Source organism: Chionomys nivalis, chromosome 2 (assembly GCF_950005125.1).
Source record: "Chionomys nivalis chromosome 2, mChiNiv1.1, whole genome shotgun sequence".
NCBI lineage: Eukaryota > Metazoa > Chordata > Mammalia > Rodentia > Cricetidae > Chionomys > Chionomys nivalis.
Window position 1 is genome coordinate 19,255,034 of NC_080087.1, and position 144,179 is coordinate 19,399,212.

Below are 144,179 nucleotides of genomic sequence, written 5' to 3' on the forward strand. Positions count from 1 at the left end.
CCCTTATCATGACCTTGACCCTCCTTGCTCATATGATCTTCCTCTTTCTCTTTCTTCAAAAGGATTCTTGGAACTCAGTTCAGTGCTTGGGTGTGGATCTCTGCATCTGCTTCTATAAGATCCTGGATGAAGGCTCCCTGATGACAGGTAGGGGTGTTCACCATCTGATTACAGAAAAAGGTCATTTCAGGCACCCACTCTACCCAATGGAGTCTTAGCTGGGTCATCCTTGTGGATTGCTTAGAGTATCCCTGGCATCAGGTTTCTCCTCAGCCCCAAAATGGTCCCCTCATCAAGAGACTTCTTTAATTATTCTTTCTGTCCATTTGCTCCCAACCTGCCCAAACCATTCCCTCATGTTTCCATACCTTCATGCCCCCACCACTTTCTGTTTACCCAGGAGATCTCATTTACTTCCCCTTCCGAGGGAAATCCATGCACCTCTCTTTGGGTCCTCCTTGTTACCTATCTTCTCAGGGGCTGTGGGTTGTGGCCTGGTTCTATTTACTTTACAGCTAATATCCACTTATAAGTGAGGACAGACCATGATTGTCTTTCTGGGTAAGGGTTACCTCACTCAGGATGATTTTTTTCTAGTTCCATCCATTTGTCTGCAAATTTCATAATGACATTTTTTTTAACTGCTGAGTAATATTCCGTTGTGTAGATGTCTGGCACTTTCACTTCCTTTCTTCGGTTGAGGGGGCATCTAGATTGTTTCCAGGTTCTGACTGTTATGAATAACACTGCTATGAACATAGTTGAGCAAGTGTTCTACAGTATGATTGAGCCTTTGAGTATATGCCCAAGATTGGTATGGCTGGGTCATGAGATAGGCTGGTTGCCAATTTTCTGAGAAACCACCATACTGATTTTCAAGGTGACTGTACAAGTTTGTACTCCCATCAGCAGTGGAGGAGTGATCCCCTTACTCCACATTCTTTTTAGCAAAGGCTGTCATTAGCTTTGTTGATCTTAGTCATTCTGACAGGTGTAAGATGGTATCTCAGAGTCATTTTTATTCTTATTTCCCTGATGACTAAGGATTTTGAACAGTTCTTTTGAATGTATCTTGGCCATTTAAGATTATTCTGTTGAGAATTCTCTGTTTAAATCTGTACCCACTTTAAAATTGGATTACTTGGTATTTTGATGTCTCCTTTCTTGCATTCTTTTTGGAGATCAGCCCTCTGTCAGATGTAGGGTGGTGAAGATCTTTCTCATCCTGTAGGCTGCCATTTTGTCTTATTGACAGTGTCCTTCGCCTTACAGAAGCTTCTCAGATTCATGAGGTCCCATTATTAACTGTCAATCTCAGTGTCTGTGCTACTGGTGTTGTATTCAGGAAGTGGTTTCCTGTGCCAATACATTGAAGGATACTTCCCACTTTCTCTTCTGTAAGCTTCCTGTTACCAAGAATACTGCTTGAGGGAAGACTCTGTGACCTATCTATCCATGGGACCCCATGGGTTCCACTATCACATACCACATAAAGTTACTTCTCTTACAATGTCCCTGTCCTGGTCTATCGACCATAAACCATGGCTATCTTATCTATGACAATCCTTGATTCCTAAACATAAAATGCCATGGACTGAAGAGATGGTTCAGTGGTGAAGAGTATTGGCTGCTCTTGCAGAGGACCCAGATCATAACTCCAGTTCCAGGGGATTTCAAGATGTTTTTGACCTCCCTAGACACGTGTGGTGCACAGACATGGATGATGGCAAAATGCCAAAGGCATAACATTAAAATAACAACAAAAACATAGTGTTTGCTTAAGAACTACCTCCTCTCAGTTACTCCAGGATTAGAGAAATGGACAAGAACATATGTCTCCTTCATACTCAGTGTTTAGATGCTCAGGATATTGATTGGATAATCTATAAAAAGGAGATGAAATAAAACTAATGAAACTGGAGCATGTCACGATTTGTTTTGTCAGGTTCAGTATCATTAGGATGAAAATAATAACATAGTATTTCTCTATCTATCTATCTACCTACCTACCTATCTATCTATCTATCTTTCTATCTATCTATCTTGATTTTAGAGTGTTATCGACAGTGAACACGACAGTGTCAAGGACATCTAAAAGGAACAGGTGGGGGTTTATTTGAAATCTTCCTTCAAAGCAGTCATTCTCAGGAACCAGTCCCTGTCCTCCCCAGTGACTCCCATCACTGCCTCCCCAGTCACCTGTTCTCTCCCCTCCTTTCCAGGCAGACTCTGGGGACACCACCAAAATGCTAATGACAGTAAACAACCCCCCCTCACACTGATCCACACTTCCCTCACCCTACCCTTCCCACCAGCAGGAATTTTTTTAAAACATTTATTTCATTTAGCCCTTCTATTTATTTGGGACAAAGTTCAGGCTTTGTAACCAGCAGCATGATAGAGTGCTCTTCTTCTTTTCAACAACCAACGTATTTTTTCACAAGAAATAAAAGACACCGGAGCTGGAGAATTGGCTCAGCAGTTAAGAGCACTTGTTGCTCTCGCTGATGACCTAAGTTGGACTTCCAGCACCCACTTTCCGTCATACTTACATACTTACACCCACACAGACATACTCAGATGCACATAAAGCACACATACATATAAAGTAATAAATAGATTGATAGATAGATAATAAATAGATTATGGACAGATAGATGATAGATAGATAGATAGATAGATAGATAGATAGATAGATAGATAGACCTCTTTTCTGTTTGTTTTGGTTGATTAGATTTTTTTTTGAGACAGGGCTAATCTGTGTAGTCCTAGCTGTCCTGTAACTAGCTCTGTAGACCAGCCTGGCCTCAAATTCATAGAGATACACCTGTCTCTGTCTCCTGAGTGCTGTGTTGAAAGGCGAGCACCTCTACTTCATGGTGTAAACAAATATACATAATAAAAAATTAAATAATAATGAAAGATAGGCAGACAACAGCAGGCATGATGGTACATGACTTATATCTCAACTCTCCTGAGACAAATGTGGGAGGATCTCTCTGAGTTCCAGGTCAGTCTGGTCTACATAGTGAGTGTCAGAGCTACAAATCCAAGGTTCTGTCTCAAAACACAAAAATAAGAAAGAAAGGAAAGAAAGAAAGGAAAGTGGAGTAAAAGAAAAACATGACTAGAAAGTTCTGACAGGTACATATGCTATACGGACTATAAGATGGTAACTGAATCAGTGGCTCTGCACGAAGCAGTCTGACTCTTGTTGGACACAAAGCCTGCTACAGTGACAGGGTCAAATGACCACCACACAGTTGAAGACCTCTTTACAGAGCTCAAAATCCTTCCTTTACAAAAAGGAAAGTGAAGGAAGAAAGGAAGGAAGGAAGGTAGGAACAGAGAGAGAGAGAGAGAGAGAGAGAGAGAGAGAGAGAGAGAGAGAGAGAGGCAAATGTTGACATTCCCATCTTCCAGAGGAGGGAAATCCAGGCTGAAGGAGGCCCAGCAACCCATTCAAATGATATATTAGATCACAGAGTTCAGCTTTCTCATTCCCAATGTAGCTTGCTGTCCATAGCCACAGTGGCTGCTCAAATGAACACTAATAAGCATTGTCTTCAGCTCAGCACACAGGTACTGCACTGACTACTCCAGCAAGCTGAGGTCTCCTCTCCCAGGAATTGTGCTCATGTTTGCACAGCCTGGTGACTGTTCTTGTCTACTGTCTCTGCAGGATCATCCACATATGCCCGAGGACTAGATCTATGAATTCTCTAACTGTACTAATTAAGTCAATGAACAGTACAAAATGACATGGTGGCTCACAGCCATCTGTAATGAGATCTGGTGCCCTCTTCTGGCCAGCAAGCATACAGACAGACAGAATATTGCATACATAATAGATAGATAGATAGATAGATAGATAGATAGATAGATAGATAGATCTTTAAAAAGAAATAACTCCAAAGCTGTCCTCTGACTGCCACACATTTAATATGATGCACAAACACACACACAAACACACACACACAGAGAGTGAGAGAGAGAGAGAGAGAGAGAGAGAGAGAAATACTAATAATAAATAAAATTTAAGGGAAAGTTAACTCTCATTTCCTTTTGCTTCTGCTAAACAGGAATTAGCAAACTATTTTTTTTAAAAGATTAATCTCATTTGTATACAGTGCTCTGCTTGCATGTATGCTCACACAGCCGAACAGGGCACCAGATCTCATTACAGGTGTTGTGAGACACCATGTGGTTGCTGCTAATTGAACTCAAGACCCCTGCAACAGCAGCCAGAATTCTTAACCTCTGAGCCACCTCTCCAGCCCAATTAGTAAACTCTTTAGTACTCAAGACAGAGAAGGCAGGAAAGCCTGAGGAGAAAAGGAGAAAGAAAGATTAAAGAGTAGAAATAGAATAAATAACAGAAAGTACTATTTAGATATTCAAACTCAGCTGTGGTTTCCCCCATCAAATGGTCCAGATCCTGAAGGTAGATCTTGGATTATTTATTGGGGCTAAGCCAGCACCCGCCAAGATGAGCAAACAGATCTTATTAGACAAAAACTATACAAAACTACATATCCCCATAGAAATGTTTTCAAAAAACTCACAAGTCTATACTATATCCCTAAGCCATGGTATCTGGCAGAAGTAAGTAATGCCTTCTTGGATTTAATTCATAGGAGACACTTAAATGTTCATTACATGTTAATTAAACAACTCCCCTCCCCCACACTGCCATAAATTTTAGCTACAAAATTGTAGCTCAGACTCCAAAGACATTTAAAGTTCCCAGCTCTTCCCTACCGTTGAATATTTATAAAGGCCCCCATTCATAACTGCTTTATTCTGGTTTTCTCATTTTTACAATTCAAAAGAAAGAAATTGCTGTCAGTAGAAAAGGGGGTGCTGAAATGCTAATTAAGAATCCAACACCAGCCAGGCCCTAGTGGCACAGGCCTTTAATCACAGCACTCAGGCCCAGACAGGAGGATCTCTGTGAGTGAGAGGTCAGCCTGGTCTATAGGGAAAGTTCCAGGGCAGCCAGGGCAGCCAGGGCTACACAAAGAAACCCTGCCTCAAAACACACCCTCCCACCCACCCCTGTAAAAAAGAAAAGAACCCAGTAATAAGGGGTTGGGGAGAGAGTTCACTAAAGTGACAGCCACAAAAGTATGAAGAGGAAGACTTGAGTTCAGATCCTGAGCACTCCCACAAAAACACTCTGATCTGTAACTAGAGCATTTAAGGTAGGGTGGCAACCTAAGGAGCCCTGTAGCTCATTGGTCAGGCAATCTAGCCAATCAGTGAGCCAGATTCAGAGAGAGCTATCAGGTTTTTTAAAAAAAGATGGAGAGCTATACAGGAAGGCAAGTAACAACTCCAGCTTATCTCTGGCTTCCCCATGCCATGCACCCACAGCAGAATCATGCACACACCCTAGCACACATGTGCACACCCTAGCACACACACACACACTAGCACACTAGCACACCCTAGCACACATGCACACACACTAGCACACACATGCACACACATACCCTAGCACACCCACGCACACCCTAGCACACACGCATACACCCTAGCACACACACACACCCTAGCACACACACGCACACCCTAGCACACACGCATACACCCTAGCACACACGCACACCCTAGCACACATGCACACCCTAGCACACATGTACACCCTAGCACACATGTACACCCTAGCACACACACACTCTAGCACACACACACGCACACCCTAGCACACACACACCCTAGCACACATGTACACCCTAGCACAGTTTAATTTTTCTCAATTTTCAAGCACACTTGGTGTCTGCTTGTTTATATGTTCAAAGCAATTCACACACTCTCTTTGATTTCCAAATACAGTGCTCAGCATTTCTGGCATATACGGAAAAAAATTAGTTTTAACAAGTGACTCTTACCTTGAGGTTGTGATGAAAGGCAGAACTGTCTGGCAGCCTTCACAACTGCTGTGCACCCCAAGATTCTCCTAAGGATCTAGCATTGATTTTAAAAGAGAAAAACGAAGGAAGAAATAAAAAATCACAGTCCTCTCCTTAAGCCTTCACATTCAGACTCAACGTGCATTGGTCCACACGGCATCGCTCTGTGTGTTAGAATAAAGTCAACCACATGGGGAAAATTTAATTTAAATCATTCACATCATCCCCATATTCTAAGTTCACACAATAAAAGTCCTCATTGTAAATAAGAGTACTCTACCCACGCTCTAGGGATACTGAGGCAGGAGGATGTAAGTTCAACACCAGCCTGAGCTACATAGGTGGACCCTGTCTCTCTCCTTATATGTATGACAGACAGGTGGCAGATACAAGGGTGGTTTGACACAACCTTCATTTCTCTGGTTTTCACCTTTAAAGTTCAATATTCTTTAACAATATACACATTGGGAAATAGGTATTTAACTCATTTAACTCATTACAGTATACACACTCAGAGGAAATAGGCACGTAACTCATTTATATATACACATACAAAGCATCCCCAAAATAACCTTTTACTCAGTAAATCAAAATTGCATTCTTACAACGAGAATATTTATTTTGCAAATATATATGTAGGTTAGTGAATAACTTGTTAACCTGAAATTACATGGATCAGAGAACAAATAAGCTCATAGAAAAAGCAAATTCAAAAGGTTTTTTTCACTTTTTGCACAATTTTAAGCATATGTTTTGTTTGATTTCTCCTTAACGTTCCGAATTAAGCTACCTGCTATGACTCCTTAGAAGGGGTAATTGGTGAAAGAAACAGACAATGGTAATTATAAAACAAATTTCTTTATCTGAGGTATGCCAATCTCAAATCTCAGAATAAAAGGATTTATTTTTTAATGTAAGCAAGAAAGAGCAGAAATCATAGGGCCGGAAAACCCCCACTGCATTGTTCTCTGAGTCACAAAACTTTCTAGTTCTGATCAGCACTGTTTCCCACATACAGCTGCTAGCTGGGGTCCTCCAATTACTTCCAAGTCTAAAGTCATAGTTATAAGTAAAGGGCAAACTTCGCTCTCTGCCTGGCGAACTTAAGATGCATGTAACTACTAGAGAGCCCCCTTGGCCAGTTTTACAGGCTGTGTAGTTTGTTATGCTTGAGACTTTCTGAGAAATGCTATCTACCCCAGTCAAAGTTTTTTCTAAAACGTTGCGCAAAAAATCCCCCCACCGCGACCGAGGTAACCACAAAGCCTCCACAGCTCCCCACACCAATAAAGACATCACAACCCAAACAACCATGGAGAAAACCGAAATGAGAATTACACACACACCAACCAACACACAGACACACCTGGTTTTTGTTTGTCGTCTTAGTTAACTTAGAACAATTTTTTAAAATCTATTTTTGTTCCTGTGCACTTTATTTCTCAAATGCATGTTTCTGGCTGTGGTCCGGAGGTGGCAAAGGAGCCTGCTAAGGGACGCCAAAGGCGGGGGTGGGGGATGGGGGGGAGGGCTTTGCAGGAAGTTGCTTAAAAAGAGACTCCGTTTTTTGCCCTACTCACACCCATTCCCCAAAAACATGAAATTAAAAAGAAATCAGTGAAGAAAGAGGAGGAAAAGGAAGCTGGGCGGTGGCTGCAGGACAGAGAAGGGAAACAGAAGCGACGTTTACCTTCGTGTCTCCCATGGAAGAGTGGGGCTAGAGCCCTGACCCAGGCGACCGCGCAGTGCGGCTCGATCTCTCACCCCGAAGGAGCGCAGAGGGACACAACGAACAGACAGATACCTTTGCCTCCTGAGGGCTGGGCGCCCAACAAGCCGCTGGGCGGATCAACTTTGTCTCTGGGGCTGCGCAGTGGGCCGAGATAGCGGGGTTCGGACCCAAAACTCCCCCCCTTTGTCTTTTTTTTTCCCCCACCCCGGGAGGCGATCAAGTTCTCCTTACTCCAACGCGACCCGCGGCCCGCCGCTCCCTCAAGTTTGCCTCCTCCTCTGGTCGGCGGCTGGCGGGGCGGGCTGCTGCCAGGGCTCCAGTCTTTCCAAATCCTCACCCCGCCTCACCCCGCGGCGTTAACTTCCCCGGCCCCCTCGCCGCTCGTCCCACACGCAAACTCGCGCTCGCCCGCGCGGCACCGAGAAGAGCTCTGCCCCGAAGGCGCGAGTGCTCGGCCCGGACCGCGCCCTCCTACAAGAGGGGACCCCTGTGCGGTGTGGGCTCTGCCGACCGCGCCCCCTTTAAAAGCACTTTCCTGCCCCCGGTAGGAATAAAAAACCCTCTCTTCCTTTCTTTCTTTTTTTCCCCCGTGCAACTTTCCCAAAATGGCGGAAATTAGAGGCGATTTCAAGAAAACTCATCCACAGTCTGCGGCGCGAGAGGTGGCGAACGGGGAGAGCACGTGCGAACTCTCGGCCGCCTGCACTGCCATGGCTCGGTTGTGCACGCGAGCGCGCACACAGACACACACGGACACACACGGACACACACGGATGCGCTGGCGAGAAGCGCCTCTACGGCCTCTACCGCCTCTACCGCAGTCAACAGATCCGTTCTCTGCAGCCGAGCCGGGAAGCAAAGTGGCCCGGCCTCTTTCGCACTGCCTAGGTCTCTGGCACTTGAACTTCCCGCGCTAGTTCGCTCGCTCGCTCGCTCCCTCTGCTGCTGCAAGCCCGGCGCGAAAGTCACTCGGGCCAGCGGAGTGGGGCCTCAGGGGCCGCGCGCCCGGGCTCGACACCTCTCTCCGCCGCCGGGACACCAAGTTGCCACCGCGATCGTCCTCAGGGTCCCCTCCCTAAGCCGGCGCCCCTACCTCGGGCCGACCGCGCTCGCGTCCCTGGGGGAGGCCTGGGCTCTGCAGCGCTCTCCGCTGCCACCCTGCGCCTGGCGTCAATAAAAGCGGCCAACGTGACAAGCTGCGTGGGGGTGGGAGGGCTTATGCATCCGGCAGCACCTGCGACGGCCCGATGCGACCAACTTGGCCTGCTCCCTTCCGCAGGGCCCCACACTCCCTTGCCTTATACATGCAAAAGGAGCAAAAAGTAGAAGTCTCTTTTCCCCTCATTATTTCCTTTCCCTTTTCTCACTCTTTATTTTCTTCTTTCGCACTCGCTACTTCAGAGTGAGATGCCCACAGACTCCCCCACCAGTCGCTTCCACGTAACTTGCCCAACTCCCCCCCCCCGCCTCCCCCTGTCCCCCGTCCCTTTCCCAAGTGCGCAAAGAAGTGGGAGAGAAACCCCTTGTCTCCTTCCCCTCCCTGATCTCTTTCCTAAGACCAGGATGAGCTTCCCTCTCTAGCTCTTGGAACTTTCATCCTTACCCAGACCGAATATATATAAAAATGGCTTTAGCACGGGCCGAACTGTGGATTAGAGATTACATCCAATCAGTAGCTTCTCACCCCCAATTTTCTCTTTTCTTTTTCTCCTTCTCACGCGTCTTCCCGACCAATGGTCCATTGGCTGAAAGCACAGTGCTCAAGTGCACTTCCAAAACAGACTCAGGAGAGGGGAAACTGTGCTGGTGCTTCCACAGGGAGGCTAGCTCTGGCTTTCCTGTTACTGCAGCTATGCCTTCGGCTGCAAGAAAGCAGAAATCAAGGTGCTAGGCCAAGGTGGCCATCCTCAAACACTGGTTCAGGTATATCTCTTACCTGGGGCTTTGGAGCTTGCTCAAAGCATGGCCCTACCAAATGGGAAAGACTGAGAAGTTTCTAGATTCCTTTGTCTACTCTTGCACTTTTCTTTTTTTCCTAAGGCAATTTTCAGAATAGCGAATTCACCACGTGGTGGTTAAATGTGTGCATTCGGTCGCTCAAGAGTGGGCCCTGGTCTCACACCAATTGCTACTCAGGGGCTGAACACATGCCACAGGTCAAGAAAAAAAAAAGTTCTAAACTTGTGCAGAGTTTAATTTGTCCTTTTCAAGACTGGAAGAATGCATAATAAAGTCTGAAACTTGCACGTACTTTGGGATCATTTGGGATCTCATGCAAGTGTACATCTTACACCCTAAACTCTGGGCATTCGCCCAGGGAAAGCGGGGAAAAGTGATTCCTACATCTCAGGGAGACACCGGTCCATTTTGGTTTGATTTTGGTTCTGTCCCTTTGGTCTTTAGGGAGTGTGTCAGCATCTATGCATTAGATGAAATAAGAAGGTTTGCTCTTGCAAGCATTAATAAAGACCTATCATTTCAAAACAGTTACTCATACTTTATCTAATCTCTAATGGAAAGGATTTCTCTAAATATTTACACCAGAACAGTTGTCAGAATGAATCATGCACAATTGCTGACATACTCCCAGAAGGAGAGGGCTGGTAGCTGGGGAGAAACGGGATTTCTGATCATATAATTTTAAGTAGCGCTAGAATTTTAGAAAGCTTCCTGCTCGAATCTAAAGAGCTTATATTAGCAAAAGGTACTTCAGCACCAAAACAAAGTCAAGTAAGATATTTGAAAAACCACTTTAGTTTATTGCTTTTGTAAAAATGACTTCACCGCTGGTTCCAGGTTTAAAGAAGAGAAAACATAGTTTTCAGAGCCTGGATAATGGTGAATCATTGAACTCATTCTGAGCTGTGATTTGAAAGGCAGTTTCTATGTGGAGTCAGCAGGAAAGCTTCATACATTAATTGTGAGAGAATTACCATCCACTGAGACAATATAAATGCAGCATGCTTGTGTTGAATTTTATCGCTTCTCCCAAATAGCACATAAATTAAGTAGTTGGTCTAAAAACTATTTCATTCAAATTTGCAGAATTATAAACATTTTCTTTAGATCACAAACAGTATATTAAAAATTATTGACAAATTGTTTTCATGGGTCTCTGGACGCTGAGATGGCTGGGATAGTAGGAATCATTCAAAGTCCTTCTGCAGCTCAACTGGGAGAGAAAAACTGGATTTTTCTATTACTAGACTGCTGGCAAATTCCCAAGAAATGCAATGAATTCTATAGCTGCAAGGTGAAGCAGCTAATTCCATCCCATCACGTGTATGAGAACACAACACATCTGCCAAGATACCTGGAGATTGCCAGTTGCTGAAGCAATCTGACCAGCAAATGAATTCATCTGCGTATTTCAAATAGTGGTATTTGTTTCCATATGTTTAAACAAAGATCTAGTAGCCTAAGATCAAAGGAATAAAGGAATATACTGAATTCGTTCTAGATTAGGAAGGAATTGGCAACTTTAAGGACAGTGAGCCCTGGGATCTTTATGGTTTTGTTCAATTAAAGATCCATCCCAGGAGGCAATAGGGTATTCCAGACATGACAATGGTTTCGAAGCAAACTTTCCCCTGGATTACTGTGTACAGATCCCTCTGTGCTGTTGCATGGAAAGATTTATCAGTCTTTCTATTTCTTATACTGAAACTTTCAAATGATAGCTCCACTTCTTCGCTGATAATTTCTGCTTATCTGACACCAGGCTTCGGGAAGGGGTTAGTTTAATTAATTAAGAACAAGGAGTCCTAATCGCCCTTGGCCTTTTCTAACTGCAGATTTTAGCTCTCCTGCCCCGCCATCATCATGCATTACCATCTTCTTATTGTTAAAAGTCCTTTCACTAATATTGTGTCTAAATTGACCAGAGGATGTTTACAGGTATTTGTTTATCTTTTTCCTTTCTTTCCCCCTCAGATAATTCTTTTTACAAAGACTGAATTCCTGGGGATCTTTTTATCTGCTGGGGAAGGGAGGAGGCAGGCTTGTCATGACCACAGCAGGCCTTCTCTGTGTGGGTTTTGCACTCTTGCAGATAGACAGGTGGTTTACAAAGATTGTGATTTGTACCGAGCCGGTGGCAGGGCTGGGGGGGGGGGGGCATATTTCCATCTCCTGAATGCTTGAGGTGACAACCTAGTGAGAGAAAGTTGGTGGGAAAGCATTGTTTTGGGTAGTTTCCTGCTTTCTGTAGCTCTTGATTGCTCCCAATCCTTAGGGACAAGTAACTAGGTCTGAGCAAGGAGCAATGTCTGGAGCATGCTGTGACGACCCTCCTCCCAAGGAGCCTGGCTTTCTTCAGTCTAATTACCTGTGCCAGTTGTGATTATTGGGATTTGGCCCAGGACTCATTGCAACCCAAATTTTCTCAAAGAGCCCCCTTACCAAGCACACTGAGCTCTGACAGCAAGCCCAGACTTCCCCCTGGTTTTTACATAGAGTTTTTCCTAGTTTATGGCAAGGTTTGAAAATTCTGTATGGACTTAAAATGGATGATAAGAAATAGTTAGTGAGACAATTGCTCAGAGAAGAGCAGGATAGGAGAAAAATGAAAGCATTTTTGAGTTAATGATTTGCCCCCAAATTAATCCATTTGATAGAGTTAAGCAACCCCCCCCCCCATGCTATTTATAGTAGCTTACTGATCACCAGTAGTCAAGCTAAGCTAGTCAGGAATAGTAGAGACTTGTAAAATTGTAAAAGGAATTGTAAAAGAAAGGAATGTTTACTTCTTGTTATGCAGTTGCCTCCCCATTAAGGTTTTCCTGACAGCAAGGACACTGGGGTACATCACTGATCATCTTTTAAGACATTTAAAAAAAAGCAACAAAAGCCAGTTGTTTATTATTAAGTAGTTTGGAAATAAGTTTGAGCATGGCTTGCACCCCGTTTTTCTTCCACAGTTGCACTGCTCCCTCCCTGGCCACCACAGCAGTGCAGTCCCCTTTTCCTGAGGGCTGCCTTGTAGGGATCCCATGCTCTCTCATGCCTTCCTGTGTGCACTTTGCTCTCTTCCTAGAATGAAGTGATTGATTCTCTTTGAGACAGCCCTGCTTGCTCAACTCAGTGCCTTGAGTTTATCAATTTCATAATGAGAAATCATATCGTGCAGTGAGAGGGCTTTCTGTGTTCAGATGACACACATCTCATCCCTTATCACACTTCACACAGATGATACATCACATCTCATCCCTTATCACACTTCACACAGGTTTGTCTGTCTCACCCTCATAAAACTGGCATAGTTTTCAACAGTTGCTCAGTTCTAATAAATATTTTTGAATTAGGGGTCTGGAAATATAGCACTCTCAGCTCTGCTTTAGTATCCTCAGGACAAGTTTTAAAACTGAGACTATCTAGTCCCTGTCTCCAGAGATGGCATCATTTGGGCTACTTGTTTTTATTTTTTAAGCTCTCCAGGTGACTCTAGTATGAACTCAGCATCAGCAATCTCCGTATGAAGACCCTTAAAGCAAAAATTCAGAATGAAAGTTATTATTAATGGTCTTGGTGAAAGTAATATAAGTAACAGACTTTATGAACTATCATAAAGATAACTTTCTGGGTAACAAAAACTAGTCAGGGAAATGCCAATTGTGATTGTCAATTCTATCCAAGGGTTTTGACATTAAACTACAGAATTACAGCTTTGCCCACAACGTCACGCCTCAGAAAATCTTGTCTTGGATTTTATAATATATCACATAAACCGCGTGATTTTATTGCTTGTGATTTAAAAATGATGGGCAGCTTAGGTTAGAAACTGCCTATAGGGAAGGTTGAGGAGAGAGGATGAAGGAGAGTGGTGAGCTGGAGAATACAAGGAGTGAGGAGAGCCAGTAGGAAGGAAGGAAGAGAAAGACTAAGGGACCGAGCTCAAGAGTGAAAAGAGGGTGAATCTTGAAAGGCCTGGGCTTTGAAGTTAAACTTGAATGGCCATTCAGGAACTGGATATCATCTCTGTGATAACAGAATAAATAATAAATAATAAACAGATAAAATAAAACTCCACATTGCTTCTAGGATGGGTGGGCTGAATGGGATCTTTTTGGGAACACACCAAATAAAGTGTTTCTGGGGAGAGGCGAGAAGATATTTAGGGAATTTATTGTTAGTATAATATTCTCTTTAAAAGACAAATGCAAATGCTAAAGTAAAATACATAGAATGCTAACATGGCCTGAGAGCCGTGAAACTCTACTTTCATAGAGGCATTTAACATGCTTGGACATATCATTCTCTCCTCTCTGTCGAAATGACACTTGTTCTGTGTATGTGGCAACCTTTGTCGAGGAGACTATACTCATACCTGTAAGGTTCCATTGTAGTTTACAAACGCAGCAATCCTTCTCTTACTTGACTGAATATATGTCAGGGAGGTCGTATTCTAAAGTAAGTAGCTCATAGATTCTGTTACTTTACAATGTGTGGTCATGGCTTTTATTATGCAGTAACAAAATGCGGGCCGTTTCACCACTCATCTTCAGGAATGTACTTTCTTTGGAATATAATTACAAATATGCTTCTGAGCATATTTCTAGAAACAGTTTTGGGGAGGGAATATACAGCCTACTTTACTGCACATTAATTTTATAAAGGTGTTCAAAAGTAAAATAAATGTAACTCATACTTCTTCCGAGTCCTTAAAATACTGGGAAAATATACTCCCTTTGCTATGAAGCCTCAAAATGAATAGATGGAACCAATGACAAACCTTGGACCTGACTATCATGATAGCTGGTTAAAGGCCGATTGGGTGTTGCACATCCTCTCCTGAGATGAGCACACTTCCATGGAGAAATCTACTTGAAAGGGGCAATGCCCTAGATAGATGCTAGGTCCAAGTACAGTGGTTCAAAACCATTCAACATCTCACAGGAATGTATCTTCCATTACTAGAAAGTTTTTGAAGTCTCCTTATGATCAGTGGCAAAGTAACACGTTGCACACATAGTAGAACTTCTAAGCCTAATCGTCAACTACACAATTTGGCAATTTAGAACTATCATTCATGATACCAGCAACTGTTCTCTTACATAACAGAAAGTACTATAACCAGGAAATTCTTGTTGAAAATAATACATTAAATATTTATCACAAACCAAGTGATTTAATGTAATCGTGCTGCATGAATAAACACTTTTATAAATAAAGGAAGGCATCCCTATTTTTATTAAATCTCATATGTCTATTTTCCCTTCCTTCCTTCCTTCCTTCCTTCCTTCCTTCCTTCCTTCCTTCCTTCCTTCCTTCCTTCTTTTCCCTTTCTCTCTCTTCTCTGAGTGACACTACTGTCCTTCACTGCAGCCCTTCTCCCTCTCTGAAATTGGAGTTCAAGTTCTAAGTGTCCTCCAAGCTCCTCAAACTAAAGGTAACTCAAAAGTAAAATACATTTTTTTTAACCAAACCTACTTGTCTCATTCTTGTCTTTGCTTGTGTCTATTATTTTTGTATTTACCAACACCTGAATCCTTATGCTCCTAACTTGATTCCAAATATGGTCGTGCTTCCTTGTCTTCTTCATATTCAATTAAGAACCAAGGTCTATTGATTTCATCAACATGAGTCATCTGCTTTATTCTCATCATGCCCTGTCATAGTGTGGGCTTTTTGTTTTTAAATGTGGGTTATCAGATTTGACTTTTTTTTTTACCTCCACGGGGCACATTTTTTTTCTTTAATGACTCAACCCTCTTATCTTGTCACAGAGAAAATGCTGTCTAATGTGGTAACAAGTGTTTGTGTGGGTCATGTAAATGCTAGTGACCTTGCTGGATCATGAATGGAGATCTTTAGCTCTCATTCCACTCTTCCTAATTCCCATTGGGGATTCTCTATTTTCAGGTCTCAATGCCTATCACAAATTTATGAAACTTGTTTGTTACCAAATCATTAAAGATCAGATGCAACATTGTATAAAACAGTGCCTTAAAGAGTTAGGCAATATTCCGCATAAAATGCCCACAGTTGCAATTATCCATGTGTATGACTGAACCTGCTCTTTGGTTCCACTCAGCTGTTTCTTTTAATCTCCAGAGAACACTAGTGGTGATAAATCGTACCTACATCACTTACAGACCTTACTATCAAGGCAGAGATGACCTTAGAAGATAAGAGGCACTGTCAGTGGATGTTTTGAGAATGAGCACTGTTCATGTACGAAATAATTTCAGATACTTTATTTAAGTGTTGCATTGTTGAAATTTTTCAGGTGGAAAAATGGGAATCTTAGCACTCAGTGACACCCAGATATTTAGCATTCTTGAGAAACTATAGCCCTTGATAATGGAACACTCCATTGTTTTTAGCATTTCTTAACGAAAATTATCATTAGAATGCTAGCAATGCTCTGAATTAAAAGACGTGATTGGGTGCATTAAACAAATAAAAATTCCCCAGTATCTTCCACAAATTCCTATTTATACGTCATGTATATTATTAAACTTATTTGAAGAGAATTTCAAATCTACTAGGTGACTTAACAGATGATAATTTCCAAGACGACCTGTTCATTGCAGTCTTTAAAAAATTGCAGCACTCTGTAGTTTCCCACAAAGTCAAAAGCAAGACAAAATCCACCAAGTTATGAGTCAAGATATTTCAAATTATTGTTTTAGAAATAACAGCAGTGTACAATATACTATAAGAAGAAGGGACCATCCTCACTAAGTCAAACACAATTCCAACACATTATCATGACTGGCTCTTGCTATATTTTCAGAACTTATAGATGTTTTTCTAATTGCAATCAAAGTTGATTCTTACATTTCATAAAACACAATATCCACTCTGGTGACATTTCAGGAATTCACTGAAAGTTGAAAAGTGTTTTTGCTGACTGGGAATAGGTGTATGAGACAGGGAAGTGCTCAAGTTGAGTGCTTTAAAAGAAGATAAAGAGAAAAAAGCAGTAAATTAGAATATCTGTAATAATTGTATGATTAAAGTTCGTTTTTATAATTTCAGAGTAATATTTCAATATTACTTTATGTAAGGCTCTGAAATGCTTTATCATGAAGGATTAATGATTAGACATTTAACTCGAAAATATTTTAGACATTTAATAGCATCATAGAGACCCCTACCCAGATTCAAATAATCTAAAAGGATCAAATGTCTAATAAAGTCGTTTTGTAGTAATGTACTAAAGGTTTTCCTAGAACAACTTGAAAATAAAATTTTGCTGCATGTTGTAATTTCAATTCATTTCTCTCTGGAGACCTAATTTGTAGAACATTAAAAACCATAGAACTCTTTAATGAAGAAATGGCTCAGTAAAGCCTATCCACTTACAAGCTTAGCTACTGCTCACGGTGCATGTTCAAAGGAATACTGAAATGTTCGTGGTACACCCTTTTCACTTGCTCTTATATCCTCAATGCTTAGAGTGACACAGGCTAACATGACAGTATTTCAAATTACCATTTTTCAGGTGCTTAGGACAATCTCTCTACTGAAGCAGTAAACACAGTTTAAATTAGAGTAGCAACAGGTATTATGGAAAACAACCTTTCTAGTTCAAAGATGGTTCCCTTAGAACTGAGAAAGGTAAATGCATTTTGTTTCTATTTTTGTGTTGCCACCACTTCCCAGGAAATTGAATTTATCTTTGATTTTCATTCATACTATATGATATGCCTTAGATGTGCTTTCTCCAACAGATTTTGCTCATATCTCTGTCCAGCTATTTTCTCAAAACTAAGACATATAGATGACGAATGTAGTCCAGTGAGAAAAAAAAAATGTGTTGTTCCCAACCTCCAAATGAAACATTCAAATTAACATCTTAAAATGTCAGTGTGAAGCATGCCTTTAATCCCAGCACTTGGGAGGCAGAGGCAGGCGAATCTCTGTGAGTTTGAGGCCAGCCTGGTCTACAAGAGCTAGTTCCTGGACAGGCTTCAAAGCCACAGAGAAACCCTATCTCGAAAAACCAAAAATAATAATAATAATAATAATAATAATAATAAAATAAATAAATAAATAAAATGTCAGTGTGTTCTTTCGTCTGTTAACCTGTCTTCCAGGACCAGCAGTAAAACCACCAAGAGTGCATCAGAACCTTACACCATAAGTCAGCATTTGCTACACTGTCGTAAGCGCTGATCAATATATTCCACTAAGTATATTATCAGTGTAATTATTTTTGTTGTATTCTTGCTTCTTTTCACAAATCTCTAAAGATTTATAACTGTGTTTTAATTGTTAGACATATAATGAATTTCTAAATAATAGACGCTCATATTTGAAGAACATCTTGGTCCCTGATGGCCTGCTTCTGACAGTACCCCTCTGGGGCAGTATCATCCTATAGAGCCCTTTGGATAATCAAATAATGTTGAGCAAGTTTGGTGTGCAATTATTTGACATTTGTCCACGTTGTAGCAATAGTTTTCAAGACTATGCTATCTGAGCAGAATAGCTTATTCTCTAAACATATTGAGAAAATGACATTCTGGAGATCATAAAGTTAATTATTCTAATAATCTGATATCCCCTCTATGGCATGGTCAGAACATAGTATAAATGATAAAGGGCAGGGAGATTCATGGGAGAAGAGAAGCTTCATTCACTGACTCTCTGGGAGGCTGCTTGGGTTTTGATTCTTAACCTCATTCTCTGCAGAAGCAAGATCAATGCCATCCAAATGACATCTTGTGAAATGCGATGCATTAGGAAGGAATTGCGATTGTAATGATAAGATGATGCTTAAATTTTATTAATATGCAAACCAAAATTAGAAGTTTGGTTTTGACCAAGCTTCGAAGGAAAAAGCTCACAAGGCTGGAAAGGAGATTAAAGATGGAGTTTAGGTTTTGTAAATTAGCACCCAGGATCCAAATCTAGGACTTGCTGCTAGAAAATCTTGCTGGATGGTAGCTTCTTTTGAGTAAAGACTTTACATTTTATTCTGAATAAATTTATTTTGTCATTACTGAGCACCATATATCAATCAAAATCAGTACATTTTTTGTGTTTATTTGCCGTAATTACACAGATATTTAAAAGTATAAAACTTCTGTTTTAAAGCACTGTGGGTTTTCTTTTTTTCATTCTTTCTTCTTTTTTTTAAAGATAAAATAGTAGTGCAAAATAATAGTATCACTGGTATTTTGCCAAGTAGAGTTCAATAGAATACTGATTATTGTATAGAAGCAGAGGAATATTTGCATAACTTTTTTGGCTATTTCTGACGACAAACCATGGTTATTAAATATGAACACGATTAACTCTGCAATGACACTCCTTGCTAGCATGGGCCTTTGGTACTGAAACATTCTAGAGACCACTTTAAAAAAACTTTAGGTAATATTTTTAACTTTAATTTCTACTTCTATCATTAGTGATGTTTCTAAACGTTTAAGAAAATGAAGTTATTTATACAAGGCAAAAACGATACCCTTAACTGCTCACTTAAGTTGCCCTAGTGTGGAAAAAAATAGGGATGTCTGATCAGTTTTAAAATAATTTGACCACAGCTTTATTATTCATTATTTTAAAAGTTCCCAGTTACTCTTAAGTACATTTTTATTCAGATATTTCAAAAAAAACATGATCCAGGTGAATTTATGCACCTGTAGTGTTAATTTCAAGTTTCTAGACATTGAACAATGACATTTAACCTTCTGATCCTTGCAAAAAAAAAAAAAAAAAGTCATGCTGAACCAGCCAAATCTTTCTTCTGTCTGCTCAGAGGACTCAAGGGGTTGCCCCCTAAGGGGATTGCAGGAGTAACCAAGCCGCAAAGGCAGACTCAACTGCTGCCCCAGCAGCAGCAATGCCTGCAGGAACTCTTTTCTGGACCCACTCCCACGGAATCACTGAAAGTTCAGTTCCATTTTACTGATTTCCTCTTTCATCCCCTCAACACAACCAGAGGGAGCCCTCGGGATGATCCAGGCAGAGAGAAAAGTATCTTCTCCTTTAGACTTCACAAATCACCCCTCTTGTACCAGTCCAGATGGGCACACCCAGAGTCCCCCCCCCGCCACCCCCCCCCCCCGTCCACCCCATCCCCCTGTCCTCACCGGGGGAGATGAGAATGAAGGCACAGCAAACTTTCTTTGCTTTCTTTTGTTTCCTTCAGAAACAGAAGTGACCCAGCCAGAAAACCAGGCACCAGTAACACAGTAACCAGGTACCGACTGGGGCGAGCGTGGAACTTTCAAGGGTGGGAGGGTGTCACTACCAGGTTGCAGTGGCCTGTGAGCTATGTAGGACAAGAAGCTGTGTTTCTCCTGACTCTGGTTTCCCCACTGGCCCTGAAACTCAGTGCCCAGTGGACCTAGCTTGCCTGGGTGGGTATGAGGACTCTGAGCCCCAGGCGGCTGCTTCCATGGGCAGCAGCAGGGCCTGAGTGGTAGACTGGGTGGGAGGATTGCACAGAATACAAACCACTCAGAGGCCAAGAATAATAAATCGGATGCCCGGACATGTTTAGTTTAGGCCCTCCTGCGCAGAGACGCGATCCGAGAGGCAGTGAAGCCAGCTCGGCCTCCAAGTCTCTGGCGCTCCCGCCCAGCCACGATTTTTAAAGGCAATTTTCAGGTGAATCAAACTTTGTCTGGCCTGGGCTTTGCGGTACAAAGGGAACTTTCAGGGGACCCTCAGGTGCAGGGCCAGGGCAGAGACAGTGGTGAGAGGTGATTACTAAATTTTCACTTCACACAAGTGTTGTTGTGTCCAGAGAGTTGCAGGCATTCCTGCCTCAAGGGTTTTGCAGGAGAGATTTCAGCGGGAGACCAGACAAGGTCTTGGTCTGACCAGCCAGATAGCTTTATTGAGTGATGTCAGTTAGTTCCCCTTACTAGCCAGCCCTGGGCTCTTGAGCCCTCCGCCAAGCCAGGGTCGTCCTTAACTCTGCTAAGGGACTCTTCTCGTGGGCACCCACAGCAGAGCAGCGTGCCACCCTCGGACAAACAGAGGCGCCACCCTTGCATCTCTACCCAAACCTCTGAAAGGTGCCCCTTTGCCTCAGATCAACTTTGGTGGAGGCTGTCCGGGGCGGCTCCAACTAATTCCAGAGAGAGCTCCCTACACAGCCTCGACAAAACACTCTTCTAGGTAGTTGGGTAAAGAGCAGTGAGGAGATGGGCTCAGAGGGAACCCCATTCTCCCTGTGCCTGTCTCAGGGGACCCACTTGAAAGGGTCTGAGATGGCCAAAGCCTCACGTGGGACATACAAGGCACGAAGGTAACTGGAATTCCAAACCTCCGGAGTTCCTCTCCATTCAGACCCCAGAGCACGGGATATGGGGCAACTCCGCAGACCTTCGTGGAAGCCTCAGCGCCCCCGCACAACTCCACTCCACTCCACTCCTTAGTACATCACGGAGAGGAGAGCGGCAGCGCAGGGGCTTGCTCACTACCCCCCCTCCCAGATACCTCCCAGGATGCTTGCTTTGACTACTTTTTTAAAATTCTTTTTTAATTAATATTTCCACCTGCTCCCCGTTTCCCATTTCCCTCCCCTCCTCCCAAATATTGCCCCCTCCCCCCACTCCCCTCCCCCTATCCCCACTCCTCTTCTCCACCCCCCACACCATTCCCCCTCCCTCTCGATACTGAAGAGCAGTCCAAATTCTCTGCCCTGCGGGAAGACGAAGGTCTTCTATCTACGTCCAGGAAGGTGAGCGTCTAAACAGGCTAAGCTCCAGTTCATGTATTAGGATCGAAACCTAGTGCCATTGTCCTTGGCTTCTCATCAGCCTTCATTGTCCGCCATGCTCAGAGAGTCCAGTTTCCCAGTTTTTGCCCTGCAATCTTGTCTACTTCCCCTCTCCAGGCGGATGACTATACGATTTTCTTTGGGTTCACTTTCTTATTTAGCTTCTCTAGGATCACAAATTATATGCTCAATGTCCTTCATTTATGGCTAGAAACCGATTATGAGTGAGTACATCCCATGTTCCTCTTTTTGACTACTTTAAAGCAGCCTGGGGGCCCAGCTAAAGCTCCCCTGAACCAGGCGGCAGGAAAGCACACATCCCCAGAGCGAATCTAAGCAAGAAAGGAACATTTCCAGATTTCCAATTACAAGGGGACAGGAGCCAGGCTAGTGCCGGGTGCAGGGACTCCAGCTCTGGCTTGAGCAGGAGAGCCCGTGCCCGAACTGTTATCTCCTAAGGAAGAAATAGGATGAAGGGATGGAAGGACTATTTCCTCTGGCAGCTGACTCTGGACAGGCGAGGAGACCCCAGGTGAATGCGGTGGAAGGGAGCAAATGCTTAACACTAACCAAAACAACAGCAACAACAAAAATCAAAACAAAGTAAAAACCCCAAACCCAAAAGCAAACCCTGCACTTCTTCACTGGCGCTATCCCCGGGAGGCGTTTTGGCTGCCAATGTATTCCATTAAGTTCCAAATGATTAAAAAAAAAAAAATCAAGAAATCAGTCGCAAATGCATAGTAACCCAGTGATGTTTCCCTTCTTTCCTTTTTCTTTTGACTGTTAGTTATATTGGTTTTTTAAAAAATATGTATCTAGGTTTTAGGCATGTCTGAATGGAGCACTGAAGAACCAGAGCAGCGCGACTTCTCCACTGAGATCCAACAGGCTTGGTGGTAGGTGAAACCAGGCGGGTGGGCGGGGAAACCAAAAACTGCGGTCTCAAATTGTCGGAACACAACCGCCTGCTCTGAGGTGGCTGTCGTCGACGTGAGCAAAAGTTGCAGGAGACTCCCAGCTGGCTGGCGGCCGATTAGCCTTGGCTGCGCAGGGCGGTGGGCAGGATCCCCTAGAGCAGTGACCCCTGGAGCTCAGAGGCTGCGGCGGCTGCAACAGTGGCTCGGAATCTGGGAGAGCCGTGGAGCGGGCGCCAAGGGTTTCGCCGCGGCCATGGCCTAGGGGCGCTGGAGAGACCCAAGCTGCTTCTGGCGTTCTGGCGTTGTCCAGGAGGAGTCGTCCCAGTGTTGGGCAGGGCTGGGAGCATCTCATTCGGAAGGTGGGGGAGGGAAGGGGAGAGAGGGATAACTGCGGGGAGGGGGGGGGGGGACTCGGAGAAACTGCAACAACCCCGAGCAACCCCAGTAACTTTCAATTTCAGAGGGAAAGAGGGAGCTGGAAAAGCACAGGCTTTGCGATTTGACAGAGGGACGGGAATAGGCCCCTAAGGGGTCCTGGGTCTATGCTGGAGCATCTCTGGACACCGCAAGGACTGCCAGAGAAGGGCAGCAGTGGAGGAGGCTCTCGGAGGGATAATTCGGACTGGATGAGGTGGATGTGCTGGGGCTGGGTGAGCTGAGGTTTCTGATCCAGCTGTCCCAAGTACCCCAGGCCCCAATGAGTCTGTTGTCCTCAGCCTCTGGCAGTGCGATCCAAGTCGTAGTTATCCAGTCTCCTGGCTTTCCAGACACCCCTCATCACTCCAGCAAACGGTCCTGGGCAACCCGCCTGGCCCGTCATCCATTGGTCGCTTGTTTCCTGGGTTTTCTGGAGACAGATTCCTCTCAAGCTCTACTTATCCTATGGCGGTTTCTCTCTGTTCTTGTCTCCCTGCCAACCCCCCTTCCCCATGAAAGTAGCTGTGATCAGGTGCTGGGCAGGTGATCCCAAGAGGTGATTAGGTGGCCTTTATCCTTCATCTTGAAGGTGATTTACCTGATCTCAAGGGGAGGACCCAGAGGTGTGTGCTTTGGGGACCTTCTGGCTGGAAAAGCTATCCTGCTGAGGCTGTCTTCCAAATTCAGCCTTTGCTGTGGTTCTGAAAGATTCCTCCTCCCCTCAGGCACTTCTCCCTGTATTCAGCTCTCCCGTTAGGCTCTCTCGTCTGCTAATGCTCTTGAGAGGATTCTTTGTACATTTTGGCTTCTCATCTAGGAGACTAGGAATACTATATGGAAAGATTGTCCCCATTTGGCGGGAGTTCAAAAAGGTCTATTTCTTGCTTCTGTTTCCAGCGCAAGTCGGGTGGGGGTGGAGGACTCAAGGCAGTTGCCAGGAAAAACCAGGTTCCCAGTCCAACACAGCACTGGGGAGGAGACAGGGCCCTGAGGTGCTATCCACGGTTGAAGTCCTCTTCTTTCCCAGTAGCACAAACCCATAAACTCTTCTGTCCTTACTGATGTATTTCGTTGAAGGTTACAAACCTCAAGGCAGTTTTAACGTAAACCTGCACCGAGAGTACTTAGTAGTATCCGAAGGGTTCTGCAGTGCAAGGCTTTGTGCAAGGCTGGATGGCAAGCAGACCACTTTAAAAACAAAGTGAGATAGACGTGCAGGGTTGCCTTCTATTTATCTGCCCACAAATTAGAGGAGAAGCAAAGGTCGTAGCCCCTACCTGTCCCATTTTGTAATCTTTCAAAACATCCAAGTTTTCTGATCTCTGGAATCTTTTTACCTATACGTTTCTTATATGCCCCAAAATCGGGATTGAAGACACAAAATAGCCTGGATACAAAAGTCAGGGAACTTCAAACAGGCATCTTTGCAAAGCTTTAAAATACAATATCTGGGAGGCTGGCTTTTTTTCCTGCTAAGTCTTTATTAAATGTCTATTATTTTGCCTACTTGTATTAGAAATTTGAAAGCAGGCATAATATCCTGCAAGTCTGATATATGAGAAAACAGTAATCTTGTCAAAAGGATAATTTTTTAAACTTATTTTTAAGAATTCCCATTTACCACACAGTTCCTTTTTCTGAGGTAAAACTCTTTTTTTTCTGAACATCCCACAAGTAGCAGGAGCTGCATGAGATCATGAGATGCACACACACACACACACACACACACATTGTGGTTGGAGCAGGCACTCTGCATCAGTTGTATTATGTCTAGTGGTAAATGATTGTTTTCTCTGAACTAGAAAAGTCACAGGTGCCCAGACGATTCCGATAATGATTATCTTGTAAAAAAGCCCCTGTATTACTTTGTGTCTATCCCCAATAGCTTTTTGTTCTTTCTTGATCAATAACCCAGATTCAGAATATCTATATCATAAAATGTGGAGGATTTAAAAGCTATGGGAGGCTCCCTTTGAAGAGGACTCCAGAGACTGCCTTTCTAATCCAGGTTACTGGAGCAGAATAGGATGAGACTGCAAAAGGCATAGGAAAAACCAATTTGGTGAAAAGTTCAAGGAACTAGGCATACAGAAAGACACACAGACTGCTCTGCAGATATTTGTTCCTTAGGATGAGAACAGGAAAGTCTGTGCAAGTAAATAAACAAACCCAGTGAACTAAGGCTCTTGAGCCATCCCAGAAAAGAAATGTTAGACTCAGTGGGCAGAAAAAGCTTGTGAAGGAACAAGCACCATTCAGAGGAAACATAAGGAAAACATTAAATAAGTGAAAGAGCATTCTTTCTTTCTTGACACTCGACTTTAGAATAACTTATGTTTTTCTTTGTGGTCCATGTTACCTTAGCATTAAAAGTGTGTTTACTCTCCTGACTGAGTCTTACATTCCGTTAGCTGTCCCAGAAGCTTGCAGAAGGCATGCCGTGGACTATTTTGTGCAATAAAGGACCCATTCTTCCAATTCAGTAAAGAAAACAATGCTCATAGAAATTGGCAGTACCTCTCGGAGCTCCAGACCCAAGCAAGTTAAAAGCCATGGGTGCAGCACAGAGTAGACAGTGGGTTTGTCTATCAAGGCTTTGATAAAGATGGTGTGTCTCAGGAGACTGGAAAGGGCCGCTGAGACCATGAAGACTGGAAGTAGTGCACACTCCTGAACACTAGGATGCAAAACTTAAGAGCATTATAGCATTTTTGTATCTTAACCATGTCTTCCTAAACTTATCAAAATTGCTACTGTAATTTATATTTGTTAGTAATGATTACATAAAATTATTTTTATCTGTCATTACCATTTCCAAATGGTTGCTAGAGGGAACCTTCAACGTGGACACAGTTATTCTTAACTGGATGCTAATGTCTATACTACATTCTAATTTAGGGACGGCCCCAGATACCGAAAAAGACTTTACCTAGTCATCTTGAAATTGATGTTCTTTCATTTCCTAAAAGTTATATTGTCCTATAATGACTCTTTCTGTTGAGTCATACTGTTTATCCTTTGAACAGGAGGGCAAATGTCACCTAGACTATAGTGTCATTGCTTTTGCTTTAGTTTCAAAGCTCCTTTTTGTGGATTTCTAGGAATAATAATCTTGTCATGGATTTCTTTAGTGATTTCTATAGTCACATTTCATAGAAACATATACATTCATATATACATATGTATGCACACACAACACACATATATAGTTAGATAAGTAGGTACAAACTCAATTGTCTAAATATGTAATTTCACTGAAAAGCACAGGGCGGTGAGGATTCAGGAACTCAAAGCTATCACTGTTAGAGGAGAGAAGGAGAGAGAGATTTCAGGTCTGGAGGAAGAGAGCAGCATGTGGAACAAAGAAGACAGATCCAAGTCTCCTGATATTTGATCCTTTGTGTTTACTTTCCCTCAGGAGTCAGGAATTGCCCTGTCCACGAGGAACTTGGAATCAGAGGTTAGAAGACACTCTAACTTACTCCTGTGCTCTTGGGAATTGACAGATTTTTCAGGCAAAGGGTTTCTGGAGGCCAGACACATCTTATTTACATGAAAATGTGAGAAGTGGCCTGGGGCTCTCCCTGTTACAGGGGTCTGAGAGCATTCCTGGACTCTACAGAGCCTGGGAGCACAATGCTGCCTCTGGTACACTGGCTGTTGTTGTTTTCTGGATCCTTAGAGTTCACATTTCCTGACACTTCCTTAGGCCTGGGGCATAAATTGGGAAGAAATGAGAACAAAACTGACATTAATTCCTTAAAGAAACACATGTGGAGAGCCAGGATTGAGTCTTCTACATTCTATCATTAGGGTTGCTATGGTCATGGCAACACATAGGAAGCCGTCATCAGATGGAATACCAGATTGGGCAACGCGTGGGTAAGAAATTTAGCTATGTGGTCATTGAACTGCTGATATTTTCCTTGTTAGATCCGGAGTCCCTCATTCAGAATATCCAGCATATATAAATCAAGATAAGTGCAGAATATCAGTAAATAAAACTTAAAAACACGGAAAGGGTAATGTAAAGAATAAATTCCCATTGGCAAATGGGGAAGAATGAATGTGTAATAAGAGTGGCACCCAACGTGCTAATGAACACCACGTAAAACCTGAGAGGGCTTAAAAAGGATACAGAGAAAATTTAAGACAGATTTTTGCTGTTTGTGGGTTGCGTGCGGCAAAGAAATTGTCCTGACTCAGCAACAGGAAAAAACTGGCTGTTTTAAAATGCCGGCTTTCTGGGCTGTGCCGCCATTGCAATCTCTGTCTGGCTCTTGCGGGAGACAGAGCTTTTGAATGGAGCATTTGGAATAAAGTGCTATGGCTTGCTTGATGGCAATGTGGACTGCTTTGTGCCTGGAACTGTGTGTGACTCAGGGGCACCAAATGGTTCTGATGCAGGAGCAGCTCAGCTCCACCATGCTGAACTGTGTTGGTCTCAGGCAGGAACTACCGTAATTACCATAACAACAGGGCAGTTAAGGTCTGGGCAGGACACAGGCGGTACCGTATTACCTGTACATGGTGCAACTTAAGTTTTTAAGAACTGCTTAACATTTTAAGAAATGCTCCTGGATAGTAAAAAAATGACAGATTCACAATAAAACAGATTCAGAAATAAAAGACCACTAAATGAGTCACAATGTTGGAGGAATGTACGTAGGCTTGAGAGAGAGAGAAAAAATATATATAAAGAATAAAGTTGATGTATTAAAAAAAAGGGTAAAGTCTTTAAAGAGACAGAGTACAGATAGTTACAGATTAAAAGAAATAAAGAAAAATAAGCCACGTAAAAATGGAGAATTCACAGAGAGTCTGGATTTTTTGTATTATTGTGTTTTCTTTAAAATTTTTGACTGTAAAGGAGTTAAGTGCAGAGAGACATTTCATTATATGGGCTGCCAAGCTAAACCAGAATGGATATAAGGGCATTATGATTTCAGAATATGGGTCTAAGGATATGATGCTTTGGAGAGGGTCTTCTTTTGTTTTCACAGAGGATGCGACCCTGTGGATTTCTTCTATCCCAATATGGTATGATAGACCACGCCCTCCTGAAAGGTTACTGTGAACACCCTCAAAAAATTACTTCACACAACTGCCAACCGAGATGACCCTGACACACAGGTTATACCATGAAAGACCTAAATAACAGCGCCCCCATTCAGCAGGAAGCAGTTTGGAGAGAAAAAACTGCGCCCATATTCCCAAATATTGTTTATAAATGTTCCTTTACATTTAAAGGGGGAAATGATATAGGTATGAATAATTTGCATTGGTATGGATTTTAAGGTCAATTTTGTTATATGTATATGTATTTCTGATCTTGATTAAGGTATTGTGATTGTAAAAATGTAATGTATAATTAGGAAATATAGGTTGTTGATGGATAATCATAAATAATAGTTAAGCTTGTAGTCATGTTAGTTAGATTTTCTAGATATATAGAGATACATTTCAATTAGGCATTCTTCATATCTTTCAAAGACTACAGAACATGGCATTTAATGTTTTAATAACTTAGGGCTTTTCATGACAATGAGACACGTCTGCTCCTGGCAGCACCAATCTACTTCAAGAGGATGATGGGCATCGAAGCGGCTCCTTATGGAGTTTGATAGCCATTTGGGCAAGAAACTACTCTTGCCTGGACTGTTGCATAAACTGGACACAAAGAACCTGCAGAAAGAGGACTGCTGAACTTGCCTAAAGGTGAGATGGTCTTTCGGGGTTCCTGACTCATAAAAGAGTCTGTGAGACATTCTGCAGGACACAGCAGATAGTGACTGAACTGTCTTTGGAATTTCCTGCTTCCTGGAAATGTCTCTGGATACTATGGGCCTGAAGGCTGAAGATGGATGCCCCAACGGTACAAAAGAACTTTGGGTGACTGTCCAGGCAGCGAGATGTCTCTGTCATTTCTAGAGTTTGGGATCTCTTGTTTGCTTAGGTAATATTATATCCTTCTGGAGTCTTTGATGGAGTTGAAGAATGGTTAGTTATAGTTATAGTTTTCCTTAGTTATGATAAAAGATAAAATAGATATAAATATTATAACTGTAATTCTTGCTTGATAATTGTTTTGCTATATGTAATCTTACTATGTTAAAGTGAAAGCCTTTCTTTTTTGTTTAAACAGAAAAAGGGGAAATGATGGAGGAAGGTCATTGGCTAATAAAGAAACTGCCTTGGCCCATTTGATTGGCCAGCCTTTAGGTGGGTGGAGTAAACAGAACAGAATGCTGGGAGAAAGAAGCCGAGTCAGGAGTCGCCATGATTCTCCCACTCCAGACTGACGCAGGTTAAGATCTTTTCCTGGTAAGCCAGCTCGTGGTACTACACAGAATATTAGAAATGGGTTAGATCAATATGTAAGAGCTAGCCAATAAGAGACTGGAACTAATGGGCCAGGCAGTGATTAAAAGAATACAGTTTCCGTGTAATTATTTCGGGGCATAAGCTAGCCATGTGGGCGGCTGGGTGCCGGGGACGCAGCCCCGCCGCTCCTATTACAACATGAATGAAAGGTAGAGCCCTTGAGTTCTTTGAAATAAAATAGAGCCACTGTTGCTAAATTACCAACTATTAGAAAGTTCAATGATTCAATTTCTTTTATGTCTAGCATGCTTTTTGTTTTTCTATTGCTTTTATTTGTTGCTATTATTACTATGTTTTGAGGTTGCATCTCCTATAGCCAAGACTATCCATGAACACCCCTATAGTCAAGGCTAACCATGATCTCCCCTATAGCCAAGTCTCACTATGACTCCTCTATAGCCAAGGATAGTCATGAACTCCCCTATAGCCAAGGCTAGTCACGAACTGATTCTCCTGCCGCATTCTTGCCACCACTAAGCTCTGAGAGTATTGATTTGTGATACCACGGCTAGCCTGTCTATCATTAAATAATTATTTTATGTCGCCTTGGAGTTTCCTTCACCATAATGAAATACTGGAAAGAGGCTAACTCTTTATAAAGACCAGAGGTTTATACAGTTCACAACATCAGCTTGACACAGGGCTGGAACATGCAAAAGGGAGAGTCGTGTCCTGAGAGCTATTCAAGGACTAGGTTTGGTCTCCTAACAACTTCCTGTTACTATTTAGGGAGCTTTGAGGTCCCAGGATGACTACTATAATCGCCCCCAAAGATAGCTCCCAGTGATCTAAAGATCTCCCAGTTGCTCTCACCTCTTAAAGTTTGGGTGATCCCCAGGAATAAAGCAAGTGGCAAGGTGAGTTCAGATGCAAGTGTTTCAGAGAACTTACAGAGTCCTGGAGAGAAATGAATATAATCTTTCCCACTGGACAGGTATTTCAGTGGTGTACACCCCTTTCCTTTGCATCAGTGGTTTCCAATCTGTAGGTTACAGCCCTTTTGAAAGCTATTGGAAAACACAGATTTTTACATTATGATTCATAACAGTAGCAAAATTACAGTTATGAAGTAGCAATGAAAATAATTTTATGGTTGTGGTTATCACCATATGAGGAACTGTATTGAAGTGTTGCAGCATTAGGAAGGTTGAGAACCACTGCTCTGAAATGCTATGTTATTGATAAACTCTCAGGATCCCATATTACCGAGTTGGCAGGGGCTTTCTCATCTTTTATATGGTGCACTGTGCAGGACTCCTGTTAACTTGTGGGAACTGGAGGACAAAGAAGACAGGCTTGGAGTCTGAACCAAGAGGCCTAAGTGCCTGGTGATTTTGTGGGTTTGTGGTGAGAGAAGTTTGGTTCTTCTGTAGAATGTTTCCAAAAGAAAATGAAGTTAATTCCCTTGAATGGCAGATCGTGCCCGCATAAGGCTTCCCTGGAGAGCTGAAATTTCCTAATGAGTCAGCACTCGAGGTCTGAGTTTGAGGTCAGCCTGGTCCACACAGCAAGTTCTAGGAGAGTTAGGGTTGCGGAGTGAGACTGTCTAGAACTGAAAGCATTGGAGGAGACCATCTAGCCATCTATCATCTGTCCTCTTATTTTTAATATGTGCCCTGATCCCCGAAAGATACGTGATTCTCTTGACATGCTCCTGGCAATGTTAAGTCTCCTTGCAGCTAGAATGCTGCTGTGACATGGGGCTTCTGAACGCTGTTTCATCAGCTATCGGGTGTGCCATTGCTCTCCTGCTTTAGAAGTTTCCATCCTTGTCCTGCATCTCTGGGGTCAGAGAGCTCCCTCCTCAAGCAGTTGTCTGTCTGCTCCCATTGCTCTGCCCTCTCTATGCTACAGGGCTATTCTGGCATTGCCCTTGGTTCCCATTTTCCTTCCAAACTAAGATCTCTTCACACACTTTAAAACAGTTAGGACTTTGTCAGTTTTCATGGGGCCAACACTTTAATTCTCTTTAGTAATATCTGTTAATTTCTTTCTCTCTCTCTCTCTCTCTCTCTTTCTTTCTTTCTTTCATTTTTTTGAAACTGCTTCTCATACCTTCTTGATTTGTAAAGCCTCTGATCAGGTGACTTCTGGATAGAATTGAGAGAAGACTTTGCATGCAGCTTAGTGACTAAAGGCAATATTTGTTTTTACAACTAAAAAAAAACCAAATGAATTTGTTCACAAACAGGCTCTGTTTTATTCTTCAGCTGAACTTAATTTAAAAAAAAAAAGGACTCAGAAAAATTAGGCATTGTGTTTATGTATTATTTATTTTTGCATTGCTAAATTTATTCATTTATTTTTAAATTACTGTGATGAATAAAATCCACGTGGATTCTGCTTCTACATGGTCCATCAGTGAGCAAGCTGAGGGCTTACTAAGGAGAAAGTAACCACACAAATATTAATAGTCAGAATGACACCAAAGACAGAAAGGACACAGGTTTCTGGATGTTTATAACTTATTGATGAAGAAGGCTTTAGAAGTGCATTAATGATTATATTATTCTGTATCAATTTTTTAAGACTAGGTTTGCTAGAATTTGAAAACAAAAGTACTAACTAAGCACTCTGCTCAGAAGAGGACTAGCCAGCTGAGGTCCTTAATGTCCCTGTTTTAGCAAAGATATCCACGTATCCACCTGGTTCCTTGTTGAGTTGGGCATATTATGTATTAATATAGTAATTACATGATTATACTAGTGGTATAATATATTACAGTTGCTTCTCTATCAGAAATTTCTGATTCTTCGGGTGAGAAGATGATTTTTTTCATCTTTTCTTACAACATATTTTTCATACTCCTGAGTCTTTCCAATACATTTTTTTTTTGATTTTTTGAGACAGGGTTTCTCCGTAGTTTTTAGTTCCTGTCCTGGAACTAGCTCTTGTAGACCAGGCTGGCCTCGAACTCACAGCAATCCGCCTTCCTCTGCCTCCCGAGTGCTGGGATTAAAGGCGTGTGCCACCACCGCCCGGTTTCCAATACATTTTTAAACTAATTCTGAACTGTAGTCTCTATGTTTTCTTTAACTTTATTTTTTTCACATTTGAAATGACTTCATCAACACGACTTTTAGATTTAGAAAAACGCTCTCTGAGTTTCTACCAGTGTGTCTCTGTAGATACATTATTCTTACCCTAATCTAGAAGGCTCCTGTCACTTTAATCCTCTGCTTGTTGACACATAGGAAGGTGTGAGTTCTCATGACATGTCTGGTGAGTTTTACCCATAATACCATGATGAATTCCCCTATGTATGCTTAGAATATGTTTTATTATCATTGGTAAATAAAGAAGCTGCTTTGTGCCTGTGGCAGGGTAGACTATAGTTAGGTGGGAAAACTAAACTGAATGCTGGGAGAATAATATGGAGTCAGGGAGACACCATGTAGCTGCTGAAGTAGACAGATGCCAGAACCTTACTGGAAAACCACGAGTCTCATGGTAAGATACAAAATAAGAGGAATGGGTTAATTTAAGGTTTAAGAGCTAGCTAGGAATATGCTAGAGTCATTGGTCAAGCAGTGCTGCAATTGTTATAGTTTCTGTTTGATCATTTCAGGTCTGGGCATCGGGAATCAAATGAGTGACCTTCACCTGCAATGCCAGGCTCCGAAGAATGTTCAGTCTGAATGCTTTCCACCATCGAGAAATTTCACACTCACTTACTTATTGGAAGTCTGGCTAGAGAATTGGTCCACGATACCTGCTAAGTTATTCCACCCAGTTGCTATAGGATTAAGCTTTTCACTGTGTTTTTAAAACCTGGTGTTTTTTTTTTCTCGTGTTAAAATATTTCCTAGATTTCCAGGCCTGGAGAGATGGCTCAGCAATTAAGTACACTGGCTGCTCTTCCAGAGTTACTGAGTTCAGTTCAGCACCCACTTTCGGTCCAACGGGATTCAACTTCTTCTTCTGACTTTGGAGTTCACCAAGCTCAAATGTGGTAGACAGACATACATGCAGGCTAAGCACACATACATATAAAGTAATAAATAAATAAATCTATTTTGTGTTTGTTTGTTTTGGTTGATTGGTTGTTTTTGTTTGCTTGTTTTCTTTTTTTCTGTGTAGCTCTGGCTTTCCTGGAACATGCTCTGTAGACCAGGCTGGCCTCAAACTCACAGAGATCCACCTGTCTCTGCCTCCTGTGTGCTGGGATGAAAGGTGTGCACCACTACTTTGCAGCATAAACAAATAAATCTAAAGAAAAAATTTAAATAATAAGAAAAGACAGACAGACAATGCCAGGCATGATGGTACATGACTTGGATCCTAACTCCCACAAACTTACGGTTTTTTATCTTTCCTACTAACCCTGGCACACACTCTCCTAGATTTCCAAATGCAGCCAGTGTTCTGCATTCCTAGTATAAGAAAACAATTGGTCACAACAAGTGACTCTTCCCTTGAGGCAGTGGTGAAAGACAGAACCATCTGGCGGCCTTCACAACTGTTGTGCACCCCAAGATTCTCCTAAGGATTTAACATTGATTTTAAAAGAAAAAAAGGAAGGAAGAAAAAAATCACAGTCCTCTCCTTAAGCCTTTACATCTGTAATCTAAATCCAAACACAACGTGCATCGGTCCACACGGCATCGCTCTGTGTGTTAGAATAAAGTCAACCACATGGGGCGAAATTAATTTTAATCATTCACATCATCCCCATATCCTAAGTTCACACAATAAAATCCTCATTGTAAATAAGAGTACTCTACCTAAGCACTGGGGATGCTGGGGCAGGAAGATGTAAGTTCAGCACCAGCCTGGGCTACATAGGAGACCCTGTCTCTCTCCTGTATGTATGACAGACAGGCTGCAGTTACATGGGTGGTTTGACACAACCTTCATTTCTCTGGTTTTCACCTTTAAAATTGAAAATCCTTTACAGTATACACACTGGGAAATAGTTGTGTAACTCATTTACAGTATACACACCGGGAAATAGGTATGTAACTCATTTTATACATATACATTTTATATTTATAAATAAATTACACAAAGCATACCCAAAATAACATTTTACACAGTGAATCAAAATTACATTATTACAAGGAGAATATTTATTTTATGAATATGTATGTAGGTTAGTGAGTAACTTGCTAGCTTGAGATTACATGGTCAGAGAACAAAATGATCAGGTCATAGAAAAAGCAAACTTAAAAAGTTTTTTCGCTTTTTTCAAAATTTTAATCACATGTTTTGTTTGATTTCTCCTTAGCATTCCGAATTATGCTTCCTGCTATGTCTCCTTAGAGGGGAGTAAACGGCAAAAAATATAGACGTAATTATAAAACGTATTTCCTTATCTGAGGTATGCCAATCTCAAATCTCAGAATAAAAGGATTTATATGTTGATGTCAGCAAGAAAGAGTGGAAATCACAGGGCCTGAAAACTCTGTTCTCTGATTTACAAAACTTTCTATTTCTGATCAGCACCGGTTCCCACATCCAGCTGCAATTACTTCCAAGTCTAAAGGGACTAGGTAGATGCAAGTGCAAACTTTGCTCTCTGCCTGGCGAACTTAAGATGCGTGTTACCACTAGAGGTCCCCCTTGGCCAGTTTTGCAGACTTTCTGGAGAAATGCTCTCTTCCCAGTGTTTTTCTAAGAACTTGCGCAAAAATCCACCCGACCAAGGTAGCCAGTGCAAAGTCTTCAGGGCTCCCCACACCAATAAAGACATCACTGTTAAGTTGGGAACTTAGAGCCCAGCCCCTAGCATCTATCCTAGCTTCCAGGCCCGAGAGTTCTATTGGTCTGGACTCCAAATCCCAGCAGGCCAGGTTCGGACCCCTCCACTCTCACAGAGTATTTAAGTGAACTTTCCAAAAAAGATCACGTGGTCCCTTTTCCTTCCTCCTGGTGGTCCTGTTTGCAGCATCTCGGTTCCCCCTCTGGTCCACCTGAGAGCGTAGGAATCCCATTAAACCTGGATATTTCTTAATTTGGCTTGGTATGATTTGGCTTGATCAGGAATTTGTGTCGGCAGAGAGCTCGCATTAGAAAAAAATCCTATCACAACCAACCATCTACGAAAACCGAAATGAGAATTCAACACACACACACACACACACACACACACACACCTGTTTATTTCTTGTCTCAATATCCCTTAACTTAGAAGAACTTTTTAAAATCTGTTTTCGTTCCTGGGCACTTTGGGTGATGTCAAACGCATGTTTCTGGTGGTGGCCCCCAGGTGGCATAGGAATGGGCGAAGGGATGCAGAAGGCGGGGCAGAGGGACTTGCAAAAGGCTCCTGAGGAAGCTGCATACGGGAAAAGACTGTACCCCCGCACCCCGCCCGCCACAAAAAAAGAGGGAAAAATCAGCCTGGAAAAAGGGGGAAAAGAAAACTGGACGGTGACTGCAGAGCAGACAGGGGAAACAAAAGCGACATTTACCTTTATCCCCCCACCGGTGCCCCGTGGAAGAGTGGGGCAAGAACCCTGACCCACGCGACCTGTCAGTGCAACTGTATCTCCCAGCCCGGCTATCACCGAGCGCGGACAGACACAATGGACAGACAGACACCTCTGCCTCGCGTGGGCCTGGCGCAGAACAAGCCACGCCTAGGGTGCTCTTTCTCTTAGGGTCGTGCAGTGGGCCGCGATCACGGGGTTCCGACCCCAGAATCCCTTTCCCCCGTTTCTTTGACTATTTTTCCCCACCCCAGAATGCGATCAAGTTTTTCCTTCGCAAGTGCGCTGGTCCCAGAAGGCAAGCAGGGACCCGACAGCAGCCAGCGAGTGCAAAAGGGCAGGCGGAGGGGCGGAGGTGCTGGCGGGCACCTCCCGGCTCGCAGGCCTTGGCCATCGCTGGCGACCTTAAGCAAGTTGCAAACATCGGGGACCCCCGCAGCGGCCTGGCCTCTCCCACACACCCGCCCGTGCCAGCACAGGCGGCACAGCACCGAGAAGAACGCGGAAGTGAAGGCTTGGATGCCAGCCCTGGCCCACGTCCTTCTCCCCGCGGGGACGCCAACGCCGGGCCGTGCTGCCAGCCACGCTCCCTTAAAAAGCAAGGGGGGGAAATCCAGCGGAGGCTTGAGTTAGAGATTAGATTTGGTCAGCCGCTTCTTACCCAATTTTTTTTTTCTGTCTCACGCGTTGTCCTGACAAATGAATGGTCTAAGGCTGCAGGCACAGTGCTCAAATGCCTTTCCAATCAGGACTGGAAGAGGAAAAAAATGCCCAGTTGCTGCCTCTGGCTCTGCCCCGAGAGGAGCTCCTGCTGGCTTCCCATTACTGCAGTGGTGCCTTTGCTGCTGGAAGACTAGGCCAAGGTGGCTGCCCTCAAACACTGGTTCAAGTGCATCCCTTTGGGATCCTTGTCACTGGGGCATCCAAGCTGTGTCAAAGAATGGCTCTAACAAATGGGAAAGACTGAGAAGGTTATAGATTTCTTTGTCTGCTTTTGCACGTAATTTTTTTTCTTAAGGCAAAATCTCAGAACAGAAAATCCACCATGTGCTGGTTAAATGTGTGTGTTCAGTCATTAAAGAATGGGCCCTGGTCTCACATCAATTGCTACCCAGTGGCTGAACACATGCCACAGGTCAAGAAAAAAAGAGAAATGAAGTTCTTAACTTGTACGGAGTTTAATTTGCCCCTTTCAAGACTGGAAGAATGCACAATAAAGTCTGAAACTTGAGTGTTCATTCGGCATCCTAAATGAGATTTCTATTGACAGCTTCAGCGGGTTAGGCCTCTTTCTAAGGGACTCTGGGAGTTCTACCTCAACTTAGAAATCCCTGGTAAAGTGCCTAGACAGTAAGACAGGACGGCCGGCTTAATGTACTCAGGCAAGATGGCTGAGCTCACCTAAATAGCAAACCCTGCCTTTGTCAGCGCATCAAATCTGGATCAAGCTAGTATTGTATTTCGATATTGACAGTTTTCTGCTTATGGATGGGCTGCAAACTGGCTTTGGTGGAGTTTATGGTTCCCCTTTTCTACAAGGCTGGGGGGGCGCATATAAAACAATTCAAAGTCTTTAAATTTGCAATATGCATGTTGATGCCAACAGGAGAGTTTGCTGTGAAGGGAAAGGGGATAAAGCAGTAAGGTGTGATTTCAGAGATGGTGAGGCAAGCCTAGCACTTCTCTGAGGGGAAAGGGAAAGCAGTGGGGAAGGAAAGGAAAGCTCCGCCCCCAGCTGTACTGTTTGTTTTGCCTCTAATGAAGGCTACAGAGGTCTTTCTCTGCTATAGTTGCCAGAGGCCTAGAATTTAAATATATCACAGATGGAAATTCCATATTAAAATGTCTTCCTCTAAAAATTAAGAGTATTCTTGATTGGGATTTTTTCACTTAAGGAATGTTCTTTGAACTAGTTTCAGAAAATAAACTCTTAAATTCTTTCCTCAGGCCCGTGAAATTGCCCTAGAGAAACAGATCACCACCTATTTCTTCTGTTACTGTAGAGACCAGCTCTCCACCTCCCAAATCGAGGTAAATGACTTGACAGGTGCTTTGGAACACAGGTGCTAACTAAGCTTGCGGAGTTCATAAAATAAGCTTCCTGTGCTGCCTGCACAGGCACTGGCTCAGGGGTGTGCAGCAGGGACTGTCTGGTCAGTGAGAGCTATTGGTTACCTCAGACCACCACCTGAGGACTGACTTTAGTCCTTGAATTCAATCTGCTTCAAGTACAGATTCATTAGCAGGCAGGAATTTTAGCTTCTCCCCTTTTCTTTCTAACTCTTGAATACAAAAAGTGAAATGACCAAAAGCAGACTACAAAAGAAAAAAAGCCATGAGTTTTGTGGTAATCTAAGACATTGTCGCCAAGAAAATCAAAATTAATTTCAAATTCCTCTTTCTAAAACTCTATGCATCTCAGGGTCATTCTCTAGAAAATTTTAGGTGATATTTCTTTTTCTATTTCTATTAACTCAGCATCCTAAGGGCTGGGATAGTAGGTGTTTGCTGCCACACTCACCCGCCTATCCTCTATGCTGCCTAAGATCAAAAGATGACCAAAAGTAACATTATGTGCACCTTTGTTCAGTAATAAATCCTATGGTAGCAAGAACAATGGAGGCATTCCCTGAGCAAAAAGGAAACATGTACATTCAGGATGTATGATGGCCCATTATCTTAGAAGGAGTCTATGAAGGACAACTATTCAGAGGAGTCAATGGTGTAGAATGTATGCGTCACATGGAAACCTGCCCTGGTGAGGGTTGGCCAACAGAAATGGGGATGGTTTCAAGTTGGATACAATACATTGTATCTCTGTTTCCAAAGTCACTGTGGAAACTTTGTCTCTAATTGTAGCCCTACATAGTGGAGATAGTGACCTGTCAGAATCAGGACTTTGAAAACTGGCCCCCCTCAACCTGGAACAACACCATCACAGATAAGCAGAGACCCATTAGAACTAGATGTTAATTTTATTCTTTATATAAATTGGTGCTGTCATCAATACATTGGAATTCTGCTGCTGAAGGCTGCTTGTTTGTCCTCAGCCACCCAGACCTAAAATAATCATGCAGATTATTTATATTAATCACAACAACACCAACAGTTTATGTATACTTTTAGCTAACTCTTACATCTTAAATGAACCCATTCCTACCATTTTGTATTTTATCACAAGGCTCTTGGTTTACTTGTAAGGTTCTGTCTGGTGTCTGTCTCCTTCAGCAGCTACATGGCATCTCTCTGTCTCTGCCTAGTTTTTTCAACTATTTCTGCTGGGAATTCCTGCCTTGTTCTTTTCTGCTATGCTATAGGTGCAAAACAGCTTCTTTATTAACCAATGGTAATAAAACATATTCACAACATTCAGAGGGGAATCTCACATCAGACCACTTTATCCCCAGAAAAGCAATATGCTACTAGATGCTTCTTTGTCCTTTCTTCCACCCCCTACTAATCATTCACTGGGGAATTGCCAAGTACTTTATGCTTTTTCCCAGCATTGCTTAATCTCTTCCTGCTCTTCCTCTTGTTTATCTGACTCTGACTCATGCCAGAACATGGAAATACCAAACATATTTTTCAGATATAGGCCTACGACTCCCCTGATGTCCAAAACAAGGGAATTACCTCAGTCCCTTGTTTTTCTATGTGTTTTAAATATCAAAAGTCCATTTATATCCTCGTCAGCATGCAATGTCTGTTCCTAGATATGCAGAAGCCAAAGTAATTTTGTGTGGAAAATATTTTAACCAAATTATGGCACTCAATCTTCAGACATTTGAGGCTTCTCAACAGATCCCCAGTGATGGTCATTCAAAACCTCCGACTTTACATTCTGTAACGGTCACTACACAACCTTCAAGTTAGAAACTTTCACTTCTTGTCCCCAATACTAAGGATGTCCTGATAGCCTCTTCCATGAGCCAGTGCCCCAATCCTCTGTTTGAAGAGGCACAAAAATGAATGAAGTCCAGTAGGGAGGTTTCTGTGCTGTCCCACTCCATGGGCACTGCATGTACATACAGCAGAGAATCACACACAGCTAAAGCACTCAGCAGATAAAAATGAATGATTATTTTCCCCTGTTTTACAAGAGGCTTTTACATAGGAAAAGTCCAGATCCTTGGTAGAATTTTTTTTTAAATTTTGTTGTCACTCTTAAGTGTGTTTTATAGGTGAACTGTATGTTTGTGAAGGGCTGTGTGTGTGTGTGTGTGTGTGTTATACTCATAGGGCAGAGATTAACCTTAGTGTGAATCCACAGGTTCCATCCATCTTGCCTTAGGAAACAGTGTCTTTCGCAGGTCTCAGCTCTCTGAGTTGGCTATGTTTTCTGGCCAGTGAATTCCAGAAATCTCACCTCTCCCCAGATTTATATCTTAAATGACCTTGAACTCATTGTGTATCCCAGCTTCTAAAAGTTAAATATAGTTATCTAATGGGAAGTAAGTGTGGGGAGAAACCAGGAAATAAAAGAAGGTCCAGGATATGGGAGAGAGGGTATAAGGCAGAGATGAAGAAGGACAACAGAACATAAATATATGAAAAGGGAATGGGAGTTACTGGGAGAGGAGGGTGCAGTAGGGCAGGGTGGGGAGGCTGTAGCGGTATCTGTAGTGCAATGTGTGTTTTTCATGTCAGTGCTGCCTCCCTGCTGTTTACTCTATAGTAGACACTATAAGTTAAAACACCAAGGACAAAACTGTAAGGGTTAGTGATGGTGGTCTCTGTTGTCGGCCTGACTGTCTTAGCAGATATGGAGATAGTTGAGGTGCTCTGTGTCTGTGGGGGTGTTTCCAAAGGGGAGAGTGAATCACAGCAAGACCCTCCATCAGTGGGGTGACCCTGACCAGGTCACCACAAAGAGGAAGTGTCTCTATTACTGCTACCACCACAGGTATTCTCAGTGACAAAGCCATGGAATCTATACCTGCAGCCGCCAGCTTTCACTGTCAGATTGTCACTGCTGAGGCTCCCAGCCTGTTGGACTGAGCAGTACTGAGTTCTCTGCCTCTCCATTGTACCTAGAACAATCTGTCAGTCTGAGGTGTCAGTCTTAGAAAACAGCTTCTGGGTGGAGTTCATGGCAGTGTCTAATTGGAGAAGCACCATGATTGGGCAGGAGCCAGCCTAACCCACCTGCAGCAGGCACTCCATGCCATTGTGTCTCCTGGCATAGTCCTGGGCCCTGGGAGAGAGCAGCCTGTGGTCCTGGGCTATCAGAAGGCCATCAGGCCTCAGGCAGACATCATGAGGTGAGCTCTTTCCCACTAGGTGATTATATGGACAAGTCACAGACAAGATGTCCAGAAGTGAAACACACCCAGAAGGGACAGTAGTCATGTGTGTTGTGAGATGCCTAACAGAGAGAGAAAAGGACTTTTGCCTCACAGAAGTCTCTTTTTCCAAGATGGTTGTGGAAATAGCATTCAAGAGGAAATATTAGGGTTCCACTTCTCCCCCAGCAAGCATCTCTGACTCAGGAGCGTCCTCATTTCCTGGACTGCAGGGCACAATGAGCACAAATACCAGGAACTCCCATATCCTCTCCAGCTGACCTAGGAGGCACAGGCAGCACAGTACCATTCCTGGCTGTTTAGCACACAGCTTTGGCATCACTTGCAGAGACTGCTCAGGGGAATGGGTACCAATACTGGGATACAGGATGCTACCTAATCTGGGGTCAGATAATGAGTACAGAGGCCAAACCTGGTCTCCTGTTGTCCCCCAATCTCTTGAGCTGCTTTCACACTGAAGCTGGGATAGAGTGTTTGATGTAGATAGGGAGTGACTTGCCAAGTTGTCATTATTATTATGTGCTCTGTAAATAAAAGCCATGCAATGTCTGTTGAAATGAACCCCATTCTCTGCTACTGTCTGCCCAGGAGTTAGCCTGGGGGGGGGGGTGTTCTGGGAGGTAGAGGTTTCCTTATGCCCTATTTAGCACCACTGGCAGGTCATATGTGACAAAAAGTTTTCCCCTTATCCCTGCTTTAGGTTCTATGGGAGAGAGTGCAAGGATTTCCTAGAGTATGTCCTCATGCAGGGGCATGCAGTGCCAGCTGCTTGAGGAGGTCATAAATTATCTTCCTGGGTAGGAGGGTGGGGGAAGGGGACATAAGGATGGTGAGCTGGGTGCTGGTTCAGTATATGAAGTAATGAAGCTGTGTGTGGTGACCTCTGCCCTCAACTCTGAGAAAGCTGATGAAGGGAAGTGGTGCAAGCTGGCAACCTGGCTTATACAGGGAGGGAGAAATGAGGAGGAGGAGATAAATTAAGAAATAAAGAGAGAACTGGGGTGGTATGACTCCTGTCCGTGGGAGCAGCTGTGGTTTTAGAGATTCGGTGGCTTCTGGTGAACCATAGTGAACTTCCACTTCCTCTGGCCCTGTCTCATCTTTCTATGTAGTAATTTTTCTGAGACGTCGCAGCTTCTCTAAAAGCCTCTGAGGGAAAGAGTATGAGGTGGGGTAGAGAGCAAACCCCAGAGTCTGGACTGCACAGTCATCCAGAAGGAGTCTGAGGGGATGGAGGATGGGGTGAAGGCCCAGGAGCATCAGTTCAGCTAGGAGCACCCTTCCTCCTTGATGCTATGGCCCTGTGTCCTCTCACACTCTATTCTTGAGTCCCCCAAACTCATGGATTGGTCTCCAGGGCAATTGGAGAAGAGTCAGGGTGCAGTAATGAGCTTGGTCATGTGGCCTAGGCCATGGGTTCCCTTCTCTAAACCCAGCCTCAGATGTGAAGGACACTGTAATAGACGCCAGCTTCCTGCTGATGACATTCATGAAAATTTCAGAATCAAGGCTGTGACCTCAGACAGTTTGGGGTTTATCTGTCATACCCCTTCACTTTTTTCTTAGAGGTTTTGTGGTTACATCAGCTTCCAGGAGAGGCTCCAGGGGCTCAGGACCTCTTCCTGAGAGGCCATGACACCCGGGCAGAAGCTGAGCAGCCTGGGCTCTGTGGCTCTAGTGTCACCAGGCCTCCCATTCCATGTGATCCCTTCCCCACACAAACTGGCTGCAACCTCAGAGATCCTAGGCAGTTGAAGCAGGGCAGAAAGTCAAGGAATAAATAAGGCAGTTCTTAGGGCTGTATAACACTCTCTTCCCTTCAGCCACAGAGGAATTATCAGGGACTATTTGAGGGCTTTCTTCATATCCTCCAGTCCTTGTCCCATGTACCCAAGCTTGCCTGGTCTCACCTTCCACTCTTTCCCAAGGCCACCCCTCTCCCTCTGCTCTGTCCTGTCCTACCCCTACTGTCCAGAGCCCCACCAAGGTCCTTGCTCTTTTTTTAGCCCAGCTTTAGGGCCCTCTCTACTCTGCTGTCAGCCCTCAACCTCTCATTGGCTGCTCCTCTCCCTTACCCCTTTATCTTGTCCTCCAATCCCTAACCCCCAATGTCTTAGTCTCCCTCAACCCAGTCAACCCCTCTTGACCTTGGGCCTGGTGTGGTACTGCCTCCCGGCCCATTTGTTTTCCCCAGGATCATCCCTGTCTTGATCCCCTGTCTACCTTTGTGGGCCTCACCCTGTTAACTTTCTCCTGCCTCTCAAACCTCAGCTTCACCACACCCCCACTGCCTTAGATTCTTTCTTCTACTCTACCCCAAAACCAGCCTTGTTTCCTCAATGCTCTTGACACCTCTGGTCTGGCTCACCCTGTCTTTACTCTTACCCTTGCTCCATCTCCCACACCTCTGTGTTGGATTCCAACCACAGTTCCCCCATCCTCTCTTTGAGAAACACAAGGTGTGCTTTGGAGATGTCTTTTTATGCCTAGTCACAGTTTGTTTGTTTGTATGTTTGTTTGTTAAGACAAAGTTTCACTATGTAACTCTGGCTTGTCTGTAACTCTTTATATAGACCAGGCTAGCCTCAAATCTCCTGGAGGTCTATCTGCCTCTGCCTTCTGAGTTCTGAGATCAAAGTCGTGAACCACTCTGCCTGACCTGTTACTGTTATTTTCCCCCTTTTGCCTCTACCTATCTAGTTTGATGTTTTTACTTTTGCTGCTCTTATTTGTATGCTTTATATTGAATTTCTGTCTCAGGATTTCCTATTGCTGTGAAGAGACACCATGACCACGGCAACTCTTATGAAGGAAACCTTTAACTGTGGTGGCTCTCTTAAAGTTGAGAGGTTCAGTCTATCATGGTGGGAAGCATAGTAGCCTGCAGGCTGGAATGGCGCTGGCTACATCTTGCAGGCAACAGGCAGTCCACTGACACACTGGGAGGTATCCTGAGTATATGAAACCTCAAAGCTTGCCTTCACAGTGACACAGACACACTTCCTCCATCAAGGCCATACTCATTCCAACAAAGCTGCACTTCTTATGAGATTCTGTGATAATGGGATTTGGAATTAGGGAGCCAGTTACATTCAAACAACCCCAGTTTCAAATGTCACTACAAAGATAAATAACAAAATGTTTCATTAGAGTTTTTACAACAGTTTCACAGTGTCAGACTCTAGACTTATATCTTCCGTCCATTTAAGGATGCTTTTGTATGATGTTGTGCTGGGAGATTCAGGTTTAGCATTTCCCATGTTGCTTGTCAGTTTCCTCAGGATTGTTTATTGAAGAGATTTTCCTTCCCTCCACACCCCACCCACCATTTGGTTTTTGCGTCCTTGTTGAAGGTCTTTGCACAGACTTATTTGTGGGCTTCCTGTTCTATTCCATTGTTGGCTAGTGCTTCTCATACTGTTTTGATTACTATAGCCTTGGATATAGCTGAAATAAAAAATATGCTGCATGCTGCTGTTTCATTCTCAAAATGCAGCTGGAGAGATGGCTCAGTATTTAAGAACATTTGCTCTCACAAAACAGGCTCCAGAGTTCAATTTCCAGCAACCACGTGGTGGCTATCAATCATCTACACAATTGTGCATATACATATAGGTGAGCAAAACACTCATATACACCCAAGAAAATAAATAAAACTGAAGAAAAGTAAATTGACTATTTGGAACTTTTCTTTTTTGAAAACATTTTTATTACTTTATAAATAATAACAATCAAAATTCCCACTTCCTCCCCTCCTCCCACTTCCCTCCCACTCCCTCCCACCCTCCCCCACACATCCTCCAGTCCTAAGATAGGGCAAGGCACCCTGCCCTATGGGAAATCCAAGGTCCTCCCCCGTACATCCAGGTTTAGGAAGGTGTGCATCCAAAGAGAATAGGATCCCAAAAAAAGCCAGTACATGCAGTAGAGACAAATCCCAGTGCCAATATCATTGGCCCCTCAGTCTGCCCCAATTGTCAACCACGCTCACAGGGTCCAGTTCGATTCCATGCTCGTTCATTCCCAGTCCAGCTGGAGTTGGTGAGCTCCCATTAGCTCAGGCACACAGTCTCAGTGGGTGACCCAACCCCTCGTGGTCCTGACTTCCTTGCTCATATTCTCCCTCCTTCAGCTCTTCAGCTGGACCTTGGGAGCTCAGTCCAGTGCTCCAATGTGGGTCTCTGTCTCCATCTGTCACCGGACGAAGGTTCTATGGTGATATTCAAGATAGTCATCAGTCTGACTATGGGACAGTCTGACTTCTCTTGTTATACTTCTCATGATAGCTATGGCCAGTAACTGGAAACCAAAGCCCCTAAAAACCCTTCCTAAGCAAGACAACTTCATTTACAAATTACTCTGAAAAAAGAGTCTGTTATATTAAGACTTGAGTGTGAGACTGTGTCTTAAAAACATATATTTGTTGTAAATATAGCTTATATTGCTGTCAGACATTAACCTTCTGCACAGTTGCACTGATTCTTAACCTGTGGTTCATGACCCCAGTGAGGATAACACATAAGTTATCATGCATATCACATTTTTACATTACAATTCATAATATTAGGAAAATTATAGTTAAAAATTATCAATGAAACTAATGTTATGGTTGTCAGGGTCACCACAACATGAGGAACTGTATCACAGGGTTATAGCATTAGGGAGGTTGAGAACCACTGGTCTAGAGCAGAGTGCTGTGTGTAGTGTGCTCATACATCAGGTAGCAGTACTGAATTTGTTTTCGGGTTTGACCGTCTGGAGCTCCCAGGTTACTCTGGAGAACCACATGACTTCTGCATGATACCAGAGATGATAGAAATTAATATTTATGGACACACCCTGGCTCTACTTTCTGCTTTTTTCATTGGTTGGAGACAGAAATGTCAATTAAGCTCTGAAGTGTTTTTTTCCTGGAGAAGGCTTTCCTAAGGAAACAGACGACATCCTAAAGCGCAGACAAGCTGTTTGCTTTGGCTACTTTGAACCCAAAGGAAAATCTCACTTATTATAATCAAAGAAGGGACTGGAAATCAATACTGTGGGTCCTCTGCAGAGTTGACAGTAGTGCTTCTTTTAATCTTTAATCTCTCTGTGGGACAAATTCTTCTGCCTTGTTGGAAGGGTCAATGTTGCTTTTAGTCTTTCCTCCTACAGCAACATTCTTCAGGGGAGGGGGAGAGGCTCCTTTGGCCAGGAAATAAGCAATATCCTGTGATTGAGAAACTGAAACTCAGAAGTTTTAGAGAACTCACCCAGGCTGTAGACCTGGGTCAGGAGGAGACCCTGACCAGCTTCAGAGAAGACCCCAGACCTGTCCCGAGCCTGCAAGCTGTGCAGTTTCAGCTGTGCTGTTCCCTGAGTCACAGCCTGAGCTGATGTGGGTTCTGCAGGGAGGCAGCTGCTGTGAATCCATCTCAGCTCTTGTAAGTAACTCCTCACCACACTCCTGTTAGCAACCCCAAAGAAAACTCGGTGGTCCCAATGATGGACCTTTGTGGTGTTGGTACTCTGTTCTATCATAGGTTCTCCTTCTGGGGAGAGTGTGTTTGTGTGTGTGTGTGTGTGTGTGTGTGTGTGTGTGTGTGTGTGTGTGTACACAGTCATCTCCACAGGTAAAGTCTCCGGTACAACATCAGTTTTCATAAGATCCAATCGGTTTGTGTGATCATGTCTTGGTTTGATATCAGCAGACAGTGGAATACTGTGGCCGGCTTTGTCTGCACAGCTATTGTCATCCTGGGTGTGTGGGTGCTGGCTGTGTAAAAGTCACTCAGTGCAAATGTAGGGAAGGACGAACTTTACAAAGGCAACTACTGATCAGGCCTGCAGTTTGGAGTGGATGTGCAGAGCACAGGAGGGAATGTGAAGAGTTAGATTACGATGGTTTGAAGAAGGGGGCCTTGTGTGCTTGAATGCCAAGTGATCAGGGAGTAGAACTACTTAGAAGGATTAGGAGGTGTTTCTATGTTGTGGTTTGTGTGGTCTTGTTCGAGGAAGTACGGCACTAGGCTGGACTTTCATATTTCAAGAGCCCAAGCCAGGTTCGGTGTCTCCCTCTCTTCCTGCGCCTGTGGATTGTGATGTAGAACTCTCAGGTCCTTCTCCAGCACCACGTCTGCTGCTTGCTGTCAGACTCCATGTTTTGATGACAATGGAGTAAACCTCTGGACCTGTAAACAAGGCCCAGTCAAACCTTTCCTTTATAATAGTTGCCATGGTTATGTTGTCTGTACAAAACAATGGAACACTTACTAAACTTACAGCTCTGCTGTTTTGGGGGAGGACATCTGCTTTTATGTCTCAGGTTGCTCAGCTGGAACTTTCCGAATACTTCCCTTTACTACAAGCTCTTCTATTCTGCAGTTTCTTAGACTTTGCTCTTAGCCCTGTCTTTATGAGTCTAACTTCTCCAGAAACTCTTTTGGAGAACAGACCCAGTGGTGGAGTTTCCATGGACACAGGGTCCATGATTGAACTATGTGTTGCACACCATCAACCCTCTAGTTACTTCTGCAGCTCGCCCTCTGTGGCACACACAGCTGGTCTTCTAAGCTCTGAGTGGCTTCACTTATGCTGTTGCTGTTTTGGGGGGTCACCCCATGCTACTGGCATCTCCAAAATGTTGGGGTCTTCTGCTGCAACTACACTTTCACTAGTAACCTATCCTGGGCTCTCTCCATGGAGTCCAGTCCTGCTACACAGCACCTAGCCTCCACGACACCTTCACACCTTTAGAACTAGCACCACCTGGATGGTTCTTACACTATCAAGTTCAGCTGCCTGCACAAGGCACAATCTTGGCCATGTCTGGAACACAGCCTGTGTATGCTGACTCTCAGGAAACACTTTCCAGAAGACCTCACCTCTAAGATATTGGTTTCTTTGTAATCACTGCTAATTTTTCAACTCCAGCTGGTCAGTATTGAGAATCCCAACAAAGCAAAGGTTTCACTTTTGTAGTTCTGGTACTTGGTAATCATAGCTGATTCTTCAGCCCCCAATACCCAGAACCATTGATTCTTAACTCATATGACCCCATAGAATCTGCTTTCCTAACGTCACAAGCCAGGCCTTCATTGTCTGTGCTGCTTTCAACACTCTTTATCTGCCAGGCTCCTGAAGAATGGCCCAGTGAGCTCTCAACACTTGATGATTTTCCAGCTTCCAAAGTTCTTCTACAAGCCTTCCCAAAACCCATGGTCAGCAGTCACAGGAATATTATACTATCTTGTACAAACTTGTCTTCTTTAGGGTTACTCATGTTGTGAAGAAACATCATGACCAGTGGAACTTGGGGAGGAAAGGGTTTATCTGGCTTCCATTTCTAAGTCACTGTACATCAGTTTAAGGAAGTCAGGACAGGGCTCAAACAGGGCGAGCAGGAATCTGGAGGCAGGAGCTGGAGTAGAGGCCATGGGTGGGTGCTGCTTACCGGATTGTTCCTCATGGCTTGCTCAGCTTGCTTTCTTATAGAAACTATGGTGGACCCACTGCATGCTTCTCTGCTGTGATGTGATAGACTCTTGTCCTCTGAAACTCTAAGATCCCAAACCCTTCCTTCTGTGTGTGACCGTGGCCTTGGTGTTCATCACAGCAGCAGAAAGTGACCAATACAGCTGCTGTATCAACAATGAAATCTTCACAGGACAGACAGTCTCTGTTACACCTGCTCAACACTGCTCTGGGAGATTGAAAGCAGCCAGTGACAATACATCCATGAAGGCATTGGTTGGACCTGCCCTAGGGCTCTATGACCAAGGAAAATCCATGACCCTGAGATCTCAGTACTAGAAAAATGCTTAGGGTGGAGTTAATGCCAGTGTCTAATTTGAGACACCTTTCTTGGGCAGACTTCAGTCTGAGCCACCTGCATCAGGGAAAATATACTCTATATCACTGAGGCTCTTGCATGGTCCTGGGCCCTGTCAGAGAGCAGCCTGTGGTTCTGGGATATTAGAAGGCTCATCAGGCCTCAGGCAGACATCATTAGGTGAACTCTTTCTCACTAGATTATTAGGTGGACAGGTCACAGTCAGACAAAATGTCCCAATAAGTCACTTGTGTGTTGAGAGCTGCCAAGAAGGGAGAAGCAAGGACTCTTGTCTGACAGAACAGCTCCTGTTTCCAAGGAAACTAGGTGGCTGTGGAGATCTTATCTCATCTAGAGAAAGAGACTGAGGTTAGGGCTCAAGTAAGCTGCCACCTCTCCCTCAGCAAGCACCTCAGGCTTCAATGAGTGTCCTCTATGGGCGTGAAATCCAAGCAATCCACTGGGCAGCAGTGGAGAGACAAGGGAGCCCTCCTCTGTCATTTCTAGATATCCCAGACATCACAGGAAGCATAGAACCCTCTGCTGACTGGGAAACGCGCAGCTTTGGCAGTGCATTTGATGACGCCCTGTGGGGATGGGCACCAATACTAGGACATGGATATGCCCTAATCTGGGGTCAGAAGAAGGACAGAGGACAAATCTGCTGCCCATTCATCAGCTTGTTTCCTTCTGCTGCTGTCACACTGAATGCAGACCTGAGTATTTGATGAAAGATTGATATAGTGAGAATAATGCCTGCCATTTACAGAAAAAAACAAACCTTTTCCTTCCCAAATGAACACCAGTATCTAATGTCATCTCTCTAGAAGGTAGACTGTATGGGCTTGGGAGCAAGGACAGAAGATTTCAAAGACCCCAGCCAGGACCATTGCCAGAGTCTTCCATAGTGGACAAGGTGTGCTAGCCCCTGTTTTGCTGAGGTTCTTTTTCAGGCATGAGCAGTCTGCCACCTGGTGGAAGAGAACGTAAATGCATTTTATGGATGGGAGAGCCGAAAAGGCAAGAAGGACCAGGAAGTGAGGAGCCATAGCCTGAGTCACGTGGGAATGGAAACTGAACTTAGACCAAGGGAAAGATGGGATTGTTGGAGTACGAATTTGTATGGTTGTGGCTGCCTGCGGCTGTGGTTGTCCCTGGAAGCGTCTATTGTCATCTTCCAGAGAATACAGTCTGAAGATGGGAAAGAATGTTCAAGAACAAAGGGGTCCTGGAATGGTAGAGGGCTTGTGAGGAACCCCCGGGAAGGCAGTCTTCAGAGCATAGACTGCCTTAGGTCCAGGGCAGCTGTCTGACACCGCCTCCTGGAGGGGTCAGCACTGGTGACTGGGCTTAGGCTTAAGTGGACCCCATTGGTGCTGAGGGCATCACTCGCTACTCCCCTCTGCTGCTGTGCGCTCCTCATTCATGCGGCCCCTTCCGGCCCTGCCTCAGTAACTTTCCCCCCAACTTTAGTCAATCAACTGAAAAGAAAAATGAGGGGGACGCGGTGAGGACTAGGGCGCCCAGACTTAAATCCGGATGATAGCGAAGAGAAAGAAACCCAGGAGCTTCCTGTGAGACTTTAATCTTCCTGACTCAGTAGCCCAAATCTCTCCTTTCCCACCCCCATCCAGTTAAGTCCCAGTAACTCACTGGCTTGCAGTGAAGGTCCCAGACAGATCAGCAGAACGAAAAGGCACAGAACTAGGGAAAGGTAGTATCCGGAGGCTGCAGCCTTTGCCATGGTTCCTTCCTGAGGCCAAGGCTCCCAACAGCTGTGTCTGGAGCTATAGAGAGAATGGGGAGTCCTCAGTACTGCCCCGCAGAGGACACAGCGTAGAGATTCCCAAAAGACCTTACACCTGGGCTGTGAATTCAGTCCTTTCTGTGCTAGAGTCATGCCGGTTCCTAGTTCCCATCTTTTCCTACATCTCTTCGGGGTCCCTCAGGGCCGTGAAGCTCCGGTTCTCTGGGAGCCCACTACCATTTCCTTTCAGTCAAGCTTGGGCACCTGGAGCGCTCAGTGTGAACAGAGAGGCAAGGGTGCTGTGGTCCTGGGCTCCCACGCAAGCTGTCCCTTCATCTCACTCACCTCAGCTGGGCCCTCAGGGACCCTGGACAACAGAATCAGGAGAGACAAAGACAGAGTAAGTCGTGCCTTCAGCTGGTTCTCTGCTCAATGTGCCCCAGGAATTTACCCCAGCTTGTCCCTGTGAGGTTTCCATGCCCACAGCAACAAAGTGTCATTTGGCCCTTCCAGTAGGTGGCCCTGTTAGCTTTAGCAGTTTCCCCTGCTTCTCTAGATTCACACACAATCTCTGTCTCCCTCTAGACCATGCCTCTGGGTCCCCTGGGACCTCCAGCCTGCTCTTCCTCACTTCCTCTTTCTCAAGTTTCTCCTCCATTTCAGACTCATTTGCCCCTCCAGGTCCCTTCCCTATCACCCCCTCAAAGTCTTTGCACCCCAAGTTCCTGTCTCCCTGCTTGTCATGGTAGCCCCCTACCCCTACCCCTCTAGTCACTCTCCCTTCCCCCTCCACTTCCTTCCTTTCACTCTCTCCCTGTTGGAGACAGTAGCTGTCTTGTGGGGAAGGAAGTCTGAGCTTTCCTCCTTACCTCTGTGACACTGGCACCTAAGACCTTCAGGAGAGTTCTGCAGTTAAAAAACTTCTCCCAATTAAAAGCAGCTTCTAGGGTCTGGAGAGAGGACTAAGAGGGTGAGAGCACCAGCTTCTGTCTGGGGACCCAGGCTGGATCCCCAGCATCCACACAGCAGCTCACAGTCTGGGGAACTGGAGTTCCAGGGGATTCCATGCAGGCTCCTGGCCTCCATGGGCACTGCACACACATGGGCTAGAGAAACACACATGGATAAAATGCTCATACACATGAGTTAAAAATGATTTCCCCCCATGTTTTAGAAGAGGTTTTTACATATGAAAAGTCCAGATCTTTGGTAGAATATTTTTGAATTTGCTGTCACTTTTTTAAAGGGATTTTTGTTTTGCACATTTTTTTTGCAGGTGAACCCTATGTTTGTGGAGGTGTGTGTATGAGTGTGTGTGTGTGTGTGTGTGTGTGTGTATACAGTAGGTGCTGTACATGCAGGATGGTGATTGACCTTGGCTGTGGATTCATAGGTTCCATCCATCATACTTGAAGACATGGGTCTTTCAAAGGCCTCAGCTCTCTGAGTTGGCTATGGTGTATGGCCAGTGAGTCCCAGAAATCTCACCTCTCCCCACTTCTGTATCTGAAATAGCTTTGAATTCATTCTGGATCCCAGTTTCTAAAAGTTAAATATAGTTAACTACTGAGGAGTAAGTGTGGGGAGAAACTCGGATATAAAAGAAGGTCCAGGATATGGGAGAGAGGGTATAAGGCAGAGATGAAGAAGGACAGCAGAACATGAATACATGAGAAGGGAATGGGAGTTACTGGGAGAGGAGGGTGCAGTAGGGCAGGGGTGGGGGAGGCTGTGAGATTTATCTGTAGAGCAATGTGTGTTTTTATGTCAGTGTTGCCTCCATGTTGTGTTTACTCTATGGTAGGCACTGTAAGTTAAAACACAGAGGACAAAAATGTAAGGGGCTGTAACATGGAGGGGGCCAGGCCTGCTTGTTGTTGGTTTCTGTCCCACCCTGTGCCCCACAACTGTTTAGCCCCAAAGAGAAACACACATAGGTCTCCATAAATTATAAGCTGATTGGCCCATTAGCTCTAGCCTCTCACTGGCTAACTCTCACATCTTGATTAACCCATTTTTCTGATCTATGTTAGATATGTGGCTCAGTACCTTTTTTCAGTGGGGCTGATCACATCCTGCTGCTTTGGTGGTGTGGGCAGGAGTGGGAGGAATCAGCTTCCTCCTTCCCAGAATTCTCCTGTTCTCATTACACCATTTCTACTTCCTGTCTGGTTTTCCCGCCTATATTTCCTGCCTGGCCAATCAGCGTTTATTTATAACATGATTGACAGAATACAGACAATTCTCTCGCACCAAGAGGCAGTTACGGTGGTCTCTATTGTAGCCCTGACTGTCTTAGCAGATAGGGAGAATGGTTCAGATGCTCTGTGTCTGTGGGAGTGTTTCCAGAGTGGACAGTGAATCACAGCAAGACCCTCCATCAGTAGGGGTGACCCAGCCCAGGTCACCATAAAGAGGAAGTGTCTCTATTACTGCTACCAGCACAGGTATTCTCAGTGACAAAGCCATGGAATCTATACCTGCAGCCGCCAGCTTTCACTGTCAGATTGTCACTGCTGAGGCTCCCAGCCTGCTGGACTGAGCAGTACTGAGTTCTCTGCCTCTCCATTGTACCTAGAACAATCTGTCAGTCTGAGGTGTCAGTCTTAGAAAACAGCTCCTGGGTGGAGTTCATGGCAGAGTCTAATTGGAGAAGCACCTTACTTGGGCAGGAGCCAGCCTGACCCACCTGCAGCAGGGAAAATACACTCCATGCCATTGTGTCTCCTGACATAGTCCTGGGCCCTGGGAGAGAGCAGCCTGTGGTCCTGGGCTATCAGAAGGCCCATCAGGCCTGAGGTAGACATGATGAGGTGAGCTCTTTCCCACTAGGCTGTTCTGTGAACAGATCATAGTCAGACAAGATGTCCAGAAGTGAGATGTGTCCAGAAGGGACATGGTGGTCATACATGTTGAGAAATGCTGTTAATCTGTGTATTGCCATGAGGTTGTGGCCTACTGGCAAAGTTTCACCAGGCTCCAATGCAGGCCTCTGTCCTCAGCGAAGGCTACATGGCTTTTCGCTGACTCTCCTACTCTCTCCTCCTCCATCTGCTTGGAACTCCTGCCTTGCCCTATTCTTCTAGGCCACTGGCAAAACCAGATTTATTCATTAACCAATAAAGGCAACAAATAGACAAAAGGACTTCCCATACCAGAGGAGTGTTGGTATTAGCTCTTTTTTGAAATTCTGATAGAATTCTGTGCTGAAACTATCTGGCTCTGTTTTGTTGTTTTTGTTTGTTTGTTTGTTTGTTTGTTTTTGGTTGGGAGGTTTTTAATGACTGTTTCTAATTTCTTAGAGGTTTTAGGTCTATTTAAAATTTTTGTCTGGTCTTTATTTAATTTTGGTATGTGGTACCTATCAAGAAAATTGTCTGTTTTTTTTTTTTTAATTTTTTTGTCTGTCTGTTTCTTTCACCAGCTGTTTTAGTGGTAGGAGGAACAGTGAATTTTGAAGGCATTTTAAAGAAAGCATCCCTGACTTCCAAACATTTGTCAATTAATAATATCAATAATGATAACAATAATAGGTTATGAGGGATGATTTAGAAGGAAGTATTTATAAATAGACCTCGAGACTTTAGTAAGGAAAACATTTCTATGACCTCTCACAACTGTGCTACAGCAGTATTGATTAGACAAGGTCTCTAAGAGACCTGGGACTCCACAAGTAGACTAGACAGGCTTGACACTGACCCCAGGAGTGGCTTTCAGGGACCTGGTCAGAGACTGGTCCATACTGCATGAAATAGAAAATCAAGAATTTCTAAACCTGGTATTGAAGTACGTGTGTAAAGACTAAGAAGAGTACACGTGCCAAAGGGGGTGTGATATGAAATATGTCTACTCTGTTCCATAGGAGAGCATGGAGGACTCTTGCATGCCATGCATGGAAAGATTGCCCGGGGAGAAGGACATAGGACTCTGCAGACGCCCAGTAATGAAAACTATACAAGGCCAGGGTAGGAGAAGGTAGATGGTGATCCTGAGATGAGATGTCAGGAACATGGGCAGAAATGTCCTGATGAAGTGGAGTGGTCAGTGGACAGCATCATAGAGGGACCAGGGTTCAGATGCTTTGTGATGTGAATGTGACCCAGGCTCTGACCTCAGGCTGGGGTGTGTGCCCCCAAAGTGACAGAACATACAGATTCTACAGGCAAACAGATGGTCAGCGAGTTACATGCTGCCAGAAATTGGTAATTAACCGTATGAGAACTGACATGCAGGACAAAGCTGGCCTCCTGGGCCCAGTGTCCACCACAGAACCACTTCTCAGACATCCCAGAATCCTTTCTGGGAGGAGAGAAAGGATTCAGATAAGGAGGACTCCTCACCCACAGCAGGTGCAGGTCTTATCCCAGGCTCACTGCTCCATTTAGACAGGCATATGGCCCCTAGAGTCTACTGTGAATGTCTAAAGTGTTTGTAGGCAGATAGTCTCTGTTAAACTGCTTGGTTCTGCTCTTGTAAGTTAAAGCTCCCATGGACAATATATGAATGGTGAGTGTGGCAGGATAGATGTCCTCTGTGTTGTAACGGAGGACAATCTGTGACATTGAGGCGTGTATGGTAGGTGCTATGTGGAGTTCTTGGTGGTAACAAATTGAAGAATCACAATAGACATCCCAGAGGTTGAAAGCAAGCCTGTGCACTGACAGCAGAGACAGTCTTAGAATTTCAAAGTGGCAACTGCATGGACTTGGACCCTGGGAGAGAGGGGTCCTCTGGTCCTGTGATATCAGTGACAATGCAGTCTCAGGGGTCCATCAGGATCTGGGTCCCCCATCTACTATGATGTGAGGTAGACTGGACAGAATTGAGAGGAGATCCCAGAAGTAAATGGTAACAGTGACCTAGTGAGTCTCCTGTAGGATCACAGTTATATCACACACACACACGGAATACTAATAACAAATAAATAAAATTTAAAAGAAAAGTTAACTTTCATTTCCTTTTGCTTCTGCCGAACAGCGATTAGCAAACTATTTTTTTTTTTTTTTTAAGATTTACCGGACCCAGGGGCTGGAGAGATGGCTCAGCGGTTAAGAGCATTGCCTGCTCTTCCAAAGGTCCTGAGTTCAATTCCCAGCAACCACATGGTGGCTGACAACCATCTATAATGGGGTCTGGTGCCCTCTTCTGGCCTGCAGGCATACATACAGACAGAATATTGTATACATAATAAATAAATAAATATTTAAAAAAAAAAAAAAAGATTTACCGGACCCAAAAGCTACGGAGAAACCCTGTCTCGAAAAATCCAAAAAAAAAAAAAAAAAAAAAAAAAGATTTATCTCATATATATAAAGTGCTCTGCTTGCATGTATGCTCACCCACCAGAAGAGGGCACCAGATCTCATTACAGATGTTATGAGCCACCATGCCCTTTCTGGGAACTGAACTCAGGACCCCTACAAGAGCAACCAGGACTCTTAACCTCTGAGCCACCTCTCCAATCCAGTTAGCAAACTCTTAAGTACTCAAGACAGAGGAGGCAGGAAAGCCTGTGGGGAAAGGAGAAAGAAAGATTAAAGAGTAGAAACAGAATAAATAACAGAAAGCACTATTGACATATTCTAACCCAGCTGTGATTTCCCCCATCAAATGGGTCCGGATCCTAAAGGTAGGTCCTGGATTATTTTCTGGGGTTAAGCCCGCATCCTCCAGATGAGCAAAGAGATCTTATTAGACAAAAACTATACAAAACAATGTACACCCATAGATATGTTTTCAAAAACTTATAAGACTGTGCTATATACATAAGACATGGTATCTGGCAGAAGTAAGTAATGCCTTCTTGGATTTAATCCATAGGAGACACTTAAATGTTCATTACATGTTAATTAATTAACTCCCCTCCCCGACACTGCCATAAATTATAGCTACAAAATTGTAGCTCAGACTCCAAAGACATTTAAAGTTCCCAGCTCTTCCCTACCATTGTGTATTTATAAAGGCTGCCATTCACAACCGCTTTGTTCTGGTTTACTCACTTTTTCAATTCAAAAGAAAGAAATTGCTGTCAGTAGAAAAGGGGGTGCTGAAATGCTAATTAAGAATCCAACAACAGCCAGGTCCTGGTGGCACAGGCCTTTAATCACAGCACTCAGGCCCAGGCAGGAGGATCTCTGGGAGTGAGAGGCCAGCCTTGTCAACAAGGAAAGTTTCAGAACTACACAAAGACACCCTGCCTCAAAACACACCCTCCCACCCACCCCCATAAAAAAGAAAAGAACCCAGTAATAAGGGGTTGGGGAGAGAGCTCACTAAAATGACAGCCACAAAAGCAGGAAGAGGAAGACTTGAGTTCAGATCCTGAGCACTCCCACAAAAACACCCTCATCTGTAAAGTGAGCACTCAAGGGAAGGTGGCAACCTAAGGAGCCCTGTAGCTCATTGGTTAGCCAATTTAGCCAATCAGTGAGCCAGATTTAAAGAGAACAATCAGGTTGGGTGGGGGAAGAAGGTGAAGAAGAAAGTGGAGAGCAATACAGGAAGGGAAGAAACAACTCCAGCTGGTCTCTGGCCTCCCCATGCACCCATCCAAATCATGCACACACCCTAGTACAGTGTCACGTTTCCTCAAATTTCAAGCACACTTGGTGTCTACTTATTCATATGTTCAAAGCAGTTTCCACAAACTTAGTGTTTTTTATGTTTCCTACTAACCCTGGCACACACTCTCCTTGATTTCCAAATGCAGCCAGTGTTCTGCATTCCTAGTATAAGAAAACAATTGGTCACAACAAGTGACTCTTCCCTTAAGGCGGTGGTGAAAGGCAGAAGTGTCTGGCGGCCTTCACAACTGCTGTGCACCCCAAGATTCTCCTAAGGATCTAGCATTGATTTTAAAAGAAAAAAAGGAAGAAAAAAATTTACAGCCCTCTCCTTAAGCCTTCACATCTGTAATCTAAATTCAAACTCAACATGCATCAGTCCACAGGGCATCGCTCTGTGTGTTACAATAAAATCAACCACATGGGCGAATTAATTTTAATCATTCACATCATCCCCATATTCTAAGTTCACACAATAAAATTCCTCATTTTAAATAAGAGTACTGCTATGCAAGCACTGGGGAAACTGAGGCAGGAAGATGTAAGTTCAACACCAGCCTGGTCTACATAGGTGGACCCTCTCTCTCTCATTGTATGTATGACAGACAGGAGGCAGTTACAAGGGTGGTTTGACACAACCTTCATTTCTCTGGTTTTCACCTTTAAAATTCAAGATTCTTTAACAGTATACATACTGGGAAATAGGTATGTAATTCATTTAAAACATAAATATAAATATGTTTAAATCCATAAATTATTCAAAGTATCCCTGAAATAATTTCTTACCCAGTGAATCAAAATTACATTCTTACAACAAGAATATTTGTTTTATGAATATATGTAGGTTAGTGATTACCTTGTTAGCCTGAGATGACATGGACCAGAGAACAAAATGATCAGCTCATAGAAAAAAAATTTAAATGTTTTTTTTCACTTTTTGTAAACTTTTAAGCCCATGTTTTGTTTAATTTCTCCTTAACGTTCTAAATTAAGCTACCTGCTATGCCTCCTTAGAGGTGGTAAACGCTGAAAGATACAGACGATGGTTATTATAAAACAAATTTCCTTATCTGAGGTATGTCACTATCATATCTCAGAATAAAAGGATTTATTTTTTAATGTAAGCCAGAAAGAGCGGAAATCACATGACTCGGAAACTCCCAGTTCACTGTTCTCTGATTCACAAAACTTTCTATTTCTGATCAGCACCAGTTCCCACATCCAGCTGCTAACTTTGGTCCTCCAATTACTTCCAAATCTAAAGTAACAAGGGCAAACTTTGCTCTCTGCGTGTAACCACTAGAGTGCCCCCTCGGTGGGCCCGCTCGCTATTTATGCTACACTTGAAACTTTCTGAGAAATGCTCTCTACTGGAATCAGTGTTTTAATAAAAACTTGCGCAAAAATCCACCCGACCGAGGTGGCCAGTGCAAAGTCTCCAGGGCTCCCCACACCAATAAAGACATCACAACCAACCATCTACGAAAATCGAAATGAGAATTCAACACACACACGCGCGCGCGCGCGCGCGCACGCGTTTCTATTTCTCATCTCAGTTTCCCTTAACTTAGAACAAATTTTTTTTTAATCTATTTTTGGTTTCTGGGGACTTTGGGTGATCTCAAATGCATGTTTCCAGCGTTGGCCCCGAGGTGGCAAAGGAGAGGGCCAAGAGATACAGAAATCGTGGCGGGGGAGGGAGGCTTGCAAAAGGCGCCCGAAGGAAGTTCCATAAGGAAAGAGACCCTGGTTTTGCTCCCCATCCCCGCCAAAAAGAAAAAAAGAAAAGAAAAATCAGCAAGGAGAGAGGAGGAAAGGGAAGTTGGTCAGTGACAGCAGGACAGAAAAGGGAAACAGAAGCGAAGTTTACCTTCGTGTCCCCCGTGGAAGGGTGGGGCAAGAGCCCTGATGCCACCCCGCAGTGCGGCTCGACTCAGGCTGTCACGGAGCTCGGACTGGACAGATACCTCAGCCTCAGGCGAGCCTGGGGCGGAGCAAGCCGCTGGGAAGGTCATCTATCTCTCGGGGCCGCGCGGTGGGCCGCGAACTCAGGATTCGAACCCCAGAAGCCCCCCTCTTTTGGCTTTTTCCCCCCACCCTCAGGAGGCGATTAAATTTTTCCCTCCGCCAGCGAGCCCCTTGGCTCTCTCAAGTTTGCCTCCTCCTCCGGTCGCGGTAGGCTGGGAGCGGGGCTGATCCCAGGACTCCTGAGCTTCACAATCCCCACCCCTGCCTGCCTTTTCTACCCCTGCCGCCACTGCACCCGCCGCCACCACCACCACTGCACCCACCATCGCCGCCACGGCCACTGTACCCACCATCGCCGCCGCCACTGCACCCACCGCCGTCCTGTCCGGCCCAGGAATCAAGCCGGCACCAGACAGCAGCCCCTGAGTGCTGAAGGGCGGACGGGCCGGCGCCTGCAAGGGGCGCGAGAAGAACGCGACTCGCGACTCGAAGGCCATCGCGGGCGACCGCAAACAAGTTGCAGGCACCAGGAGCACCCGCCGCCACCGCCGCTCGCCTCTCCCACACGCTCGGGCCCGCACGGCCAGCGCTGCACCGAGGAGAACGCGGCCCGGAGGACGCGGCTGCCCGGCCCGGCCCGCGCCCCCCCGCGGGGACGCCAACGCCTGCGCCGCCGGCCGCGCCCCCTTAAAAAGCATTTTCCTGCCTCGGGGAGAGCACACGCGAACTCTTGGCGGCCCCGCCGGGGCTCGGCTGTGCACACCAGTGAGGCCGGCGAGAGGCGCCTCTGGCACATTCAGCCGGTCCCTTCTCCTAATGTAGCCGGGAAGCAAAGTGGCCCGGCTCCTTTTCCCACTGCCTCGGTCTCCTGCACCTGAACTTCCCGCGCTCGCTCCTTTGCTCTCCAGGTGTGCGCCTGGCGCTAAGGCACGCGGGTGGAGAGGGCTGCAGGGGCGGCGCGTCTGGGCTCCAGTCCTCCCGCCGCCCCCGAACCCAATCGTTAATGCGACGTCCCCACGGTCCCCTCCCGAAGCCTGCGCTCCCTGGGGAGGCTGCGGCTCCGATGCGTTTCCCCCACCGCCGCCACTCCACGCCCAGTGTCAAAAAAGTAACCAAAGTGACAAGCTCGGGCTGGGGGGGGGGGGGGGGAGGCAGAAGCATTCCCGTCGCCCGGTCGCGGCAAAGGCCCAATGTGGCCAACTTGGCCGGCTCCCTTCCGGAGGGCCTTCCACACCCTTCGCTCTGTGTACCTAAAAGGAGAAAAAAATACAATTTTCTTCTCCCTCCATTTTTTCTCTTTTCTCTCTTTTCTTCCTCTTTCGCACCTTTTACCCACAGATTCCCCCACCAGCTGCTTCCAAGTCACTTGCCCACTACCCTGCCCCCAAATTCGTTTTCTCCTCTTATGGAAAGGCACAAAGAAGTTGGGGAGAAACCCCTTCTCTCCTTCCCCTCCCCTGATCTCTTTCCAAAATGAGGGTGCTGGGAAGGGCATATAAGGACTGTGAACTCAGTGCTGGTTCAGTATATGAAGTAGTCAGTGAAGCTGTATGTGGTGACCCCTGCCCTCAGCTCTGAGAAGGCTGATGGAGGGAACTGGTGAAGCTGGCAACCCAGCTTATACAGGGAGGGAAAAAATTAGGAGGAGAAGATAAGTAAATGAAGAGAGAACTGGGGTGGTATGACTCCTGTCCCTAGGAGAGACTTTGGTTTTAGAGATTCAGTAACTTCTGGTGAACCACAATGAACTTCAGTTTCTTCTATTCTAGGCTCACCATCTTGTTGTAGTATTTTCTCAGCTTTTCTGAAAGCCTCTGAGAGAAAGTGTGTGGGTTGAGGTAGGGAACAAACCTCAGGGTCTGCACTGTACAGTCATCCAGAAGGAGCCTGGAGTGGATGGGGGTCTGAGGTTGGAGGCCAAAGATCATCAGTTCAGCTAGGAGCATCCCTCCTCCTTGATGCTATGGCCCTGTGCCCCTCAAACTCTATTGTTGATTCCTCCAAATTCATGGGTTGGTCTCCAGTACAATGGGAGAAGAGCCAGGGTGTAATTAATGAACGTATTCACTGTGGCCCAGGCCATGGGTTCCCTTCTCTAAACCCAGCCTCAGATGTGAAGGGCACTGTAATAGACACCAACTTCCTGCTGATGACATTCATGAAAATTTCAGAATCAGGGCTGTGACCTCAGGCAGTTTGGGGTTTGGCTGTCATACCCCTTCACTTTTTTCTTAGCGGTTTTGTGGTTACATCAACTTCCAGGAGAGGCTCCAGGGGCTCAGGTCCTCTTCCTGAGAGGCCGTGACACACAGGCAGAAGCTGAGCAGCCTGGGCTCTGTGGCTCTGGTGTCACCAGGCCTCCCACTCCACGTGGTCTCTTCTCACACACTGGCTGCACTGTCTGAGACCTTAGGCAGCTGAAGCAGTGCAGAATGTCAAGGAAGAAATTTGGTGCTTTTAGCCTGTGCTGCAGGCTAGTTCCTGCTATCAGAGAGGAAGTATCAAGGACTATTTGTGGGGTTTCTTCACATCCTCCCAGTCCCTGTCCCAAGTCCTCAAGCTTGCTTAGTCTCACCTTCCACTCTCTTCACTGCTGCCCCTCCATCCCCACTCTGTCCTGTCCTACCCCTACTGTCTAGGGCACCCACACAGGTTCTTTCCCTCTTTTCAGCCCCAGCTTTAGGGCCTTCTCTGTTCTGCTGGCAGTCCTCAAGCTCTCACTCACTGTTCCCCTCCTTTACCCATCTGTCTTGACCACAAAACCCCTAGACCCCAATGCCTTATTCTCTCCTCCAAACCATCCTCACCCCTCTTGACCTTGGGTGGGGTGTGGCACTGCCTACAGGCTTGTTTTTTACTTCAGCCCATCCCTTTCTTCACTTTCTCTGTACCCTTGTGGTCCTCACCCTCTTATTTCTCTCCTGCCTCTCAAACCTTAATTCCATCACAGCCCCCACTGCCTTAATCTCCTTCCCCCTCCCTCCTTCCCTGGCTACACCCTCTACTCAATCCCCAGCAACACCCTTTGTTGATAGAGGTTTCTGTTCTGCCTGGTTCCCACCGCTGTTCAGTACCAAAGAAGCACGCAGAGATCTAGGATAATTATAAACTGGTTGGCTTATTAGCTCAGGCTTTCTTATTAACTAAGTATTACATTGTACATTACCCCATTATTCTTGTCTATGTTAGCCATGTGGTTTGGTACATTTTATCAGCAAGGCATTCTCATCTTGCTTCTTCTGTGTCTGGGTGACGACTGCAGAATCAGCCTTTCCTCTTCTTAGAATTTTCTTATTCTGTCATCCTGCCCTTACTTACTGCCTGGCTACTGGCCAATCAGCATTTTATTAAACTAGAACAATTGACAAAATTTTACAGGATATAAGTCCCACAGCACTCCTCCTCCACCTTTTTTTCCCACTGCACTATTAGCTATATATGGCCTTAGCCTTCCATTCTGTCCTTCTGGCCCTATGGCCCACCTTGTGCTTTGTTTCACTTGAAATACGGTTTGAATTCCTAGTAATTGAATATCTGCCTCTTGAAGAGGCCAATTTGGATACCAAGATTGCTGAGTAATGATACGTCTGCACCCGTGTCTATTAATCCCTCAATTACAATGTCATTTATGTGTGCTGTCAGCTTTGGTCTTTTGTCATTTATAGAAGTATACCAAAATATACATTTCCTACTGGAGTTTTTACTATTTCCTACTGGAGTTTTTACTCATCTTCCTTATCTATTCCATCATCCAGACCAGTATGTTATTTTACAGTAGGCACTGGATTGCTTAATTTTCCTGGTGAGACATGTTCTCCACAGTGACTTGGAGTGACTAGACCTTGTTTGACATGGGGACCTGTGAGAGGCCTCCTCAAGGAGTTTCCTGGTGGTATCTGGTTGTCTTGTCTGTCTTTTGTCAAACTACATTCATTATTCCAATGTCTGCCTTTGCCACACCTCCTACACATACAAGAAGGCTGAGTCTTCCTATTCTTGCCATCCCTATAGGAGACATTATTCCTAGGAATTCCTTGTCTTCTTAGTCCCTTCTTAGATGTCCTATTCTACCACAATTAAAACCATTGGCATTTTGGTTTCTCCTCATACCTTTGGAAATCATTTCTCCTACCCAAGCCTCAGTACTATAGTCAAATGTTTCAACATTCATTGTATGCAAGATCCATTCATCTATGGGTGCTGATCTGACCTTTAAAGGCCCAAGGACCTTCTTACATTTTAAGTTGGCATTTTTAAAAGCCAAAGATTCAATAAATACACATCTAGCTTTAAGGTCTGTCACTCCTACTTGTACAGCCTTAGTTAATCTTTGTAAGAGGGTCATTAAAGTGTTCTCTCTGACCCTGTTTAACCCTAATATAGGACTCAAACCTCTTTCCTATTTCCTGAATCCTGTCCCAAACATTTAAAGCAGGGGTGCAGAAGTGGAGTTGAGGGAATGCTCACCTGGGGAAACTATGTCAGCTTCTTGTGTGCATTGCACTAGATGGCAGAGAGGCCTGAATGAGAAGCTTGGCCTCTCCTCACCTCCACACAGAGACCACCCCTGCCCATGAGCAGGAGTCAAGTAATGAACTAAGCATGTGACCCACTCATGGAATGGAAAAGGTGGATGGTTCTTGTTTTTGTTGTTATTGCATTTGTTTTTGTCTCTCTGGGTGACTTAATTGAACCAAAAAAGATTCAGGTCCCCAACAAGACGGGCATAGTTCTTAAGCCAGGTGTTCACATACTACAGAAAGCCACTAGTCAATGCAGGGAAATAGAACTGAAAGATAAACAGATACACAGACACACAAATGCACATAACACACACACACATACACACAGTTAAGACAAGCAGTGGTGAGTATCACATATTCATTCATATGAAAAGATGGGGAATCCAGTGACATCCCACGAGGTTCCCAGCACTGGATCAATGGCCTTGTCAGACCTCTCCTCTGTGTAAAAAGAGAAGGCACCTTAGCCACATTTCCCTCTGGACCTGATAGACTAGGTGAGTTTCTGATTTGTTACCTTTTGGGGTGCAGACTTCAGACTCCTCTGAAGCCTTAGGAAACAGTTTATCAAAGAGAACCCTGGAGACCTGGAACCCAGGTGGCACACAGCCCCTAGGACAGTGGATCTCAACCTTCCTAATGGTGTTATCCTTTAACACAGTTTCTCATATTGTGGTGACCCCATAAAATTATTTTTGTTGTTCCTTCATAACTGTAATTCTTCTAGTGTTATAAATCATAGTATAAATATCCGATATGCAAGATATCTGACATGTGGCCTGTGACCAATTTGAAAGGCCCCTTGAACCCTCTAAAGGCTTGTGACCCACAAGTTGAGGACCACTGCCCTTGGAGCTTCTTGACCACCACAGTCTTCTCTGTTCCCGGGGTCTCCAGTGTCTTTAGGTCTGGCTCTGGGATCTTGGTCAGACTTCCAGAAACGTTGTGGGGTATTCACCAGTGAAGACAGCTCAGACATGGATTTAAGTTAATAGAAACTCTTTATTAGCAGGCCAGCAAGCACACTGTATATTTGGGAGCCAGTGTAGCACCAAGCATTTCTCAGGTAGAGCTTTTTTTGCACAAAAAAATGTTCTGTGTGGACATGCTTTAGTCAAGAATGGTTAGCCAGAAGTGGGAGTACAGAAGCCAGAAAGCAAAGTTAGTACATTCAGAGACTATCCCTCAACTATGAACTTGGATGGATTAGGCCTTTGTTTTAGTTTTGGCAGGTAGTGCTGTCTATGTGCTGAGTTTTACAGTGTGAATGGCACTTCCATCATGGAGTCAGCTGTGCTAAGATATGGGACCCTGTTACAGTTACCAGTGATTTCTATTAAACAGCTGGTCCTCAGTTTCCATTTACTATGATTCGTTGTTGCAGGTTTCCTTCAGTGATACCTGAGATGTTTGAATATTACCTGTTACATACACAAGAGTGAAAACATCACATTCCCACTAAGGAGATCGGGTTATCCTGTTTCCTATGCTAGAGATGAGTACATAACCGTGTTCTTTTCCAAATTTCTGGTTCAAGTCTCGCTTAAGAGCAAATCCCACCAGGGCACACCAAGGAAACAGTACCAGGTGATAAGAAAGGGCCCAAGTGACGGCACAGAGTGAAAGACATGAAATGCTGTGTCCGCAGCATCCTCATTCATCTGGTAGAGGCTGATGGAAAGGGAGAGTGGTGGCACCAGATGAACTCTCACGACTTCTCTGGAGCATCTTCAACCTGCAGCAAGGAAACACATCTTTTGAAGGGACTGAGGAGAGCCTGGGTCCGTTCTCCTGGGTGTCCTGTACCAGTCATCACCACCCCACAGCCACCCTCACTGAGAGTCATTCAGTTCCTTCCTCCATCACCCCTGGGCTCTCCATCCTGGATCCCCTACTGTCTTCCTCCTTTTTTCTCTTGTCCCAGAGCCCCAGACCATGATGCAGACCTGGGAGATCAGAATAAAGTGGAGATGACTAACTCTGATTCCTCACTCAGGGCCTAATGGGGGTGAGGGGTGGAAGAGACGGAGGATCTCTATCCAGAGGGGCCCTGGGTACTGGTTATCCAGGTTGAGTGGTGTTCCAGACATCTTTCCTCTTTCATTGTAAAACTCTCAAAATCTGAGTGGCATCACACCTGTGGGTGTTCCTGTCCCAGCCCTATCTTGTCCATCTGAGCAGCCCAGATGGGAGCTATAGACTCCAGGAACAGCTTAGTCTCATTTGTCTCCAGTGGAGACACTGCTCCATTGGTTCTGGAGGCTGTTGTTGCTGCTTGATTTATTTCTATTTTATGTGTATGAATGTGAGCCTGAAAGTCTTTAAATGTTCTGTTGTGAATGCATGGTGTATGTAAAGAAGAAGAAGGGGCTGGGTCATCTGACCTGAAACTGTATGGTTGTGACTACCCTGTGGGTTCTGGGAATGGAACTTGGGTCTGATGCATGAACAACAGGTGTCTTGACACTGGGCCATCTTTTTATTTGCATCTCCTTTATCTTTGTCTGTGGAGTGGAATCTTATTCTCTCTACACATTGAGTGAGACTACCATGTTCTTTTGTGTTCCTCTTGTCTCCTCATCTCCTTCGGATTAGGAACCTGCTGTGTTCCCCCCTCCTTTCCCACTGGTCTCTGATAGGATTCTTGTCCTATCCAGGCTCAGGATACACAGCTATTGCTAGTAGGTGACATGAACTCCAGATCTCTTGTGTCCTATCTAAATAAGATGTTCAATAAGATGAGGTACAGCAATAGGACTCCAGTAATTCACTCTTGCTTCTTCACTTCTCACTCACCCCGCTCCCAATACAACATACAGTACCTGTCATTGCCAAGGATTTTTTTCAGAAAACATAGAAGAGAAGAAGGGAGTAGGGAAGGATTATCAGCAGGACAGCTATCTTAGGATCGATGGCCATGGATGAAGACTGGTCCACATGTGGAGTAGTGGTTGTTGAGGCTGAAGGGGAAACACAAGTTGAGTCTTTCCACAGACCTCAAATCTTACAAAATCTCACCGTAACTTCCAGGTTCTCAAGTAATTCAACAACACAAAGTTCCACCCCTGTTGCTGTGGATAACTGTTTAGGTGAGAGGGTCCCCTGACCTCAAAAGACTCATGCAGCTATGTTAGGAAGAGCAGGATAATGATGAGTCCTTGTCTTTCCTGCTGGCAGGAGAGCAGGCATGAGGATGACCTGTGAGGATGGTGACAAGGAAGAAGAAAGATCAGGTGAGATGAAAAGCAACAGTGAGTCTAGAATGAAGAAAAGGCCGGGAAATAAAGACTCAGACTGTGACAACCAGTGAGAACCACAGAGAGTAAACAATGTACACACAATTAATGAGATAGGAGAGGGCGAGGAAGAAGTGACTGTGGAGTAAATGGGTATCAGCACCAGAACTCATGGTGATTAGATTATTACACACCCCACGGCACCCTTCACCTGCCTGAGTTTCCACCCCATCTTCCCAGTTACCTGCAGGCTCCAGCTTTTCTTCCCAATGTGACTTGAACTCCTCAAGCCATGTCTTGCAGTCCCCCTGTGAGATCCTGGATAAGAAGTCTATTAAATCCTTGTTTTTCTCCCACATCTCCTTCATCCAGCTGGATCCAGGATCAACCTCAGTCCACTCTCCAGTGTTTGAGTCAACATGGGCCATTTTGTGTCCATTGAGGCCAAAGTCCCAGGATCCATTGAAATGTCCATCTGCTTCATGCCAACAACACAGCCTGGCCTGCAGAATGAGGGGCTCTGTGCCCATTGAAAAGAGATCAGGTTCTGCCCTTGATGAATCCTGTCTACCTACCTTCCCTCCCTTACCATCCTCTAAACCTTGCTCTGCCCTCCACATTTTAGCCTTGGTGCTGAACCTCTTCAGTTGAAGGGGCTACCAATGATTCATTTCTTATCCTCAATGCAAACAATAAATGTCCCTAACTTGTCACAAATCCTGTTCTTTCCTTTAGGGGGCCATCTAATATGTGCTCTTATTAAATTGTAGCTGTAGGAATTGAACCTAGGACCTCATGCATGCCAGGCAGGCACACTACCACTGAGCTAAATCCCCAGTACTATGGAACCAATCGAATCTTACCTCTGGTAATATTATTCTCCTGTTTCATGTGAATCATTTGCTGTTTGAACAGGTCAGATAAATCTCTCAGAGTCTCAACCTGTGTTCCCCAGATCTTTGTGGCACTCAGTCTATTTCCTAGAACACCATTGGGATAACAGTTGTTGGTACTGTTACAGTAAATAAAAAACCTTTTGTTCAGTTGGCCTATGACTTCCTGACTCCATGGTTCAGATGTTGGTTTTTTAACAGTGGAGTTGTAGCAAAGGAAAGCAGCATCTGTGAAAGAAACATGCAGTGAGGTTAGGGATGCGGAGCAGGGGTGCAGAGACAGTCTCTGCCTGTGAGACAGGAAAGTCCTCTGGAAGGGTGTCTTTAAAAAAGAGAGAGAGAGAAATAAGTAAGTGTTGACAGAGGGTTCTGTCCCACACAGTCCTGCCCTGTCTGACAGCTGTTTAGTCACAAAGAAATCACACAGAGGTCTACAGTAATTATAAACTGAGTGGCCTAGTATCTCAGGCTTCTTATTAACTCTTATAACTTATATTAGCCCATAATTCTTGTCTGTGTTAGCCACATGGCTTGGTACCTTTTTTGGCGAGGCAGTCACATCCTGCTATCTTGCTTCCTCTCCGGCTGGGTCATGACTGCAGACTGAAACTTCCCTCTTCCCAGAATTCTCATTGCCCCGCCTCTACTTCCTGCCTGGTTACCCCACCTATAATTCCTGCCTGACTACTAGCCAATCAGTGTTTTATTAAAATACAACTGATAGGATACAAAACATTGTCCTACAGCAAGTAAGTGAGTCAATCAATCAATCAATCGATGTAGGGGAGACCCAGTAAATCACCTTGCTTGTGGGGCGGGGTCCCCCAAGGATATTTTTTACTTATAAAGTTTGCGGGGGCGCTCCCCGCCACCCCTTCTGCTTTCCTGTTCTCCGCTGGAACCTCTGGTTCTGTAAGTCTATTTCCCAATTAAAGCTGTTTATATTATTACAATTTCTGTCTATCTTCTTTTACGCCGATACAAATCCCAGGCTGAGTTTCCAGTGTGCTAAAAAAGTTTAACCTTTCTCTCCTGCTTGAAGATGCAGATCAAGGTGTGGCCCACACCTGCTCTCCACCAGGATAATTCTCTTCTCTGTTATCACATGATCTTGCTAGGGGTGGTCCCTGTCAGTTATGACAGGAAAATTCGGGATATCTTCTCTGGACCTGTTCATTCTGTAGAATCTCCAGAACCTGCTCATGTAGACTGTGTGGAGACAGGATGGTGCGTCAGGCTGGGGGGGGGGGCAGAGTGAGCAGGGTGAGGATGGAACAGAGGTTGTGTGGACACCGTTTTTACTCATCTGTACTCAGATCATAGACTTGAACATCTTTGCTGGTTAGATTCTATTGCCAGTTTGATTTAGCCTAGAGTCAGCTAAGAAGGTAGTATCTACTGAGGGGCTGTTTTCACTATTCATAATGTAGGAACATCGGGCCACCATGGACATTACTAGTCCCGGGTCAGGTGGTCTCTGGCTGGATAAGAAATCTAGCTATGCAGGAGCTACAGAATCAGACAGCAAGCAGCATCCTCCATGGTTTGTGCTGTGCCTCTCTGGCTGTGAAGTGAGTTCCTGGGTCATAGATAATGCTGTGTGGAATAGCACGTGGGCCTGCCTCTGAGTACCTGCCCTGACCTCCCTCAGTGACAGACTATGGCTTAGAAGTAGGAGTCAAATAAATCAGTTTCTCCCTTACATTGCTTTTGGTAGAATGTTTATCACAGCAACAGAATTAAACCAGAACAACACACGCCAGATTCCCTGGACGTACTGCAGTGGTCCAGAGATTATTTCCTGGACTGGTCAGAGGCTAGCCCACACTACAGGACCCAGAAAATCTAGGCTGGTTAAATCTGTCAGTAGAAGAGTGAGGATCAAAAATCTCAGAGAAGTGCATGTGCCAGAGTGGATGGAACAGCAAACATTTCCAGGGGAAGAGTGCAGAGTCCATGCTGTCTGTGGATGCTGGAGCATCCCTGCTGAGAAGCACAGTGAGAAGGACCAGGGAGAAGGGCACCAGCATTGCTGGAAGCTCAGGGATGATGAGGGCTCAAGGTTGGGTGAGTTAGGAAACTGTATTCCTGAATCCCAGCAAACATGGTACAGAAAAATCTCATCAAGTGGAGTGGTCAAGAGGCAGTAATATCAAGGACAGTGATCCATTGCTGAGTAAGGGAGACCACTTTGAAGCTTAACTGCTTAAGGGGGTCATGGCTCACAGAACATGAAAATGGTAAATACAGCTAAGTGGTTAGCCAACCCATATGTGACTGAATTTTAATAATTAAAGACAGAACAGAGATAATCGTGAAGCTGAAAGCTGCTGTCTTATGAAAATCCCGACTCCTGTGCCCATTGTTTAAACTGGACCATTGGGCCTGAGAGGTGGTGCAGTGGTTGTGGGCACTGTCTGCTTTTGCAGAGGATCCACATTTGATTCTCAGTAACCACATGTGGTAACTGATCACTGCAAGTAACTCCAGCTTCAGGAGATCCAACGCTCTCTCTCTCTCTTTTTTTAAATATTTATTTATTTATTTATTATGTATACAATATTCTGTCTGTGTGTATGCCTGTAGGCCAGAAGAAGGCACCAGACCCCATTACAGATGGTTGTGAGCCACCATGTGGTTGCTGGGAATTGAACTCAGGACCTTTGGAAGAGCAGGCAATGCTCTTAACTTCTGAGCCAACTCTCCACCGCCCCCCCCAACGCTCTCTTTTGACCTCTGAGGCCACCAGGCACGTATGTGGTGCACATACATACATGCAGATAAAACACATAAATCTAAACAAAAATATTTAAAGCTGAACCACCTCCCAGACAGACCGAGATTGTCTTCCTAGGAGGACCAATCAGATTCCAACAAAAGGGACCATTTGGGCCCCACAGCAAGTGCAGTCTTTCTTTCTGTATTGCTTCATTACTGCCCTGTCACTCAGATACAAACCCAGAGACGCTATTGTGAATGTCTGGTGTGGTTATTTGAATGAACCTTTCCTTTACAGAGTAGGGTGTTTGGATTCATGGTTCCCATTTGGTGGCAGCTGCTTGGACAGGTTCAGGAGGTGTGGCCTGGCTGAAGGAAGTATGTCACTGGGGCTGTGACTTTGAAAGCCATTCCCATTTCTTCATCTCTGGACCATGCTTGAGGTTTAAGATGTGGGCTTTCAGTTGGGCATGGTACCACAGGGCTCTAATCCCAGCACTTGAGAGGCAGAGGCAAGTGAATCTTTCTGAGTTTGAGGCCAACCTGTTCTCCGTAGTGAGTTCTAGGACAGCCAGTGAGACCTCGTCTCAAAAACCTGAACCAAACCTTACCAGAACAAGCTGAATTAAAAATATGATTGCTCTAAGTTTGCGGCTTCAGTCACAGTGCCTGCCTGTTGCCATGCTCCCTGCTCGAATAGTGCAGGTGGTTGTTGCGTCTCATGGAAACTGAAATTGAGCCTGGTGGCATAAAGTTGTAATCCTAGCATTTGGTAAACTAAGGAAGAGAAGGGATTGTTGCAATTTTTATTGTGTGGGCTATAGTATGAAATCCTGATTAAAAGAAAACAACAATAATAAAAATAAATAGGAGGGGAAAAGTATGAATGTGTGTGGTTGTGACTGTCTTGTCCCTGGAAGCATCTATTGCAATCTTCTGGAGAATACCTTAGGAATGTAAGAAAGAAAGTTCAAGGACAAAAAGGCCCCAGAATGGTGGAGGGCTTGTGAGGAATCCAGGAAGGCAGTCTTCAGAGCATAGACAACCTTAGGTCCAGGGGAGGTGTGTGAGACCGCCTCCTGGTGGGGTCTTTAACTGTGCCTAGCACATCTGGTCCAGTGACTGAATTTCAGGTTTCCTGTGACCACAGTGGCTGAGGATGCCACCAGGCATTCCCTTCTGTCACCCAGCACTCTTCAGTAACTTGCCCCCTGCACTGCCCTCCCAACCTCACTGTTCTCCTAACTTGTTTAATCTACTAAAGCCTGGTGTGGTAGTGCCAGGGAGAGACTGGGCACTGTGGTGGTGAAGAGGAGAAGGAGAAGCCCGGGAGCTTCTAGCTAGCCTAAGCATATTGCAAACTTCCTGACTCAGAGCCAGGTTCTGTTCCTATCCCCCATCCACTTTCCATTTAGATCCGGGGAACTCACCAGCCAGCTTCTTGGTCCTCAGACAAATCAGGAGAAACAAAAGGCTCAGCTTCTGAAAACGGTTGCTCAGGGAGTTCCGAGGCTTTGCCATGGTTCCTTCCTGAAACCAGGCTGCAGACAGTTGTGATTGGAGCTGTGGAGAGAATCCAGGAGACCTCAGTACTGCCCTACAGAGGACCCAGAGATTCCCAAAGGTCCCAGACTCCTGAGCTGTGAATTCAGGTCTTTCCATGCTCCAGCCATTCCAGTTTTTTCCTACATTTCTTAAGGGATTCCTCTCTGGCCCTGGGGCTCATATCCTCCCTACCAGAGAACCGCAGTCCTTGTGCCCTTAGGTGCATGAAGGGCACCATGTGAACTGAGAGGTGAGGGCACTGTGCTCCTGGGCTCCACACCCTACAGTCCCTTCCTCTCACTCACTGGCAGCTGTGCCTTCTGGTACCGTGGGAAACAGATCCAGGACACTCATCTATGCTTTGGGCTGCTTCTCTGCAGACCTCAGGGAGACGCAGATAAATTTATTTGGGACAGTGTAAACCCTGTGCGGTGTCCATGCACACAACCACGCCCTGTGGTATTGCTTGGCATTCCTGTCCTCATCAAAGTAGATGCCTCTGAATCTCTCTTCTAGAAGTTTCCTCTGCTTCTGCTACAACTTCACACACAGCGAATCTCCCTCAGAACTCCTGCTCCTCCTCACTTCCTCTTTCTCAAGTTTCTCCTTCATCCCAGAATCATCTGCCACTGTAGGTCCCTTTCCTATCACCCCTCCTGCACCCACATGGTATTTGTCACCTCTCTGCTTGCCACTGTCACCCAACCCCAACCCTTACCCTCCCTAGTTATCCCCCACCCCCTCCATTTCTTTCCTTTTACTCTCTCCCTACTGAAGACAATTGCTGTCTTGTCAGCAAGGCTGAGCTTTTCCCTTAACTCTGTGACATTGGAGCCTAAGACATTTTGGAAAGACATTTTGGAAAGTTTTGCAAAAAAAAAGAAGAAAAAAAAACCTTCTTACAATTAAAAGCAGCTTCTGGGGTCTGGAGAGAGGACTCAGAGGGTGAGAGCACCAGCTGCTCTTTGGGGACCCAGGCTGGATCCCCAGCACTCACACAGCAGCTCACAACCTGGGGAACTGTGATTCCAGGGGATTCCATGCAGGCTCCTGTCCTTCATGGGCACTGCACACACACACACAATGCAGAGAATCACGAATCACACACAGACAAAGCGCTCGTCAGATAAAAATGAATGATTTTTGTTTTTCTGTTTTAGAAGAGGCTTTTACATAGGAAAAGTCCAGATCCTTGGTAGAGGGGGGGGGATTGGGGGCGAAAGGTCTTCCAAAGGGCGCTGGAGGAATTTGCATAAGGAAAGAGACTCCGTTTGATCCGCCCCCCCCCCCCACCCAAAAAAAAGAAAAAAGAAAAAAATCAGCGGGGAAAGAAGAGAAAAGGAAGCTGGTTTTTTCTGTCCTGGCAGGTGGCTGCAGGACAGAGAAGGAAAACCGAGGCGACGTTTACCTTCGTGTCCCCCGTGGAAGGATGGGGCAAGAGCCCTGACCCACGTGATCAGGCAGTGCGGCTCGATCTCTTACCCTGGCTATCACGGAGCAAGCCACTGGTCGGGTCAGCTTTCACGTTTGCGCGATGGGCAATGATCGCGTGACCACAGAACTCCCCCCCCCCTTTTATTCTCCACCCTCAGGAAGTGATTAAAGTTTCCCCTCTGGCAGCGAGCCCCTTTGCACGCTGCTCTCCTAAGTTTGCCTCCTCCCCCAGTCGGAGGCTGGCAGGAGCGCAGAGGATACTGAGCTTCCCAATCCCCTGTAGGCCTGCACTTTCCCCGCCCCAATGCCGCCCCGCAAGGGGCCCTAGTTGGGAGCCCGCACCAGAAGGCAGTTCCTGAGCGCTGAAGTGCGGGCGCAGGCTGAGCGACGATGACCTGCCTGGATGGCCTTGGCCAAAGCGGGCAACCATAAACAAGTTGCAGGAACCTCTGTCCACCTCTGCTGCCACCCGCCTCTCCCAGACGCCAGCGCCCTACAGGATGTTACTTAATATGGGGTCAAATGATGAGTACAGAGGCCAAATATGGTCTTCTATTGTCTGTCCCCTAATCTCTTGAGCTGCTTTCATACTGAAGCTGCAATAGAGTTTAATGTAGTGCCAAGTAGGGTGTGGCTTCCCAAGTTGTAAGTGTTATATGTATTCTTCTCTGCACAGCTGTTTTAATCGGTCCTTCAGGCCTTGATCCAGCGGCCTGGAATCCACTGCTGGTGGCCATTCTGAAAAGACACAAGACCATACCCCCTTCCATCTACCAACAATTGCGCCGAAACCCATTCAGTATCAGTAGCAGTTTTTGCCCAACTTTCCTTAAAAGAAGCTGACTCAAATCCTGAGACCTTTCAGACACAAAATGCTTCTCTGCTCTAGTCAGAATGTCTCCCTGTGGTAAATTCAAAAAGTTTAAAATAAACAAAGCCTGATGCATAATAGCTCTAGTATTATTCTGTGAAGCCCAAATGTCTATCATACCCAAGTCCTGCATCTTCCTCCTTTTCAGTTTTTTAATTTGTTGCTATAAGGTAGCATGGGCTCTTTCTACAATGGCTTGACCTTGAGGGTTATAGTCTATGCCAGTCACATGTTTAATATCATATTGATCACAGAATCACTGAAATTTTGTAGAAGAGTATGTAGGCCCATTGTCAGTCTTTATTATGGTTGGCACCCCAATACTGTAAAAGCTTCAAATATATGGGTAATGGCATGATTAGTTGTCTCCCCAGATAATGGCGTAGCCCATATCATGGAGGAGAATGTATCTATGGTCACATGAACATAAGATAACCGGCCAAATTCTGGTATATGAGTTGCATCCATCTGTCAAATACGGTTGGAATCCAAACCCCGAGGATTTGTACCAGGGATATTTTGTATCAAATGCAGGGGATGACAGATAGGACAGTTAAGAATAATACACTTAGCTTGTCTGTAAGGAATTTTATATTGTACATGTAAATGAGGAACATTGGTGTGCAAATGTTGATGCTCATCCTCAGCCTAAGCAAAGTTATTTCCCCCTTGTTAGATATCCAGGTAATTTGATATGTGATCGTATATGCACAATAAATACTACATGATTTTATTTTTGTAGTAACTTTTGTAATGTTAAAAACAACCCGTGCAGTATAGGGTTATTAACATGAATAGAAGCAGTGTAGATGGTCTTTACAACCCAACTACATATTTGGAATCAGCTACTATATTAAGGGCTTCAGTAGGAAAATCCTGCAGTGCTTGAATGACTGTCCATAACTCATTCTGTTGTGCCGAGGAATAAGGAGATAATCGTTACCAAAACTGATTCAGTCCAATAAGCGGCATGAGTTCTAGAACCATCAGCAGAGACAGTTCGAGCTTGAGAAATGGGTCGTTCAGCTATAAGGTTATTAATGACAAAATGTCCTTTAAAAAATTCCTTGCCCCTGCTCAGTACATCATCTCAAGTCCTTGAGATGAATTTATTCCAGAGGCTAATATTGAGATTTTAGTAACATTAGTTTAATGGTACCCAGATAGGAATTATTATTTATTGAAGGCATTAGTGGCCAAAATCACTGTGATGACTGAAGGAGAATTTTTTTTTTTTTTTTAACATTCCAGGTGAGGGGAGAAACAGGGATGATGTATTCGTTTCTGTAATTACTTCCTGTTGACCTTAGGACGTTGTTCTCTGGGCCCTGGAAGGCTAGAATGTTAGTTAAAAGCAACGAGGGAACTTACAAGAATCTGGTTCGTTGACAAGCTGAGAATACAGCAGTCACATTGGCTGTATTGGTCCACGTCAGGTTTCAGCAAGGTCAGGACTCATAGTCATTTGGAGCAGGTTGTTATCAGCAACTGATGCTTGAATGCGTTTGTCAGCCAAGTGGAAACCTGGTGAAACAAACACAAACTGGGAACAGAAGTTAAATTTATGGCCTAATTTGAAGCTTGTTTACTCGTATTCTTAATAATTAAGGAAGGGGAAAGAAATCTTGTAAATTTTTATATACACCTAAAGCCATTATTTCCTATAAATTTTATATTTTTGAATATCCTCTAAGACCCATATAATCTCCAAGTTTTTATGTCTTTATATCCTTACAACCTGTATTGATGTTCTCAGTTTTTTATTTATTATTATTTTTTCAACCCTCTGAATTAATTTAGACTCACAAAAAAAGCATTTCGACCTGTGACTAACCATCATAGGAGCAGTTAGAGTACAGTTTTAATTTACCGACCATAGATGTGATGTTGAAGTTTTTAAGAAACACGTTTGAACTTCTCCATGGGAGTCTAAATAGCTAAGAGCTTTAGCATTGTTATTTTATGGGAAGACAATCATATAAAACCCTGTAATTCAGAGAATTGCTTGTATTATGATGATTAATTATTAACTTGTATTTAAGACCTCAGTCTTCCTTTTACCTTTAAAGAACATGATTGCATAATTAACATAACTATTTTTTAGTGAAGAATCACCAGCCTTATTATTGGAGAAGTCAATCAGAATTAGCACAAGATAATTAAATATTTAGAATTTTTATAGTTTTTCTTAAAACTCACTATTGTCCATAGATGAGGTTTTTCTATATCATTTTAGTATCTTGTTTGCCCCCTTGTCCTTTAGACAACATGTAAATGTCCATAAATGTCTCCTCTCATGAGTGTATCCAGCAGTCGGGAACATTGCATAGATACATTTCAAACAAAAGCCAAAATATATAATATATGTATGTATGTGTGTATGTATCACAATAAAAATAACTTAAATTTGTAGTGACATATAAAAACCTAATGTGAAACTTTTAAAACCAGCAGTAGCTTTCTTTATTTAACCAATAATAATTTGTACCCAATTTCCTTTAAAGATATTTGTAACCAATTGGATCTAAAATATTTGTAACCAATTGGATCTAAATGATTAAAATGCATATATTTTTTCTGTGAAAACAAAAACATAATTTTTCCCAAACATAATGTATCTTTAACTATTATTTTAAATCAACACTTTTAAAGGTACACAAGAAGGTATAACTCAACATTTCTTTTTTTAAAGCAGTATCAAGACAGAGAATGATTAAAATGAGAAATAGCTGGCCAGCAGAAAAAACCTTGAGTGTTATCACAGTGAAGAAGAACTTGACTTAGGAAAGAAACGAGGGGGAACAGGGCTGGTGGGCACAAAGTGTCCTTGACTGCCAGCATTCCTGAAAAAAAAAAAGTTAACTTCTCCAACCACCATCAAAGATTCTCTGTTACACATCTGTGCAGTTTTTCAACTTTAAGTAATTAATTCCCTGCCGCCCCATACAGAAGCACATGTCTCCCTGTAGTATCTCTGCCCTCCTGAGCATGCACCTGCATCCCCTGCCTTCTGCAGGAGCTGCTGGCTGGCTGTGGACCAGAGAACAACGAAGGAAGGTGGCCAGTGTCATGCCTCACCTTAGAGAAGTTTTTCTTTCAGGACCCAAAGACCTGGATCTGATCCAGTAAAAAAGGCCAGGACTCTAGAGGCAGAGGCTGCCTGCCTCATCTCTTCCAAGATAACAAAGGTCAATAAACAAAAACGGACAGTAATGACAGACAGACAGGTACTGGTACCACTTAAAGTTTTCAAAGACATAAACACATAAAACAGCAACATAGTAACAGTCAAACACAGACCAAGACAAAGCGTGCTCATTCATTCGCACACACCTTTTAAAATCTCTAGATTCATACTCCCTTTTGTAGGGAACCAGGGGCACACATACATCCTTTATACATTTCAAAAACTGAAGCAGTTGTTGTTGTCCTTCCTTAGTACCCCTAACCTTTAAAGTATCTCTAAGTAAATGTACAAACAGCTCTTGGCTGTCTTCTTGGCCCATATTCACTTTACCTTTTTTTCAAAAAAAAAAAAAAAACACTTATATACAAGTTACTTCTTCATTTACAATTATACTTGAGTTACTTTTTACTTGTACTTCACGCTGCACAGCTAACCTCTTTTTTGTATTTACACCGCACCTCCTGTCCTTATAGCAGAAGACTGATAGGCAAATAAGGTAAAGGTAGTTATTGAGCAATACTGTTTTTTAATTCCAAGTCAGCAATACCAGACATTATAATTTGTATTTCACCCTTATAATCACTATCAATTATTCCTAAATGCACTAGAATTCCTCTCATACTTAAGCTAGATCTTCTGGTTAATAACCCAAAAGTCCCAGGAGGCAAGGGCCCATAGATCCCAGCAGGTACCTTAACAGGCAAGTTGTCCAGCTTTCAAAGTTATATCAGTCATGGCTGGTATGGCCACTGCGGCCCTATGTTTAGTGCTGGCTGGAGTGAAAAAATTGTGGTCTGCCCTTCTTACATCACAGACTTATGTCCAGTATAGCACCCTGCTTAAGTTGTTTACAATTTTTCTTATGGTGACATTTCATAGTCTTCCCTGAATTCTTATTCAGTTTATGGTAAGCAGTGACCATAGTTTCTGGCATAAGCTGCATATTTCTGGTCTTTGATAAAATATTGTTACAAGTTTTCATGTATTGATTCAAATTCCCTGATTCCTTAATGGGTAAAATGTCCCTTTGGCAATTCTCATTAGCATTCTCATGAGCCAATAACTTCAGTAACTGCTGTCTTGCTTCCTCAACAACTCAATAGTTCTCTCAGTAGTCTTCTTGATGTGGGCAATAAAATCTATGTAAGTTCATTAGGCTTTTGAAAAATCTTAGTCCAGGACCCGTAGTGTTCTCCAGCTGCCCTAATCCGTTCCCACACCTCATTAGCAATTTTTACTTGTTGATGCGGATCATCATATTGCCCAGTTCCTGACAGCATATGTGATAGCTCTAATTTGAGGGTCCTGACTGTGGGCATTCTGCTTGCTTTCTCAATACACAAATCATTATACCACATTTGAAACTGCAAATACTCCCCTTCTTTGAGTAGGGAACGCACCACAATTTTCCAATCCTCAGGAGCCCAATTTCCATAATAATGGCCAGTGCCAATGAAAATTTCTTTAGTGAAATATGACTGTGGACTGTACAAAGTAACTGCTTTTCGAATCCTACTAATATCATCCACATTGATACCTTCATACCATGACGGTTGGGCTACTCCCCCAATAGGTGGCTGTCCTATGACAGGGAATACATGATGATCAGGGTGGTCATCCTCATCCTAGTCAAGGCCAAATTTATCTGGATAGTCTAAATCAGAAGAATTCAAAGATTCTGCATACCCCCTGACTGCAGCTGCCTTAAACGATTGCCCAGCAGTGGAGGAACTCACAGTTTTACTTTCATTTTATCTTTGGAGATAGTTAACAATTCTTCCAGCTGCTTTTCTTTATTTATCCTTTTTTTATCCTTATTTATCCTTTCCTTAGTAACTTCATGATCCTTCTGAGGAACCGTAACTGGCTTCTCAACTAACTAGAAATTATCTTTTTCAATCTCAGTTTGCATTTCTTCACTAACCTGTAACTTTTTCACCGGAGCATGAACCTTGGATGCTAAGTCTTTCACTGGCTTTTCGTCCGCACTGCTTTAAAAACTACATAAACAAGAGAGCATATAGCCCCAAAGCACACCAGTATTCTTTTACCTTGCTTTACAGCCTTCTCAACGTTCATCAGAACCCGATCCCAGTTTTCTATATCCGTTAAATTTTCATCTGAGGGAAACCAGGAATTATAGTCTTTGATAAGTTCAAGACACATCTCTAAGTCTGACATAGACACATGAGCACCATGAGTTTTCAGCAAATGTTTAAGCATAGACAGAAGTGGAGAAGAGTTATCTTGTCCCATTACCCTGTAATTACTTACCGTATTATCCGGCACTCCTCACGTTCTTTCAGGGTCCCTGTTTGGCGCCAATTGTTAGGGACCCTTCCCCAACCTCCTCGGTTATGGATGACTCTGGGTAGTGCCACAGGACACACGGGATGCAGAGTAGGAGATACAACTGCATCCTTTATTGCAAAGCCAGTGCTCTTTTTATAATACTCAAATCACGATTCAAACTAGGTTCCCATAATACAGGAAAATAGTTTCATAGACTAGTCACTTGGTTGCAAATAATTTCAAGAGCTTTGTGCCTAGGTAATCTAAACAAAAAGCTCAGTGTTATGGGAAAAACTCTTGTTGTAATATAATATGTAAAAACACCTTATCAGAAGACAAACCACAACCTAATCAGAGCCTTTGAACTACAGTGCACATCTGTGTTCTCAAGGACTGACCATTGGCAAGGCACTCTACTGATGGGAGAGGTTTGCCTCCTCCTGACTTGCCTATCAGCAAGAATGCTACCTCAAGTCTCCCTTGCACAGAGTTTCTATGCAGTTCAAAACCAGCCCTCTACAATGTGCAATAACTACTTATAAGGTCCTGAGTAGAGAGAGGAGTAGAGTTTTGTGTGTGATGTCTTTGCAGAGTTTATTTCATTACCAAAGAAAATAAATGTCTCTGGAACCATCAAACAATGTAATGTCTTTACTTTGGTTAGAACTTTCTGTATGGTGCCTCTATTGGTGATGTTTAATTGTGCCAGAGAAAGATAGTTAAGCCTCTCAATGTGATGTGGAGCTGGAGAAAGGGCAGCTATAAGTGAGGCAGAAAAGGCTGGAGGTTTACAGTGATGCATGATGCATGCAGACTTGGGTGCCATTAGCAGGCCATGTAGTGTCTGGACCATTGGTTAGTAGGAAATGAGAAACTTTGGGAGGTGAGGAGAGATAGAGAAATCCTGTGGGAATCAGTGGAACTCAGACAAGAAAACCACCAAGAAATCACCCACCCAGTCTATCAATTGTGATACAGCTGGTCCCTGATAATCTAGGTAATACTTACTAGGCTTTTCCTTCTGGTGCTTTAAGAGTTTGTTGAGTCAGTGACTGCAGTCTGCTGTGGATATTGTCTTGAGACCTTTTATTAATTGTTCATTTTCCTTCTAATTTTTATAATACCACCAACTTCATGATCAATCACTGTCCAATTCATATTCATTGTGTTGAAGATGAAGGAATACTTTCCATTGTAAATCTCCAGGAGGCACCAACACTTTGTCCTTGTTCATACTGAGAAATCCTGGTGACCTGTAAAGTGGGCTGACCTGCGAACCACACACAATACCATCATGCTTCACTCTCATAGATCAATCACTTCTCCAAAGGTCAAGACTTTCCCACTGGGTTATGAGCCAGGATCATTTCCACATGACTTGTCCTTTGTTACCCACTGGGTACCATATGCTTCCAAGGTTGGGCCAATGCTCAGCTCTCTCACACAGATACAACCACCATCTCATTCCCACATGGGCTCTACCCTTCTCTCTTGCCACCTGTCTCTGCCTCAGTACTCGATCCCACACTTACCACTGATCTTGGTTGACCCTAGTTTGGTGTTAGCCAGCATCTTCCTGAGCTCTTGCCCTAAGTATTCCAACTTTTGCACAAAATTTATCCAAACATGAGTAGCATTTACTGCCTTCCCCAGGTCACCCAATGGTGTGGCTTTGTTGTCATTATCATACTGCAGGAAAGGCTCTCCATCCACTGAGCACTGCCCTTCACCAAGATTGCCCAGGTGTGGTACGAGCCTTGACAATAACATCACAAGTAAGACAGTGTGTATCTGTGAGAGAAACAAGCAGGTGAGGTACAAAGAGGGAGCAGAAAGTCAAGGGATTCATGGTTCTGTGACACCCAGAATCCTTCTGAAGGGCAAAAGACCAGGAAGAGAAGCCTCTGTTCCATATGTCCACCAACTTCTGGAACCTCATTTCCATGCTATCTTTGGCTATCTTAGGGTGGTAGAACCCTCAGATGCACACTGTGTCACCAGGGGATTTTATCTCACAACTGCTTGTAGTGACTTTTATCAAGTGTTGAGAAATAAAATACGTCAATAATATCTTTGTTCCTGGGACTGACAATCTACTGAACGCACAGAGAAAGGAGGCATCATAGAACATGCGGTAAAATCAACATGTAGTATGGAGTTCAGGAAAGGTCTCCTGGACTATGTTGCAACTTATCATGGCAGGGGAGCTGTCACCTGTGAGCGCAGTACTCACACCGTATTCCCACTGGGCCACTTCAAACACCAATGTTAAGCATCAGATGCCAGATACCCACTTGCTAAACCACACCTCTAATTCATTCTCAAAAGGAGATCTCTGTCTGACCTTCTCAAAGCCCTGATTGTCTCTTCCCTTCCTCAGACAGTTGTTTCCCAGCACACTTATGGCCCCTGGTCTCCCAGACTTTCCCTAGCATCAACAGAGACACCACACCCTAGAGCTGTCCTGTTCAGCAGACTGCACAAACAAGCAGGCAAGACCTAGTGAGGATGAACATATGTACTCTATGCGTGTGTGTGAGCACTAAAATCTAAAATAAACAGTAATTTTAAAGGACCTTTTTAACAAGTTTGCAATATAATTGTACCCCAAAAAATGAAAAAGAGATGCTTAAAAAAATTCCTCTTTCCCTCCTCCCTCCCCAAAACTTCTGCTATGAGGTGGGCTGCTGCAGGCTTGGGGATGTCCTTTCCTGTCCCCCTCAACCAGCTTCCTCTTCCTTCACCTCACTGCCTCTTCTACCACCTGTTTCTTCTGTCTCCACAGTTTTTCCCCAATCTACTTTCCCCTTGCTTTTCTTTTTTTATTACTTTATAAATAATACCATTCAAAACTTCCACTCCTTCCCTCCTCTCACTTCCTTCCTGCTCCCCCACTTATCCTCTCCCCCTCCCCCTCCAGTCCTAAGAGAGGGCAGGGTACCTTGCCCTGTGAGAAGTCTAAGGCCCTCCCTACTACATCCAGGCTTAGGAAGGTATGCATCCAAATAGACTAGGATCGCAAAAAGCCAGTACATGCAGTAGAGACAAATCCTAGTGCCATTATCATTGGCTTCTCAGTCTTAGAGAGATTAGGGATACAAGGATCATATCTGAATATAATAATAGCAATATACAGCAAGCCAACAGCTAACATCAAATTAAATGGAGAGAAACTCAAAGCGATTCCACTAAAATCAGGAACAAGACAAGGCTGTCCACTCTCTCCATATCTCTTCAATGTAGTGCTTGAAGTTCTAGCAATAGCAATAAGACGACATAAGGAGATCAAGGGGATTCTAATTGGAAAGGAAGAAGTCAAACTTTCACTATTTCCTCACACTCTTAAGACTTGAATATGTTCTTTAGTGGCTGAGATTCTGTCTCACTCAGTACACTTCACTGAAGGATTTATTGGACAAGAACATGAACTCTGGGGCAGAGAACGAGCTTTGTGGTTTTTATCTCTCCTCCTGCAAGTCTGCCGACTCCACCTTTCTTCTGCCCAGAGCTCTCTCTGTCCAGAAGTCTCTGCTACACCTCTTGCCTAGCTACTGGCTGTTTATCTTTTTATTAAACAAGTCTCAGTGACACATCTTTATACAGTGTAAAAAATATCTTGAGCGGGAGAAGCCAGGAAATAACAAGAGGCCCAGGAAGTGGGAGAGAGGGTATAAGACGGAGATGAGGAAAAACAACAGGACGTGATACATGAAAAGAGAATGAGAAGTTCCTGGAAGAGGAGGGGTGGTGGGGTGGGCTGGGGTGGGGAGGCTGTGAGTGTTATCTGTAGTGCTATGTGTGTTTTTCATGTCAGTGTTGCCTCCATGCTGCGTTTACTCTATAGTAGGCACCATAAGTTAAAACACAGAGGACAGAAATGTAAGGGGTAGTGACGGTGGACTCCTATGTTGGCCTGAGTGACTTAGCAGATAGGAGAATGGTTGAGACGCTCTGTATCTGTGGGAGTGTTTCCAGAGGGGAGAGTGAATCACAGAAAGACCCTCCATCAGTGGGGTGACCGAGCCTAGGTCTCTACAAAGAGAAAGTGTCACTATTACTACCACCACAGTTATTCTTCAGTGACAAAGCCTGGAATCTATACCTGTAGCTGCCAGCTTTCACTGTCAGATTTCAACTGCTGAGGCACCCAGCCTGTTGGATTCTAACTCTCCAATGTCCCCAGGGCAATATGTCAACATGAGGTACTGTGCTAGGAAATGGCCCCTGGGTGGAGTTCATGGCAGTGTCTAATTGAAGAAGCACCTTGCTTGAGCAAAGCCAGGCTGACAACCCGGAGCGGGGAAAACATACTCCATTTCAGTGTGGCTATTGCATGGTGCTTGGCCCTGGTAGAGAGCTGCCTGTGGTCCTGGGCTTTCAGAAGACCCATCAGGCCTCACTCAGTCTTGAGGAGAGCTTACTGGACTCTCTCTCTCTCTCTCTCTCTCTCTCTCTATATATATATATATATATATATATATATCCTTGTGTTTCTTTCTAAACTGTATCTTTCTGCAGCACACCAAGACTGGCTTGGGCATTAATTCACTCTATCCCTTTGTTTTTCTTTCCAATGTGTGCATGATTGACAAACTGATTTTATTCCCATGTCCCCATACAAGACACCAAAATATCTACTGAGATAGTCAAGGTCTGAGAGGGACCCACTGTCCTCACAGAACACATTATTCCTCGCTTTGGGCACTCTTAGTCCACACAGTTGGACCATTTTATTTTCCAACATCACTCAGACAGTGAGAAAAGTCATCAAAATTAAGTATTGTCTCTATAAAGACTGATTCCCTCGATTTTCAGGAAAGATAGAAAGAGGATTAATGTGATTGTAGTTTAATTATAATATGTTCCCCTTCCCATTCCTTCCTCAAAACCTTTCCATACACCCCTCCCTACTCTTTCTCAAATTCATGGTCTCTTTTCCATAAATTGCTACTCTGTACATATATGTATTTGAATATTCATATATATATTTGCCAATAGACATGTTGTGTGTATGGATTGTTGCTTTATACATGTTTTCAGGGCTAACTACTCAGCACTGGACAATCAGTTGCTGGACTCTGGGGAGAGCCACCTCCCCTGCTCCCTTCTTTACTCATTTGCCTGTAGGTCTTTGTGTAGGGTTGAGTCGTCCTGGGCTCCTCCTACCCCAGCAGTTGGTGTGGTCATTGCTCTCCTCCTTGTTCAGGTCACATTAGCTCACAGTCTGGTTGGTGAGACGTCACTGCAGTGGCTTCTGATGTTACTCACAGCAAAGTCCCTGCTCCTCTGGCTCTTACCATCTTGCCAGTCTCCAGTCTGCAACATTCTCCATGCCTATGGTGAGGGAGAGGATTTTAGATGTAACCACCGGGACTGGACTCCACAGCAATGCATATCGATTGGTTATGGTTTTCTGTAGCCATCTCTGTCCTAAAGAGAAGTTTTCTGGATGGGTATTGAATCCTACACTTCATTTGCAATGCCCTGTGTTTCATCCCCATCATCCACAGAGAAACTTTTGAGGTCTAGATTGAACACTTAATAGAGGAGCTATTTGGGAGAGAGTAGGGGTTCAGAAAAGAATGAAGAAGAACTCCCCATGTACTCTGTGAAGGTTCACTCTGTCAACCTAACACAGCCCCGAACTGGAATGTAGCTATAATTGAATTGGAATTAGATGCCAAACAAAGCCTTTCTTCTCCAAGTTGTTTTTGGTAATGGTGTTTTGTCACAGAAACAGAAATGAAACCATGCAGAAACTGGTCCCAGAGAAGTGGGCTAGTTCTGTGACAACCTGAATGTGGTGCTTTGAGGAAGAAGATTTTGGAACTTTCGGCTGGAAATACTACTGAACACTGTCTCAGAGTTTAATAGGTCATTTTTGTAAGTCGTTTGAAAATAAGAATGTTAACATTAATGTGGATAGTGGAAGGCCAGTTCCAGAGGTTTTTTTTTTTTTTTTTTTTTTTTTTTTTTTTTTTTTTTTGGTGAGGGGGTAAAAGGACTTTATTAAGAATTAGGATGAGGCTATAGTATGATATTTAGGCTAAGAATCGCTGTTGCCTGATGAGGCTAAGAATGGAGAATCATTTGTCATTAATAAGAGACCAATACCATTGAGGGACAATAAGAAAGAATTTCCCCAGATTCAGAATATAGAAATCCGAATAAGTGCGGCTAGGTGACATCTTGACCTTGGCAGCTGAACTTGGCAATGTGTAAGCATCTTTGGTGTGTTACTAGTTTTGAAGGCATTAAATTATGAGCTTGACAGCCTGATCTACATAGCATTGTCCAGTCCAGACAGGGCTATTTTGTAAGACTTTGTCTCAAAAAGAAAGAAAATACCCCAACAACAGTACAGGAGGGGTACCATTTCTCCAAATCCAAATCCTTGAGGATATTTATTTTGTAGTAATCACTATAACATACATGAAGTGCCCATCTCACTATTATCTTGGGTTACATATTCTAGTGCTAAATACTATGGAATGTTTTCACGTGCTTATTGGTCATTAGCATGCCATCATATTAAGGTAAATATCTTTCCAAGTCTATATCTGATTGTTTTACTTGTGTTATTTGCTCTATATTGTTAACTTGGGGTCTCAAGAGATAAAGGATTATGTAATGATGATAGGATTCCTTTGACAGCAGCATATCACAGTCTTGAGCATCTATTTAACATCAGAGCTTACAAATGAAGAAATGTGTATTACTGAAGTGAGAAATCTATAGCAACATGGTAATTGAATTAAATTTTTTATATTCATTATTTTTATTAATTTAGTTTTGTTCCCTGAGATAGTTCAAGGCTGGCCTTGAACTCATAAAGATCCATCGATTTCTAGCTCTCTAGTGCTGGGACTAAAGGCATGTGCCCCTATCCTTGGCTTAATTCCTCACTCCCAGTAATGGAAAGAACAGCCGGATATCAGTAAAAAAACATGACTTGGACCTCTACTATGACCCCAAACTTGGACCTTTACTCAAACCCAAACTATGCATAGACAAATACAACCTGTATTATTTCTTTGATCATGCTTCCTTGTTTTTTAAAAAATAGTTTATTTTATATACATTGGTGTTTTGACTGCCTGAATATCTTTGTGAGGTGTTGGATGTTGTGGAACAGGAGGTGCAGACAGTTGTGAGCTGCCTGTGGCTGTTGGGAATTGAACCTGGGTTCCTCTGGAAGAGTAGCCAGTGCTTTTAACCTCTGAGCCAACTCTCCATCTTTGATCTCTCCCAGTATATTATTTTCAAAGCGTTCATAGAGTATTTCCCAAGATAGGCTTTTCTAAAATACGCAAGGCTTAAATAAAGTTAACATAACTACCATAAAATTATCTTCTCTAGTGAAATGGTACCAAACCAGAAATTAATAAACAGAAAGAAAATAGAGAAGGCACAAGACTGTAAAATTTAAACATCACTTTTTAAAAAAATGCTGTCATTCTGCCACTCAGTAGCTTTATTGAAATTGCAGTGGTTTGTCTCAAAATGACAAGTCCATCCAAGACTCTACAGGTGCTGGTACTTGCTGCCACTGGAGAGGAAAAAGGGTAAGGGCTCAGAGGAAGAGAATCTGAGCACCACTCATCGGATCTGGGAGGAGCAGAAAGGAGAGCCTTTCTTTCTCAAGCAGTAGATGTAGTAAATGTTCTATGAGTTTATAATTAGTGTCTGTAAGCAGTTTTTTGTTGTAAAGAAGCAGGCTGCATTCCCAGCCCGGCTAGTTTAACCCCCGAAATAACCACACGGAGATCTGCATTAATTAAATTGCTGCCTGGCCCATTATGTCCAGCCCCTTATTGGCTAACTCTCACATATTGATCTAACCCATTTCTAATATCTGTATTGCCACTTGACTGTGGCTTACCGGCATTAGTCTAACCAGCGTCTGTCTCGGAGAGGAGAGCCATGGCATCTGCCACACTGCCTTCTTCCTCCCAGAATTCTGTTCTGTCTACTCCGCCCACCTAATTTTCTATCCTATGAAAAGGCCAAGGCAGTTTCTTTATTTAATCAATGAAAGTAACACATAAACAGAAGAACCTCCTACACCAGTTTTTACTTATTTTTATATTTGTTATTATTTAAAAGCATATCTTTTATGTATTTATTTATTTATTTTGAGGCAGTTTTACTCTGTGCATCCTTGGCTGCCCTAAAACCCCCTCTGTAGAACAGGCTGACCTGGAACTAACAAATTCACCTGTCTCTGCCTCCCTAGTGCTGGGATTAAAGACATGGGCCATTTTGTTTGGCTGAAAATCATTTTCAAATTTACATGTGTTTTGATCACGTTCCTCCCCCCCCAATGTTTGTCCAGAACTTCCCCTCCTCCCTACCCACTCAACTTTCAGTTCTATCTCGAAAAATAACCAAAACACCAATACAAATATAAATGTGTAAAATGTAAAAAAAAATAACATCACCCAAAAAGAAAATACAAAACCAAAAATGAATCAAAATAAAATTCAACTGTAACTAATTAAAAGCACACACACACATACAAACACACACATGCACACACACACACACTCACACACACAAACTGTGGCAATCATCATTTGTTGGTCAGGTACTCTGAACATGCGATCTTCCCTGTGGTGCTATTTATAGCTGGCATCATTTTCATTGGAGTAGATTGATTTTCTCTGTTCCAAATGGTATAAATGACAGTCCCATCGTTAACCTTTATCCTAGTGACTAGATTTATACCCATGTATTCATGGATTCATTCATGCATTTCAAGAAACTGTAACAGGTTAAAAACAAACCTACCACATAAAAGTAAGACAGTAGAGACAAACAGAAAGAAACGAGCCCAAGAAGGGCACAAGAGTCAGAGAGGCAAACTTGTTCCCATGGTCAGAAAATCCCTTTAGACAGTAAACCTGAAGGCAGAGTATAAGCCCAGGAGACCTGGTGCAGACCCGTGCAGGCCCTGCATGCTGCTTGCACTTCCTGGGAGTAGCTATATCTTTGCTCGTGCTGATGCAGAGGACCTTGTTTTCTTGGTGTCTTCCACCCCTGCACTCTTTCTGTGTCCTACACTCTTTCTGTGGCCCCTTTCCACAGAGCTCTGAGGAGGGATTCATTGGATACATCACTTTTAAAACTCAGTATTTCAAGGTCTCTCATTCTCTGCATAATGTCTGACTGTGAGTCTCTATTTTAACACAAGGCATTTTTAAACACAGTATTTTATCCATTGAGATTGTCATGCTGGAATACGTATGTTTTGATCATATTTATGGTCAACGTTTCCCCTCACTCCTTCCAGATCTATCCTTGCTAGTTCCTAACTTTTTTTTTTAAATTGTCTTTTCTAGGCACTGGAGATGTGGTTCTGTGATTAAGAGCATTGTCTGATCTTTCAGGAAACTTGGGCTCAATTCTCAGAACCTACATGGAAGCTCACAACTGTCTGTAACCCCGGTGCTGGGGATCAGATACCTCTTTTGCCTTCTGCCAAGAATGCACGTACAGGGTGCACATTCCAATGTGCGGGAAAACACCATAAAGGTTGATAAAAGTAAACAGTGGAGATGAACACATATAAAACAACAATAAATCTTTAAAGAAAGGAAAACATGGCACTGTAAACACTGAATGAGGCATCTTCATGATGGTTCCTGCATAGTGGGGGCAGGGAATATGATATAGATGTCCCATTTGTGAAATCTTTATTGTCAATCTGAGACATAAGTCAACTTTATCTTTCAATTGGAGGCAGAGTGATCAGCTAGGAGATATTCTTCTGACAGAGGGTAGACACCCGGTTTTGCTGGATGTCTGCAAATGTAGCTGTGTCTCATTATCAGAGAAGATGCTGGTGGCTTTTAGTTTAGGAAAAGTTCTTGACCTTATCAGTTGTGTTTTTAAATACCTTTGAGCTAGTTTCAGCTACTGGGACCTCCTTACACTTATAATTTTTTGGTAACTTCTATATTTTTTTCTAATGTCTGAGGCTGACTGGGTGACAAAGGAAAACATTCTATCAGGTGTCTTTAATCTTTCTAAAACTATTTATTAAAAAATTGTTCAAAGTCTCCCTAATCAGTGTTGGACAGAGGGGAGAATCCATTCTCTCCACACTGTGTAGACTGGCAGAGATCACCCTCCAGGCTTTGGGATGGTTTTTATTTATTTATTTTTCCAGATAATGTGGTGATGAGCTTTCCAGCTATATGGACAAGTTGCTGACAAGAAGACATACACCGTAAAGAGGAAGGAGTGGATTCTCTTTTCCTTCAGGTTCAGCTGAGGAGAACTTTCCACCTTCCCCAGGGCTGCTTAGAACAGACATAGAGTGGAGGGAATGCTCACCTGGGGAGCTATTTCCCCTCCCTGTGTGCACTGCACTAGATGCAGAGGGGTTTGAATGAGAAACTTGGCCTCTCCTCACCGAGACCAACCCTGACCATGAGCAGGAGGCAAGCAATGAGCCAAGCAAATGCTCCCCATCAGGGACTGAGACAGGTGGAAGGTTCTTGTTTCTGCTGTTTCTTTGTTTCTGTTTCTCTCTAGGTGACATGGCAGAACCAAAAAAAATTTTGGTCCCCAACAGAAGGGCACATGTCTTAAGCCAGGGGATTCTCATACCAGAGAAAGCATTGCTTAATAGAGAGAGCAAGAAGTGACAGAAACACAGACACCCAGATACACACAGAGACTGAAGACAACCACGGATGACCACCACACATTCATACACCTGAACAGACAGGGGGAATCCAGTGACATCCCACAGGTTCCTGACAGTGGACCAGTGACCTTGTTGGACCTCTGCCATGTGTTCAAAAAGATGTCACTTTAATTAGACTTACCTCTGGAGGTGACATTCTAATTTTGTTTCCTTTTGGGGTAGAGATGTCAGATTCCTCTGAAGCCTTAGGCAACAATTGATCAAAGGGAGCCCTGGGGACCTAGAACTCAGGTTGCACAGCCCCAGGATAATGGTTCTTAATCTTCCCAATGCTGTGACTCTTTAAGACAGATTCTCATATTGTTTTTGATCTCAAACCATAAAATTATTCTTGATACTCCTTCATAACTGTAATTTTACTACTGGTATGAATCGTTATGTCAATATCTTCTATACAATGTATCTGGTGTGTGACCCCTTTGAAAGGGCCCTTCAACTCCCAAAGGGAGTTGTGACCCACAGGTTGAGGACAACTGCCCTAGGGGCTTCTTGATCACCACAATCTTCCCTGCTCCAAGGGGTTCTGAGACCTCTGTTGTCTTGAGGTCTTGCTCAGGATTCTCCACAGGAACTTCCAGAAATGTGTAGTATTCACTAGAGAAGACTGCTCAGACATGGATTTAAGTCAAGAGAAACTCTTTATTAGCTGATCAGCAACTACACTGGGTGTTGAGATACCAGTGCAGCACTGAGCCTTTCTCAGGTAGAGCTTTTAAACACAAAAACCATGTTCTGAATGGACATACCTCAGTTAACAGAAGAGTTAGCAGAAGTGGAAGGACAGAAGCCTAAAGCAAGGTTAATCCATTCAGAGACTTGGATGAACTAGGCCTTTATTCGAGTTGTGGCAGGTAGTGCTTCCCTTATGCTGAGCTTTGCAGCGAGGATGGAACTTCCATCATGGAGTCAGGTGTGCCCTGGTACAGTTACCAGTGATTTCTACTAAACAACTGGTCCTCAACTTATGTTTTCTTGATTACTTATTAGAGGTTTCCTTTTGACATCTGAGATATTTTATTATTGCCAGTTATATATGCAAGAGTAAAAACTTCACATTCCCACTAAGGAGATCCAGTTATCCTGTTTCCTATGTTAGGTATGGGTAATAACCACATTTGTTCCAGATCTCTAGTAAAAGTTCCACAGTGAGGACAGTTCCCACTAAGGATCACCAAGAGAAACAGTGATAAGAAAAGACTCTAAGCAACTACCACAGAGTAAATAACTATGAAATGCTGTGTCTGCAGCATCATGATTCATGTTGTGGGGAGCTGCGGGCTGTGTTCCTGCCGCCCCAGCTCCTGGTTGCCTGACTAGCTTATGCCCCAAAATAATGACACACAAACTGTATTCATTTAAACACTGCTTGGCCCATTAACTCTAGCCTTTACAGGCTAATTCTCATATCCTGATCAACCCATCTCTAATAATCTGTGTAGCATCAGTCTTACTGGGAAAGATTCAGCATGTCTGACCTGGCAGCTTGCTTCATGGCATCTGCCCGGGAGAGGGGAGCATGGCCTCTGCTCTCTGGAACAGAGTCTGAGCTCACTTCCTCTTCCTCCCAGCATTCTGTTCTGTTTACTCCACCCACCTATGTTTTAACCTATTAGGGCCAATCAGTTTCTTTATTACTTAACCAATGAAATCAGCAGATTGATATATGACACTCCCACATCAGATTCATCTGGTGGAGGTTGATGGAAAGGGAGAGTGGTGGCACCAGATGAACTCTCATGACTTCTCTGGAGCATCTTCAACCTGCAGCAAGGAAACACATCTATTGAAGGGTCTGAGGAAAGCCTGGGTCAGTACTCCTGGGTGCCCTGTACCCATCATCACCACCCCACAGTCACCCTCATTGAGAGTCATTCAGTTCCCTCCTCCATCACCCCTGGGCTCTCCATCCTGGATCCCATACTGTCGTCGTCCTTCTTTCCCAAATCACAGAGCTCCAGGCCCTGCTGCAGACCTGGGAGATCAGAATAAAGTAGTGATGATTAGCTCTGCTTCCTCACTCAGGGCATGATGCATGTGACTGTCCCGGTCCAATCAAGTCCATCTGAGCAGCCCAGATGGGAGTAGACTCCAGCAATAGGCTCAGTACACCAGCCTCCACTGCAGACTGTGCTCCTGGGGTTCAGAAGGCTGTTGCTGCTGCTTGATTCACTTCTATTTTATGTCTGTGCATGTGAGCCTGCATGCCTATACGTGCACTGTGTGAATGCCTGGTGTTTGTGCAGAAGAACAGGCTGGATCCTCTGGACCCAGAGCTGTATGGTTGTGACGGCCCTGAGGGTACTGGAAATAGAACATGTGTCTGATGCATGGGCAACAGGTGTTCTTGCCAATGGACCATCTCTTTATTTATATCTTTTTTATATTGTCTGTGGGATGGAATCCTCTTCTTTCTACATATTAAGAGGAACTACTATGTTCTTTTTTGTTCCCGCTGTCTCCACCTCTACATTACGGGACCCTCCTGATTGGGAGCCTGCTCTGATGAGGCATCGGCTGTATTCCCTTCTCATTTCCCACTGCTCTGTGACATGATTCCTGTCCTGTCAAGGCTGAGGATGCACACGCTATTTCTAGCAGATGACATGAACTCCAGATCTCCTGCCTCCTTTCTCAATAAGATGCTACAGTTGAAGGACAAGATCATGACTTCAGGAATTCACCCTTGCTTCTTCACTCCTCACCCATCTGTCTCTTACACCACTCCCAGTCCTGCCCTCAGTACCTGTCATTGCAGATATTATAAGAGAAACAGGAGGGCTAAGGTGAACAGCAAGACAAAGGCATTGGGCTTCATGGTCATGGATGAAGACTGGTCCACATCTGGGGCAATGGTTGGGGAGGCTGATGTGAAAATACCAGCTGTGTCTTTGACCAGAACTGAAATCAAGAGAAAAAATCTCGTCATTGCTTCTGGGTATTCAGGTAATTCAGGAACACAGAGATCCACCTCTGTTGCTATGCAACAGCTGTTAGGTGGTTCCTGAGTGGGAAGGGAGAGAGGGCGTGTTCCCTCGTGCAGCTATAGTAGGGGAAGCAGGGTAATGATGGGACCGCATCTTTCCTGCAGGCAGGAGGGGAGGCATGAGGATGACCTGTGAGGACGGTGGCAGGAAGAAGAAAGATCAGGTGAGATGAAAAACTACAGTTATTCTAGAGTGAGGACAATGCCAGGAAACAAAAGGTTTCTGTGCTGTGACAGCCAGCAAGAACCACAGTGTGTGAATAATGTAACCACAATTACTGAAAAAAGGAGAGGGTAAGAATGGGAAAGACTGATGGGAAAAATGACCATAAACCCAAGAACTCATAGAGTTTAGATTATTTCTCTCTCTCTCTCTCTCCCTCTCTCTCTCTCTCTCTCTCTCTCTCTCTCTCTCTCTCTCTCTCCCTCCCTCTCTCTCTCTCTCTGTCTCTGTCTCTGTCTCTCTCTCTCTGTCTCTCTCTCTTTCACACACACACACACACTTCATCTCTAGAGAGCTTCTTCTCAGTTACCTGTGCGCTCCAGCTTTTCTTCCAAGTGTGACTTGATCATCTCCTTAAGCCAGGCCTTGCAGTCCCCCTGTGAGGTCCTGTATAAGAAGTCTGTTTGTCCCCTTGTTTCCCATTACCTGGTTATAATTTTGCCTGGTTGCCTAGGAGACAGCCTAATGTGTTTTCCCCCACTCAGTTCAGGGGATATATAAGATGTTTGGAGAATAAAGAGTGATCTGGCTTTTTCCATGATGACCGTGTAAGCTGTGTCAGTATTATTCCTCGCAACTCCGTTCCAGCCGGGTTAGGTAATCTGTATTGGGCCCACTTGGGCACCGACAAAGAGTGTCCTCTGGGAAGAAAGAAAGTAGCCGGGCAATGTCTATGGATGATGCGGTGTTTGGCGTGTGGATGAAGAAACGTACTGTAGATCAGGACCTGTTCTTTCCTCTGCTTTAGACGGATTCAGTGGTGGAGAGAAAGCACCCTTTTCGCCCTTGTTTTATGGTGTCCAGTGGCTGAGGTTGGCTCCTTGCTCACTAGGGAGGCAGCCACAATCCACTGGTGTCATCCGCCCTCCTCCAGCGATTCACTGTGTTGTGTTGACTGTATGGGAGGATCGTTAATTGTGGCGACGTAAATGAATGCAGACAGATTATAAAAATATATACAGCTTTAATAAGGAAATAGACTTACAGGACCACAGGTTCCCGCGGAGAACAGGAAAAGCAGAGCAAAAGGGCTGCTGGGATCACGCCTGGCAGATTTATCAGTAAACATTAGCCCAAGGCGAACATGCCCCCAATGGGTGGGGCTATATCCCTACAGTTAATGGCTGATGCCTGGTGCTGGGGTCTATGTAGGTTCATGATTTGACCAGTTTACCATAGCCGTGGGCAGGGTCCTATCAGGTGAGAAAAATGACATTTCATCCCTCATATTTCCTAGAAGTGTTTGAAGGAATTTAGGGTATTTACAAACAAATTGATATTGGTCTTCTCGACCTAACTGCTCCTGTTTATGTTTTCCACTCTTCTACACGACTTCTCTTGTTTTTTGCAACATGGTCTTCCAGACAGAGCTTTGTACATCCATTATCACAAGTCTGGCTGCTGAGCCTCATCCATTTGGCTTTCCAGCCTTTTTCACACCAGACGTTCTGGACTTTGCAGTTCCATCCTTGCTCTTGTTAGGGATAAGAGCTGGCTAACCCTTCCAGTCCTCCTTTCTTTTCTTCTATATAACTCTTTCTCTCCAGGGGCTCATTCTGATTTCTCATTGGCCAGTGAGAAGTGTCCATTATGGAGACCAAAGTTGCTGCTTTGCTGGATGATGCTCTTCATGTTAGTCCACCTGCTACTTCCCCCTACTTTCTGGGTACCATTCTGTGCTTGTCAGAAGAATTGACTCAATTAATAGTATCTAGCAAGAAGAGAGGGAGCAGACTTTTGTTCCCAGGGAGCTTGTATCAGTTATACATTGATGAACAACAAACTATACCCATGCCAAGTGACCAAAAATGCCAGCTATCTGTGCTTTCCTACAGCCTTGTGGATAAACTAGCCATTCACTGACCTCCTGTGGGCTTGTCCTGTGTAGCATCAGCTTACAAGTCACTGGAAAAGGGAACAGAGCAGGGCTTTTACAAGGTATTTCTTCATTTTCAGAGTACAGTGCTCTTTTGGTTCCAGTACTGGGAGGAGAGAAGTTTCGGGGGATGCCTCTCATGACTCTTCTATTGTATTTTTTAAAGATAAAGTAAATCTTTTTTACTTCAATAATAACTTATATTTTTTATTGATTTTTATTGAGCTCTATATTCTTCTCTGTTCCCCTTCCTGCCTCTTCCCTTCCCTTCAACCCTCTACCAAAGTCCCATGCTCCCAATGTACTCAGGAGATCTTGTCTTTTTCTACTTCCCATGTAGATTAGATCCATGTATGTCTCTCTTACGGTCCTCATTGTTGTCTAGGCTCTCTGGGATTGTGGTTTGTAGGCTGGTTTTCTTTGCTTTATGTTTAAAAACCACTTACGAGTGAGTACATATGATAATTGTCTTTCTCGGTCTGGGTTACCTCACTTAAAATGATGTTTTCTAGCTCCATCCATTTGCCTGCTAAATTCAATCTGTTGTTAGTTTTTTCTGCTGTGTAGTACTCCATTGTATAAATGTAACACATTTTTCTTATCCATTCTTCTGTTGAGGGGCACTTAGGTTGTTTCCAGGTTCTGGCTATGACAAACAATGCTGCTATGAACATAGTTGAGCACATGTCCTTGTGGCACGATTGAGTATCCTTTGGATATATGCCCAAAAGTAGTGTTATTGGGTCTTGAGAAAGGTTGTTTCCTAAGTTTCTAAAAATCATTACACTGATATCTAAAGGGGCTGTACCAGCTTGCATTCCCACTTCCTAAATATAACCCCAGCAGCACAGACACGGAGAGAAACAATTAATAAATAGGACCTCTTGAAACTGAAAAGCTTCTGTAAATCAAAGACAACAAGACAAAACGACAGCCTACAGAATGGGGAAAAAAAATCTTTACTAACCCCACATCAGACAGAGGTCTGATCTCCAAAATATACAAAGTACTCAAAAAATTGGTCATCAAAAGAACACAAAATCCAATTTTAAAAAAAATGGGGTACAGACCTAAACAGAGAACTCTCAACAGAGAAATCTAAAATGGCTAAAAGACACTTAAGGAAGTGTTCAACATCCTAGTCATCAGAGAAATGCAAATCAAAACAATTCTGAGATTCCATCTTACACCTGTAAGAATGGCTGAGATCAAAAACACTGATGACAACTTACGCTGGAGAGGTTGTGGGGTAAAGGGAACACTCCTGAGAATAGGATTTTTAAAAAGCACTGTGTGAATCTGCCCTGGCCCATGGGTAAGTCAACGGAGACTCTGGGCCAGGGAGCAAGAATTGAAAGGGACAAGAGACAGAAGAGATGGAGACAAGACAGGATTCTGATCAAGTCTCGATTATTCAAGGGAGTAAGCAATGTAAATATAGGGTAAGGGAAAGGAGGAAATTCTTCTTGTGTGACTGGGTAACCAGGAAACTTACTCGGCAACCTAACCATGACCTAATGGTCGGGCACAAAGTCCTTAACCGCAACATGCAGAAAAGTCAGAATGTTCAGAACACAGGCATAACAGAACAATAGCTCCTTGCAGGGTCAGTATTTGATAGATCAGAACAGCAGGAGAAGCCAAGCGCAAGAGGGTGGGCGAAACTGATCCAGGGATGAGTAAGTGTCCCACATGAATCCTTAATGAATTAAAAAGTATAATAAAAAGTAGATTAACGGGCTGGAGAGATGGCTTAGTGGTTAAGAGCTCTGGTTGCTCTTCCAGAGGTCGTGAGTTCAATTCCCAGCAAATACATGATGGCTCACAACCATCTGTAATGAGATCTGGTGCTCTCTTCTAGTGTGTGGGTATACATGGAAGCAGAATGTTGTATACATAAGAAAGAAAGAAAGAAAGAAAGAAAGAAAGAAAGAAAGAAAGAAAGAAAGAAAGAAAGAAAGATTAACCATCTATATGGTTATAGAAGAACAGACACATCATATACTTATATACAAGTCCAGACCAACTTCTAATAAATAAGATCTTGAGGACATTTCTCCCTAATAATTATAAGAATAATTTGAATTTCTTTTCTTTCCTTCTGTGTGAGAGGATGTATGTTTGTATTTTAGTGCTAAAATCACTTGTAGTTATCATATTTGTCATTTGAAAGGCAAGTAGTCCTGTGAAACTTAAGGGAAAGTACATCATTAATACATCATGTCCTTCTGAAAGATCTTTGGCTTGGTGTGGAAGGAGGGGGCCTAACTTATGCCAAGCATTATCAGATGTATTTGAGGAATATGTCTAATATGGAATTTAAATAACTACTGTGTGAGGCAAGAAACAGAAATTCTTCAAGAAAAGCGTAGGTGTAACTTGGTGGGAAATCACTGGCACAGTGTATATGAGGCCTTTGGTTTGGTTATTAGTTTCTTCTCTTTTATGAAAAGTATTTGCCAAGAAGCAACTTAAAGAAGGAAGGGAGGATTTATTGGGGCTTACATTTGAAGAAGTACAGTCCTTCATGGAGGAGAAGGCATGGTAGATGGGTAGAGTCACTGGCCTTGTGGCATTAGCAGTTAGGACATAGAGAGTTGGACACAAAGTTACAAAAAAATTAACTCCTACCCACTAGGGACCCATTTCCTTCAGTGAGGCCCTGCCTTCTGAAAGTTCTACAACCTTCACAAAATAGAGCCAGCAGAGACCCAATGTTAAGTGTATGAGCCAAGCCCACAGGGTAGGTATTAGGGGTCAGGTAGAGGGGTGGGATGGGACAGAGTGTGGGGCATTTCACTTTTTTTATTTAGAGACAGGGTTTCTCTCTGTAACAACCCTAGCTGTCCTGGAACTAGGTCTGTAGACTAGGCTGGCTTCGAACTCACAGAGATCTGCCTGCCTCCACCTCCCGAGTGCATCTCACTTTTCCACCAGGAGGTATGAGTGGTTCAAGAGTGAACATTGGTTTTTAAAGATGACTGTGTGTGAAGCAGTAATAAAAAGAAAGCACCCTTGCAATTTTAGTGAATTCCTATAACTATGGGTAAAGAATAGCAAGCAAATCACTCAGTCAATCGTTTTAAAGATAATTTAAAAATACTCTGATAAAGATCTGACTTATGGTGTGTCTCACGAGACTGGAAAGGACCGCTAAGACTATGAAGACTAGAAGTAGTGCACACCCCTGAACACTAAGATACATAGGTTGAATCGCCTTGTTGACAGCTCTTAGATCTGTCACCAATCTCTATTTTCCAGATTTCTTTTTAACAACAAATACAGGAGAATTCCAAGGGCCAGTTTATTCTTCAATATCCTGGTCCTTTAATTATTACTGTACCATCTTATCTAAAGCCTGCAGTGCTGTGGGACAATGGTCTGGTACCCTGTAAAGATTTATTACTTGTATTTCAATAAAATGCTAATTGGCCAGTAGCCAGGCAGGAAGTATGGGTGGAATAACAAGGCAGGAAGTATATGCTGGGCAATGAAAAAAATAGGGATTCTGGGAAGAGAAAAGACTCAGTCTCCAATCGTAACCCAGATACAGAAAAAGCAAGATGAGAATGCCTCACTGATAAAAGGTACCAAGCCACATGACTGACTGACACAGAAAAGAATTATGGGTTACTGATGTGGGAAGGTCATTTGTCAATCTGTTGTTTCATTGGTTAATCAATAAAGAAAACTGCTTGATCTGATAGGTCAGAAAATTAGGTAGGTAGAGTAGATAGAACAGAATGCTGGAAGAAGGGAAGTGAGCCAGACGCCATGCCTCTCCTCTCTGGTCAGATGAGATGAAGCTCCAGCCCAAGAGGGACGCAGGTCAGACATGCTGAATCTTTCCCGTTAAGACACCACCTCTTGGTGTTACACAGATTATTAGATATGGGTTAAAGCAAGATATGAGAGTTAGCCAGTAAGAGACTAGAGCTAATGGGCCAAGCAATGTTTTAAAAAAATACTGTTTCCGTGTAATTATTTCGGGGCATAAGCTAGCCAGGCAGCCAGGAGCCGGGTGGCAGGAACGCAGCCAGCAGCTCCATCTACAAATGGCACCCAACATGAGCAAGTTACTGCAAGATATAAGAATTAGTTAATAAGAAGCATGAGTTAATAGGCCAACCAGTTTATTATTAATGTAAACCTTTGTGTGTTTCTTTGGGACTGAATGGCTGTGGGACCAGGCAGCATAGAAACCTCTGTCAGCACTGCAGTTTCTCTGTTGTTAAAGGCCATTGCACAAACCATACAGGTTTGTCTGTCAACCATTTTGAAGGTATGGTTGTTGGTGCCTTTGGAAGATCAGCAGCTGTTGTGCCCTGTTCTTTTTTTTTAATATTTATTTATTTATTATGTGTACAATATTCTGTCTGTGTATATGCCTGCAGGCCAGAAGAGGGCACCAGACCTCATTACAGATGGTTGTGAGCCACCATGTGGTTGCTGGGAATTGAACTCAGGACCTTTGGAAGAGCAAGCAATGCTCTTAACCACTGAGCCATCTCTCCAGCCCCCTGTGCCCTGTTCTTGTACAACCTGAATGGTTGGTGACTGTTATTTATGATACCTTCTAATGTTTTTCCCAGAAACATGTTAATTTATGGACTGTTAATGTGAGTATTCCATTGCTGTAAAAAAAATCATGTCCCCACAAATTCATTGCTATATTAGCCACATATGATTTTAATTTTCTTCTCTGTCCTCCTGACCCTATACATTTGACGTATCTCATGCTCTGTCTTTGCTCACCTTCTGTATAATCCTTAAGGGAGGGGCGTTCTATTTTATTTGAATTATGCTTAGAAAAAAAAAACCATTGTTCTGGGAATGCCCTGTGTTCAGTCCTGTTGAAAGTGACCTTGTTTGCCACAACTGAAACACTTGACATTTTGATTTTTGTTCAAACCTCTGGAAATCACCTCTCCTATCCATGCATCATCATGGTCGTGAGATTCAATATGAACAGTATCCTGATTCCATTCCTCCAGTGGTGCCGATCTTGCCTTTAAAGGCCTAATTATACTTTACATTAAGGATTAACATTTTCAAAAGCCAGAGATTCAATTATTATTTGTCTAGCTTCTGAATTTGGTATCATTCTATTTACTGTTGATGTCAGTCTTTTGATGAAATCTGTGAAAATTTCTTTTAGGCCCTTTATGAATGTAATACGTGACCCAATCTTCTTTCCTGCTTCTTCAATTTTGTCCCAAACATTCAATGCTGCTGCATAGCATAAAGCCAGGGTATGGGCATCATCTTGAGATTGCCTATCTATAGTAACATGATCTCCTTCTACAAGAAGTTGATTTTGGTCGATATCCACACCTCCAGCTCTACTCTGTTGTTCAACAGTCTTAGCTTCTTATTTTCACCAATGAATTCACACCCCAAACATCTGGGTGCCAGATGTAATATGAATTCTAATTGGCATTAATAATAAAAATGGGGTCATATATAAGGTTTAATGCTGAAGATCAGAGAAGCAAAGTGAATAGACACTAGAGAGTTCTTACCTCCACCAATGCTCAGAACAAAGGGGTGATTCTGTCCTCAGATTGCATCCTCAGACTGCTAAGACTGACTGTCTCAGACTGCACTGTTTCTCAGGCTATACTGCCCCTCAGACTACACTGAGTTCCTATTTCCTCCCACCTTCTATTCCTTCCCTCACCCTACCATGTCACTCCTTTTTCCACTTCCCTAGAGTTGGGACTAAAGTCACAGGATCCCAAGTTCTGGGGTCACCTTTGTGGGAGCCCCATTTTTCATTTAGACAGATTCAATCTTGTGTAGCCCAGGGTGGCCTTGAACTGACAGAGATCCTTCTGCCTCTGTCCATCTCTTGGGATTAAAGGTGTGTGCCAACACTCTTTGGCCTCTAGTGGCTTAGCTCTGCACTCTGATCTTCAGGCATGCTTTATTTGTTAAAAAAACAAACAAAATATCAATACACTCTAACCACCCTCAAGACCCCCAAAAATGTATACTGATTTTAACAGGACTTTATACAGATTGACAAAGAACAAAGAGAATATTACAGTTACTTTATCACAAATGAAATAAACATTGCCACAAACTTTGAGAAGTAATTATGAGAAAATTCTTTGGAAATTTTTATGTAAAAGTCATACAGTGCAGCCATGCACACATTTGTATAAACATAAACATGTGCAAGGCAATTATAAGAAGAAAGTTTATAAGCATCTGAATAGAAAGATGGCATTTTAAAGATACCAAGTCAGCAATATGATGGCTTCCAGTATGAAGAATGAAGGAAAGACATTACCAGTGACCTCAACTAAACAACTGGTCCTCAATTCCTCTTTCCTAGGATTAGCTGTTACAGGTTTCCTTTAGTGATACCTGAGATATCTGAGTATGGCCAGCCTGCTTAATGCCACTGTAGTTTACAAATTAATTAGGGAGAAATAGTGCACCTTACATTAATAATACTTTAGTAGCACACTATAAGAGCTCAAAATCCAAGAATCAGTCAGGTGCGGTACACACACCTTTAAGCTCAATACTGGGGACGTAGAGGCAGGAAGATCTCCGAGTTCCAGGTCAGCCTGGTCTCCATAGTGAGTTCCATTTCAGGTTGTTCTAGTTAGCCCCTTCCTCAAAAAAAAAGAAAAATGTCGTTTTCAACAGCGAACTCTCCATACTTTAGGGTCCTTATGTTGTCACTGTGTGTGTGTAACGTGTGTGTGAATGCTAGTGCACTTGTGCACAGTTCCCTGCATAGACAGAGGAAACCAGTGTGAGTTCACTCTCCTTCCATCCCAGGTCTGGATGTGCAGAAGAAGCTTCTCTGAGCACAGTGGAGAGCAGCATTGACCCAGACCTGCACCAGGAGGATGTGGACCCAGCAGCACCAGCTCCCAGGACCTTCTGCCTTTCACTACCAGATTGTCACTGCAGGGACAGCCAGCCTGTCGGACTGAGCAGCTTCCGGGTTCTCTGTCTCCATTGCTGGACCTAGTGCATGTCACAGAGACTAAACTATAATAGTAATAATATTATAAAATAGCACTTTTTCTGTTATGAAATATCCCTATCATATATAGTCATATGAAAATATCAGATACATTCTTTGTTTTATGCTAGAGAAGGCTGCCTTGTATAGGTGTGGTTATAATAAATATCTATTACAAAATTGATATACTTAACAGAATTTAACTCTTAGCCAAATACCTTAGGGAGGGTGGAGTCTTTCTAGTCTGTCTCACACTGACTTAGATACTGGTAACTTATTTGCACAGGAGAAATAACTTCACATTTTTCCACTAAGGAGATCTGGTTATGATGTTTCCTATGCTAAGGATGTGTACATAACCATGGTCTTTCCTGATCTTTAGTTAAAGTAGTTCCATGTTGAGGGCAAATCCCACCAGGGCACACCAAGAGTACAAGGTGATAAGAAAGGGCCCAAGTGACGGCACAGAGTGAAGACCATGAAATGCTGTGTCTGCAGCATCCTGATTCATCTGGTGGAAGCTGATGGAAAGGGAGAGTGGTGGCACCAGATGAACTCTCATGACTTCTCTGGAGCATCTTCAACCTGCAGCAAGGAAACACATCTTTTGAAGGATCTGAGGAAAGTCTGGGTCAGTTCTCCTGGGTGTCCTGTACCAGTCATCACCACCCCACAGCCTCAATGAGTCATTCAGTTCCCTCTTCCATCACCCCTGGGCTCTCCATCCAGGATCCTCTACTCTCTTCCTCCTTCTTTTTCAAATCACAGAGCCCCAGGCCCTGCTGCAGACCTAGGAGATCAGAACAAAGTGATGATGACTAGCTCTGCTTCCTGACTCAGGGCATGATGGGAGGGGCTGGAGGAGCAAGGGGGACCTCTATCCAGAAAGGCCCAATGGGTCCTGGTTATCCAGGCCTTGAGTGGTGTTCCAGACATCATTTCTCTTTCATTCTAAAACTCCCAATATCTAAGATTGGCATCACACCCGAGGGTGTGACTGTCCCTGCCCTACCTGTCCATCCGCACAGTCAGATTAGAGCAATGGACTCCAGGAGCAGCTCAGTCCACCGGCCTCCAGTGGGCACAGGGTTCTGGAGGCTGCTGTTCCTTGCTTTGTTTCTATTTCATGTGTATAAGTCTTCTTGTCTGTAAGTACACTGTGTGAATGCCTGGTGTTTGTGGAGAAGGGGCTGGATCCCTTGGACCAGAAGCTGTTTGGTTGTGAGCTGCCATATGGGTTCTAGGAAGGGAACTTAGGTCTAAAGCAAGGGCGGCAAGTGGTCTTGCCACTGAGCCATCTCTTTATTCATATTTTTATCTTTGTCTGTTGGGTGGAATCCTCTTGCCTCTACACCTTAAGAGAAACTATATGTTCTTTTGTGTTCCTGTAAATGGGACCCGCCTGATTAGACACGTGCTGTGTTCCTCATTTCCCACTGGTCTGTGACATGATTCCTGTCCTGTCAAGGGTGAGGATGCACAAGCTATTGCTAGCAGATGACATGAAGTCCAGATCTCCTGCCTCCTTTCTCAATAAGATGCTGAGTTGAGGGACACGAGCAGGACTTCGGGAATCGCTTCCTCGCTCCTCATCCACCCGCCCCTTACTCCATTCCCTTCACTGCCCTCAGTACCTGCCATTGCCAAGGATCCTCCTGAGAGAAGAAGCAGGAGGGAGCAGGTGAGGAGAATCAGCAGGACAGAGATGTGAGGCTTGATGGTCATGACCTTTGACGAACCTGAAGTGGAAACACAAGCTGAGTCTTTGACCGGCCCTCAAATCTGAGAAAATCTCACCTTAGCTTCTGGGTCCTCAGGTCATGCAGCAACACACGAGTTCCACCCCTGTTGTTGCTCTGCAGCAACTGTTTAGGTGGATCCCAAGTAGGAAGGGAGAGAGGGCGTGTTCCCTGATCTCAAAAGACTCAGGCAGCTATGGTAGGGGAAGCAGGGTAATAATGGCAGGAGAGCAGGCATGAGGGTGACCTGTGAGGATGGTGGCAGGGAAGAAGAAAGATCAGGTGAGATGAAAGCAACAATGAGTCTAGAATGAGGCAAGGCCAGGAAATAAAGGCACTCGTATTGTAATAGTCAATGAGTGTCAAAGTGAGAGAGCAATTAGTGAGACAAGAGAGGGTGGGAACCCAAATGAATGATGGAAAAAATGATCACTAACCCATGAACTCATGGTGATTAGATTATTACACACACCACACACACACACCACACACACACACACACACCACACATACACACACCACACACACACATACACACACCACACACACACCACACACACATACACACACAAATATATACACACATTACAAACACCACACACATACCACACACACAAATACACACATACACACACCACACACACATACACACACACCCCTCATTTGCAGTGAGTTTCCTACCCTTCTTCACAGTTACCTGTATGCTTCACCTTTTGTGTCAAGCGGGACTTGAACTCCTGAAGCCAGGTCTTGCAGTGATTCTGGGAGGTCATTTGTAAGAAGGTAGTTATTTCCAAGTTTTGCTTGATTTTCTCCAACATCAGGATTGATACAGGATCAATAGTAGTCCATTCTCCAGTGATTGAGTTAAAATACAACATTTTGCGTTCATTGATGTCAAAGTTCCAGGATGCATTGAATTGTCCATCTGCTTCATGCCAACAACACATCCTGGCGTTCAGTAAGAGGTGTTCTGTGCCCATGGGGAAGAGATCAGCTTCGGGCCTTGATGAGTCCTGTCTGCCTACCTTCCCTTCCCATCCTCTGACCTTGCTCTACCCTTCACATTTTAGCCTTGCTACTATGTAGGAGGAGGAGCGGGCCGTGTCCCGCCACCTGGGTAGCTTAACCCCCCCCCCGAAATAACCACACAGAAATTGTATTAATTAAATTACTGCCTGGCCCTTTATATCTAGCCTTTTCTTGGCCAACTCTCACATCTTGGTCTAACCCATTTCTAGTAATTTGTGTACTACCACAAGGTCGTGGCTCACTGGGAAGATTCTAATCTACATCCATCTCAGGCTGGAGATTGATGGCATCTAGGCTCTCTCTGTTGCTTTCTTCCTCCCTGAATTCTGTTCTGTCATCCCCGCCTACCTGAATTCTGCCCTATCAGCTAGGCCAAGGCAGTTTCTTTAACCAATGAAAGCAGCACTAATACAGAAGGGACCCCTACACCACTTCTGGGTCTCTTTGGTGGGAGGGACCACCAGTGATTTTTTTTTTTTATTTTCCTCCACAAAAACAATGAATGTCCCTAACCTCTCACAAATCCTGTCCTTTCCTTCATGGAGCCATCTAATAAGTTCTTCTTTTATTTTGTTTGTAGCAGTGGGGATTGAATCTGGGGCCTCGTGCATGCTAGGTAAGCACTCTATCACTGAGCTACATCCCCAACACTACCAGGCAGTTTAAAACTCACCCCCCATTGTCATCTGCATCATGTGAAGCACGAGCGCTTTGAACAGTTCACTTCCTTGTTGCAGAACACCAACCTGGTGTTGCCAGACCTTTGTGGTATTCAGTTTTCTCCCTAGAATACCGTTGGCACGGCAGGTGTTATTGCTGCAGTAAACAAAAGTCTCTTTGTTCACTTTGCCTCTAACTTCTTGCCTCCATAATCCAGACCCTGTCTGGCCAACAGTGAAGGTGTAGCAAAGAGATACAATTTCTGTGAAGGAAACATGCAGTGAGGTTAGGGATGAAGAGCACTGACTCAGAGACAGTCCTCATAGACAGTTTTTGGACCAAAAAAGTCATTCTGGAATAATGTCTTTTTAAAAAAAAGAAAGGGAGGAAAGGGAAACAAAGAAAGGAAGGAAGGAAGGAAGGAAGGAAGGAAGGAAGGAAGGAAGGAAGGAAGGAAGGAAGGAAGGAAGGAAGGCTTGACCATCTTTGCTGGTTTACTTTGTTGGTTTGATCCAGCCTAGAGTCTCCTAAAAAGGGAGTGTCTGTTGAGGGGCTGTTTTGACTGTTAATGATGTAGAAATGCCCAATCGCTGTGGGAATTATTGTTCCCTGGGCAGGTGGTCTCTGATGAGAAATCTAGATAAGAAATCTAGCTTTTCAGAAGTGTGATCCAGACAGCAAGCAGCATCCTCCATGGTTGCTGCTGTCCTTCTCTGGCTGTGAAGGGAGTTCCTTGGTCATAGATAATGCTGTGGGGAATAGCACGTGGGCCTGCCTCTGAGTACCTGCCCTGACCTCTCTCAGTGACAGACTATGGCTTAGAAGTAGAAGCAGAGGATCAGGTTTGATTCTCAGCCACTGCTCTTGGTGGCTACCACCGCCTGTAACTCCAGTTCCAGGAGACCAAATGGGCTCTTTTGTCCTCCAAAGGCACCAGGCACATAAGTGGTGCACATACATACATGCAGTCAATAAAAAAAAAAAAAACAACCTAAAATAACGATTAAAACTGAACCACCTCTGTGAAAGACCCTGATTGTCTTCCTAGGAGGGCCACAAGAGTGACCACTCAGCCCCACAGCAAATGCAGTCCTTCTTTCTGCACTGCTTCATTACTGCCCTGTCACTCAGGGATGAACCCAGAGATGCTCCTGTGAATGGATGGTGTGTTGGTTTGGGTGAGCCCGTCCTCTATAAAGTTAAATTTTGAATATTTGATCCACAGTTGGTGGCAGCTGCTTGGACAGGTTCAGGAGATATAGCTGTCTGAAGGAAGTATGACATTGGGTGTGGCTTTGAAACTCATTCCGTTTCTTCAAGCAAACCCAGTCTGGACCTTGCTTGAGGTTTAAGATGCAGGCTCTCAGCTAGGCATGGTATCACAGGGCTGTAATCTCAGCACTTGAGAGGCAGAGGAAGGCAGAACTTTATAAGTTTGTATCAAGTCTGTTTTATGTAGTGAGTTCTAGGTCAGAAGGGACTATACAGTGGGACTTTGTCACAGAAACCCAAACCAAACTAAAAATACTAAGCTTGCTGCTCCAGTCACCATGCACCCCAGGTGCCATGCTTCTCTGCTGTGAGGTGATGGACTCTTGTCCTCTGAAACGCTAAGATCCCAAACCCTTCTTTCTGTGTGTGACCGTGGCCTTGGTGTTCATCCCAGCAGCAGAAAGTGACCAATACAGCTGCTGTATCAACAATGAAATCTTCACAGGACAGACTGTTTCTGTTACACCTGGACAACTTTGCTCTTGGAACTTGAAAGCAACTAGAGACATGGCTGGACCTGTCCTAGGTCTCTATGACCCAGGACAATCTGTCAACCCAAGGCATCAGTTCTAGGAAATGGCCCTGGGTGGAGTCCATGGTAGTGTCTAACTGGAGAATTGCCTTGCATGTGCAGAAGCCAGCCTGACCCACCTGCAGCAGGGAAAAATACACTGCATTTTACTGTGGCTCCTGGCATGGTCCTGGGCCCTGGGAGAGAGCAGCCTGTGGTCCTGGCCTATCAGAAGGCCCATCAGGTCTCAGGCAGACATCATGAGGTGAGCTCTTTCCCTCTAGGTTATTAGGTGCACAGGTCACACTCAGACAAGGTGTCCAGCAGTGAGACATCGCTGCAGGGACAGAACAAGACCCTTGTGTGTTCACAGCTGCCTGGCAGGGAGGGACAAGGACTCTTGTCTAACAGAACATCTCCTGTTTCCAGATGGTTGTGGAGATCTTATCTAGATGAAGAAACTGAAGTTAGTTCTCAAGTCAGCTACCACCTCTCCCTTAACAAACACCTCAGGCTTCAAGGAGTGTCCTCACGACAATGGAATGCAAGGACTCCATTGGGCAGCAATGGACTGAGCAGCGTTCCCTAAAGCCAGGACCTCTGTGTCATTGCTAGCTGACCCAGATGTCATATACAGCATAGAACCCACTGCTGACTGGGGACCATGCAGCTTTGGCAGTACTTCTGAAGACACTCTGGGTGGATGGGCACTGATACTGGTTTTTGGGATTTCCCTAATCTGGGGTCAGAAGAATGGACAGAGAACAAGTCTGATTTCCCATTTATCAACTTGTTACCTTCTGTCTACACTAAATGTAGACCTGAGTATTTGATGCAGGTTAGATACAGTAAGACTTGCCAGGTTGAAGATATTTAGTGCCTTCTATTTACAGAAAAAACAAACCCTCTCCTCCTAAATGAACACCAGTATCTGATGTCATCACCCAGGAGGTAGACTATATGGACCTAGGAGGGCAGGAGATTTCATACTCTCCACCCAGTAACATTGTCAGACTCTAATGGACAAGGCATGTCAGCCCAGGCTTAGCTGAGATGTCTTCAGGCGTGAACACAGACTGCCACCCAGTGGAAGAGGGCTTAAATGCACTGTATGGATTTGAAGTGCGGTCTGGTTAGAAGCACTGGAAAGGGAGGTGAGTGAGACTGATACATGATGATACACATAGGAGTTGAATCAGAGCTCGGTGGGACACATCTGTGATTCAGGAACTTGGAAGACTGAGTGATGTGGGATTCACCTCTATATGGAATACCATCGATTAACAAATGACTACTTTGAGCCTATAGCAGAACAGGGCAGAAAGAGCAAGGCAGGGAAAACTAAAGTGAATGCTGGGAGAAAGAAAGAGGAGTTAGGGAGAAGCCATGTAACCCTGCCAGAGACTGATACCAGAACTTTAGCTGGTAAGCCACAGCCATGTGGTGATATAAAGATTAATAGAAATAGTTTAAATTCATACGTAAGAGTTAGGCAATAAGAAGCTAATGGGCCAAGCAGTGATTTAATTAATACAGTTTCTGTGTTGTTATTTCAGTTCTGGGAGGCTGGGGCAAACAAGTTACCTCCTTCACAACACACACACACACACACACACAGAGAGAGAGAGAGAGAGAGAGAGAGAGAGAGAGAGAGAGAGAGAGAGAGAGAGAGAGAGAGAAGGGATTATTGCAGATTCTATATTCTACAGTGGTTCTATGGTGCTATGGTGTGAAATCACACCCTAAAACAACAAGAGAAAGAAAAAAGAAGGGAAAAAAGCTACGAACGAGTGTGGTTGTAGCTGCCTTGTCCACAGCTGCAACTCTTGTGATCTTTTGGGGGGGGGGAGGTGAAAAGATGTGAAAGAAAGAGCAAAGAGGTTCCCGGATGGTGGAGGGCTTGTGAGGAACCCCGGGAGGTCAGTCTGCAGAGCATAGACTGCCTTATGTGCAGGGCAGCTGTCTGACACCGCCTCCTGGAGGGCTCCACACTGGTGACTGGGTTAGGCTTCAGTGGACCCCAGTGGTGCTGAGGGCCTCACTAGCTACTCCCCTCTGCCGCTGTGCCTTTCTCATTCATGCAGCCCCTTCCGGCCCAGCCACAGTGACTTTCCCCTAACTTTGTCAATTCACCTGTGAGGATGGGGGAGGGACGCTGCAAGGACCAGGGAGCGGAGACTTTTAAGCCCTGGAGCTCCCCCCCCCCCCGGAGACTTTTATCTTCCAGACTCTGTAGCCCAATGCTCACCTCCCCCACCCCTCCATTTAAGTCCCGGTAACTCACTGGCAGGCAGCTTGGACCCCAGACAGCTCAGTACAACAAAAAGGCACAGAACTAGGGAAATATTGCGTCCTGTGGCTGCAGCCTTTGCCATGGTTTCTTCCTGAGGCCTGGAACCCGACAGGTGTGACTGGAGCTGCGCTGCGGAGAGAATGAGGGAGTCCTTAGTACCGCCCCGCCGATGACCCCGCGCAAAGATTCGCGAAGTTCCGGGCATCTGGACTATGAATTCAGGCCTTCCGGTCCTCCAGACACACGGAGTTTCCATATTTTCCTTCATCTCTTTGGGGTCCCTCCAGGGCCTCTGCTCCTCCCTCCCTGAGCACTGCGATTTCGTCACACTGGGCCAGGGAGCACCATAGCTCTGGTCTCTGGCGGTTTCTGACTTGCCAGCTCATTGCATTGCTCCTTTGGGGCATGGAGGGCACTGTTGTCCTGGGCTCCCACAGCCCGGGGTGCCTTCATCTCACTCACCCTGGGACCCTGGGCAACAGAATCAGGAAAGGCAGAGACAGAATAAAATCTGTGACTTCATAAAGCAAGCGGGGGTTAAAGATTATAATGGGGAAATCCACAGAGACAGCTGACCTGGGCTACTAGGAGCTCAGGGACTCTGGACTGATAGCTGGGGAACCTGCATACGACGGAAGTAGGTCCTCTGAATGTGGGTGACAGTTGTGTGGCTTGAACTGCTTGGGGGGCAGTGGGACCATGATTTATTCCCTATCCTGGGATACCTTGCTCTGCCTTGATGCAGCGGGGAGGGCCTGGCCCTGCCTGGACTTGGTATACTAGACTTTGTTGACTCCCCAAGGGAGGCCTTAAACCTTCTAAGGAGTAGATGGGGGTGGGATGGGTGGAAGTTGGGTGGGGGGGGGAGAAGAGGAGGAAAAGGAAACTGGGGTTGGTATGTAAAATATATTTTAAAAAATTCTTTAAAAAAAAGTCAGTGTCTTCAGCTGGCATCTAGGCAGAGAGCAGCCCGAATCAGCATAACATATACAGGGCCCGCCCTCTACTCACCACGTACCACGCCCACTCCGCTTAGCCTATGAATCTCATTACTTCTGGGCTCCTCCCCTTCAGATGCTGATCAATCAGAAGGAAGTTCCAAGGCCCCGTCCCTCCCCCCACCCCCACCTGGAGAAGGAGGCAGCAGGTTCCCAGGGGCGCCCTTCTCCAGGCTGCACCCCCGATTGTCAGGACCGTCTCAGCTCCTGCGGTCTGATGACACACAAGGACGGGTGTATGGGGAGGGTGGGGGTGGGGGATGTCTCCTCCACTGTCTGACCCTAGGGCTAGCCTACCCCAGCACTTAGGTTTTTCTCCACACTCCCACCTCCCCTCTGACCACTGACCTCCTCTTGGGGAAAAATTAAAACCGGCCCAACTTCTAGGTCAAAAAAATTGCAACTAGGGGATAAAGAACTTTCGAGAACTTTCAGATGGTCCTTTGAACTTCCCCAGTTTTTTTTTTTGTTTGTTTGTTTTGTTTTTTGCTTTTTCCCCCCCTTTTTCAGAGACAGGCTTTCTCTGTGTACCCCCTGGCTGTCCTGGAACTCATTCTAGACCAGGCTGACCTTGAACTCAGAGATTTAAATCCCTCTGCCTTGGAAGTGTTGGAATTAAAAGCATGCACAAGCACTTGAACTCCCCCATTTTTACAGTTCATAAGACAAAGAATAAATTTAGAATTTTACACGATCATAGGTGTATAAATGTGACTATGCAAACAGCAGGGACCCAACATTACATTACTATACTTGATCAAGACTGCCTTTTCTCTCTTCCTTTACATCCTGTCTCTTCCTTTACATCCTGAAAGGGAACATTTTTTTCCATTCTCTGTTCCTACTTTAAACAATCAACAGCCAATGTCCCTGTTATGGCCAAATCCACAAAGTCCCCCAAAAGCCAACAAGGAGACAGAGTCCTGTATGTTAAAGCAAAAATCCTTTATTTTAAGAAAGTTTGCAAACTCTCTCTACATGTTCAACGTATTGGAATAAACACGAGAGCCCCGAACTCAGTTAGAATTGGGTTTTATTGTAGTAAAGGTGGGGGTGAGGAGTTTTTGAGGTTCATGACACCTGATTGGCTGACATTTCTCTGGGGGTGTCTTGGTGAGTGTTGGCAGGTAATCCTATCCACAGCAGTTGGAATATTAGGCATTTCTTTTGAATGGTCTGTTCTTGAGTGGTGGTTGGGTAATCTCAGCTTGTGGTTCTTCCCACAACCAGGTATTGCTTCAGGGTAAACTACTGAGACTGAGGCCTCTTATTGAATTTATGGATGGCTGAGTCCTACTCTGGCAGGTGGTAATGGTTGGAAGTAAAGAACCTGTCCATACTTAGCTTATCACGGCTGACTCCCACAGTCCCAATACCTCTGGAAAATTCTACCCTAGGGGATGAAAACTAGCCTCCCAATAGATCAGGATTCTGTACTTAAGCGCTTCAGTCGGTGTTGGTTAAATTTCCCGAGGTATTGGTCATTCGTTCTGTGGATGACATTCTTCTCTCCTGCTCATAAATCAGTACTTATGTGAGTGCTTAACTTTCATGGGAAACAAGATTAAAAGAGCAAAATTTGAACATAGTTTCATGTAAAATACAAAACAATCACACTACAATTGCTTAGAATATATTATTACTTAGAATATATTATTACTTCACAACAATTTGGCCATCATCCCCTTAGTTTAAAACCTAAAATCTTACCGTCTAGGCGTTATTAGTTTTGTGTTTACCCGTGGTCTGACATATTTGGCCAGACTCTCTGTGAGTTTGAGGCCAGCCTGGTCTACAAAGCTAGTTCTGGTACATTCAAGGATACACAAAGAAACCCTGTCTGGAAAAAAATAAATAAATAATGAAACAAAATTTAAAAGGGGGCCCTGCGGTGATAGCACATGCCTTTAATCCAAGCGCTGGGGAGGCAGAGTTAGGTAGACCTCTTTGAATTTGAAGTCAGCCTGGTCTACTCTACAGATCGAGTTCCAGGACAGTCAGGGCAGTCTAGGGAGGTGGGAGGTGCAGGAAACATGTAGGTCCTTGTGCTCACTGATGAATACTAGGGAAATCAGGAATAGTAAATGCACAGGGTCATCTCTTCAAAGAGAGATGTATAACCTGTTTTCTGCCCAGAAGGCTGGGACAGATGGGGTTAATAGCCTTGTGACTTCTGTGTTATCTGTATGGTCAGACCACAACAGCTACCCCAGATCCATATCTTGATCTTGTTTATCTCAGTCAATCACAGCAGGATCCTTATCCTGAGTTTGTATCCTCAGATAATCTGTAGATCCTATCCTTATGGAAGACGTCACTTGCACTTGAGAAGAGTTTCCATGTAGTCCTGTTTTAAGCTCTGCTGTGCAGAGATGGAGTTAATAGTCACTAGGGAACATTTTTTTCTCCCTATTTTCTATGCTTAAATATGTCTAAAATAAACTACCTGGGGTCAGACTTTCAAAGTCTGAACCAACACTGGTCATTGAGTCAGGTTAAACAGGGCTTCCTTCTTGCTTTCCCTGGATCAACCCTCTGCTGGTGGAGGTGTTAGCAGAGACCCTCACAGGCGTCTTTCAAAAGCAATCTCATGGGGTGGATGCTGCCTTGTGGGTGGAACATCTCACTGCAAGCAGGATCAGGAGTGAAAGGTTGGACCAATTTTCACTAGTTCCCAAAATTAAGTTAGAGAAGGCTGACTTAAGAGCCCAGTTCTGTCTTGGACCCGTCCTGAGCTCTGAAGTCAGCAGGCACAATTTCCAGGTGACATTAAGGCCTTACTGACCATTTAAGCTATGGGCAAGAGAAGGCAGGTCCATCATCTGATCCGATTGACAAGGGCAGTGCGAACCTAGAATGATCTTATGTAAAAGAGTCTTGGTCACTGTCAGAGCAGTGTCTCCTCTGAGTAGCAAAGGCTTCTATCCAGTTGAAAAGGTGTAAACACACAGATACTTAAACTTGGGTGTGAGAGGCTTGATTTCTGTGAAGTCAAACCTCCATTTCTTGACAGGGTTAGTCCCCTCAAATGAACAGAGAGTCCAGGCTACATAGAGAAACCCTGTCTCAACCTCCAACCCCCTCTAGACCAAAATAATGAATACTGAATTCGACAGGTCTTTACACAGATTGACAAAGAACAAAGAGAATATTACAGCTATTTTATTACAAATGAAATAAGCATTGCCACAACATGAACACATGCAAAGCAATCACAAGAAGAAAGTTCACAAACATCTGAATAGAAAGATGGCATTTTTTAAAGATGCCAAGTCAGCAATCAGATGGCTTCCAGTAAGGAAAAGTAAGGACAGACATTACCAGTGACTTCAACTAAACAAATAGTCCTAATTTCTCTTTCTTAGGATTAGTTGTTACAGGTTTCCTTTAGTGATGCCTGAGATATCTGAGTACAGCCAGTCTACTTAATGCCACTGTAGTTACAAATTAATTAGGGAGAAATAGTGCATCTTACATTAGTAATACTTTAGTAGCACAACGTAAGAGCTCAAAACCCAAGAATCAGTCAGGTGTGGTGCACACACCTTTAAGCCCAGTGCTGGGGATGTAGAGGCAGGAAGATCTCCGAGTTCCAGGTCAGCCTGGTCTACATAGTGACTTTCATTCCATGCTGTGCTACAGTTATGCCCTACCTCAAAAACATGTTTTCAGTAGTGATCTCTCCATATTTTCAAGTCCTTATGCTGTCACTGTGTGTATGTGTAACGTGTGTGTGTGTCACGTGTGTGTGTGAGTGCTAGTGCACTTGTGCAAAGTGTCCCTGTGCAGTCCAGAGGAAACTTGTGTGAGTTCACTCTCCTTCCATCCCAGGTCTGGATGTGCAGAAGAAGCTTCTCTGACACAGTGGAGAGCAGCACTGACCCAGAGCTGCACCAGGAGGATGTGGACCCAGCAGCACCAGCTCCCAGGACCTTCTGCCTTTCACTGCCAGATTGTCACTGCAGGGACAGCCAGCCTGTCAGACTGAGCAGCTTCCGGGTTCTCTATTCTCACTGTGAATGTGGGCATTGCTAGGCTACCTAGTGTATGACTAACCTATAATAGTAATAATATTATAAAAGATTACATTTTCTCTTATGACTATATTATGTATAGACATTTAAAAATAAAAGACACATTTTTTTTCTTTTGTTCTAGATATGGCTGCCTAGTAAGGTGTGGTTATAATAAATATCTACTGCAAAATCAATATTTTTGACAGAATTTAACTTCCAAGCAAATACCTTAGCAGAGGTGGGGCCTTTCTAGTCTGTCTCACATGGACCTAGATACACAAGAGTAAAAAGTTCACATTCCCACTAAGGAGATCTGGTTGTCCTGCTTCCTATGCTAAGGATGTGCACACAACCATGTCCTTTTTCAGATCTCTGGTTCAAGTAGTTCCATGTTAAGGGCAAATCCCACCAGGGCACACCAAGGAAACAGTACAAGGTGATAAGAAAGGGCCCAAGTGACGGCACAGAGTGAAGACCATAAAATGCTGTATCTGCAGCATCCTGATTCATCTGATGGAGGCTGATGGAAAGGGAGAGTGGTGGCACCAGATGAACTCTCACGACTTCTCTGGAGCATCTTCAACCTACAGCAAGGAAACACATCTTTTGAGGGGACTGAGGAGAACCTGGGTCAGTTCTCCTGGGTGCCCTGTACCAGTCATCACCACCCCACAGCCACCCTCACTGAGGGTCATTCAGTTCCTTCCTCCATCACCCCTGGGCTCTCCATCCTGGATCCCCTACTGTCTTCCTCCTTCTTTCCCAAGTCCCAGAGCCCCAGACCCTGCTGTAGTCCTGGGAGTTCAAAATAAAGTGGTGGTGACTAGCTCTGCTTCCTGACTCAGGGCATGATGGGAGGGGCTGGAGGAATCATGGGGACCCCTATCCAGCCTTCTTCTCCATTATTTCTCGGCCTTAGAGTGACACACACAGGTGTGGATGTGACTGTCTCAGCCCCACCTTGTCCATCTGAGCAGCCCAGATGAAAGCAGACTCCAGCAGCGGCTCGGTCCTCCTGCCTGCAGTGGGAACACTGCTCCAGGGTTCTGGAGGCCGCTGCTCTATTCACTGTGAGTTCATGCGTGTGAGCATAAGCTTGCATGCCTGTAAGTGCACTGTGTGAATGCCTGGTGTCTGTGGAGAAGAAGGGGCTGGATCTCCCGGACCCAGAGCTGTAGGGTTGCTGGAAGTGGAACCCAAGTCTGACACATGAACAGGAAGTGGTCTTGCCACTGTACCATCTCTTTATTTATATCTTCTTTATCTTTGTCTGTGGTACAGAATCTTCTTCTCCCTATACATTGAGTAGAGCTACCACATTCTTCATCTGTGTTCCTAATGTTTTCACATCTGTATCATGGGACCCTCCTGATTAGGAACCTGCTCTGATCAGGCACCTGCTCTGTTCCCTCCTCTTTCCCACTGGTCTGTGACATGATTCCTGTCTTGTCCAGGCTCAGGATACACAAGCTATTGCTAGCAGGTGACATGAACTCCAGATCTCCTGCCTCCTTTCTCAATAAGATGCTATAGATAAGGGGCAGCATCATGTCTTCAGGAATTCATTCCTGCTTCCCCACTCCTCGCCCATCTTTGTCTCACCCCACTCCCAGCACGGCCCTCAGTACCTTCATTGTCAAGGATTCTCCCCAGAGACCACAGAAGAAGGGAGCAGCGGAGGATTATCAGTGGGACAGAGATGTTGGGCTTGATGGCCAGGGACAAAGGCTGGTCCACGTGTGGAGTAGTGGTTGTTGAGGCTGAAGTAGAAACACAAGTTGAGTCTTTGACCAGACCTCAAATCTGAGGAAATCTCACCGTAGCTTCTGGGTTCTCTAGCAATTCAGCAACACACAGAGTTCCACCCCCATTGCTATGTAACAACTGTTTAGGTGGATCCTGCGTAGGAAGGGAGAGACAGCATGTTCTGTGACCTCGTAAGACTCAGGCAGCTATGGTAGGAGAAGCGGGATAATAAGGGAGCCTCATCTTTCCTCTGGCAGGATAGGAGGCAGGAGATGACCTGTGAGGATGGTGCCAGGGAAGAAGACAGATCAGGTGAGATGAAAAGCAACAGTGAGTGCAGAATGAGGAAAAGGCCAGGAAATACAAGGTGCTCAGACTGTGACAGCCAGCGAGAACCACAGTGAGAGAACCATGTATCCACAATTAATGAGATAGGAGAGGGAGAGAAATGAAATGAATGATGGAAAAAATGACCATCAACCCAAGGACTCATGGTGATTAGATTACTACACACACACACACACACACACACACACACGCACGCACACACACACATAGGGAGTTCCCTCTCCTTCCCAGTTACCTGTAGGCTCCAGCTTTTCTTCCAAGAGTGACTTGATCATCTCCTTAAGCCAGGCCCTGCAGTCCCCCTGTGAGATCCTGAATAAGAAGTCTATTAAATCCTTGTTTTTCTCCCACATCTCTTTTATCCACCTGGATCCATGGTCAACTTCAGTCCACTCTCCAGTGCTTGAGTCAACATGGATCATTTTGTGTCCATTGAGGCCAAAGTCCCAGGATCCATTGAAATGTCCATCTGCTTCATGCCAACAACACAGCCTGGCCTGCAGAGAGAGGGGCTCTGTGCCCATTGGAAAGAGATCAGGCTCTGACCTTGATCAATCCTGCCCCTTCCCCTCTCTTCCCATCCTCTGACCTTGCTCTACCCTAAAGCCTTGCTGCAGGACCACTTAGGTTGGATCATCAGTGATTCATTCTTTTCCTCCATGAAAACAATCAATGTCCCTAACCTGTCACAAATCCTGTTCTTTCCTTCAGGGGCCCATCTTGTATGTTCTTTTATTTAGTTTGTGGCAGTGCGGGTTGACCTAGGGCCTCATGCATGCCAGGAAAGCACTCTACCCCAAGAATATTGGGCCATTTGAAATTTACCTCTGAATGTCTTATTCTCCCGCTTCATGTGAACCACTTGTTCTTTGAACAGGTCAGCTCCATCTTTCAGTGTCAACCTGTTTGTCACAGATCTGTGTGGCATTCAGTCGGTTCCCCCGAACACCAATGGCTTGGCAGTCGTTGCTGCTGCTGTTGTATGAAAGAAAAGTCTCTTCGTTCAGTTGGCCTTGGACTTTGTGTCTCCATGGTCCAGACCTTGACTTGCCAACAGTGGAGCTGTAGCAAAGAGAAGCAGCATCTGTGAAGGAAACATGCAGTGAGGTTAGGGATGAGGAGCAGGGGCTCAGAGTCAATCTCTGCCTGTGGATCAAGAAAATCCTTTGGAAGGGAGTTTTTTAAAAAAGAGAGAGAAATAAATTTCTTAAGTGAATAAAGTAAATAAAATGGCTGACTGATGTGGGAATTCCCTCTGTATGCTTGAATCCCATTAATGAATAAAGAAACTGCTTTGGACCTATAGCAGGGCAGAACTTAGGTAGGCAGGGAAGACAGAACTGAATGCTGGGAGAAAGAAAGGTGGAGTCAGAGAGAAGCCATGTAGCCCCGCTGGACAGCTAACTGAGCTTCCACTGAGCTAAGTAAAACATAGATAATTTCTCTAGCTTGAAGATGCAGGTTATGGTGTGGCCAACCCCTGATCTCCACTGACAATTTGTGGAAGGATGCTTAAAAGAAATCCCACACTAGCTCGGAATTGAGAAATAGATGGTCCTTTATTTAGGGGTAGACTCACAAATCAGACTCCTCTGCTTGAATGGAGATCAGAAAACGAATCCCACAACCACAGCAGAGAGGCTGGACGCATGCTCTACATCGGCATATATAGTGTAAGAGGCCACGCCCACTGGGCGGGTAACCGCTAGCTGTAAGACGTCCTACAGCAACAATCTCTTATCTGTTATCAAATGATCTTGCTAGGGGTTGGCCCTGTCAGTTATGACAGGAAAACTTCAGGATGTCTTCTTTGGACCTGTTCATCCTGGAGAATCTCCAGAAGCTGCTCATGGAGACTGTGTGGAGACAGGATGGTGCGTGAGGCTGGAGGGGCAGAGTGAGCAGGGTGAGGATGGAACAGAGGTTGCATGGACACTGTTTTTTACTGATCTGTACTCTCAGATCATAGACTTGAACATCTTTGCTGGTTAGCTCTAACTGCCAGTTTGATCCAGCCTAGACTCACCTAAGAAGGGAGTGTCTACTGAGGGCCTGTTTCTACTATTAATGATGTAAAAGTGTGCAGCCACTGTGGTTGTTACCATTCCCTGGGCAGGTGGTCTCTGGCTGGATAAAAAATCTAGCTCTTTAGGAACTAAGGAATCAAATAAATCAGTTTCTCTCTCACATTGATTTTGGTAGAGAGCTTATCATAGCAACATAATGAAACCAGAACAACACACGCCAGATGCCCTGGACATACTGCAGTGCTCCAAGGATGGCTTCCTGGACCTGGTCAGAGGCTAGCCCACACTACGGGACACAGAAAATCTAGGCTGGTTAAATCTGGCAGTAGAAGAGTGGGGATCAAGAATCTCAGAGAAGTGCGTGTGCCAGAGTGGATGGAACAGCAAACATTTCCAGGGGAAGTGTGCAGAGTCCATGCTGTCTGTGGATGCTGGAGCATCCCTGCTGAGAAGCACGGTGAAAAAGACCAGGGAGAAGGGCACCAGCATGGCTGTAAGTACAGGGATGGTGATGATGAGGGCTCAAGGCTGGGGTGGGGTTAGGAAACTGTATTTCTAACTTGGAACCTCAGAAGTATGCAACAGAAAATCAGGTGGAGTGGTCAGGAGGCACTAACATCAACAACAGTGGTTCATTGTGAAGTAAGGGGGAACCACCTTGAAGCCTAACTGCTTAAGGTGGTCATGGTTAACAGAACACAAAATTCCTAAATATAAATAGATGATTAGCCAACCCAGATTTGGCTGGATTTTAATAATTAAAAACAAAACAAGTGATCAAGAAGCTGAAAGCTGCTGTCCCGTGAAAACCCTGGGAGCCTGTGCCCAGTGTTTAAACTGAACCATCGGGGCTAGAGAGGTGATGCGGTGGTTAAGACACGTCTTATTGCAGAGGATCCAGGTTTGATTCTCAGCAACCACACATGATGGCTCACCAATTCTTGTAACTCTAGTTCCAGGGGCCAAATGTCCTCTCTTGGCCTCCAAAGGCACCAGGCACATATGTGGTGCACATACATACATGCAGTCAAAACAAAATAAATATAAATAACGATCAGAACTAATCTACCTCAAAGACGGCCCCAGATTGCCTTCCCAGGAGGATCCGTCAGGTCCCAGCTAGAGCCCTGCAGCAAGTGCAGTCTTTCTCTCGGCACTGCTTCATTACTGCTTTGTCACTCAAGGAAGAACCCTAGATGCTCCTGTGAATGGCTGCTGTGCTGGCTTTAATGAGCCTGTCCTCTGTAGAGTAGGATGTTCACATACTGTTTGGATAGGTTCAGGAGGTAAGGCCTGGCTGAAGGAAGTATACCACTGGGGGTGTGGCTTTGAAACTCATACCCATTTCTTCATCTCTGGACTTTTTTTTTTTTTGTCATTTAAGATGTGTGCTCTAAGCTTGTCATGGAATCACATGACTCTGATCCCAGTACTCGAGAGGCAGAGGAAGGCAGATCTTTATGAGTTTTTATCTAGCTTGTTTTACATCATGAGTTCTAGGACAGCAGGGACCATATAGTGAGACCTTGTCTCAAAAACCCAAACCAAGCTAAGAATATGTGGGCTCCAAACCTGCTGCTCCAGCCACCATGCACCCCAGGTGTCATGCTTCTCTGCTGTGAGGTGATGGACTCTTGTCCTCTGAAACTCTAAGATCCCAAACACTTCCTTCCTGTGTGACTGTGGCCTTGGTGTTCATCACAGCAGCAGAAAGTGACGAATACAGCTGTTGTATCAGTACTGAAGTCTCCACAGGACAGACGATCTCTGTTATCCTGTTTGTCCCTGTTCCTGCAGCTGGAGACAATACATCCATGAAGAGCACAGCTGGGCCTGCCTCTAGGACCCTCTGACCCTGGGCAACCTTGAAGTCTAAGATGTCAGTTCTAGGAAATGGCCCTGGGTTGATTTTGTGGCTGTTCCAAATATGACAATGGCCTTGGTTTGGTAGGAGCCAGCCTGAGGTTCCTGCAGCAAGGAAGATTTCTTCATCTCATTGTGGCGCCTGGCCAGGTACTGGGGCCTGAGAGAGAGAGCAGCCTGGGAAGCATGCAGTTTTCACAGTACTTTTGAAGACACTCTGGGAGATGGTCACTAATACTGGCACATGGGATATGCCCTAATCTGGGGTCAGAAGAAGGACAGAGGACAAGTCTGCTGTCCCATTCGTCAGCTTGTTACCTTCTGCGTCTTTCACACCGAATGCAGACCTGAGTATTTGATGCAGGATAGATATAGTGAGGCTTGCCAGGTTGAAGAGATTTAGTGCCTGACATTTACAGAAAAAAACAAACCCTCTCCTTCTCAAATGAACACCAGTATCTGATGTTATCTCCCCAGTAGGTACACTATATGGGTTTGAGAGCAAGGACAGAAGATTTCCAATACCCCAGCCAGGACCATTGCCAGAGTCCTCAATAGTTGGCAAGGTGTGCTAACCCCTGCTTAACTAAGGTGTCTTCAGGCATGAGCACAGATTGCTGTTGGCGAAATGCTGTTAGTTTGTTTTCAGCTGCTCAGCCCTGAAATAATCACTCAGAAACTATATCATTTGAATAACTGCTTGGTTAACCTCTTACGGACAATCTCTTACATCTTAATTTAACCCATTTCCATTAATCTGTGTATCTCCACATGGCTGTGGCTTACCAGGTAAAGTTCTGTCCAGTGTCTGTCTCCAGCAGGGCTACATGACATCTCCATGACTCAGCATTCGTTTTCCCAGCATTTACTTTAGTTTTCCCCGCCTACCTTTATTCTGTCCAGTGCAGGTCAAAGAGAGTTCTTTATTGACCAATGGTAATTACAGCATACAGAGGGGAATCCCACATCGCCTCCCCTTTTCTATCTAAATAAAAAGAAAGGTTTTAACTTTAACATAGTAAAATTACATATAAAAAACAGATATCAAGCAAGAATCACAGTTACAATATTTATATCTACTTTATTTTTTATCATAACTAAAGAAAACTATAATTATGACTATTTTTCAAATCCATCAAAGACTCCAGAAGGATGTAATATTACCTAAGTAACAGAAAGTGCATTGTAAGCAACTTCCAAAACTCTAGAATTGACAGAGACATCTTGCTGCCTGGACTGTCACCCAGAGTTCTTCTTTACCATTGGGGCATCCATGTTCAGCTTATAGGCCCATAGCATACTTTTTCACGAAGGGGAAAATTTCAAATACAGTTCCACCTACATTGACAGTTTGACAATCACTTTTTTTCTGTGTCCTGCAGGATGTCTGGCACACTCTTTTATGAAGCAGGAACCCCAAAGGACAGTCTCACCTTCTTTAGGCAAGTTCAGCAGTCATTTCTCTGTGGGTCCCGCATATTCAGTTCATACAGCATAGCATCAAGCAATCCAGGCAAGAGCAGTTTCTTGCCCAAATGGCTCACAAACTCCATAAAGAGCCTCTTCAATGCCCATTTTCCTCATGAAATAACTTGGTGTTGCCAGGAGCAGATGTGTCTCATTGTCATGAAAAGTCCTAAGTTTTTAAACATTTTAAATGCCATATTCTGTAGTCATTGAAAGGTTTGAAGAATGCCTATCCATCTGAAATACATTTCTTTTCATCTATAAAATCTAACTAGAAACCCGCCTATCCTTTTGCAACCTCCATGAAACTCCAAAATACAGCTTGCGCCAATACTTTGGAGACTTAAGAGGTGAGTGAAGAGCTGTGCGGCAGGACACTTCACTCTCTAGGACCTCTACAATGGGAAACCCCCGGGCCTCTCCCCCAGCTGCCTTGGGTTTTCTAGCCAACCAGCACGGAGTTTCCTGTGGGTAGGCTCCCCAAAAATGCAAAACCATCCACTGGCCCCTCCAAGTTACTAGCACCACCCTGCCCCCAAACTTGCCTATCCTCCTGCAACTCTAAAACACAGCTTGCTCCAATACTGAGGAGACTAAGAGCTTGCTGCAATACTGAGGAGACCAAGAGAAAGAACCAAGATAGCTAACCAGGAGAGAAGACCAAGAGAGCAGGCTTATAGAGACCTCAGAGACTTCCTGAGACAGACATTGACAGTACAGAGCAGACTAAGAAAAACTCCCAAGCACTCAGGCAGCCACTTCAAGGATTGGACCAAGACATTAAGACACTGCTGGCCTCATTTGAAGGAAAAGATGGGTAGGTGCCAATGCAAGAATTCATCCAACAACCTAAAAGCAACATGGTAACATCAGAGCCGAGGGGTTACACAGCAGGAAGACTTGATCATCCTAACCCAGAAGAAGCAGAAGAAAATGACTTTAAATGTAACTTTATGAAAATAATGGAGACCTTTAATGAGGAAACGAAAAACTCCCTTAAAAAATTGAGGAAAAGACAAATAAAAAATTGGAAGAAATTAATAAATCCCTCAAAGAACCCAAAGAAAACCAAGTAAAAAAGAGTCAAACAGGTGAAGAAAAGAGTTCAAGACTTGAAGACTGAAATACAGGTAATAAAGAAAACACAAACTAAGAAAATTCTGGACATGGAAAATCTGGGTAAATGAACAGGAACTATTCCACCCAAACACAAAAGAATATACCTTCTTCTCAGCACCTCATTGAACCTTCTCTAAAATTGATCACACACTCAGTAACAAAGCAAACTTCCACAGATACAAAAAAGTTGGAGTAACCCCTGTGTCTTATTGCATCACCATGGGTTAAAGTTAGAATTTAATAAGAATACTACTCTCAGAAAGTCTACAAACTCATGGAAACTGAACAGTGAACTACTGAACCACCCCTGGGTCAAGGAAAAAATAAAGAAAGAAATTAAAGACTTCCTAGAATTTAATGAAAATAAAGACACAACATATCCAAACCTATGGGACACTGTGAAAGCAGTGCTAAGAGGAAAGTTCATAGCACTAAGTGTCCACATAAATTACTATTACTGTATGAGGTTTGATGTGTGATTTAAGTTTTAGTAATGTTTCTTGTACTAGGGACATAGACGGTCAGGATTGAGAGTACATCTTGATGGATTGTTCCTGTTATGAGTATGAAGTGACCTTCTCCAGCTCTTCTGATTGATTTTAGTTCAAAATCTATTTTGTTAGATATCATGATAGCTTCACCTACTTGTTTCTTACGTCCATTTCATTGGAAAACCTTTTCTAAAAGCTTTACCAGTATCTGTCTTTGAGGTTGAGGTGTCAACGTCTAGTGCTTTGGGGTCCCTGGGTAAGGGTCTCGCGCAAATCAGGACACAGGGGATGCAGAGTGTGAACAACTGTATAACAAGCTTTATTTTGTATGGCTTTTATACAGACTAAAAAGCATTACCTCAACTCTGAAACCCCCCTCTACTCACGTACATGATCATGAGAAACTCTTGTCTCTCCTTGCAAGAAGCAATACTTCAATTAGTAACAGTAATTAAAAATGAAAAGAAGTACATAGAAACAAGGCAAAAAGTATACAGAAGCAAAGCACTCCTTTGTAACTGGTAGAGTGTGAAGAACTGAGCTCAAAGGCCACTTCCTTATCTAGGGTACAGATTCTGACAGAACTGTCGTGGTCCCCCTCGGCCAGCAAGAAGGACGCAACACCACACTGGAGCTCTTCTTGCTAAGCAGTTTATTCAGGACCTTTTGATAATTGTAAAATCTCTCTCACTCTCTCCCTCTCTCTCCCTCTCTCTTTCTCTCTCTCTCTCTCTCCCTCTCTCTCTCTCTCTCTCTCTCTCTCTCTCTCTCTCTCACTCACTCACTCTCACTTTCTCCCTCTCTTCCTGGGCAAACCTCTCAGCCCTTAAGTAGGCATGGGCAACCAACCCCAGATTGCCAGGTGGGCACTGCCCATAGGTCCATGCATATGCAAGCAGCTGACAATCATTGCGTGATCACAGCATAAGTCAGGCCTAGTTGATATTAGGAGTTGATTAGCCATCAGGTGTGACTCCACGTGGCTCTCTACACATAATGTTTATGAAATGGGCAGAGAAAATTTGTTTTCATCTATGCTTGGTTTGCCAAGCAACCATTTCCCAACTTCATCTCATCTGTCTCAGGAGGAGCCTGCACTCTAAGCCAGTTCTGTGTCTCCACATCCTGGAGAGGAGAGGTACCAACAGCAATCACAGGGGGTGCCACCTTGTGATGGAATCATAAGAGAGAACAGCTGACTCCTCTAGGGACCAAAAGAAGAAACAGAGCAAACAACTGCGTGCAGATGTTGACACCTAGTGGCAGAATCCAGAAAACCCATCAGAATCCCAGTCAATCATAGCAATTAAAGTCCAAGTCCCCCTGTCAGGGGAGCCAGAGAAAACAGAATCACCAGCAACAAAATCAAGAAATCAGACAACTTCCTGGGCCAAATGTTCCTGTCATGCATTCAAGTGCTCACACAGTTGGCCATCCACTCTTTCAAGAAAACTGAAATCTTGTCTCTCATGGGAGGCAGAAACGGAGTATCAGATCCCCCACCACTGCATCCCACTTCAGCATGGGGCGACTGAGGAAGACGTTCTCCTCACAATTTTCTTTCCTAATCCCAATGCGGCTTCTTTGTCCCTTTCCTCTGTAATCAGAACCAGAACTGAATTCAGTACAGAGACCTACTTCCTACGAGTGTCAGAAGGATTTTATGTTTTCATATTTGGGAAAATTGCTGCCGTCCCAGATTCCTTTGGACTCAATGAGAGGAGCATGGCCCTGAAAGATTTGTCAGTAGGTACCTCCCCTGCAACCTCTTCCTGGGAGGGAAGGCAGGGGACAATGCTGAATACCACAGAGATTGAGCCTGGGCCTTCAAATGAAATGATCCAGGTGAGATAGTCATTGATAATGATGTTGATTAAATTAATGAAAAGTTTTGAATCTTTTTAGGCAATTGCCAGAAAAGAGTGAGCTCGTGAATCTAAAGTCTCTTGGTGACTGAGTTGAGCTGTGCAGCATTTTAGAAAGACAAAATCACAATGACATCAGTGCTCAAGGTGGGGGACAACAGCAGAGAGGAATTTGAGGTGGCCTAGTATTTTTGGCTTCATTTCAAAACTCAGCAGTATTTCCCAGACACTCCACAGTTGTTATTCATTTACATGTTTTAGCTGTTTTAGTTTTATGTTTAGTCTGGCACAAACCCCAGTTATTTTGGCTAATACACCTGGACCATAGTTAGGTCATGGGCAGTGCTAAAGTCGTTACCAAGGTGGGTGTGGCTCTTGGGAAAAAGTGAGACGTGTCCAGGCAGATACAGAAAATGTTGGACCGGGCGGTGGTGGCGCACGCCTTTAATCCCAGCACTCGGGAGGCAGAGGCAGGCAGATCTCTGGGAGTTCAAGGCCAGCCTGGTCTAGAAGAGCTAGTTCCAGGACGGGCACCAAAGCTACAGAGAACCCTGTCTCGAAAAACCAAAAAAAAAAAAAAAAAAAAAAGAAAAACAGAAAATGTTGGGATGAGATAGAATTACCTTGGTCATTGCAACTGGATTTAGACTTTGAAGTAAAAGTTCTCATGAGGAAAGTTTTACCTCCTGGAAATCTGTTGTTATTGGAGTTTTTTTCCTCCCTCCCTTTTCTTGGGCAAAAGTTTAGAATATTCTGCAGCATCCACTGTACTTTTCTTCCTGTGTTGTCTCTTCGGAGCATCAGTGGTTCATCAGTGTTTGAGATGCAGGACACATGGAGTAATAGATGCCTAAACTTGGGTGCTTTAGTCCTAGTGTCTTTTTCGGGAGGGTTGGAGACAGGGTTTCTCTGTAGCTTTGGAACCTGACCTGGAACTAGCTCTTGTAGACCAGGCTGGCCTCGAACTCACAGAGATCCACCTGCCTCTGCCTCCCGAGGGCTGGGTTTAAAGCTGTGCACCACCACAAACCAGATTCTAGTGTCTTATTTTCTATCTTAAGGCTTTCTGAAAACATCTTGGTGGATGTGATGGCTATTCTGGGTTGCCAAATTGACTACATCTGGAATTAACGAAAACTCAAATGGCTAGGCATAGCTGTGAGTGATTAATTTCTTAATTAAATTATTTGATGTTGGCAGATCCCACATCTAATCCTGATCTTTGAGGTGAAAAGATGTTGTGATGAGGCGGGCAGGCCTGCTTTTCGTCCCATCCGGCTTCCGCATGGTTAGCTTTACACCCGAAATAACAACACACAAATTGTATTCATTTTAACACTGCTTGGCCCGTTAGCTCTAGCCTCTTACTGGCTAACTCTCACATCTTGATTAACTCATTTCTATTAATGTGTGTAGCACCACGAGGTGGTGGCTTACCCGGAAGATTCTAACCTACGTCCATCTTGGGCCAGAGCTTCATCACATCTGCCTCACTGCCTTCTTCCTCCCAGCATTCTGTTTTGTCTTCTCCGCCTACCTATGTTCTGACCTATCAGGCCAAGCAGTTTTCTTTATTAATTAACCAATGAAAGATAGAAGACCCACTTACATCAAAAAGATACTCTTTTAACACAGTTCTTTTGAGGTAGAGGTGAGAAGATCCACCTCTTATCTGGACCACACTTTCTGCTGGCCGCCTACGTAAAGGACACAAAGAAGGAATCTCTGCTCTTTGTCTGCTTGTCTTTGCTCTCACTGGCAGTGCATTCTTCTTTTATTTTCTCTGAGACAGGGTTTCTCTGTATAGCCCTAACTCACAGAGACCCACTTGCCTCTGCCCACCAAGCACTGGGATTAAAGGTTTGACCTTGTTTGGGTGGGTGTGGCCTTGTTGGAGGAAGTGCATCACTGGATTGTGCTTTGGGGTTTCAAATGCTCGAGCCTGGCCTAGTGTCACAGACTCTTCCATTCCAGGTGTAGAACTCTCAGCTAACTCCCCAGAACCATTTTTCCTTGTCTGCTGCCGTGTTCCCCACCATGACACAATGGACTGCCAGATTCTCACATGTTAAACCACATCCCTATGTCATTCTCAAGAAGAGATCTCTGTCTGAGACCTGCTTGAAGCCCCAATCTCTCTCCCAGTCCTCAGGCAGTTGTTTCCCAGCACGCTTATGGCCCCTGGTCTCCCAGACTTTCACTAACAGCAACAGAAGACACAATATCCTAGAACTGTTCTGTTCATCAGACTGCTCTAATAAGCAGACAAGACCTAGTGAGGCATGGACATATATACTCTGTATGCGTGTGTGAACACTAAAGTCTAAATTTAAATAATAATCATTAAAGAAATGTTTAGAAGTATGCAATATAATTACACAAAAGGAAATGGATGATTTTAAAAAAAAAAAAAAAAAAAGCCCAGCCGGGCGGTGGTGGCGCACGCCTTTAATCCCAGCACTCGGGAGGCAGAGGCAGGCGGATCTCTGTGAGTTCGAGACCAGCCTGGTCTACAAGAGCTAGTTCCAGGACAGGCTCCAAAGCCACAGAGAAACCCTGTCTCGAAAAACCAAAAAACAAACAAACAAACAAAAAAAAAAACCCTCTTTCCCTTCTCACACCCCAAAACTGGGCTGCTGAAAGTTTGAGGACCTCTTTTCCTGTATCCTATAACCACCTTCCTCTTCCTTCTCCTCTCTGCCTCTTCTACCACCTGTTTTTTTTCCTATCTTTGTAGGTTCCCCCAACTCTACATTCCCCTTCCTCCCACTCTTAAGGCTTGAATTTGTTCTTGAATGGCTATGATCTTTTTCTTGATGTAGGTGGGTCTTCTATCTATCTGTTGCTTTCATTGGTTAATTAATAAAAAAAAACTGCTTGGCCTGATAGGGCAGAACTTAAATAGGTAGAGTAGACAGAACAAAATGCTGGGAGAAAAAAGGCAGTGAGGCAGATGCTATAGCTCTCCTCTCCAAGATGGACACAGGTTAAGATCCTTCCTGGTAAGCCACCACCTCGTGGTGCTATATAGATTGTCAAAAATGGGTTAATCAATATGTAAAAGTTAGCCAGTAGAGACTGGAGATATGGGCCAGGCAGTGTTTAAAAGAATACAATTTGTATGTTGTAATTTCAGAACATAAGTTAGCCAGGCGGCTGGGAGCCCGGCGGAAACGCAGCCCCCAGCTCCTTCTACATTTTCTCACTCAATACCCCCTGCTAGAATATTGGTGGACATGAACACTAGCCCTCTGGAGTCTGGAACTAACTTTGTGATTATGAATTAAAGGTCACCAACTGGCACTTTAAGGTGGATCACAATGGAATATGCATCAGGTATTTCTGAGAAAAATCCAGTTAGAAGTTGATGAAAGAAATCTATTTTAGCTGAAGCAGGAAGAGTGAATTATGGTGATTTAAAGAAAATATCCCTGAGTTCAATATATGTGTTAATAATAACATAGTAATAATAATAATAATAATATAGCAACAATAAAGTTGCTCTTGGTAGAGTGTTTTATAACAGCAAAAGAATGAGAATAGAACAAAACATTGGCAGATTCCCTGGCCATAGTACAGTGCTCCAAGGATGGCTTCCTGGACTGGTCAGAGGCTAGCCCACACTATAGGACAAAGGAAATCTAGGCTGGTTAAATCTGGCAGTAGAAGAGTGGGGATCTTAAATCTCAGAGAAGTGCATGTGCCAGAGTGGATGGAACAGCAAACATTTCCAGGGGAAGAGTGCAGAGTCCATGCTGTCTGTGGATGCTGGAGCATCCCTGCTGAGAAGCACAGTGAGAAGGACCAGGGAGAAGGGCACCAGCATTGCTGGAAACTCAGGGATGATGATGATGATGATGGCTCAAGGCTGGAGTTGGGTTAGGAACCTGTATTTCTAACTTGGAGTCCCAGCATTATGGTACAGAAAAGTCCTATCAGGTGGAGTGGTCAGGAGACAGTACCATCAAGGAGAGTGGGTCACTGATGAGTGAGGAAGATACAGCAGGAAACCAACCAATCACTGAGCACCCTGACTTTAAACCCAGAGCCAGTAAAAGAAACACATCGTGGATCTGAGACCTGAGCCAGGGAAAGAAACGTTTTTATTCCTGAACCCAGGACCAAAGAAGCAGGCCCTGGTTCTGAAACCAGTGCTAAAGAAACACACTTTTTCTCTAAAATCAGAATCAGTGAAAGAAATATGCCCTGGTCCTAAGATTAGAGTCAAAAGGCTGAAAAGGACCAGAGAAAGAAACACAGTTTGGCCATGAAATCAGAGTCATGTCTGCCGCTGACCAAATAAACTAACCAATCCCTCTTCTCCCTGGGAAAGTTTTGCCTCGAAGAAGCCCTATATAAGCCTCTCTGCCTGTTCAGTTAGATGTTGTCAAAGGCAGCTAGTTTGTTTCATGGCTTCCCAGACTCCCAAAATAATCACATAATTAATTAAATTAAATTAATTAAATCACTACTTGGCTTATTAGCTTATGCGTATTCCTAGCTAACTTTTACATCTTAAATTAACCCATTTTTGTTGATCTGCTCATCACCATGAGGTCATAGCCTACCCACAAAGGTTTCACTGTCTGTCTCTGGTGCTGCTACATGGTGTCTTACTGACTCTGCCTTGGATCCTCTGCCAGAGATAGAATCTCCGGTAAGCCACTGCCATGCAGTGATACAAAGATTAATGGAGATGGGTTAAACTAATATGTAAGAGTTAGCCAATAAGAAGTTAGAGCTAATGGTCAAGTAATGTTTTAATTAATACAGTTTCTGTGTAGTTATTTCCGGTGTAAGCTAGCCCAGGTGGCCGGGACAAACAAGCGGCACTCTCTCTTGCAACAGGAAATCCCAGTTCACCCCCTCCCCAGCAGAGGCAGCCACTCTCCTGATCTTCTCCTTACCAAATAAATCTCTTTCTCAATTGAGTCTCAAGTGAAGATCTTCCTTTGCCTGTGCAGAATAGAAGAACCTAACTGATATGTCCCTTAGCAGACAGAGCTGACAAACCTGCTGAGCAAGGCTGAGCAGAAAAACTAACAACTTTTTGCTGTAGCTGAAGGAGATTGCTACATTTCAGCAGGGGTTTCCCCTTTAGCAGAGTGTTAGCAAAAGAAGTAACATCTTGGGCCAGAGAAGTAGATAGTTCTGCCAGAATAGCTCTGTTAGGATTTCCCCTTAATGGAACAGAGCAGAGTTCAGCTGTAGAGGCTCTCCAGGAGAAGAGTAAGATTGCTACATCCTGTGGGGACACCATCCCCACAGGACTCCAGTTTCAGGTAACCTGACTTTCCAGTAAGTCAGGGCACTTTCCCTACAGGGCTGAGCTGTCCTATTGTGACTCCAGCCTCCAAAGCTGTCCTATTGTGGCTCTAGGTAGCCTGGCTTCCCAATAGTCAGGGCACCTTTCCTTTGGGGCTGAGCTGTCCTATTGCAGCTCTAGCCTTCAAAGCTGTCTTTTTGTGGCTCTACCCACCAGGGCTGAGCTGTCCTATTGCAGTGTCAGACCCCAGAGCTGTCTCATTGTGGCTCTGCCCTTCTAGAGTTGTCTTAGTGTGGTTCTACCCCTCCAGAGCTGTTCTATTTCAGCTCTAAGTATAGCCTGGCTTTCTAATAAGTCAGATATCTTTGCAGCTCCACAGCTGTAACACACTCCCCTACAGAAGGAGATATCCAGGAGTTTCCAGCTAGTCTAGGAGTATGTCATAACTTAGTGCCATGCTGTGGGATAATGTTCTTGTACACTGCAAAGATTTGTTGATTGTATTGGTTTAACAAAACACTGATTGGCCAGTAGCCAGGCAGAAGTATAGGTGGAGCAACCAGACTAGGAGAATTCTGGGAAGAGGAAATCCAGAGATGTAGTTGTCAGCCAGAAGCAGAGGAAGTAAATTATGAATGCCTTACTGAGAAAAGGTACTAAGTCACATGGCTAAACAGAGATAAGAATTATGGGTTGACTTAAGTTGTAAGAGCTAGCTACTAATAAGCCTGAGATAATCAGCCAAACAGTTTATAATTAAAGCCTTTATATGTCTCTTTAGGACTGAATGACCGAGGGACCAGGTGGGACAGAAATTTCTGTCTACAGCACCAGGTCCATTCCCATCCCCCAGCAACCCTCCATGTAGATCCTGGGAACTCACCAGTCGGCAGAGTAGATCCCAGATGGCTCAGTAAAACCAAAAGGCTCCGATTCTGAGAATGATTGTGCAGGAACATTGGAGCATTTACCATGGTTCCTTACTGAGACCTGGTTACCAACAAGGGGAAGCTGCAGAGAGAATCCAGGAGCCCTCGGTATGACTTTGCTCAGGAGCCCACACAGAGATTTGCCCCATGCAGAGATTTATTTGTGAAATTTCAAGCCACCTGAGGTAGAGGGTAGAGAGCACCCAGTGAGCAGACATGAAGTATGAGCCTGGCTCAGAGCCTTAGCTCCCTTCCCTTACTCCCTGCCCAGTTCAAGCAACCGACATATGGGTCTAAAGCAGTAGGCTTCCGCTTTCTTTTCTTTTATTTGTAAGGTATGGAGAAGGTGAAAAGGAGCCAGTTCTGAGCAGCTGCTCATGGCCCTTGAGCTCCGTGCCCTCCACCACATCACCCCTTGGAAAGCTCTGGTGACTGCTGTACATCAGTCCACTCCTGCATGGTGTTCTGCAGGGCTTGTGTCTTCTCTTTGTCCACTTGGACATAGTCTACCTTCTCATCCGATGTGACAGATGATGTGGATAGCTTGCAGTGAGGGCTCAGGGAGCCCGGCTGAAGGTCCAGGGCTAGCTAATCTACATTGCCAGGGGTCCTCTTTGGAGCCAGGCTGTTGGTGCTGCTAGGAATGGGAGATGCAGTTCCCAAGACTGTGCTAGTGATGTGCTGTGTGGAGATGGGACAGCAGTACCAAGACTTGTTGATAGGTGACTTGAAGGGGAGGTCATCGATGACTGCATTGCATTTCAGGTCAAAGGCTGTGTTTTCCAGTCAGACTTGAGGTTGCAATCCAAGGGTGGCTGGATCTCACTTCCTTGGTTGGGACCTCTATGAGCAGGAAGGGTGTTGAATGGGTCAAGGTGATGGGGTCTTGGGCTTGTGGGAATGTCCCTTGCTTGTTCCATAGCCAACAGGGCAGAAGCACCTGTGTTCATGGGCATGTAATTGTCATCAGAGCTGGTACTGTCTGATTGGCCCATGATAGTCTTCCCTGGAGATTTGGCAGACCAACTGGCACTGTGTCCACTTCGTGTTGGGTACTCATAGTTCTCACAGGAAGAAGCTCGGTGGAGTCAGCTGTTGTCCATTGTGGGAAGGGTAGCAGCTATGGATCTGCTGTTTTGCTGATTAGAGGTCTTTGCTGAGGGCTGCCCCACCAAGTCTGACTGACTTGGCTTGGGGAGGAGGGCAGGGTGGCAGTTTGGCCAGAGACCACCAGGTGGGGGCACACCTCCCCTCGATTGCCATCAGAATCAGTCTAGGGCAGCCAGCTGGTCATCTCCCATGATGTAGACTAGACTGCCCACCCGCACCAAGTATACATGGCCCTGGGACTAGCTGCCCGGGAGGGGGAAGGGCTTCTCTTCTGATGACCGTGTGATCAGCCCTAATGTCTATCAGGAATTTAAAGCTTTTATTTCCAATTGTTAGGGTCATCTTTCATCTCAGTCCAGGTATTAAAGGCACTGTCCAATGTTCTTTGACCGCCCTTTTCCCCTTACTTAAACTTGGACCTACAATCCTTGGTCCAATGAAATCCCTTTTGGCAACAGGGGCTTGGGGTGCATGGCACACCAGACTTGGCTTGACCCATTATTGATATTTATTCCCTTTTGCCTCTACCTGTCTAGTTTGATGTTTTTACTTTTGCTGTTTGTTATCTGTACATTTTGTATTAATCTTCTGTCTTAGGATTTACTATTACTGTGATGAGACACCATGACCACGGCAACTCTTATAAAGGACAGTTTCAACTGTGCTGGCTGTCTTAAAGTTGAGAGGTTCAATATTTCATGGCAGGAAGCATGGTAGTCAGCACGCTGGAATGGCGCTGGCTACATCTTCCAGGCAACAGGCAGTCCACTGACACACTGGGAGGTATCCTGAGTATATGAAACCTCAAAGCTTGCCTTCACAGTGACACAGACTCACTTCCTCCAACAAGGCCATACCCACTCCAACAAAGCCGCACTTCCTATGAGATTTCTGTGATAATGGGATTTGGAATTAGGGAGCCAATTACATTCAAACTACCACAGTTTCAAATGTCACTACAAAGATAAATATCAAAATGTTTCCTTAGAGTTTTTACAACAGTTTCACAATGTCAGATTCTAGACTAAAATCTTCAGTCCATTTTAAGGATGCTTTTGTATGATGTGTGCTGGGAGGTTCATGTTTAGCCTTTCCCATGCTGCTTCCCAGTTTCCCCTGCATTGTTTATTGAAGAGATTTTCCTTCCCTCCAGCACTCTGGCAGGTTATAGACGGGGTAAATGTTGGGGTAAGCCAACTCAAAGTCCTGTTTGTGTGTGTCTGGGTGGTAACTGTGTTGGTTCATCTGGGCCACTGGGAACATGCCCCTCAGTCAAGAGGTGAAGCCAGCTATCCCATGCCTGGTGAGGAGTGAAGCCAACTCTCCCAAGTGTGGGGGGCCTCCTCTCCCATGAGGGGCAGGCCAGTTCTCCAGTGACTAGTCATTGGGACTAGCTCTCCCAGAACCATGGAAAAGCATAACCAGTTCTCCCAGGAGGGGCCTGGTCAGCTTTCTCAGGGCCAGTGAGAGGCAGGACCAGCTCAGCATGGCTCTCAGACTTCAATAACCGTGGTTTGTAAGGTCTCCTGTGTTAACACAGGCAATGTATATCAACAGAGACCTTGGGAGCAGTAGGACCATGAATCCAGAGGTGGCCCTCAGCAGCAGTCTTGGCCTGCATATCACCATGAGCCCATGCAGGTCACTCAGATCTTTATGGGCCCAGCAACAGTGGTCCCCAGACTTTAACATGGCCAAAGCCCTATATGGAGGCCCAGACCACAGACATTCACATCGACTTTGATGATAACAGGAGACACAGACATTAGCAGAGACTCTTGCTGTTGGAGGGCCATGGATTCAGACATGGTCCTTGGATGAACCGTGGACACAAATGTCAACATAGCCTTGCATGGCAGCACTGGCCACTCAGATCTGTATGGCCCTGCTGGCAACATGACCCTCAGACACCAACATGACCCCAGGTGGTGGCCCAGACCCCAGACATCTGTGTAGCCTTTGGTGGTAACAGATTCAGATGTCCACACAGATCCCAGTTCATCAGGGCCACAAATATGGTTGCCACTATGGCCCCAGGAGACAAGCATGTTGTTCACATAGGCCAGTTCCTCACAACCTCCACTTCTTCAAATCTGCCCCTTTCTATAGCACATGAGCTTTCCTAATTATCCCTCTTTACCATTTCCCCACCATAGATTTGTTCACCATTACGGCACATGACTACCTAAAGCCACATGATACCAGATGGGTTTGTGATTGTCTTCTACTCACACAGGCCATGGAGCATCTGGTGAGCTTGTGGGTGTCCTCAACCCTCTTGGAACAGGTGGCACCACGCAGACCTTGGTTGTCTTCTATGTTCCCAGGCCAAGTGGCCATATGCTAGGTTTTGACACCTGTTTGTTGATGGGATCATGAAAACTTTGTTCTTCATGCCATTCATTCCCTTCATTTGGAGCACCACATTTTTTGACTTGAGTGTCATTGAATACTCCTTGGCCATTGGTGATGTCAGACTTAGGGCAGGGGTAAAAGAATCAGTGTCCTCACTGAGTTGTTTTCTACTTCACTGCTTTTCTTCTAGTGTATCTATGCTTCCTGTTTTTGCAGATTATTTTTCCTATTTTCTGTCTTCTGCTTTCCAGAGGTTACTTTGATCTGCATTTATTTTTAGGGTGTAAATTAAGATTGTTGACTGGAAGCCATGATTTCTTTTTATGTAGGCATTTGTAACATGAGGGCCTGCTTTTTGGGGTTTTTGTCCTGTCCAGTTTTCACAGTCGTTAGGTCCCAAAGAAAATTACACAGAGGTCTCCATAAGTTATAAACTGATTGGCCCATTAGCTTAGTCTTTGTAATAGCTCTTATAATATGTATTAACCCATTATTCTTATCTATGTTAGCCACATGGCTCAGTACTTTTTTTTAGCGGGGAAGGTCACATCCTGCTTTTTTAGTGTCTGGACAGGAATGGGGGGATCTTTCTGCTTCTCAGAATTTTTCTGTTCTCATTGCCCTGCCTCTATTTCCTCCCTGGTTGTCCCTCCTATACTTTCTGCTTGGCTACGGGCAAATCAGCATTTATTTAAAATATAATTGACAGAACATAGAATTGTCTTATTCCAGACATTTATTATTTTATATTTCTTCATAACCATCTTTTCAGCTGCATACAGTAGACAGTTTTCCAGAAAGTTATTTTTAATGTCTATTTCAAATAAATAAATAATGCTTTGCAAAAGAAAATAACAACTTCAGACCTTGTGATTTAGCTCAGGAGAAAAGTGCATAGAGTATTTTTCAAAGTTTTTTTCAATACTTTATGTGTATGTGTGTTTTGTCTGAATGTATGTATGTGTGTACCATGTACATGCTAGTTAACCACAGAGGTCAGGAGAGCGTCAGACCCCTGGAGCTGTAGTTACAGTGATTGTGAGCTCCATGTGGGTGTTTGTTATTGATCATTGGTCCTTTGGAAGAGTTTCCAGTATCCTTCATCACTGAGCAGTCTCTCAAGCCTCCTCATAGCTTGTTTATTGTCTATACAGCAAATCCCAATATTTCATAATTTCTCAGGCCATCAGGAGTACCTTACCTGGGTCAGAACACAGCATGTTTTTTCTACAGATTCTAGCAGACCTAAGAGATGAATGCACAGCCTCTGATGCCCATTCATCTTTGAGATTCAGCAATGAACTCCTTGCTAATTTGAAAATTACACCAATATAGCTATCCACATGAGTGAGAGGCCTGGTTCTTAGGGTCTAACTCAGGAAATGAGTTAGATAAAAGTACATTTTTTGAGCATGTAGAAAGAGCATGTCACAGCTCACTGCTCTAGAGGGGTGCTGTACCATGAGGACTGGCCAACCTGTGTGACAGTCTGCTCTATGCAAAAAAAAAATACATTTGGCAGATGAACAGACAGACAAACAGACAGGAGTGCACTGAGAGTGAAGAGATGACTTCAGCTTCTTTTAAGTCATGAGGAGAAAGCCTGTCAATCATTGTATGTAATCTGCCCCCTCTCCAGGACCTGTCATTTGAAAACTTTCAGAACACATCACCTGTTTCTATAAGTTATGCTGTCTAGCAATTCTCCTGGTCCTGTTTGAGACATTCACTGTGTAACAAAAAGGAACGTGGGAAGAGAATGGACCTCGTCCTTCCCATAAGCCCCACATTTCAATCAATGCCCTTCAGTCATGGTTCTTGCTCACAGAACTGAGTTTCTGCATGGGGACCACTACAACATCTGTCTACCGCTGGGGAATTCTTCTTGCAGTATAGTCTTTAGGTATGTGTGCACATGTGCCTTTTTCATGTTCACCTTCATCTGAGTGGTGTAATATTTACAGTTGCTTCTCTACCAGAAATTTTAGTTGCATGAGGTGAGAAAATGATTTTTCCATCTTCTCCTGAATCATAGTGTTCAAATTTCTCTTGAGTCTCTCTGATGGTATATGTCACAGTTATAATATATTTTTACATTTAATGTATAGCCATTTATTATATATTAAAACACTTATGGTATGTTAATACAGTAATATATATAATTATATCAAGTGGTATAATATAGTACAGTTGATTCTCTCATAAATTTCAGTTTGATGAGGTGAGAAATGATTTTTCCATCTTTCCCTACAGTGTAGCATTTATGTTTCTCCTGAGTCTCTCCAATACATTTTGAAACTAACTCTGCACTATAGTCTCTAATTTTTTTTTTAGCTTTATCTTTTCTACATTGGTAATGACTGCATCAACACAACTTTCAGATTTAGAAAATGCTCTTAAGTACACCAACGTGTCTGTGCAGTTGCTTATTGTCACCCTAATCTAGAAGGCCCCAGTCACTGACACCTAAGAAGGGGTGTGTGCTTATGACATATCAGGTGAGTTTTAGCCAGAACATCAGGCTTCAAAGACTGTTTAATCTAAACCTTTCCATCATTACAGAAATTTCTTTTGGCCATTCGAACTTCTTCTGTTGAGAATTCTCTGTTCAGTTCAGTGCCCCATTTTTTAATTGGGTTGATTAGCCCTTTACGGTCTACTTTCTTGAGTTCTCTATATATTTTGGAGATGAGACCTTTGTCTGTTGCGGGGTTGGTGAAGATCTTCTCCCAGTCAGTGGGTTGCCTTTTTGTCTTAGTGACAGTGTCCTTTGCTTTACAGAAGCTTCTCAGTCTCAGGAGATCCCATTTATTCAATCATGCCCTTAATGTCTGTGCTGCTGGGGTTGTACGTAGGAAGTGTTCTCCTGTGCCCATGTGTTGTAGAGTACTTCCCACTTTCTCTTCTATCAGGTTCAGTGTGTTCGGACTGATATTGAGGTCTTTAATCCATTTGGACTTGAGTTTTGAGCATGGTGATAGATATGGATCTATTTTCATTCTTCTACAGGCTGACATCCAGTTTTGCCAGCACCATTTATTAAAGATGCTTTCTTTCTTCCATTGAATACTTTTAGCACCTTTATCAAAAATCAGGTGTTCATAGGTTTGTGGGTTAAAGCTAAATGGTCGGAAATAGAAAACACTATCCTGAGTGAGGTGAGACAGACCCAAAAAGAGGAACATGGGATGTACTCACTCATATTTGGTTTCTAGCCATGAATAGGGGACGTTGAGCCTATTATGTGTGGTCCTAGAGAAGCTAATTAAGAAGGTGAACCCAAAGAAAAACATTTAGGTGATGAAAGGAGACAGAGACCCACATTGGAGCACCGGACTGAAATCTCAAGGTCCAAATCATGAGCAGGAAACAGAGCATGAGCAAGGAACTCAGGACCGCGAGGGGTGCACCCACACACTGAGACAATGGGGATGTTCTATCAGGAACTCACCAAGGCCAGCTGGCCTGGGTCTGAAAAACCATGGGATAAAACCGGACTTGCTGAACATAACAGACAATGAGGACTACTGAGAACTCAAGAACAATGGCAACGGGTTTTTGATCCTACTGCACGTACTGGCTTTGTGGGAGCCTAGGCAGTTTGGATGCTCACCTTACTAGACCTGGATGGAGGTGTGTGGTCCTTGGACTTCCCACAGGGCAGGGAACCCGGATTACTCTTAGGGATGATGAGGGAGGAGGACTTAATGGGGGAGGGGGAGGGAAATGGGCGGTGGTGGCGGGGAGAAGGTAATAAATAAATAAACAATAAAAAAAAAGAAATTTCTGCTCATCTATTTATTGGAAGTGTGGGTTACCAGAGCTGGTCCGAGACACCTGCTAAGATGTTCTACCCACTTGCTGTAGGATTAGGGTTTTCACTGTGTTTTAAAAATCTTGTGTTTTTTTTCCTCATGTTAAAATATTTCCTAGTACTCCTATCAATTTCCTATTTAACACATAGCTGAATGTTCTTTGACACTGAAATGGTGGGCGGCTTTCCACATATCTTCCTGATATTGACTTCATATTTATTACTGTTGTGGTCAGATGGCATTTTTATTTTATTTTATAATTTTATTGCATGGTTTTTATGTTGTTTATTGTAACTGATCTTTTTTACTCTTTGTTCTTTGTGGGCCCATCATCCAGCTCCCAAATAAATGCACAAAACCCTTTTCTGTCTTCGGAATACACAGCCTTAGCTTGGTTTGTTCCTTGCCAGCTTTTCTTAACTTAAGTTATCCCATCTACCTTTTGCCTCTGGACTTTTAGTTTCTCTATTCTATATTCCTTTCTTTCTGTCTTACTGTGTTGCTGGCAGTGTGGCTGTGTGGCTGGCCCCTGGTGTCTTCTCTCCTTTTCTCTCTTCCTCCCACTACTTTTCTCTATCATTTATTTTCTCCACCTGCCATCTCTGCCTATTTCCCTCTCCTGCTTAGCTATTGACCATTCAGCTCTTTGTTACACCTGCCAGGTGTTATAGGCAGTCGAAGTAACATAGTTTTACAGAGTTAAACAGATTCAACCTAAGAGTCTAACACATCTTTGCATCATTAAACAAATATTCCACATCATGAAAGAATGTAATACATCTTTAACTAATATTCTACAACAGTCTACTCTTTATATTTTTAACTCTATTTGGTGGCTCAAAAATGATCTTTCATAGTGGCACACCCTTTAATCCCAGCACTTAGGAGAATGATGCAGGTGGACTTTTGTGAGTTCAAGGCTAGCTTGGTCTACATACTGAGTTTCAGGACAGCCAAGGTTATGTAGTAAGTCTCTGGATCAAAATAAAACAAAGCAAAACAGCAACAAAACCCAGAAAAAATGAAGACCCTTCTTGGTGGCTGTCCCTCATGTATTGAAACAGAACATATATTTTGCTCTTCCAACATGAAGTGTTCTAGAAAGGTTAGCAAAAACCCTGTTGGGTCTCCTGTACCAATCCTTTTGTCTTTGCTGTTGTGAGCTTTTTTTCACCACTGAGAAAGGAGTACTGAGGACCCCAGCTATAATGGCACATTGGCATACTTAAGTTAATGTTTAGTTTATGCCTCTTGAAGCTTTGTGGCTTCTGATTTTATGTAGGGTGGTCACCCCTTGTCTTCATTCTCAGCAAATGTGCAGTAGTGGCCCTGTTCTTCCTGTAGAAGTCTCTCATTCTTGAGGTTCAGGTCACCTAGCTGGCTGACCTGTGGTTTCAACTGTCTTCACAGATAAGAAAAGTAGGAGTGTGGCTGGAATGACTTTTAATCATTGTTCAGGAGGATCGAACGTTTTCTTGTTGCTTCTTATGTGTTCAGCAGAAGTGTAATGCCTCCAGGAAGTTGTGTGGCCCTGGCTGGCCCAAATTAGTAGTCCTGACTGATCTTAATCGTGTAGAGGTAGGCATGCCTCAGCCTCTTAAGTGGTGGGATTAAATATGCCACCACACCCAGTAGTACTTACTTTAGTTATTTAAAAACTTTCCTCTTGTTAGTTCTCATAAAAGTTATGTCCCAGTATTTGGAAACCAAAGCCCCCAAATCCCTCCCTAAGCAAGGCAACCTCATTTACAAATTAATCTGAAGGAAGTGTCTGTTGTGTTAAGACTTGAGTGCAAGGCTGTATGTCTTAAAAGCAATTTGTTGAACAATATAACTTATATTGCTGTCAGATATTAACCGTCTGCATGGTTGCACTGATTCTTAACCCGTGGTTCACGACTCCATTGGGGGTCACACATGAGTTATCATGCATATCATATTTTTGCATCACAATTCATAATATTAACAAAATTACAGTTATGAATTAGCAATGAAACTAATTTTATGGTTGGGGGTCACCACAACATGAGGAAATGTATTAAAGGGTTACAGCATTAGGGAGGTTGAGGACCACTGGTCTAGAACAGAGTGCTGTGTATAGTGTGCTCACACATCAGATAGCAGTACTTGATTTGTTCTCGGATTGAATATCTGAAGCTCCCAGGTTACTCTGGAGAACCATATGTGGTGTAGGAGGTTCTTTTGTTCATATGTTACTTTCATTGGCTAATGAATAAAGAAACTGCTTTAGGCCTGATAGGGCAGAACTTAGGTAGACAGAGAAGACAGAACTGAAGAAGGGCAGAGTGAGAGATGCCATGGATCTTCGGCCTGAGATGGATGCTGGTTAGAATCTTGCCAGTAAGCCACAGTCATGTGGTGATACACAGATTAATAGAAATGGGGTAAATTAAGATGTAAGAATTAGCCAATAAGAAACTAGAGCTAATGGGCCAAACAGTGTTTTAATGAATACAGTTTCTGTGTGATTATTTCAGGTATAAGCTAGCTGGGCAGCCAGAACAAACAAAGGGCCACCCGTCTCGTGCAACACACATGAGTTTTGAGTGATACCAGAGATGATAGAAATTATTTATGGACACATTCCAGCTCTACGTTCTTCCTTTTTTATCGGTTGGAGACAGAAGTGTTAAGCTGTGAAGTGGTTTTTGCTGGAGAAGGCCTTCCTAAGGAAACAGAAAACATTCTAAAGTATAAACAAGCTGTTTGCTTTTGCTACTTTGAACCCAAAAATTTGTTTATTATAAACAAAGAAGAAACGGGAAATCAGTACTGGGGGGGTCTTCTGTAGAGTTGACACTTTGTGCTTCTTTTATTCTTTAATTTGTTTGTGGGACAAAGTCTTCTGTCTTGTTGGAAGGGTCACATGTTGCTTTTAGTTTTCCTCCTACAGCAACACTCTTCAGAGGAGGGGCGAGGGTCCTGAGACTGAGAAACAAGCAACTTTCTGCGTTTAAGAAAGCTGAACTCAGGCCGCCGCTCGGGCTGTGGCTCAGGCTTATCCTGGGTCGCGTTCGCCGTCCCTGCCGCGGCGCGAAGGGCACCCTGAGTGTGGCTGCGTGACCGACCGGCCGCGGCGCGAGGAGCCCTTCTTCTGCCTCCCTGCGGCCCGCGCGGTGGACGGTGTCGGGACCGAGTGTGGCCGCCTGGCCCCTCTCCCCGCTCCCGGGCGGCCGCTCCGGCCCTTCCGGGCGGCGCTGCTGCCTCAGCCCGCTCCACACGCAGATGTGGGAAGACAAATGAAGGGGTTTAGATGCCAAATAAATGTCAGTGGAAAGGAGAGCTACCGACACTAAGGGCTGAACACAAGTAAACTCCTTTTTCAGAGTTAAAGAATTATTAAAAAAAAAAAAAAAACAAGATGGGGACGCCTGGTTCTGGAAGGAAAAGAACACCCGTGAAAGATCGATTTTCTGCAGAAGACGAGGCTTTGAGTAACATCGCTAGAAAGGCAGAAGCAAGGCTAGCAGCAAAGCGGGCCGCCCGGGCCGAAGCGAGAGACATCCGCATGAGGGAACTGGAACGACAGCAAAGAGAGTTGGATGAAAAATCAGACAAACAGTATGCTGAGAATTACACAAGACCTTCATCTCGAAATTCTGCCTCAGCCACAACACCTCTAAGCGGAAACTCATCCAGGCGGGGCAGCGGGGATACCAGCAGCTTAATAGACCCAGACACCTCGTTAAGTGAACTGCAGGAGTCTTTGTCTGAAGTAGAAGAGAAATACAAGAAAGCCATGGTGTCCAATGCACAGCTCGACAACGAGAAGAACAACCTGATCTACCAGGTGGACACCCTCAAAGACGTTATAGAAGAGCAGGAGGAGCAGATGGCAGAGTGTTACAGAGAAAATGAAGAGAAATCAAAGGAGTTAGAAAGGCAGAAACATATGTGCAGTGTGTTGCAGCATAAAATGGATGAACTCAAAGAAGGCCTTCTGCAGAGAGTCGAGCTCACTGAGAAACATGGCTTATTTATAATCCCAGACAGCACTCGCAATGGTGATGTCAATCATGAACCTGTGGTTGGAGCCCTTACTGCTGTGTCTCAGGAAGCGGCTGGGGTCTTGGAGTCAGCAGGAGAAGGGCCACTAGATGTGAGGCTACGGAAACTTGCTGGAGAAAAGGAGGAGCTCCTGTCACAGGTTAGAAGACGGAAGCTGCAGATAGAGGAAGAACGGCGGAAGTCTTCAAGGAATGAGGGCACATCTGGGGACTTGGCGGGACTGCAGAATGGCTCAGATTTGCAGTTCATCGAGATGCAGAGAGATGCCAATAGACAAATTAGTGAATACAAATTCAAGCTTTCCAAAGCAGAACAGGACATAACCACCTTGGAACAAAGTGTTAGCCGGCTTGAGGGCCAGGTGCTGCGCTACAGAACTGCCGCTGAGAATGCAGAGAAAATCGAAGATGAGCTGAAAGCAGAAAAGAGGAAGCTGCAGCGAGAGCTACGGACAGCACTGGACAAAATTGAGGAGATGGAGATGACCAATAGCCACCTGGCAAAGCGGCTGGAGAAGATGAAGGCCAACAGGACGGCCCTTCTAGCCCAGCAATAGGGGACGGACCTTCTGCCTGGGTGCCGCTCCGAGGGCCCTGCCCAGAGATACTGACTCTTTGTATATTGACACAAAGCTTTTCGAGTACTGTTTGAGTCTTGTCATTAAACAGTCATCTTTGTATTTTATAATTTATGAGAATGAAGCAGGTCTAATTGTCATGAATTTGGATTTTGTTTGTAGTTCACTTCTAGCGTGAGAACTAGTCTGTGCTGTTCTATTTTTAATTTTCAACATCTTAGAATCATGTTTTCTCACCATCTTCCTCCAACTGCCTCACTGACTGGGCACGTGGGGGCCCGTGGTGTGGGTCTGGAG

General features: G+C 44.3%; 2 protein-coding genes and 2 long non-coding RNA genes across 4 annotated transcripts; 2 read left to right on the plus strand and 2 right to left on the minus strand.

The window, feature by feature from the left end:
* Positions 1-46,033: 46,033 nt before the first annotated feature.
* LOC130862133 (uncharacterized) lies at positions 46,034-115,018 on the plus strand. The gene is made up of 3 exons (XR_009055617.1): positions 46,034-46,209; positions 102,165-102,985; positions 114,691-115,018. It is a non-coding gene; the product is annotated as an uncharacterized LOC130862133 (long non-coding RNA).
* LOC130862126 (UL16-binding protein 1-like) lies at positions 64,506-73,315 on the minus strand. The gene is made up of 6 exons (XM_057751565.1): positions 73,198-73,315; positions 71,675-71,807; positions 67,497-67,754; positions 66,878-67,153; positions 66,220-66,357; positions 64,506-65,132 (listed from the first exon to the last, which is right to left on the minus strand). The coding sequence occupies exons 2-5, from the start codon at positions 71,763-71,765 to the stop codon at positions 66,242-66,244; spliced, it is 741 nt and encodes a 246-aa protein (XP_057607548.1). The 5' UTR covers positions 71,766-71,807; positions 73,198-73,315; the 3' UTR covers positions 64,506-65,132; positions 66,220-66,241.
* Positions 115,019-115,391: 373 nt separating the features above from the next.
* LOC130862579 (uncharacterized) lies at positions 115,392-117,284 on the minus strand. Its single transcript, XR_009055674.1, has 3 exons — positions 117,205-117,284; positions 116,504-116,635; positions 115,392-115,459 (listed from the first exon to the last, which is right to left on the minus strand). It is a non-coding gene; the product is annotated as an uncharacterized LOC130862579 (long non-coding RNA).
* A 25,185-nt stretch (positions 117,285-142,469) lies between these two features.
* LOC130869802 (leucine-rich repeat flightless-interacting protein 2) lies at positions 142,470-143,941 on the plus strand. Its single transcript, XM_057762241.1, has one exon. The coding sequence runs from the start codon at positions 142,659-142,661 to the stop codon at positions 143,859-143,861; it is 1,203 nt and encodes a 400-aa protein (XP_057618224.1). The 5' UTR covers positions 142,470-142,658; the 3' UTR covers positions 143,862-143,941.
* The last annotated feature ends 238 nt before the right edge of the window (positions 143,942-144,179 follow it).

Bases quoted from the DNA above. Each gene is read 5' to 3' on its own strand.
- LOC130862126 (XM_057751565.1), bottom strand. From the start codon at position 71,765: ATGGCAAAGCCTCGGAACTCCCTGAGCAACCGTTTTCAGAAGCTGAGC. The intron at 67,755-71,674 runs GTGAGTTCCCCG...TTTCTTTCACAG, and splicing joins GAGGACCAAGAAGCTGGCTG to ATGCTGCTTTCCTTTGCTAC. The intron at 67,154-67,496 runs GTAAGATTCGAT...CAATGGGCACAG, and splicing joins GGAGAATAATATTACCAGAG to AGCCCCTCATTCTGCAGGCC.
- LOC130869802 (XM_057762241.1), top strand. From the start codon at position 142,659: ATGGGGACGCCTGGTTCTGGAAGGAAAAGAACACCCGTGAAAGATCGA.